At 44.3% G+C, this 141,868-nt stretch overlaps 1 protein-coding gene across 1 annotated transcript; it reads left to right on the plus strand.

Annotated features, from left to right (window-relative positions):
* Positions 1 to 1,840: 1,840 nt before the first annotated feature.
* LOC137430362 (synaptic vesicle 2-related protein) lies at positions 1,841 to 94,297 on the plus strand. Its single transcript, XM_068121174.2, has 16 exons — positions 1,841 to 1,947; positions 9,564 to 9,664; positions 12,478 to 12,569; positions 18,607 to 18,705; positions 21,488 to 21,559; positions 21,741 to 21,865; positions 41,971 to 42,034; positions 42,589 to 42,714; positions 45,026 to 45,157; positions 45,278 to 45,351; positions 48,467 to 48,543; positions 57,876 to 57,983; positions 60,332 to 60,443; positions 78,810 to 78,891; positions 86,174 to 86,263; positions 93,670 to 94,297. Exons 2-16 carry the CDS (start codon positions 9,568 to 9,570, stop codon positions 93,934 to 93,936), a joined length of 1,617 nt encoding a protein of 538 aa, XP_067977275.2. The 5' UTR covers positions 1,841 to 1,947; positions 9,564 to 9,567; the 3' UTR covers positions 93,937 to 94,297.
* The last annotated feature ends 47,571 nt before the right edge of the window (positions 94,298 to 141,868 follow it).

A 141,868-nucleotide genomic window follows, 5' to 3' on the forward strand; every position in this document is an offset into this window, starting at 1 on the left:
CGTTACTCTGTTGTTTGTGTGTGCACGTCAATGCGCAAACGTACAAATTGATCAGTCAGTTGCGTCTCACGGATGACCTACAAATTGATGTTAGTCCATGGCAGTTTGTAATGTCATTGGAGTTGATGAGAAATCTGCTTGCCCACATCACGAATGAATAACTGAATTAAGCGATCGTGTTTCGTGGAATGAATAGCTGACTCTGCCGGCGCTCACTTTATTTTAGTAACTGCGCTTGCGAAGTTAAATTTACGATCTCCAAAAACCTCCCTCCCCCTCCTATCCGCTCCTCCCTCTCCCTCCCTCCCCCTCCTTCCTCCTCCTACCCGCTCCCCTTTAACTGAAAAAACAATATGTTTTCTACTTGGAGATGAGCTTTCTCGTTATGTCCATACAGTAGTCTATCTGGTATCTGTGATGTCATTTAGCATTCGTAATGAATCGCCTCTGTGCGTACAGTGGTGTTTACCTATTAATATGCTGGATGTTACTTTCAGGTTGAACATCCAACCTCCTCTGTCTCGGACTTGTTTTTAAATATGGTAATTGTTTGGGCATATGAAACGTTTCGGCCCAGAAATGTTGTATAACAATTGTGGAAAGTATGTATGTATGTATGTATGCACAGTCGTGGCCAAAAATGTTGGCACCGTTGCACTTTTTTCAAATAATGCACCATTTCTTCCAGAAAAATTGTTGAAATTAAAAAATATTTTGGTATCCACATACGTACACTATCCGCCAACAGGGGGAAGGGACATGTCAATAAAGGGGCGCCAATTTGACATGTACACCTGCATGAAGAAGTAAATATATTTTATTTTCCAGATGTGGGGTGGCCCCTTCATCTGAACTTCTCTGGAGCATTGCTTGGTTCCTCCTAAGAACACAAGGGTAGTCCAGCATGCAGACGAGATTTTTTTTTTGAATGTCCCTTCTTTTTTAGACTTTGCCACATGGCACATACCCTTTTATAAAGGGGCCTTCTCTACTATGCCCCTGGCATTTTTACCCAATAATTATAATATGTGTATATATGTACATCTAAAAATCATTGAAAAAAAAACAAACAAACAGGGCTGCTCAGATCTCCACCAGATTATCAACACAATTATTACTTGGAAATAACAACGCTTGAGGTGCTTCATCCAATGACTTATCACACAAAACATTGAGTAACATAATATAGTGGACCGAACACACCCTCCAACCATAACTAAAATTATATATTTTCTCCATGGTCTGGAGTACTGAAAAGTGATCCCTGCCTTGACAATCAGCTGAACAAACCCGGTAGGTTGTCTCTCATATGTAGTCGAAGTGACGTTTTAGAGAAGATGCTCCAACTTTAGTTTTGTATGTAGCACATGGGACCGACTTTTTTCCGCGCCATCTTTACATAGGGAGTATCATCGTACTCTGATTCTTACATATATCATCAAGCCATTTATGATGATTATCATCACTCTATTGTCCTTTGTGTATAAAATCCTCGATCTTTGACCAGCTGGATGCTTTCAAGCATCTGACGAGCTAATTACCTGTGCCCACCGAACATGGATGGAGGTTATTTTTTCCTCCATCCATGACGAGCTAATTACCTAATCTGCAAAACATTCCAACCAGCCTTGTATCATTTGAAAATCTTCTGTGCTGAAAATCTTATCTATATTGAAATATATAGGCCTTGATTAAATCTAAGGATAAATGTGGTTCTCCATCACTATTGGGTGATAAAAATATGAAGCAATGAACAGTAGAAAATGATAAAAGCAATGAAGAGTAGAAAAGGGGGAGGGCCGACGGGAGTTGTGGGAGATATGTTGAAGGCAGCGGGAAATTGGGGTGTGAGGAGAATGACAGAGATCTGCAATCTGGTGGTGAAAGAAGGCCGCATTCCAGTGGATTGGGAACTGAGTACCCTCGTCCCTCTATACAAGGGGAAAGGTGACCATCTGGACTGTGGCTCGTATCGAGCGATAAAGTTATTGGAGCATGGAATGAAGGTATTGGAAAGGGTGTTGGAGAGGAGGATAAGGAAGAAAGTGAAGATTGACGAAATGCAGTTTGGATTTATGCCAGGAAGACGAACGACAGACGCGCTTTTTATTGTGAGGCAGTTGCAGGAGAAGCACATGGAGAAGAGGAAGAGGTTGTTTCTTGGGTTTGTTGATCTGGAGAAAGCATTCGATCGGGTTCCACGCAAAGTAGTGACATGGGCATTGAGGAAGTTTGGAGTGGAGGAATGGTTGATCAGAGTAGTGATGGCAATGTACGAGAGAGCGCGCACAGCTGTAAGGACGAAGGACGGGAACAGTGTTGAGTCTGAGGTGAACGTGGGAGTGCATCAGGGGTCGGTACTAAGTCCACTACTATTTGTAGCTGTGATGTAGGTGCTGGCTCGGAATGTAAAGAAGGGTTTACCGTGTGAGTTGTATGCAGATGTTCTGGTGTTGATTGGGGAGAGTATGAATGGACTGAAGGAGAAGATGAACAAGTGGAAGGAATGTATGGAGGTAAAAGGTCTGAAGGTGAATATCGGAAAGACGAAGGTGATGGCAAGTGGTAAAGCATGTGGTGAGGTGGATATACCTGGGACATGGCCATGTGCTGTGTGCAGAAAGGGTGTCGGAGGGTTCATCAAAAATGTAGTGGTCTGAGAGGGTCATTAACCAGAGTGGCAGCTACATTCAAGTAGACAGTTATAGAGACTGGTAGACAGTTATAAGAAACGCCTACTTGAGGTTGTTTCTGTCAAAGTGAGATGCCAATACCACCTATTAGAGCCAAGGGTGTACTTACTTTTTCCTCATGCGAAATTTGCATTTTTGTTCATTTAAATTATACAATGGACTACAAAATGTAAATGTTTCATGATATTTGTTATATTATATTGTAGGGTCCCCCGAGGCCTTGACCAGCCCCTCGGTTGGCTCAGCCGCTTTTCGCGTGCACCGAGGCCGAGCACTGCTCGAGCCTTCTCGGCACTGCACCCGCGAACTGCAACCTCGGGAGGCCCGCGAGGCACCTCGGCAGCCTCCCCCGAGGACTTGACCAGCCTCTCCGTCGGCTCAACCCCACGGCTGCGTTTTTTCGCGCGTACCGAGGCCGAGCACTGCTCGAGCCTTCTCGGCACTGCCGAGCGCGCCTGCGAACTACGTACACGCCCGTGGAGTGAATTCTGGGGGGGGGGGGGGGGGGGGGTGCATGTAGGGTTACCTTATTCGCATGTCGCGGTTAACTTATCCGCATGTGACGGTTACCTTATGTTTGGTCTAATCCACGTGCACGGGCTTTTGGTTTGTTGGACGTGACGCACGCGCGGTTGTGGGAGCCACGCCCTCCGAAGAGGGTTTTGGCTTTATAAAAGCTTTACCACCTCCGTTCGAGTTTAGAGTGTGCTGGTGATTCCTGTTTGAATAAACAAGCTTCGAACCCTACGAAATGGCCTCGTCTTCTCGCCTTCCGCAACTTCTAAAATATCACCTTTATCTATCAATATTGTTGAAATGAAGATCAAATAGCTATGTTGAAATATGTTGAAAAAGTCAAAACTTTACATGGGGTGTACTTACTTTTTCACGTGACTGTATATGTTAAATATTACTGGGTTAAGACTATGGTGTAGAAGTAGGTAATTTGGGGATGCACTGGAGAAGATGATCGGAGTGGTTGAGATGGAGGTGATGCTGTGTTATTGCAGGAAACTTTAACGCGCATGTGGGAGTAGCAGAGCCGGGTGAAGAGGAATGTGTTGGTAAATTTGGTTGGGGAATGCGGAAGAGAGGGTCAAGAGCTGGTGGTGAGGAATGGGATAGCTATAGCTGGTTCATTCTTTCAAAAGTGGGAAAGTCACAGGATTACCTATAGGAGCGGAGGGAAGCATAGAACAGAACTTGATTTTGAGGTGGTAAGGATCGGATAGCTGTGGAGGGTTTAAGGATTGCAAGGCAGTGGCAGAAGAGCATGTTACCACCCAGCACAAGTCTGTGGTGTTTCTGGTATGAATGAAGAAAAGGAGGGAGGTTAAGAGCAGAGGTCAGAAGATTATTAGGTGGGGAAGTGTTGGGGCAATGTCATCGTAGAATACAAGGGGAGGACGAGGATTTTTCATAAGTCCTCATCAACATCTGTATGAGAAACTTGGCGAAGAAGCGGATGGTTTGGAGGACGAGTGGAAGGAGTATGGAGAGGCTTTTTGGGGAATGCAGAAGTGTTGTGTGGAAGGACATCAGGAAAGGGTGCATCTTTTCGGGCTAGAAACCATATATGATGGATGGAGGAAGTAATTGTTGTACACCGCTCCTTTCCTATGCCATCTCCAAGCGCTGCATAATGTCATTGCCAGGCACCGAAGGGGGCTCGGCAATGACGCACGCTGAAAGGGAGTACTCAGTTTTCACTCTGGTTGTTTGTTTGGTTTTTTTTTCTTTTTTTTTTCTTGTTTTCTTGGTTGTACAGGCGATATCTCGGCCATCATTTGAGCAAGGAAGCTGAAATTTGGGCACAATAGTGAGTAAGTACTTTGTCAAAAACTGTATTTTTTGTTTTTTGATAAATCAATTTATTGATGAGTTACTTAATTATTATCGATTAATTAAGGACTTGTATATATCCTTTCTCTTCTGGGCATTATCTCAGGCACCTTTTGAGTTAGGAAGGTGATATTTGGACAAGCCAATGACCAAGTGATTTGGCTGAAAGGCTATTTTTGATTTATTGATTCATCAATTAATCAATTAATTATTTAATTATTTAATTAATGACTTTTTTTTTTAATTTACAGATTCGGATGAAATGGTGGTGGTTTATGTATTCTATTTGCCAATTGATTAATTTTTTTATTTTTTAATGATTATTATTTATTTATTTTCATTATTCGTCATATATTTATTTTCTTTCTCATCTGGGCAATATCTCAGGCACCTTTTGAGCTAGGAAGCTAATATTTGGACACGATAGTGACCAAGTGATGTGGCTATAAAGAATATTTTTGATTTATTGATCAATAAATTAATCGATTAATTATTCATTGATTAATAAATTATTATTATTATTTTTCGTAATGACTTATTTAATTAAATTTCTAAAAGTTACATCTTTAGATTTCTGCTATTAGTGGTTTAGTTCTGCTATTAGTCAATTAATTGAGAGAATATTTTATGATAATCTTTTATTGATTTTAATGATGCAATTAATCAATCAATTATTGTACACCTCTCCCTCCCAATACAGTCTCTATGAGCTGCACGGCGGTATTGATGCGCTGGAGGATATTTAATTATTTGGCATGGGGGAGGTGTACTTTGAATGTATCTGTTGTAGTAGTAGTAGTAGTAGTAGTAGTAGTAGTAGTAGTAGTAGTAGTAGTAACAACAACAACAACTAGTACAAGTACTAGGTACTACTACTGCTGCTCCCCCTGGACAGTTCTCTTGAACAAGCTCATGGCACAGAAACAGCCAATTAATATCACAAAAGTGACCCAGAGTTTCCCCACATCCTTCACGAAGTCAGGGCCACAACAGATTTAGAGGGAAAGGGCAGGTCAATGTGGACCGATCGGCACTGACCGTGACTGCGCTGCCCTGACAAATATGGGTAGCAGGGAAGAATGGTGAAGATTTGGCCCCCGACTTGTATTGGAGGGTAGAGGTGTCCCCGATAGTTGTGGAGGAAGTAGTCAAGGTGTTTGGTGAAAAGAAGTGGTTGCTGCACCTGTATGGGCAAAAGAAGGAAGCAGCAAGGAGAGCTTGTGAATAAGGTGAGGAATGATATCGAAGATGAGGAGTACAAGTTAGAAGAGGATGGTGAAAAGAAGATGATCTATAAATTGGCTCATGACAGGAATAAGGATAGCAAGGCAATGAAGGGAGGGAAGGGGCAGTGATTAATGATTGTGGCGGGAGGCTAATGACAGCGAGGGGCAGTATTGAAGGTGAGGTCGGGAGGGAGTTCACCTGGGCATGACGCTCTTTAGTCATGTCATTAAGGTGCCGAAGAGGATTCAAGATGAGAGGATAACGAATAATGTGGAGATGGAGATCGGGAAGAACTGCAGGGGTTTTGAAAGGGTATGATAAGAAAATCTGAGGTTCTTTTTTTGTCATTCCTTTTGTTCCAATTGTCACCGGCACAATGTCGCACCATTCAGCTTCCAGGATCTTCTTACTTCGTTTTTTGAGGGCTTGTTATTTGGTCATTTTCTTGATTTCTGCGTTGTTTTGGCCAAAATCGCTGGGTACTGAAGCATCAATTTGCATTCCTTTCTTTTTTTTTCTATTTTTGTTAATAGATACTCTATCTGGTCGCAAAGCTTTGTTTTCTATGTTCACACAATGGGATCATCAGGTCGTATGTGAGCTTTACTTCCTTGTTTTCAGTGATTGGTCTTCATGTTTCCATTAGTTTTCTGAACCTGGGATATTTAAACTTTTGCAAATGTGCCAGTGGATTACGTTGTTGTGTCTTTGGGTGTACAGCTGCTCTGATTCATGTTTTTACATCCCAATAGGATGTGCCTCGTATTTTGTTTCTGCGTTGCAAAATCTACACTTGTTACATTGGCTCAGTCCTGGCATCTTCTTAAAGATATTGGCAGAGTGTCCTTTGCCCTGGGCATTTAAAATGATTCATTCTCCATACCATTTGAGCTAACCTCTTCTTTCTCTACACCCAATCTGTCCAGATCTTTTTGTTTGTCTCTGCCAATGAGGTCCTGGAGGCATTATGTTTTCGGGTTGTCCGTCTGTCCGTCCTTGATAGGTTTTTGTTACTGTGACAACTTGAGAATGGCTGAAGGGATCCAAGTCGATCTTGGTGCAGGTATGTATAATAACATAAACATGAACTGATTCGATTTTGGGGTCACAAGGTCGCAGGTCAGAGGTCACGTTAGGTAAAAAAAAATCCTGTTACCGCGATAACTTGTGAACCAGTGTTGCGATTTCGACCAAAGTTGGGACAAGGATGTATTATGATGTAAAGATGAACTGATTTGATATTTGGGGTCGAGAGGTCAAAGGTCAGCATTTGTAAAAGGTTCATAACTTGAGAACGGCTAAATGTATCTTAGTCAAACTTGGTACAATTATTGAAAATGATGTAAAGATGAACTGATTTGATATTGGGGTCGAGAGGTCAAAGGTCAGCATTTGTAAAAGGTTCATAACTTGAGAACGGCTAAATGTATCTTAGTCAAACTTGGTACAATTATTGAAAATGATGTAAAGATGAACTGATTTGATATTGGGGTCGAGAGGTCAAAGGTCAGCATTTGTAAAAGGTTCATAACTTGAGAACGGCTAAATGTATCTAAGTCAAACTTGGTACAATTATTGAAAATGATGTGAAGATGAACTGATTTGATATTTGGGGTCGAGAGGTCAAAGGTCAGCATTTGTAAAAGGTTCATAACTTGAGAACGGCTAAATGTATCTTAGTCAAACTTGGTACAATTATTGAAAATGATGTAAAGATGAACTGATTTGATATTGGGGTCGAGAGGTCAAAGGTCAGCATTTGTAAAAGGTTAATAACTTGAGAACGGCTAAATGTATCTTAGTCAAACTTGGTACAATTATTGAAAATGATGTAAAGATGAACTCATTTGATATTGGGGTCGAGAGGTCAAAGGTCAGCATTTGTAAAAGGTTCATAACTTGAGAACGGCTAAATGTATCTAAGTCAAACTTGGTACAATTATTGAAAATGATGTAAAGATGAACTGATTTGATATTGGGGTCGAGAGGTCAAAGGTCAGCATTTGTAAAAGGTTCATAACTTGAGAACGGCTAAATGTATCTTAGTCAAACTTGGTACAATTATTGAAAATGATGTAAAGATGAACTGATTTGATATTGGGGTCGAGAGGTCAAAGGTCAGCATTTGTAAAAGGTTCATAACTTGAGAACGGCTAAATGTATCTAAGTCAAACTTGGTACAATTATTGAAAATGATGTAAAGATGAACTGATTTGATATTGGGGTCGAGAGGTCAAAGGTCAGCATTTGTAAAAGGTTCATAACTTGAGAACGGCTAAATGTATCTAAGTCAAACTTGGTACAATTATTGAAAATGATGTGAAGATGAACTGATTTGATATTGGGGTCGAGAGGTCAAAGGTCAGCATTTGTAAAAGGTTCATAACTTGAGAACGGCTAAATGTATCTTAGTCAAACTTGGTACAATTATTGAAAATGATGTAAAGATGAACTGATTTGATATTGGGGTCGAGAGGTCAAAGGTCAAATGCCAGACCGTGTTAGGTAAAACTTCTGTTACCGAGCTATCTTGTGAACCAGCCAAGGGATTTTCACCAAACTTGGTATAATTGTATATTATGGAAAGATGAACTGATTAGATTTTGTGGTCAAGAGGTCAGAGGTCATGTTAAGTTATGATTATTTTGTTACCGTGATAACTTAAGAATGGCTGAAGGGATCCAAGTTAAACTTGGTACAGCTATGTATAATGATGTAAAGATTAACTGATTAGAATTTGGGGTCAATAGGTCAAAGGTCATGGTCTGTTATATGTTTCAGTAACTGCAATAACTTAAAAACGGTTGAAGGGAAGCAAGTCAAACTTGGTACAAGTATGTTTAATGATGTAAATATAAATTGATTGGATTATGTAGTCAAGAGGTCAAAGGTCAGAGGTCCTGTCAGATAAAAATTCCATTACCGAGCTAACTTGCGAACTGGTGATGGGACTTGGACCAAACTTGGTAGTTGGTTTAAGTATATATTATGACGCAAAGATCAACTGATTAAATTTCTGCATGAAGAGGTCAAAGGTCCCCCAGGTGTCAAAGTAGTATACAGAAGTTTTCATTCTCTGGGTGTGTTAGGAATGTGAAGAGGACAGAAAAAGCATGCCAGTGTGGCTTCAAGGTTTTGTGAAATATTTTGAAAAATGTCAAATTATTTTGGCAGTGCACTGCCAATCTCGAGCTTCCTCTGTGTAAGTGTGTGAAGCGAGAAAAGGTATCTATTGAGTATAAGACTGGTGAGTAAAGACTACACTTTGTTTTAACAACACAATCGGATGAAATTGTCTTGGCTCTCACTATCATGCAACTTCAGCAGGTCACAGCAAAGTAATACATTTTGCTTCAGTCTAATCTGGAAGTTCTTCCATATGTATTCTTTCCCTCAGATATGTGCCCCAATTTTTTTTTTTCTTTTGAAACGGCAATACATGAGAAACGAAGGACAGCTTCGTTGAAGAGCTATTTGATTGTTTATTATCTGTGACAATTCCATCTGCACCATGAGATCGAAATTTCGGAAATGGCAAATAAATGTTCTACCCAGAATTGAAGCGAAATGGGATCAACTTAAAATGCAAGTAAAATTTTGAAAACCATCATGCCAGCCTGAAACTCGAGGTTTCATCGAGACAAAATGGCTTTTGCGATTTTCTTCTTGACATATCTTTATCCCTTATTCTTAGTAATTATCGGTGATTGATTTGATAGGAATATTCAGTCATTGATCTTTATTGTATTCTGTGTTTTTCTATCCCCCTTCCCTTCCAAAAATTCCCCATGTCAATTTCAGAATCATGTCCTCGGTCTGCCATGATGTTGAGAATGCGGAAGGCCTGGTCAGGAAGAGGGGAGTAGTCCTCAGCAACCCCATAACACATTGCTCTGGAAAAGGTATAGAATTTCCTCTGTTTACCTTCCAAGCCTCATCTCAGATTGGGAATGGACAAATGGTGGTTAGGGAATGGGTCGGAGGGGAGGGGAGGGTCGAGTGGTGGGGAGTTGGTAATGACCATTAACATTTAATGATTATTCTAGCAGAGTACCCTCCCCCTGGGTGGGTCGCGCGTTTGTGCATCACTTGCTTGAAAAAGTATAGTTTAAAACAGTAAAGTTTAGTGTTTTGCAAGAAGACTACAGATGATGACTCACACTACCATCATCATCATCATCATCATCATCATCATCATCAGGGGTTGAAAGGGTCTAATCTCTCAAGCAGGTAAAAAGGGTCTGAAAAGGTCCAAGTGGATCTAAAGCTCTAAATGGTCAAGGGTCCAAACTTTCTATTCGGTCTGAAAGATGTACGGGGTCTAAAGGGAATTAAGGGGTGTAAAGATCTAAAGAGTATGAAAGGTCTGAAGTGTAGAAAGGGTCTTAATGGTAAAAGTGTCTGATGGATCTTGTTGTCTTAAGGGTCTGAGGAGCCGTGGTGGTCATAAAGAGTTTTAGTGGCCTTGAAGGGTCTTGATGGTCTTGATGGTCTTGATGATCTTGATGGTCTTGATGGTCTTGAGGATCTTTGGAGTCTTTGAGTCTTGATCTTGAGTCCTCGGGGCCTTACCGGTCTATGGCGTCTGTAAGAGTCTTCGGGTTCTTTGGGGAGTTTTAATGCTCTTGGGGGTTTTGGGGGACTTAGCGGCTTGAGGGCTCTTAAAGGGTCTTAAAAGGTCTCAGGGGTCTCGGCAGTCGAAATAATCGAAATTTAAAGGCATGTATTGCAATAGTACGTAATTAATAGACATACTTGAAGGCAGGATGCAACTGACATTCAAGCAGTACATAATTAATATACATTTTAGTGATACTGTACTTTCATGTTACAACATGCTACATTAAATGAATCATTACCTATGGCTATGCCACTCAAGGTGACGGTTGACGGCGGAGTTAACAGAACCAGTTGGTTTTGGGAAGAAGAACCGATTTGTATAGCATGATGCCTCAAAAGGTTATGGACGGATTCAGATGAAACTTGGTGGACAGGTTGGTTGTGTGACGAGGATGAATCGATTCGATTTTGGTGAGAATATGAATCCAGATCCGGATACAGGAATTTTTAAATTTTAAGTGATTCTTCACCATTGAGTGATGGGGCCAAAAACAATATGTAACATGATATTTCAAAAGATTGTGGACGACTTATGACAAAACGAGATGAATGGGTTGTTCAGGTGACAAGAACAAGCCGATTAGATTTTGGTTCAGGTCCGAATCCAGATCCGGGCCTATCAGTGGGATAGAAAACATAAACTGTTCAGCTTGGTGGAGGTGTGTGCTCTACCCAGTGCCGTTCTAGTTTGTGTCATCAGGTGCGTCACTCTGCCTGCAAAAGAATATCTAAACTGCTAATAAAATATGACTACATGATATTATCTGCATGGCAAGTACGCAATTGTTTTGCAATTCAGTTGTTGTTTTATGCCATGATAATTTAAAAACATTCTCTCCACTGACTCTATAACCACCAGCAGGTTATATAATTAATGCATGTTTGTAAGCCGGAACATTAATTTGTCATCGTCTTAAGGTTTTTTTCTTTCTTTGGTGTGAATATGGTAAAAAAAAAATTAAATTCTTCTTTTTTGACGGGTTGGGAAGGAGTGCGGGGAATTTTGAAAAAATAATTAAAAGCGTTTACAACTAGAAGGCCACTCGGTAGAGAGAATACCTCCGCCAGGTGAACAGTTTACGTTTTGTATCCCAGCGTAGACCAGAAAATCACAATACAGAATCACATTTAATCAAAATCATCCATCCGCAACTTTTTGACATATCCTGCTTTGTATCGTTTTCGGCCCTAACTCCCGATGGTGAAGAATTACTTTAAAATTCTACTAGCCGGATCCCGATCCAGATCTTCACCAAAATTGAATTGATTCTTCTCTGTCACACACTCAACCTGTCCAACAAGTTTCGTCCAAATCCATCCATAACTTTTTGAGATATCCTGCTATGTATCGTTTTTGGCCCCATCCCCAATGGTGAAGAATCACTTAAAAATTAAATAATTATCATATCCGAATCCATATTCATATCTTCACCAAAATCGAATCTCTTTGTCCTTGTCAGTCACCCAACAGGTCCACAAAGTTTCGTCCAAATCCGTCCACAACTTTTTCAGATATCCTGCTATGTGTCGTTTTTGGCCCGATCTCCCAATGGTGAAGAATCACTTAAAAACCTTTACTAGCCGGATCCGGATCCGGATCTTCACCAAAATCTAATCATTTCGTCATTGTTACATACGCTACCTCTCTGCCAAACTTCGTCCGAATCCGTCCACAACTTATTGAGATATCCTGTTCACAAATAAACAGACAAACAGGGGTGAAAACATAACCTCCATCCACCTTTGGTGGCGGAGGTAAAAAGAGATATTCTGGTTATAAGAATATATATCTCTCAAAATATTTCTTCCTGAAGAGGCATTTTCTTGTCAAGAAAATTATTTTGCCAGCATCTGCACTTGAGGTGTTATGACAAGAAAACAATTCTTTTGATTTTCTGCAAACATTGTAACATTTATTCTTTTAAGGAAAATATGTCGATAATTATTTTGGGCAGTGCCTGGTCTTGAGCTTTCTTTGTGCAAGTGTGTGAAGCAAGTAAAAATGTCTATTGCCTCTTGCTTTTCCTTACGATTTCCACCTCTCACATCCTCGATTGTCTCGACTTTGCCTTCTCTTGCTCCTCCCGATGCTCAGAAAGTCAAGTTTTCACATTGGATGATGCAATAGAGACTCTTGGATTTGGGAAGTTCCATTGGTTGTTGTTGGCAGTTTGTGGTCTTTCCTGGGTAAGTGGAAAAAAAAATTGAAATTGATTTTGCATCCATTTTCATCTATTTATAATCTGTTTACTGTTCTCTAACATTACCCAGCTGTATAACCTTTTCAGGACGTCACCTAAATATTTGTTGTCAGAGCTGAAACCAAACCCACAATTCATGCATTACTTGCTAATTTTGTTTAGGATACAATACAAGGGAACATAAATATATATATATATATATATATATATATATATATATATATATACAGTATATATTGTTACAGATCGCGGTTTAGATGTTATGATGGGCCGAGCGGATGGTCCAACCGCGACCGTTACAGGATCCCCAATTGGCCCGATTCCACCCGACGTTGACCAGATCGCACCACAGATATTCAATCGGGAAACCTCTAAAGCGACCGAAAGAGAAGGAAAAAGAGAAGAAGACAGAGTACGGAGGAAGAACAGATTTATTATACACACACAAGCAAAAAGAAAGAGCGACCAAAATTATTTACAGCAATGGATGGAAGAAGCAGTCACACAGTGCATCGTTAACTTATACTATTCAATTTACTTAACCCCAGGACAACGATTAGGACAGACGACGTTCACACTTACACGGGGGATATTGCAGGCAGGTATGGCTTGAGGTGGATTGCTGGAGAGGGAGGCAGGGTCGGAGGCAGCAGCTCTCAATTCCTCGCGTTTTTGGTGGGAAAACCCTCCGTCGCGTATCCGCTGCCGATGCTGTAGACGTCACGCACTGGCTCGGTCACACCTGCTCCTCTCCTTCTGGTGGAGCCGTCTCCCTCCTTTCAGCGCGTCTCTCCAAAGCTGGTTTCCTCTCCGAGTACCTCTCCTCTTTGGCTTGGAGCATCTCGCATCTCACCGCTCACCGCTCCTCTCGTATGTCACCTCTTCGCTCATCTCCTGAAGCAGTCCCTTCCAGTCGCTTTTATCACTCGGGGCGGAATCAAGCCGCCGGCTGTGAGGGCACGCCTACCGGGTCGCTAACCGCGGTGCTGGTTGGCTGTTAGGGCTGTCCGATTCCTCCTTCGATCATGACGACGTGCCACGCCTGTGAGTTGGCGGCTCCTACCCCCCCTCTTCTCCGAGATGAGCACATGGGCAATGGTGGCTTGCGGGATTGAACACCACTCGCACCGCTTTTGAAAGGAACTTTGGGAGAGCGGAGATGATTGGGGAAATTGAAAGGGCCTACGCTTATTTCGTTTGATACAATGCAGAGTCAATCTAGTGGGAAACACATATTTAACCTACATAGAATAAGGAAATAAACTATTTAAAAAGATATATCGTGGCCTGTGTGTAAGTTTCATGGAATTAACTAGGAGGACGGCTGCGACCATTATTTACATTACGAGGGTGTTACACATAACAAAACCATACTTTTCACATTCGTTACACTTCCTCCAAAATTGTTACACTTCTCAAAAACCGTTACACTTCTCAAATTCGTTACACTTCTCAAAACCGTTACAATATATATATATATATATTTTTGTATACAAGGTCGAGGCTCGTGAAAGAGCTAACATTAATCACACAAAAAGTCAAACCGACACATAAACATTGTTACGGATTCGTCACTTCCATTGTTGTGGTTTTCATCCACTGTAAACATTTTTGATTCCATGTACTATTATTGTTGTCGTTTGGGGGAAATAGAGATTACTATTTTCAAAAGGTAAAAAAGGTAATGTTTTAAATGAAACCGGAACCGGATGACGACGAAGAGGAAGAAGAAGAAGAAGAGGAGGAAGAGAAGGCGGAGCGAGTGAGTCGGACAAGAAGCCGAGCTTCTTCGAGGTCTGGAGCAACCGATTGGCGAACGAGGGTCACGAGTGAACTTTGGGTTTCCCGGGAAAGGGATTCCTGCGACAGAGTTGTCATCGCTGTGACAGATAAACCTGCGTGACAGGTTTGTGGTTGATTCCGGAGAGAATCATCAGAGTGCCGTTACGCCATGAGAACGGGCCGTCGGCCATTTTTACCTCGTGCAGGATTTGCGCATCGCTCAAGGTTTTTCACTTGACTTCAACCATTTTCACCACATTCAGACGTTAATCTGGTGTGTGTGTGCAACGTGGCTTTTGAGTGGGAAATCTGCGGTTCGCCGAGTGGGAGCCATGGAACGTCCACACCCAAGGGGGTGATTTCCCAGTCACCTTGAGGGCACCTTTGCGCAGCTTTGGCAGCGGGACTGCGACTGTCATCCAAACGGGATTCTGGTCTCGATTGGACATCGTTCTGACGATCACTGGAGCGGATTGACTTTGGCTTGATGCCGGATTATAGACATTGGGGAATGTTCTTCTTTTCGCTCACTTGGAGCACAGTGAGTTATATTGTACGAACCTGATGGTACCATCATAGGAAAATATATTGGTTGTACAATTGATTACTATTGTTGTTGTACTGTTATTCTTGTGTGATCTTAATACAACACTTGTTTGTTGGTAACAATTGGTGTGGTTTCACCATTGATCTTTGACATACAGAATAACACATCTTTCTGCCGTGACCCCTCTCGGGGCTCGGAGGTACACCGTTACCGGGGTTTGGAGAGGAGCACGTAACAACATATAAAAAAGGGAGCCATGGACAAGATGGGGAGAGAGGGGGAAGGACACAAACACAACATTTGAGAGCAGGGACATCGAGAGATCTGTGGGAGGGAGAGGGATTGGGGGGAGGTGGGAGAGGTATAAAACACATGGACACTGCAAGGACTTCCAGGAAAGAAGTCGGAATTTAAAAAAAAGTGGATCTGGGGTGAATTAGCGGGGGTAGAAAAGATAAAGGTTTTTGGATGGGGTAAGATAAGAGATGGTGGTGAACAGCTGTTTTAAAGACCTGGAGGGAGGAGTGGGATTGAAGAGTGGGGGGAGTTTGTTCCAATGGTGGGAGAAAAGGGGAATGAAAGAGTGAAGGTGAGCAGAGAGTCCAGATTTTGGCAGTTTAACCATAAAGAGGGTTGCTGGTAGATCTTGTGCGACCTGTAGGAATATTTGGGGGACAGAGCACAGAGAGTCCTGAGGGAGCAAGGCTGGAGAGGAGTCGGTAGAAGACAGAAAGACCACCAACCTGCCTGCGGTGAGTGAGTGAACGGCCCTCAGAGTTAGCTTCATCGCGGGAGATTCCAATGATTCTGAAAGCTTTGGTTTCAATAGCGTGAAGCCGAGCTAGGTGTGAGGCAGGAGCACTGGCCCAGAGGCGAGAACAGTATTCCATTGAGCTGCCGATGAAAGCCTTGTATGTGGTGAGGAGCTCAGGTGTGCCAAGGAAGGACTTCGCACGACGGAGGATGCCCAGTCGGCGACTGGCTTTGGAGGCCAGCTTGGAAATGTCGTTTTTCCCAGGAAAGATCATGGCAGATAGTGAGACCCAAAAGTTTGAGCGACAGAACATCTTGGAGAGGATTGTTGAGAAAGTAGATGGGAGGGTTGTCTAATCGGTCTTTTCGGAGAGACATAGTAAGAGTATGAGATTTGTCAGGATTGAAAGACATGTTCCACTTGTTTGACCAGTCTGTGATTTTGTCCAGGTCTGCAGAGATTGAGGAGGCTGCAGACCGCCGATCTGAGGGATGAGGAATGGAGTGGCAGAGAGTGGAGTTATCAGCAAAGAGATAGAGAGGATTTTCTAGAGTCGGAGAGATCATTGATGAAGACCAGAAAAAGCACAGGGCCCAGAACACTGCCTTGGGGAACTCCAGGCTGAACAGGAAGGGGAGATGAGAGAAATCCATTCAGGGCCACACGTTTACTATGCCCAGCGAGGAAGTCCGCAAGCCATGCGTGCAGATTTCCATGGATGCCATAGGAGGAGAGTTTGGTGAGCAGAGCTGGGTGCCAGACCGTATCGAAGGCACGTGATATGCCAAGTGAGACAGCTCTGATTTCCTGTTTGGCATTGAGGACCTCCATCAATTTTTGAGACAGCAGAAGCAGCATGTCCAGAGTAGAATGCCCTGGTCTGAATCCAAACTGATCATCGGAGATCAAGCCATTGGAGAAGAGGAAGGAGTTGATATCTGAAGCAATGATGGATTCCATGACTTTGTTGATAATTGGGAGCAGGCTGATTGGTCTGTAGTTGCAAGGATCTGTTTTTGCACATTTTTTGTGTAAAGCAGTAGTGTTTGCTGATTTCCAAGATTATGCCAGATGACCTTGAGCAAATGAGAGGGTGAATAGAGCAGAGAGAGGGTGAGATCGAGTGGCAGAGCAGGATTTTAGGACCCATGGGCTGATGCCGTCTGGTCCAGTTGCAGAATCAGTCAAGGTTTGACAAAAACTTCTCCACCCTGTCAGGAGAGAAGGACACAGAGTGCAGGAGCAGTTGGGTTCGACTGGGTAAGGTGGGAACAGAGAGAGATGGGTTTGGGACACAATATTTTGAGGCAAACACAGAGTTGAGGCATTCGGCTTTGTCACGTGCGGTGTCAACTGTGTAGCCATTTGAGGTAAGGGAGGGGATGGAGGGGGAACAAACACCAGAAACGGATTTGACCAGATGTCACCAGGATTTGGAGGGAGGAGACAGGTTTGAGAGTTCATTCCTGAGTGTGGAGAGATAGTGCTTCCTGGCACTCCTGAAGGTGGACACACGCACTTGTTCCGAGCTTGGTGGAAGGAACTGAGATTGCCTTCAGTTGGATTAGCCTTCCATGAGGCAAAGGCAAGTTGTTTCAGGGCAACTGCCTCACCACAATATTCAGTGTACCATGGACGGGAGGAAGGGTAAGACAACTGAAGACGAGATGGGACAGATCTGTGCATGAGAGAGAGCAGTTTGCTTTGGAAAAAGGAAGAATTGATGTCAGAGGCAGTAGAGATGGGAGACCAGTCCAGATGATTGATGGCTGCTTGAAGACCGTGCCAGTCAGCCTGAGTGAAATGCAGACTCGTCGACACTGAGGAGGCTCTCTGAGAATGGCCAGAGAGATGTCCACTTTAACAAGCACATGATCAGAAGAACTGATTGGAGCAGAAGAAGAGCAGCAGACATTTGCAGGGAAGGTATTTTAGTCTATATTAGTTTGCCCTCTGTTTACAACAGCAGATCATGCATATCACGATTATGAAGGCGATCCATGACGCATATATGAACAGCTCCCAATTTAAGGGCATTTGTTGGTCAATTTGCCAGTATTCATTACCCTGTGCAGTTAACAATTTACATTCTGGGTTATTTTCTTGCAGATTTTAACACAAATGTAAAGCTTGAGGTGCTTGTACTTGTACATGTATCATGTGCAGATCTTTTGGAGACATTAGTGAACTTCTACATTAATTACAAGGACATTGATGGACAGAAATTCAATTGACAGCATATGGGAGTTGAACTAGGGGTACCAGCGTCATAACCTTGTCCTCAGATGGGAATACTATAATGGACTTTATCTTAATAAAGCTATTTATGTAGATCATGTGAAGAGGGGGTTCAAAATATTTTTCTCTTTCCGAAACGTTTCGGAGCCAACAACGTGATAGTCTAAGCTAGGGAAGTGAATATTCCAATATCATCAGGAAAGTCACCCACTCTTGATAAAATGTTGCACTTGCTTGAAATAAAGAAAACTTTCACTTGCTGCATAGGACCAAGGGAGTGCAGTGTGGAGTTGTGAATCCACCTCGCGCGAACATGAATGTACTCACTGCTGTTATCCTCTTGCACTTTTTGAAGATTGTTAACAGATCTTATAGCTTTTTATCGACACTCGAATGACCCAACTGGCTTTAAAATTGACTAGCCATTCTTACTTGTGCTTAACTTTAGCTTTACCCCTGCTCATTTGCTTGATCTTGGGACTTGACCCTTCCTTTACACTACCTCTGCTTTTAAGCTAAGAGTCGACCCATTTTTGTTTCTTGACTATATCAGCTTAAAAATCTCAGGATTTTTAATTGTTAAGCACCAAATTGATTGATTGCTGTTTGGAACCACCGAGGCAGATAGTTAATCTTTCAAAACTAGAAATGGTGTTAACATATTGTCTAACTTAGCTTTACCTCTGCCCACTTGTCCTACAGTGGGCTACTGCAAACATTGTAATGACCATCAGTATATTGGGACCATCACTGCAATGCGAGTGGAATCTGTCGATGTGGGAAATCGCAATCATCTCCTCGGTACGTTCTCTTCTTTTTCCTCTACCACCGAAAGTGGATGGAGGTTATGTTTTCACCCCTGTCTGTATTTTTCTGTTTGTTAGTTGGCAAAAAAATTAAAATGTACAAGTCAGGAGATGACGATGGTTCACGAGCGAGCGGTATTCAATAACAAAGGACCGACTGTGACCGAAACGGCCCGGACAGGCCAGGCCCGGAAATGTCAAAACGAAGGTTACTGACCTTGAAATGAGATAGAAAATAATGTATGATCAGTTATGAGGTTAGTTAGCTACACAATACCGAAAATTCGGTGAAAAATGAAATGAAAAAAAATTAATAATAAATAAGTAAATAAATAAATAAATAAATAAAAATTAAAAATTAAAAAAAATTAAAAATGAAAAACCAAATATCGAAACCCCTGTCAGATACCACCAAACCCCTCGGAGAAGATGTAGCTTGAACTTGATTACCCCCTAAAGAGACATCTTTTTCGGGCGTGGCTCCGCTCACAATGGGCGCAATACGCCCACTCTAGGCAGGATGCAACTAGATCATGATATCAACCTCCCACCCAAGTTTCATCAAGATCGGATGATATCATCGGGTAGTTATGCTGCGGACAGACAGACACACACAAAGACACACACACAGACAGATGCGCACACATGACGAATATAGTGGTCACTTGATAACTCGTGAACCAACAAGCATGTTGATCACTCTGGTTTGTGTGTTTGTGTGTGTGTGTTTGTTTGTCCGCTCACTTATACTTGCCTACAGGTCACAATTTTAAATCGATCTTCATGAAACTTAAGCAAATGTTAGAGTTCGTGGTCCGACAAAATCCTATATATTGTTTTAGGTCAAAAGGTCAAAAGGTCAACATCGTCCAAATGTCAACCACTTTTTGGAATTTCTAAAATCCTCAATTTTCATCCGATTGACTTGAAATTTAAATTGGATTTTCAAATCGGCTAACTGAATTCAACCACCTACTATTTTTGAGGTCAACATAGGTCACAAGGTCAACATAGGCCAAAGGTCTACCACTTTCCTCAAATTTCTTAAATCCTCAAATTTTTATCCAATTGACTTGAAATTTGAATAGGATTTTCATATCAGCTTACTGAAACCATCCACCAACTATTTTTGAGGTCAACATAGGCCAAATTTCTAAAATTGTCAATTTTCATCTGATTAACATAAACTTTGAAGACTATTTGCATATGAGGTCATTGAATTCAACCACTAAATTATTTTTGAAGTCAAAGGGATGCTCTACTGAGTGCCATTCTACTTTGTTCTGTTTTGCTAAGTGTCGCTCGATGAGTGATTTTTCATTACTTGCCGGAAAAAATTCCGGCAAGTATGTTGGTCGATTGGTTGGTTTGTCTGTCTGTCTGTCTGTTTGTGCGCAGTACTACGTCTACACCATTGCACATAGAATCGCCATACTTTACACATATATTTGTCTTGCCCTGGAATCGACTGTGCCCAATTTTTAACTCTCGGCCCAAGGCCTCCATTCTGACGTCATAATTTGATAATTCGACAAGTACAAAACTTCATCCAATCAAGATGCAATTTCTTGAGCGCCATGTCGGCATAAACTGGTGAAGGAAAAAAAATAATGATGACGTCATCGGTCACGTGGTTCGGCCGCCATCTTGGAAAAACAGAAAAACTTTGCACCTCTATCTCCGAAAGTGCTGAATAGAAAAAATTGAGACATGGCTCATTGTAAAGAACTCCATGGGGAATAAAATATGTTAATGATGGTCATAGGTGCCTCCATTATGACGTCATAATTCGACAAGTACAAAACTTCATCCGATCAAGATGAAATTACTTGAGCATAATCTAGGAATAAATTAGTTTAGAAAACAAACAATGATTACGTCATCGGTCACGTGGTTCGACCGCCATCTTGGGAAAACCGGAAAACTTGATCCAAAATGGCTCATTTAAAAAAATGTACGATCCGGGAAGTCCTCGGTCTCTGAGCGATTTTTCATTTGTTTGTTTGTCTGTTTGTGAACAGGGTATCTCAAAAGGTTATGGATGGATCTGGACGAAATTTGATGGAGAAGTTGGGTATGAGACATTGACGAAATGGTTAGATTTTGTTGTAGATCTGGACCCGGGTGCTAGATTTTTTTTTTTTAAAGTGATTATTTACCTTTGAGAGATGGGAGCAGAGATAGACAGGATATCTCAAAAAGTTGTCGATTGATTCAGACGAAACTTGGTGGACAAGTTGGAAGTGTGACACGGATGAATTGATTCGATTTTGTTGATGATCCAAATATGGATCCGGATAGGAGAATTTTAAAAGTGAGTCTTCACCATTGAGATGGGGCAAAAAACGACATAGAGCACTGTTTCAAAAAGTTATGGACCTGTGACAAACCCCGGTGGATGAGTTGGTTAGATGACAAAACAAGCCGATTCGATTTTGGTTCAGGTCCGAATCGAAATCCGGCCTACCAGTGGGATACAAAACGTAAAGTGTTCAGCCTTGTTGATGCATGCGCTCTACCGAGTGCCGTTCTAGTTATCATTGCAATGATTTGGAAGGACATTTTCTCTTGAATGGACTGTACTGCCTATCAAATTTCAACACGTTAGCACTGATCGTGGAAAAGAATCCCAGCTAATTCCTAGAAATTGAGAGGATTTTGTTTTTGTGACGAGTACAGAGCTTGAATAATTTCTGAATATCTTGATACCTTTCAGTAATTGATGTTTATCTAAAAACATTTGAGACCTGATTTGCATCTCTGTTCCCTCTGTTTAGATGTTCTTTACTGGGCAAGCCTTGTGGTCACCTCTGTGGGGAAAACTTGCAGATATATATGGACGCAAAGTGGTAGGATATCCTGTGTCTTTATATGGTTATTATTTAAACTCTAAAGGCGGTGGGTGTGTTGAAAAGTATGTTTTTATTTGCAAAGATGCAAGCCTAAATGTACAAATGAAAATGCTAATGTTGGTCCAAAAAACATCGAAATGTACTGTAAATATTTGGGTCTTTTGTTGACCTTTTGCAGAGTGTTGTGCTGGGCATGCTGAGTACATTCTATTTTGGGATTCTTAGCTCATTCGCCCCTGCGTACAATTGGTTCATCTTCCTTTGGTTCTTGATCGGCGGCTCAGCGTCGTCTTTTACCCAAACGTGAGTCTGCCTTATTAAAATAACGTTCTAGAACTTTATAAGTTTGCATTTGCATCAGTTCTAAACATACTACCTCATTGATCCATCCTTTGTGGCTCAAGGACGAGTGCTTCACTATCAGGGAATAGTGACTGGGGATGGTTAGTGCAAGTGTAGGGAGCTCTGAACATAGTGCATTCAGAAAGTATTCAGACCCCTTCACTTTTTTCACATTTTGTTATGTTGCAGCCTTATACTGAAATCGTTTAAATTCATTTTTTCCCTCATCAATCTACACTCAATACCCCATAATGACAAAGAGAAAACAGGATTTTAGAAAGTTTTGCAATTTTATTTAAAAGAAAAAACTGAAATATAACATTTACACAAGTATTCAGACCCTTTGCTATGACACTTGAAATTTAGCTCGGGTGCCTCCCATTTCTCTTGATCATCTTTGAGATGTTTCGACACCTTGATTGGAGTCCACCTGTGGTAAATTCAATTGATTGGACATGATTCGGAAAGGCACACACCTGTCTATATAAGGTCTCACAGCTGACAATGCATATCAGAGCAAAAACCAAGCCATGAGGTCGAAGGAACTGCCTGCAGAGCTCAGAGACAGGATTGTGTCGAGGCACAAATTTGGGGAAGCCTACAAAAAAAATTCTGCTGCATTGAAGGTTCCCAAGAGCACAGTGGCCTCCATAATTCTTAAATGGAAGAAGTTTGTTACAACCAGGACTCTTCCTAGAGCTGGCCGCCCGGCCAAACTGAGCAATCGGGGGAGAAGGGCCTTGGTGAGAGGTGACCAAGAACCCGATGGTCACTCTGGCTGAGCTCCAGAGATCCTGTGTGGAGATGGGAGAAACTTCCAGAAGGACAACCATCACTGCAACACCACCGATCTGGGCTTTATGGCAGAGTGGCAAGACGGAAGCCTCTCCTCATTGAAAGACACATGCAAGCCCACAGAGTCTTGTTTCTCACAGTCTGCGAGTCCTTTAGCTGCTTTTTTGCAAACTCCATGCGGGCTTTCGAGCTTGGAGTTTGCAAAAAAAGCACCGAAAGATGATCAAGAGAAATGGGAGGCATCTGAACTAAATTTCAAGTGTCATTGCAAAGGGTATGAATACTTATGGCAATGTGATATTTCAGTTTTTTCTTTTTAATAAATTTTCAAAAGTTTCTAAAATCCTGTTTTCTCTTTGTCATTATGGGGTATTGAGTGTAGATTGATGAGGGGAAAAATGAATTTAAACGATTTCAACATAAGGCTGCAACATAACAAAATGTGAAAAAAGTGAAGGGGTCTGAATACTTTCTGAATGCACTGTATTTGGAATGACCAGGACTTTGCATGACAACCTTTCAAAGAAAGTTCATTCAATTTTTAAAGTTTGAATTTACAGAAATGTTTGTACATAACAGGGTTTTTCCTCCTCCCCCACTCTCCCAAAGATTATTTTTATGTTGGAAAAATATTTTTTAAAGGGAAATGGAACAAGAATTGCATCTTGGAATTCATACAAATATCCAGATCATTAGCAAAAAAGAATGCTTGCAGTTTGTCTTAACAACCTTCTGGTTCGGCATTTTGCCAAACATGGACATCCTGAATGGCAGTTGCTCCTTCTAAGTTAAGTTCCCGGACATAAAACATTGTGTTTTACTATTTTATTTCAATATTTGTCTTCCTGGACGTGTTTTTCATCAAATTTTGTTCCAAACCATATCTTGTTGTGTTTAAATCGTGGAGTTCATGTCCCTGGTAAAATCTGGCCAAATAGAGATAGTTGGGCTGGGCTTCCGCCTCCATTTTATTTAACCCACAAGCCTCGTTTTTGCTCCTTTTATCCCAGATATTGTTCTGTCTAATGCCTCAGTTCAATCCTTTTCCCCTTGCTACAAAAAATACAAACAAAATACCACTCTTCTTCACTCTGAAACAAACAAACACAAGAAAAAAATGTCATGCATAGCATGATACTTGCGAAATCACTAAAATATGTTGTCCTTTGGCCTATGTTGACCTTTTTGGCCTATGCTGACCTCAACAACTAGATGGTATTCATAGAATACTTACCCTGAGCAGTTAACTTGTTGCGAGCCAACTCTTCTGTTTTTGAACATTTTTTTTTTCTTTCATCCAATATGGCTGCCGGACCACGTGAGTGATGACATCATAAATTTATATTCTCAAATATAATTGTTGCATAGATCATGCTCAATACATTTCAAAATGATCAGACTAAGCATTGTCCCTGTCGAATTATGACGTCATAATTATGGCATCAATGACGTAATCGTTAACATCACCTATTCCCCATATGGAGTTCTTTACAATGAGCCATGTTTAAATTTTTTCCATGCAGTGGTTTTGGAGATACGGAGGTGCAACATTTTTCGGTTTTTCCAAGATGGCGCCTGTACCACATGACCTATATCGTCATGATTATCATCAAAATATTCAAAATACAGATCAAAATACAGATCTCTCATGCACAGATCATGTGCTTGTCAAAGTGGACATCTCTCTGGCCATTCTCAGAGAGCCTCCTCAGCGTCGACGAGTCTGGCATTTCACTCAGGCCGACTGGGACGGTCTTCAAGCAGCCATCAATCGTCTGGATTGGTCTCCCATCTCCACTGCCTCTGACATCAATTCTTCCTGGGAATTCTTCCAAAGCAAACTGATCTCTCTCATGCACAGATTTATCCCATCTCGCCTTCAATTGTCTTACCCTTCCTCCCGTCCATGGTACACTGAATCTTGTGGTGAGGCAGTTGCCCTGAAACAACTTGCCTTTGCCTCTTGGAAGGCTAATCCAACTGAAGGAAATCTCAGTTCCTTCCACCAAGCTCGGAACAAGTGTGTGTCTACCCTCAGGAGTGCCAGGAAGCACTATCTCTCCTCACTCAAGAATGAACTCTCAAACCTGTCTCCTTCCTCCAAATCCTGGTGGCGTCTGGTCAAATCCGTTTCTGGTGTTTGTTCCCCCTCCATCCCCTCCCTTACCTCAAATGGCCACACAGTTGACATCGCACGTGACAAAGCCGAATGCCTCAACTCTGTGTTCGCCTCGAAATCCTTACTCCCAAACCCATCTCTCTCTGTTCCCACCTTTCCCAGTCGAACCCAACTGCTCCTGGACTCTGTGTCCTTCTCTCCTGACAAGGTGGAGGAGTTTTTGTCAAACCTCGACTCTGATTCTGCAACTGGACCAGACGGCATCAGCCCACGGGTCTTAAAATCCTGCTCTGCCGCTCTATCTCACCCTCTCTCTGTTCTTTTCATCCTATCTTTTGCTCAAGGTCATCTGCCAGCATCCTGGAAATCAGCTAACATTACCGCTTTACACAAAAAAGGTGCAAAAACAGATCCTTGCAACTACAGACCAATCAGCCTGCTCCCAATTATCAGCAAAGTCATGGAATCCATCATTGCTTTGGATATGAAATCTTTCCTCTTCTCCAATGGCTTGATCTCGGATCATCAATTTGGTTTCAGACCAGGTCACTCTACTCTGGACATGCTGCTTCTGCTGTCTCAACAATGGATGGAGGTCCTCAATGCCAAACAGGAAATCAGAGCTGTCTCCCTTGACATATCAAGGGCCTTTGATACGGTCTGGCACCCAGCTCTGCTCACCAAACTCTCCTCCTATGGTATCCATGGAAATCTCCATGCATGGCTTGCGGACTTCCTCTCTGGTCGTAGTCAACGTGTGGCCCTGAATGGATTTCTCTCATCTCCCCTTCCTGTTCAGGCTGGAGTTCCCCAAGGAAGTGTGCTGGGCCCTGTGCTTTTTCTGGTCTTTATCAATGATCTCTCTGACTCTCTGGAAAATCCTCTCTATCTCTTTGCTGATGACTCCACTCTCTGCCGCTCCATTCCTCTTCCCTCAGATCGGCAGTCTGCAGCCTCCTCACTCTCTGAAGACCTGGACAAAATCACAGACTGGTCAAACAAGTGGAACATGTCTTTCAATCCTGCCAAATCTCACTCTCTTACTATGTCTCTCCGAAAAGATCGACTGGACAACCCTCCCATCTACTTTCTCAACAATCCTCTCCAAGAAGTTCTGTCACTCAAGCTTTTGGGTCTCACTATCTGCCATGATCTTTCTTGGGAAAACCACATTTCCAAGCTGGCCTCCAAAGCCAGTCGCCGACTGGGCATCCTCCGTCGTGCGAAGTCCTTCCTCGGCACACCTGAGCTCCTCACCACTTACAAGGCTTTCATCCGCAGCTCAATGGAATACTGTTCTCCCCTATGGGCTGGTGCTCCTGCCTCACACCTGGCTCGGCTTCACGCTGTTGAATCCAAAGCTTTCAAAATCATGGGAATCTCCCGCGATGAAGCTATCTCTGAGGGCCTTTCACTCACTCACCGCAGGCAGGTAGGTGGTCTTTCTGTCTTCTACCGACTCCTCTCCGGCCTTGCTCCCCCAGCTCTCTCTGTGCTCTGTCCCCCAAATATTCCTACAGGTCGCACAAGATCTGCCAGCAACCCTCTGATGGTTAAACTGCCGAAATCTCGGCTCTCTGCTCACCTTCACTCTTTCATTCCTCTTTTCTCCCGCCTGTGGAACAAACTCCCACACTCCCTTCAATCCCTCTCCTCCCTCCAGGTCTTTAAAACAGCTGTTCACCACCATCTCTTATCTTCCCCCATCCATAACCTTGATCTTTTCTACCCCCACTAATTCATCCCAGATCCACCTTGTTTGAAATTCCAACTTATTTCCTGGAAATCCTGGCAGTGTCCATATGTTTATACCTCTCCCACCCCCCCCCCCTTCACATGCCTCCCCCCCTTCACATGCCTCCCCCCCTTCACATGCCTCCCCCCCAAAGCCCTCTCCCTCCCACAGATCTCTCGATGTCTCCATGTCTCTCGGTCCCTGCTCTCAAATGTTGTGTTTGTGTCCTTCCCCCTCTCTCCCCATCTTGTCTACCGCTCCCGATGTTATTTGTTTTATGTGTCTGTTTGTCTTTCTGTGTGATTAATGTTCGCTCTTTCACGAGCCTCGATCTTGTATACAAAAAAAAAAAAAAAAAAAAAAAAAAAAATATTCTAAAGGAGGAGGCGCTCCTATGGTGAAAATTTTGTGTCCATCAGACCAACAGTTGCTGATAAAAACATTCATAATGATTGGATGTATAAGTGTTGTATTTGCGGAATTATGACGTCATAACGAAGGCACTGATGACATCATCATTAACGTATCTTATTCCCCATGGGGATTAGTTGACAATGAGCCAGGTCTCAATTTTTTCCATGTAGTGGTTTCAGAGATATAGAAGTGCGTAGTTTTTCAAAGTTGGCGTCTGTACCACGTGACTTATGACATCATAATAATCAATAAAATATTCCACAGGAGGAGGCCCTCCTATGGTGAAATTTTCACATCAATCGGACCAACGGTTGCCGAGAAAATGAATTTTTAAAATGCAGACACGTACGGCACACAGCACGCGTACATACGTACCTGAATGCTTAACCCCGCTTTTCGCTTCGCGAGCGCAGGGTAATAATTGGTGGTTGAATTCAGGGACCTGACGTGCAAATCCTCTACAAATTTCAAGTCAATCGGATGAAAATTGACAATTTTAGAAATTGGGTGTCCTATGTTGACCTTAAAATGTATTGGTGGTTAAATTTGCAGATCTGATCCTGGTTGCTGGAAGCCCTGATAAGCCTTTCTTGTGGATAAATCACATATCTGGCAAATGAAATTGATCCCCTGGATAGCTTCGAGAAACTGGGCCCTGGTGTGCAAATCCACTTCAAATTTCAAGTCAAGTCAATTTCAAATTGGTTTCCGTTTCCGGTCGCTGGAGCAAGGAAGCATCTTCGACCTCTGCACGGCAGCAAAGTTATAGTATTTTTTCCATTCGTGTCTTCGTCAATTTCTACTCGTTTTTTATTGTGCATGTGTTGCAGTGTGTTTGTGCATGTGTTTTTTAGTTGGTGTTGATGTGCAATTCTTGCAAACCTTTGTATAATTTAATCGTTTTCTGTCCCACTGCGTGCGCGGCCTGGTTTGTCTCGGCTTCCCTACCCCCATAGGTGTTCTGTGAATTTAAGTTCTTTCCTTCACTGTATTGCTTATTTCTTAGATTTTCTCTTCTCCCCCTAACTTCCCCGATCATCGACCACTTGTCTAACGTTTTAAATACCGTCTGGCAAATACCGTAATTAATCGTGTTCTGCTCCTCGTGTGCGGCCTTGTACCCCCGTCGTTGTTGGCTAACTTAAGTCCCCTACTTCGTATTTTGCTTGGCTCTTACATTTTTCCGTTCTACCCTGAACATAATACTCTTTGTCTGACGTTTTAAATCCCCACCCCCCAAAAAAACCAAAATAAAAATAAAAATAACCAGAAACATTTATTTTTCCTTTCTCCACGTGTGCTGTTGTCTCATCCTGTACTTCTGTCCAGGTGTGCTGTTCACCCTGCCCCAATTATCTCCTTGCCATCCACCTTTTGCTCTGTTCACGTGACTCGTGGTGGTCCCTCTCAGCCCTCCCACCGTCGGAATTTTGTGCATTTAAGATTGTTCACGGTTCTGTTTAAATATTATTGAAATATGTTTAAACTTTCCCCTTCAGTGTTTTATTCAGTGGTATATTACAACATGCTGTTTTTCTTCATATTTAAAACGCTTCTTTCAATTTCCTCTCCAACTCATTCCACTTCAAAAAAAAAAAATTCAATCCCTTATAACTCAACATCACTGCATGCTCTAAATTCACATTCTTTCCATCCTTCCTCCATCGTTCTTAATCGGATTGCTAACTTGAAAATCACAATAAACCCAATTTGTTATCAATGTTCGTCTTTCATTAATCATCCACTTTCTAAACTCCCCTCTTGCCCCTCCCCTCCTAAACTCCCCCCTTGCCCCTCCCCTCCTAAACTCCCCCCTCACTCCTCCCCTTCAAAACTCCCCCCCAACCCCTCCCATGCAAATCTCCGCCCATACCATTCCTCTCCAATTCTCCCTCCCCCCTCCTCCTCCTCAAAGCTGCCTCCTCCCCACTTTGTCTCCCTTCTATCTCATACCTCCACCTCCCCCAACCTTCTACTTTCCTCTGCCCCCCTCAAACAACCCCTCTCTGTGCCTCATCCCTTCACCATCAAACCTTTTGTTCTCCTCATCCTTCCTTTTCTTGTAACTCTTCTGTAATCTCTGACACACTATCAACTGCTCTCCCTACCTCCCCCTCTCATCCTTCATCTTACCCGACATCTCCCCTCCCCTTTCCTGTACCCGATGCTCCCCCTCTCTCTTCATTAACGGTATGGACCTCAAACATCCGGGGCCTTCGTTCAAACTTAACTGATCCCTCCATACAGGTTGCTTCTGACAATCCAGACTTGATCTGCTTAACAGAAACGTTCCTCCTTCAAGATGTCTCTGATTCCTTAATATCTCTTCCTGGTTACTCCCTCCTCCGGTATGATAGACCTGCGCCTCGTCCTGGTGGTAGGGTGGCTATCTTTATCAAAAACTCTCTTCCTCACTCTCCTTGCACTGCCCTCTCTCCACCTCACCCCCAGGAGTACCTCTGGCTACGGCTTCCTCTCCACTCCCACCTTTTGTTCATATGTGTTCTGTACCATCCTCCAAACAGTGATGACTCCATTTACATTTCACTGTCTGACAACATGGACCAACTTCTATCCACTCATCCCAACTCTCTCTTCCTCATATGTGGCGATTTCAACTGTCATCATGCCAGCTGGCTGGGTGTGGGTTCATCTCTCACCAGCCATGGCACCTCAGCAAAGGCCTTCTGCGACTCACTGGGATTAACACAATCTGTCAATTTCCCGACCCAGATCTCAGCCAATGGTGTATCTTCTCTTCTAGACTTGGTTATGACAAACTTCCCTGCTAATGTCTGCTGCTCTTCTTCTGCCCCAATCGGTTCTTCTGATCATGTGCTTGTTAAAATGGACATCTCTCTGGCCATTCTCAGAGAGCCTCCTCAGCGTCGCCGAGTCTGGCATTTCACTCAGGCCGACTGGCACGATCTTCAAGCAGCCATCAATCATCTGGACTGGTCTCCCATCTCCACAGCCTCTGACATCAATTCTTTCTGGGAATTCTTCCAAAGCAAACTGCTCTCTCCCATGCACAGATTTATCCCATCTCGTCTTCAGTTGTCTTACCCTTCCTCCCATCCATGGTACACTGAATCTTGTGGTGAGGCAGTTGCCCTGAAACAACTTGCCTTTGCCTCATGGAAGGCTAATCCAACTGAAGGCAATCTCAGTTCCTTCCACCAAGCTCGGAGCAAGTGTGTGTCTACCCTCAGGAGTGCCAGGAAGCACTATCTCTCCACACTCAAGAATGAACTCTCAAACCTGTCTCCTTCCTCCAAATCCTGGTGGCGTCTGGTCAAATCCGTTTCTGGTGTTTGTTCCCCCTCCATCCCCTCCCTTACCTCAAATGGCTACACAGTTGACAGCGCACATGACAAAGCCAAATGCCTCAACTCTGTGTTTGCCTCAAAATCTTGTGTCCCAAACCCATCTCTCTCTGTTCCCACCTTACCCAGTCGAACCCAACTGCTCCTGGACTCTGTGTCCTTCTCTCCTGACGAGGTGGAGGAGTTTTTGTCAAACCTCGACTCTGATTCTGCAACTGGACCAGACGGCATCAGCCCACGGGTCCTAAAATCCTGCTCTGCCACTCTATTTCACCCTCTCTCTGTTCTTTTCACCATCTCTTTGCTCAAGGTCATCTGCCAGCATGCTGGAAATCAGCAACCATTACCGCTTTACATAAAAAAGGTGCAAAAACAGATCCTTGCAACTACAGACCAATCAGCCTGCTCCCAATTATCAGCAAAGTCATGGAATCCATCATTGCTTCAGATATCAAATCCTTCCTCTTCTCCAATGGCTTGATCTCCGATCATGAATTTGGATTCAGACCAGGTCATTCTACTCTGGACATGCTGCTTCTGCTGTCTCAACAATGGATGGAGGTCCTCAATGCTAAACAGGAAATCAGAGCCATCTCCCTTGACATATCACATGCCTTTGATACGGTCTGGCACCCAGCTCTGCTCACCAAACTCTCCTCCTATGGTATCCATGGAAATCTCCATGCATGGCTTGCGGACTTCCTCTCTGGTCGTAGACAACGTGTGGCCCTGAATGGATTTCTCTCATCTCCCCTTCCTGTTCAGGCTGGAGTTCCCCAAGGCAGTGTTCTGGGCCCTGTGCTTTTTCTGGTCTTTATCAATGATCTGTCCGACTCTCTGGAAAATCCTCTCTATCTCTTTGCTGATGACTCCACTCTCTGCCGCTCCATTCCTCATCCCTCAGATCGGCAGTCTGCAGCCTCCTCACTCTCTGCAGACCTGGACAAAATCACAGACTGGGCAAACAAGTGGAACATTAATTTTAATGCCTGCTTTCGGTTGTTACTGTAACCATTCATCAGGCAAGTATGCTGTTTTTGCTTACTTTTCTCATTCAAACATTATATTAATCATTGTTTTTTTTATTGCAGTGCATCACATAGGCAATTAGGCATGGATACAAAAGCCAAGACCGTGTTGTGGCTCTTCGAAAAGTGTCCCCCCATCTTCAATCTACCGGGAAACTAGGGATTCACTGGCTCATTCTTGCTCAATAGTGTATGGCCCCACCACAGGACCTAATGAACAGCTGTTCAAGCGACTGCTCAACACTTGGAGTGAATTGGACCAGGGCAACTACACATTGGTCGAGGTGTCTGCTCAACAGAGAGAGCTGGCTGGCCATGTACATGCCACCATCACCTTCCTTCAGACGTCGATGGAGAATAGCACAAAGGAGACTCTTCGACACGACTACCTGGAGCTGGCACACCTCACACTGCTGTTTCTTGGAGGGACTGTCCCTGATGGTATGAGGACCATCACTATCAAAGCTCCTGGGGCATTCCACCACGCCCGTTGGATGAGCAAGACTTTATACACTATAAAGGTGGCACTCTTCCGTCGGCAGCTGGGAGATATCTACACACCCGAAGAGCTGGAAGACATAACCAGTCTCGCTGCATTCATGTCAGTCTTCTACACTAAAGCGTGATTGACATGTACCAGTGCTGCAGATGCACCATCTAACGACCTGTACCTGATGAAGAACCTCCTCAAGGCTGAGGCCAGTATCGCAAGGAATCCAACAAAGTGGCCTGCCAAATTTCTGTCCTTTGTGACTGTGGCCTGAGAGAAGCTACAAAACCATTTGTGGTACCTCTCAGAGAGATTGGTCTCTTTGGCACTCTTCTCGGACAGAACGTCATCTGACAAGCAGACTATGAGAAGGGCTATGCTCAGGTACCATGGGACTGCACATAACATGATACAGGAGATGCCAGCCTCACAGCAATTGGGGAGTAAAGCCCTCAAAGACTTTGTTGGTTACGACTCTTGGAGCATGTTTGAACTCTTGGGTATTGACTCCAGTTTTGTCAAGCTCCCCGTTGCACAGTGGCCCACCTCAGACAGCTATCGTCATGGCAAGGAAGTTGTGGCCAAACTCCCAGTTGTCAATGACGCAGCAGAGCGGACACTTGGACTCGCCACAGATTTGAACACTAACAAGGCCCCCAAATCTGAGGCGCAGCTCCAGGCTCTATACAGGGTTGTGAAGGGCGTCAGGAAGAAGCTGCATGGACTGGCAACATCCACTGAGGTTGTGACTAAGAAGTCATTGGCCTCCATTGATTACAATTGGGACTAGGTTTTTTATTTTGTTATCAATGTTCAATGTCAGACCTTAAATTTGAGACAAAAAAGCTTAATCAATGACAAAAGTTAATTTAAAGTACATTTAATTTGACTATAGCTCTGATTAATGATTATCCTATGATTAAAAAGCAAAATTTTCATTTTTTTTTCAAACAAATGCCTTAAATTTGAGATAAAAATGAGTTTTTGGGATAAAAGTTGTATTGAATTGTGTCACAGACATTGTTAAGCTATCCAATCATCCTTGGCTTTCAATTCTGAATCTTTTGGTACCAGAATCAACTCTGGGGGTCACACACAGCCTGAGAAATCATCGATTTAAAGAATTTTTTGAGTCGTCTGTAACGGTTGCTATGGTAACGGGCTGTTTTACCGTAAGACGTCAATATTTTTGAAAAAAAATTTCATGGTTTTGTTTCTGTTACCCAGCCACAACTTTTAGGTAAATTACAACCTTGTAGTATGAAAAATTGAAAATCACCCCTGATATGGCCCAGCCTATGTACACGTCTCCCTCCCAATGCAATCTCTATGAGCTGCACGGCGGTATTGCCGGGCGCCAGAGGCGCCCCGGAAATGCCGCGCTGGAGGATATTTAATTATTTGGCATGGGGGCAGTGTACTTTGAATGTATCTGTACTTGTTTTTTGGGGTTTTTTTTTTGCCATTTTCGGCAACTTTCGTTTGAGGACAAAGAAAGAGCTTTGTATTTTGAGATGTTTTCTAGTTCCAGACTGTATTGCTAACAATGATAATTATTTGGCTCATATTTGCTCTGAATATACTGTGTGAGAAGTTGTTTTGCATTTATCCCATTTCATCCTGGTCCCATTCTTTGCCACCTGATTTGGAGGGGATGGATGTTGAGTTGGAATGTCCAAAATTATGAAATAGAAGGATTGGGGGAAGAAAATAAATTGGAGGGCAAAGAGGTTGCAGTGTGGAGGTTTGTCTCATAAATCGACTATTTTTCATGATTAGTATACCCGCTCACTATGGGAGTGGCATGGGGAGTCATATTGTTATGGTTTTTAGAACCTTCACTAGTAAATTTTAGTAAATGTTTCCCTCATAAATGACCCCCTGTAAATATCCCCATCAATTGGCTTTGTTGAAGATCGCACCCTAGTTAGTCCATGTACAACACGTAGCAAACTATAGGACCTCTGTAGTTATTTCATTATTATGTGTTTCAGTTAAGGATCTGTTCCCAATAGTTGAATCTGCGTTGCATTAATCAAATAAGATAGGCCCCATTCCGTCCATTTTGCTCTCCCTCTCCAAATTGTGGTACCTCGCTTGCCAGCAGCATTCACTGCCGTTGCATTGGGCTGTTTTGCTGGCACCACGCCACCATAAGCCATGCGGTCAAGCGGAGGAAGAAGGGGGCGGAGCCACAAGAACAAGGTGTGGCACGTCGACTCGTCAGCAGAGGTGGAGTCAGCGAGCCCTTACCGGCCAACCAGCGCCGAGGTGAGCCAACCGGTAGGTGTGTCATCAGAGCCGGCGGCTTGATTCCGAGATGGACAATAAAAGCGGCTGCGAGGGACTGCTTGAGGAGAACATGTGATCCGGCAGATGAGTGAGGTACCCGACGAGGATACGGAGCATTGTAAGGAGGAGAGTGGGTCCGTTTGACGGCGACAGTCACGCGCTTCATTCGCATTGTCCGACCGTGTGAGATACGAGACCAGAAGATGCCGCTGGCTGTTGCAGCCCGGAGCGTGGACCTGGAGCGGACCTCAATGCTGTGCGTCTGCCTGAACCTTCCAGCCCTGCTGTCCCACTTGGACCTTCTCCCTCTTCCAGTCATTCCTGCCTGCTATTCCCCTTTCGTGTAAGTCTGTGTGTTTGTCCTGGGGTATAATACAAGACTGCTTAAGGCTGCCCTGTGGCCTGCTTCTTCTTCTTCGTTCTGTATATTACTTTCGTTTCCTCTTTTAGTATAGAAATAAACCTGTGTTCTTCCTTTACCCTTTTTGGTTCTTTGGCTTCCTCTCACCCGATCGCTTTAGTCCCTTCTTCCCATTGAGTACCTGTGGCACGATTCGGCCAACGCACAGAATCGGGTTAGTCAATTGGTAATGGCTCGAATCGCGGATTGCTAAACCACTCGGCAAATACCATCTTGTCCGTGGTTCGAGCGGTACTTGTCTCCCTGCTTTGCGGAGGGATTGGTAAAGGTATTCGGGAGAACACCTTGACCAATAACCCTGACCAATCTCACCCCACAACGGAGCGTTATAAGTACCAGGACTAGAGACGGCCAGCTTAACAGGCCAAGGGGATTAACCCCCCCTTGCTAAGGGGAGTGCCATCTCTGAGATCCATAACAATATTATTATACTTTTTATTATTGCCAATTACTATTACTTTTCCAATATGTTAGATCAGGTCATTGAAAGGATCAGAACATGCATGATTTTATAACATGTGTCAGGTTATTGAAAGGATCAGAACATGCATATTATAACATGTTAGATCAGGTCATTGAAAGGATCAGAACATACATGATATTATAACATGTATCAGGTTATTGAAAGGATAAGACTGTGCATGACCTTACAACATGTTAGATCAGGTCATTGAAAGGATCAGAACATGCATGATATTATAACATGCATCAGGTTATTGAAAGGATCAGAACATGCATATTATAACATGTTAGATCAAGTCATTGAAAGGATAAGTCCTTGAATGACCTTACAATATGTTAAATGAGGTCATTGAAAGGATCAGAACATGCATGACTTTATAACATGTTAGATCAGGTCATCGAAAGGATCAAGAACGTGTGTGATATTTTAACATGTTGTATCAGGTCATGGAAAGGATCAGACCACGCATGACATTATAACATGTTATGTCAGGTCATTGAAAGGATTAGAACATGCCGTGTTATTAATCCTTGCGGGGTATATAAGACTACAGTAGATGTACGATCAGGTGTGTTCAGCGACGTGATAAGCATTGAGTGATGTCCGGATTCCTCCAACACTTTATTTATTATTATTATTATTACTAGGGCGTGCCCGCACGTACGTGCTTGCCCGTACATGCTTGCCCGTACGTGCGTGCAAAAAAACATGCGTGCAAACAACAACAACAAAAAAAAACGTTGAAACCACGTGGCAGTAACGACCACAGAACCCCCCCCCCTCTATTTACATGAAATGGTTTGGTCCATTGGCAACTTTGAAACCACGTGGCAGTAACGACCACAGAACCCCCCCCCTCTATTTACATGAAATGGTTTGGTCCATTCGCAAAGCCAAAGCGAACGGCTTGCGAGTACGGTGACCATACCTTGGGAACCACTTGTCCGATTAATTTCAAACCTTGAAAAGGCACATCCTCAGGTCCCCAGCAATATATCTGGCAAGTTTCAATTAGATCGGACCCGTGGTTGTCGAGAAACAGCGGTCACAGACAAACACACACACACACACACAGACACACACACAGAGATTACTGGAATTATAGATAGAAATCGGCGTTGGCGACTTTTTAAAAAGTTAATCATACGTGTTTGTGGTTTATAATATTTTTACTTCTGGTAGAGGCTATCGGGCTGTTGCTCCCATGAAAACGCCATGATAAGCTATTTATAAAAATTGACTCGACGTTTGTTCAAGGAGGAAAAACCCCTTGGGAGGTGGGATATTAATGGTATTAATATTGTTTTTTAATAACATTAATATTACTAGGGCATGCCCGTACTATATATATATCTAAAATTATATCCCCCCCCTCTATTTACATGAAATGGTTTGGTCCATTCGCAAAGCCAAAGCGAACGGCTTGCGAGTACGGTGACAATCCCCCCCCTCTATTTACATGAAATGGTTTGGTCCATTCGCAAAGCCAAAGCGAACGGCTTGCGAGTACGGTGACAATCCCCCCCCTCTATTTACATGAAATGGTTTGGTCCATTCGCAAAGCCAAAGCGAACGGCTTGCGGAGTTTGGTAAATAAATCGCCATAGCTCGGTAACTACTTGTCCGATTAATATGAAACCTTGAAAAGGCACATCCTCGGGTCCCCGGCAATATACCTGGCAAGTTTCAAGTATATCGGACCCGTGGTTGTCGAGAAACAGCGGTCACAGACAAACGACACACACACATACACACACACATACACACACACATACACACACACATACACACAGAGATTACTGGAATTATAGATAGATGCTATTATTGTTAGTTTTGTTATTATAAGCAGTCTTGGAAAAATGCCACGATAAAGCTAACTTAACATGGATATACACCTCAACACGCAACCCCATTGACAGCAATGGCGGGGAAACCCCGCTGGTGGAAGAAAACCCCCTTGGGGAGGGGGGCAAATGAATGCGCTACAACCTTCATTGTGTAACCTTTATTCATCCTGTCAAGTTTGGTTGAAATTGGATAAGTAACGATGGAATGTATCGTGGTCAAAAAATAATCAGATGCCAATTGCGTATTTTAGTATGATTCTGTCACCATATTTTTTATAAAGTGGGTTTGGTGCCATGTGCAAAGGTTAAGATCAAAGCAATCGAGCAAATTGATGAATGTTTATTTTAATGCCTCCACAACTGCAGGGGCCGCATTCTTTTGGGTTGCACGTGGAGCTGTGCATTCTTGCGTGCATAACATGCTGCCCTGTGGGCAAATCGCTCACGTAACTCACGTCGCTCACGTAACATTGCATTGTTGCAATGATAAATTGTGAACTCCTGAAAGTACTTTGAAAACACTTGGTACAAGTATGTACAATGTACATGCACTATAACGATGCAAAGTTTATCTGCTTCATGTGAACTTTCATTGAAAAATGTTGTTTCCACAATAAGTTGTGGACCACAGAAGGGATTTCAATCAGACTTGGCACAAGTACGGACTGTGATACAGCGATTAACTGATTCAATTTTGGGTTGAACGGGTCAAAGGTCATGTATCATTTGAAAATCATTTTGTAGATCATAACTGGAGTTTGGAAGCATTTGATGTTTTTCTCTCTCCAACTTCTCTTTTTCTCTCTCCCACTTTCTCACGTGACACTTCATTTTCCATGTGGCTTTTAATGGAGCTCAAACATAACAATGGGTTGACATTGAACGTGGGTGGAGGCATAACCATTGATGCATTATTGTCATATTCCATTTTCTATTTTTTTTTCAATACTCACCACTTGTCAGAAGCTGATGCCCATGCCCCATCTCTCCAGTCCCTCCAAGATGCATGCAATTGTACTAGAGCAGTGGTTCTTAACCTTTTTAAAGGCGCCGAACCCTAAATAAACCCACCGAACACTCGCGGAACCCCTCAAATTTGACAAAAAAAGTTAAGAAGAATTGCATCTTAATGCGTTTTCTGTTCTTCTTTTCGGGAGGCGATCTGGGAAATGCGTGGTTTTGTTTTAGCAAGGGCCACCCTCACATCATTTTCGCATGCAAGCCTGCTCCTTTTCATTGTTTAAATGTCCACCAGTTTCGAAAACGCATGCTCGCAGAGATACGTTGTAAAGAACAGCGTGAGGATCTCAAGGGCAATTTTAGCGATGTGAGGATACCCTTCCATTTGGCAGCACCAAAACGTTGAGAGCGTTGTTGTGCCGAAGAGTTGTTGTTGAGTCTGGCTCTGCTGAAGTTCGATGAGGTCGTCGAGGTATTGCTCGTTGACATATGCCGTTGCAACGTCGAAAGTAAACGGCTGCCTCACCCATGCTGGGTATTGCTCTTGGTCGGGGAAGTACCCGTTGAATGACTTTCCCAGCTCATCCAAGTACGTGGCAATCGCTTGCTTCAGCTCCCCCGGTACAGCAATGCCTCCAACTTCAGACTCGTCTTCGATCCCGCTCACGCACTCGTCCAGTAGCGAAAAGTTCGCGAAGTTGTTGTTCTCTGTTCGCCGCCTCTACAACGGTAACTTCTTTCGAAAAGCGCTCGGGTTTCTTCAGATTCGATGACATTCACTCCACCGCCCTGCATCTGGCAATTGAGATGATTAAGTGTGTCGAAGATGTCAGCCAAGTACGCCAAGGCGAGGATGAACTCTGACTCTTGGAAGTGCGTTGCATGGCAATGCTGGTGTTCTCGCAAAAACAGAGCTAATTCTACACGCAAGGTAAAAACACGGCTCACTACCTTCCCTCGTGATAACCATCGAACGTTAGAGTGGTAGAGAAGGACTTCGAATTCAGAGCCGATTTCATTGCACAGCTCTCTGAAGATGCGATGATTCAGAGCACGGCTTCACACGTAATTCAGTTTCAACGACGATTTTCAGAACATTGGCCAGTTTTGGAGGCAGGGTTTTTTTATGCCAGTGCGTGTCTGTGCAGGACGCAGTGTGTGACGATGATGTGTGGTGCATCGGCCTTCACCAGTGCTCCAAAATCGGAGTTGCATCCCAGCATGGCTGGAGCTCCGTCCAAGCAAACTGCAGACACCATGTTCCACGAGAGGCCGTTGCTTCTGAAGAAGTCGTCCACAAGCTTCTTCACGTCAGCTGCCTTCATCGTTGTTGTGAGAGGCTTGCAGAACAGAAAGTCTTCCTTGATCTCGTCTCCTTTGACATAACGCACAAATAAGATGACCTGGCTCAAATTCGAAACGTCGGTGGTCTCGTCGAGTTGAAGGCTGAATTTCGTCGGGCTCGTGACTAAATCTGCAACTACCTGGGCGAGGATGTCGTCGCTCATGTCGTTGATTCTGCATCTGATGGTGTCATTTGAGAGTGGTACGAGAGACGACTTGTTTTCAGCAGCTTTTCCCAACATGATGTTGGCCATCTTCAATGCGGCCGGTTTGATGAGTGTCTTGCCAACGGTGTGCGGTTTGTCCTGCTTTGCGATCAGGTACGCAACTTCATACGACGCGGTGAGGATCGGTTTGTCAATTGGAACGAAGCCGAGAGTGGGCAAAGTAGCACTTGCATCGAATCGGACTCTCTTCAATTTGAATTCATCTCTCTTCAATTGGCTAACCCCCGCTCTAGCGGGGGAAATGGCCTTAAAACGATCATTCATTCATTCATTCATTTCATTCATTCATTCATTCATTCATTCATCCATTCAGCATTGCGTCTTTGTACTGCCCCTCGCCGTGCAGTTTTTTGAAGTGTTCCTGTAGTTTTGCTGGTGCTAGGCTGGAGTTGATCAACTTGACATTGCAAAGCATGCATTGAGGACGCTGACTTCTGTCCCGTTCCGTCAAACACGTGAACCCGTACCGCACGTAATCCTCCGACCACTTCCTTTTTTTGCTCGACATACTGCAAAAAAAAAAAAAAAGGAACAAACTGATCTTAATTGAGTTCGGGAAAATAATTATATGACAAAAATTAAAAAAGGAACATGCTTAAATATAATCAGTACCCCTCTGAAAACTGAGAAATTTTAACGAAGAAAACATAACTTATAGTTACGATGACGGGATTTATTATCTACTCAACTCTATGTCACCTCAAATCCCATTATAATATTACATAGAAAACTGCGAATTGTTAGTTTTGAATTGCGACCAAAGGAGTTATATCACCTCCACCTAATTTTCTGAGTAATTCAATCATATTTTATAATCACCATCCACTTTTGACTTTAATATAACTGAACCCGCCCTGCATATCCACAAACATTTCCAACTTACTTTTCAATTTATCAGTAACTCCAAAGTAAGGCGCGACCAATGACGCACGGCACACGGCAAGCTAATCGAGGCTATTCACTGGAATTTCCGAACATCTGCAAAGTCCAAAATCCAGTAAGTAAGTAAGCAAGTAAGCACCATCAACAGAATAATTAGCAAGTTGCTCATTGATTCAACTTACTGCAGTCAGTGTGAAACAACTTATCTTAAACACAGACCAGAGAAACCATGAATGGGATGGGAATACAATTACAAATAACATTTCCATTCGTTCGTAACATACATAGCAAAATAATAATAATATTAATAATAAGCGTAATTACACATAGATTCAAAATTGATACAAAACTTTTTTAAAAATAAAAAAAAATTGCAATGCGTTTCGGAGGACCTCCGCCGAACCCCTGAGACTGCTTCACTGAACCCCTGGGGTTCGGTCAACCCAGGTTAAGAACCACGGTACTAGTGGAAAGTTTCGTACTCTGAGAGCTTCAGCTAAATTCTATAGCTCAAATGTCTCATGAGTTTGAGCAAGTACATGTCATTATTAAATGGCATTATAGTTGCTTCCTTGCCTTTTTAGTCAGGTCAGTCTCTTGACTGCTACTGGTAACATGTAACCCATTTCTACCTACTGCATGGTCGTGTAGTCGGCGACCAAACGGACTACCCTCAGTGGCTTGCCAGAGGGGAAGGTAACTGTGACACCCTGCAGGAGTAAAAACAATACCTGTTAAAGGGCGGATGATCTCCCTCCGTGAGACAACGGCCATCCAGTATGAAGATGGTGTCTCCTAAAAAACACCCATCTGGTTGGACCAGTTTTTTAGGTAGTAGGTTGTAGACAGCAACCGCCCAGGGTAGAACAACCGTCCTGACTTAGGAGCGTTAAAGTGGTGCCCGGAACCATCTTACACTCTCCATGTCAGGATTGCTGGTCTTACTTTCTGTCTCACTCAAAATACAGATACCAGTCTAGCTTTAACCTCTCTTTCTCGCAAACAATTACCATCTGATCCCTTGACGTGTGCAATATTGCAAGGGTGCCAGGTTGAAAATCAAAGATCTGTTCATTTCTTTTTCTTTTTTTTTGTATACAAGATCGAGGCTCGTGGAGGAGCTAAAATTGTCTTCCAATCTCCTTGTAATTTATGTTAATGTAAACATATCTTCTGACCTTGTCCTTGTTTCGTTGGTGGTAAAACCAGGGGCCTTTTGAGGCTGCAAGTGTTTCCATAAAGTTTAGGATGGGTGTGAGGGTGGTAGGAGAGAATTATTAGGAGAAAGAAATTAAGGAAGCTTTTTAATTGCACTTTGGTATGTGGGTGTAACTTTGAGAAGTGTCCTGGTTTCCATGCACTCCTCAACTGCTGAACAGAATGAGTTAAAAACTGGGAGTTGTACTCTGGACGTGCATGTGAAAGCTAATAGATGGTAAACCATTTTCTCACAGTTCCAGGGGTTCAGGGTTAGGGGAGCACCTGAATTCTCTCTATGCAAATGTGTATCACATCGCACATCACCCTTTGGATATTACTAGTTATCCCGTCCGGCATTCTCGGGGAATTAACCCATCCATAGGGACGGGTTCTTCACTATAAATATATATATATATATACCACTGATGTGTTGCTGCATCACCCCACCCCCATTCTAAACCAAACTCAAGAGGTACTTTGTTGTTGGAGGAGGTTTTCAATGTCTTTCATGTCTCCTTTCTAGGACAACACTGTTCGCCGAGTTCCTGACTGTGAAAATACGGTCTCGCTGCATCATAAACTTTGGGGTGAGATGACTTTTAGTCCACCCACCAATCCTTCGTCCAAGGAAGAGTATTCTCCACACTTGAAAATTGTCATTTTGGTACTTCAGGCTTTTGTTGCTCCAACCACAATTTAATGCCCATGCCTGATCTTGTAATTTTATCTGGGAGGCAGGGTAGAGTTGTGTGTGGGGAGGGTTGCGTGAGGGCATCAGGGCGTAATGGTGTATCACATGTATCTGTGTGTTTATTTGTATCCAAAATTCCAAACCAGATCCAAAATTGATACCTTACTTGGTTGGCTTCCTATGCTCGACAGTAGAGCCTGCATATAACTCGATTTTGTTTTTTGACCTGCTGCTTGAAGCTGTCAAGCCAAAAACAATGCTGGCCAAGTCCGATGTGTATGTATATGTGTGTAAATCCATGAGACCATTGCAATATACCTTTTGGGTGGTGGCTCATGGTATTACCTTGTTGAATATTCATTTTTTAGAACCCCAAATAGGTGTCCACAACTTTGTTCCTCTGTTCTCTCTATTATGTGCATGTCTAATTGATGTGCATGACTGGTACAGGTGACCTGGTCCTTTGGTATGCTGACCATGATTGGTATGGGTGTGTTGATCCTTCCCATCATGACCTGGAGGTGGTTCATCTTCATTTCCGCCCTTCCAGTTTTCGTCATTTTCTTCATGACCTTTGTAAGACTCAACATCGTCATTTCGAACAATAAGCCTTTAAACTTGCGATATTGAGATTATGTCGGTTCTGCTTTGTTTTGAATTGAAATTGTCTCCAAATATGCCAGATTAAACATCATGGCAGTGGATTAAACATCCTCCATGAGTTTGGGTTGTTGCATGTCAGCGTTGTGATTATTACCCTGTAAGAATCACACCTGTTGTTGCTCTTAACATGAGGTACATCCTGCCTCCTTGCTTTGTGCTCAGCATTTATAGGAGAGAACACAGATACACACCGGAAGTTGATTTGCCCTAGGTCAACGCATGCGTATGCATGCACATGTGCGTTAGTTATCTCTTCCATACATACGCCTTCGAACCTTTTTGGGTAAAAAGGACATTGTTCAGGGACCTGTCTCGTCCCAGATTTTATGTCCGGCCTGGCTGTTGCAGGCGGACGATACAACATTGAGTTATACGGATGGGATGTGAAGACTGTTGGCTGTCTCATTAATGTCGAGTTTTTTTTGCCCAGCGTATTGACATTGTCAGTACTCTGTCTGGTGAGGTTCTAAACTTGGCCCATAAACGTGAATGTCACCAAACTTGATAGGGTTCAATCTCTTAGATTCAGTAAAGCACAGGTAATTTTTACATGGGTCACAGTTTGGTATGCTAACAAAAGTCTCGTGATTCTCATCACATTGTATGATTTTTTTGGAATGAAAGGCTACATTTTTGTAACTAAAAGCATCAATTTGTTTAGCCGAGTGTAATGTTGACATTTTTATGCCTGCGCCGACAAAGTCGTCGGAGGCATTATGTTTTTGGGTTGTCTGTCCGTCTGTCCATCCATCCGTGATGGGTTTTCATTACTGTGATAATTTGACAACGGCTGAAGGGATCTCAGTCAAACTTGGTGCAGGTATGTTTAATGAGGTAAAGAAGAACTGATTAGATGTTGGGGTCACAAAGTCAAAGGTCAGAGGTCATGTTAGGTAAAAATCCTGTTAGCACGGTAACTTGTGAATCGGTGATGGGATTCTGACCAAAGTTGGTACAAGTATGTATTATTATGCGAAGATGAACTGATTTGATTTTGGGGTGAAGAGGTCAAAGTGTGTAATAGGTTTATAACTTGTGAATGGCTGAAGGGCTCCAATTCAAACTTGGTACAGGTATGTGTGATGTAAAGATGAAATGATTAAATTTTGGGGTCAAGAGGTCAAAGGTCAAATGTCAGACATCCTGTCATGTAAAATTCTGTTGCCAAGCTAACTTGTGAACCAGTCATGAGATTATCACCAAATTTGGTATAATTATATATTATGATGCAAAGATAAACGGATTAGATTTTAGGGTGAAGAGGTCAAAGGTCAGAGGTCCTGTTAAGTAAAAATTCTGTAGCCACACCAACTCGTGAACCACTGATGGGATTTTGAACAAACTTGGTATACGTATACCCTCGGACCCCATTATTCACGGGGGATACGTTCCTGGAAAATCTGTGAATAATGAAACCCACGAAAGCGGGGCATTGCTTCAATGGAAAAAGGGGGGATAGGTTCCCGAGTCAGGAAAATCCGCAAATAGAGAGGACCAAACCGCGACTAGAGATTCAAAATCCACAAATGCTGAGGCAGATCACGCCACAAATGTCAACGCTAATCAGCAAAGGTTTTATAAATAACGAATGCAAAGCCAACGGCTTGTGAAAAATTGTTTTTTGCACCCCGGAAAAACCGCGAATTTGTGCAACACAGCTGTGGATAAGGAAAAAAACCGCGAATTCGCGGAACACAGCTGTGGATAAGAAAAAAAACCGCGAATTCGCGGACACGGCCGCGAATAGAAAAAAAACCCCACAAATTTGCGGGACACTTTTCCGCAAATAGAGAAACGGGTCGCATTGCAGAACCCGCGACTACGCAGAACCCGTGAATAGCGGGGTCCAACAGTACATTATGATGCAAAGATGAGCTGATTATATTTTGGCATCAAAGGTGAGGAGTGAGGTGATTTGTGATTTTGGTGAGGTCAGAGGTCGTCAGGTAAAAATGTGATATTTGAGAAACAGCTGAATGGATTGAAATCAAACTTGGTACAAGTATGTATAATGATGTAATAATGTGGGCGTAAGCATATCGGTCGAAGTCGTAAAGTCGAAGAGCGTCGTTCTCGTTTTTTTTCTGTTCCATGCACCCTTTGTAACTTGCATTTATGTGCATGCTAACCTCCCAGGAAAGTGTGCTGTATGACAATCTATATGTACTACAAGAAACACATTCTGTTTGCAGACTTGTAAAGAGATGAGCAAATGTCGTTTCAGTGGCTTCCGGAGAGCACCCGTTATCATATGATCTGTGGCCAAACTGAAAAAGCAATTGCAACTTTGGAACAGATTTCGCGTTTCAATGGAGTACCTCTCCCTGCAGGTACCCTAGTGGCCAGCACCAAGCAGGTACAGTTGTCACCTTCCAAAACTTACTGTGCTACATTTCTGGTTTATAAATTTGGAGCTCGAGACCTGTGGGACCCACGGTAATTGTTGAAACTCCAAAATGTTCACTCTGCTTTCTAGGAGGTCTTGGGAAGAATAAAAGACCTTATAGTGGAAAAACAAAGACGAACCACTTTGCTGCTCTGGTTCATCTGGTAAGTACGTTTTGGTTGGCATGCTTGGCACTCCTATCTGAGCACATACAGTCATGTGAAAAAGTAAGTACACCCCATGTAAAGTTTTGACTTTTTCAACATATTTCAACATACAGCTATTTGATCTTCATTTCAACAACATTGATCGATAAAGGTGATATAATATAACAAATATCATGAAACATTTACATTTTGTAGTCCATTGTATAATTTAAATAAACATACATGCAAATTTCGCATGTGGAAAAAGTAAGTACACCCCGACATTTATCACTACTTCAAATACCTAAAATTAGAATCAGGTGCACCAGCTCAGGTGCAAATGATTAGAACATCGTTAGAGAGGATCTTGGAGGAACCTGTCTTATTTAAACCTCAGACATTTAGTTTTGTTTGCTCTTTGTTGTTGAAGTGTGTGGCGTCACCATGCCTAGATCAAAAGAGATCTCTGAGGCCTTCAGAAAGAAGGTTATAGATGCCTACGAGTCTGGGAAGGGATTTAAAAAGATCCCCAAACAATTTGAAATCAATCATTCGACTGTCCGGAAGATCATCTACAAGTGGAGAAGATTCCAAACAACAGCAAACTTCTTCAGGCCAGGCCGCCCCAGCAAGTTCAGCCCAAAAGCAGACCGCAAGATGCTGAAAGAAGTCTCTAATAACCCCAGAATGTCATCACAGGATCTACAGGTAGCTCTTGCCACTGTCGATGTCAAAGTGCACGAGTCTACCATTAGAAAGAGCTGCACAAATTTGATCTACATGGGAGGTGTGCCAGGAGGAAACCTTTGCTGTCCAGAAAGAACATTAGGGCAAGACTAAAGTTTGCCAATTAACACCTCGGCAAAGACCAGCACTTCTGGAACAATATGCTCTGGACAGATGAGTCAAAGATAGAGCTATTTGGCCACAGTACCAGAAGACATGTTTGGCAAAAACCAAAGACAGCATTTGACCACAAGAACCTGATACCAACTGTAAGCATGGTGGTGGAAATATTATGGTTTGGGGCAGCTTTGCTGCATCAGGACCTGGGCAGCTCACCATCATAGAATCCACTATGAATTCTTCATTGTACCAGAGGGTGCTTGAGGATAATGTGAGGCCATCTGTCGGAGAGTTGAAGCTCAACCGAAGGTGGACCTTGCAACATGACAATGACCCTAAACATACCAGTAGATCCACCAAGGAATGGCTGAAAAGAAAGACATGGAGGGTTCTGGAATGGCCAAGTCAAAGCCCGGATCTTAAATCCCATCGAGATGTTGTGGGGGGATTTGAAACGAGCTGTGCATGCAAGAAACCCCTCAAACATCGCACAGCGGAAATAATTCTGCTTGGAGGAGTGGGCAAAAATTTCTCCCAGTCGATGTCAGAGACTGGTAGACAGTTATAAGAAACGCCTACTTGAGGTTGTTTCTGCCAAAGGGGCAATACCACCTATTAGAGCCAAGGGTGTACTTACTTTTTCCACATGCGAAATTTGCATGTATGTTTATTTAAATTATACAATGGACTACAAAATGTAAATGTTTCATGATATTTGTTATATTACATCACCTTTATCTATCAATATTGTTGAAATGAAGATCAAATAGCTGTATGTTGAAATATGTTGAAAAAGTCAAAATTTTACATGGGTGTACTTACTTTTTCACGTGACTGTAGTTACCTACTATTAATATTAAGCCTTTCCCTCCCCCCCACCCCCCAAATAGAAATGTCAAACTACGCCTGTGGTGCACGTGTATACCATCATGTACTACGCTTCTGCCAAGTTTAAACAAATTGGACAATGCATGTCTGAGAAATTGTTGGGGACATGTTTAAATACCAAAATGGCTGCCAGTCGGCCATCTTGCATCCCATCGCGAAACAAAATGACGTGCATATGTATACTGTCATGTATTGTCTTTGTGCCAAGTATGAACAAAATTGGTCCATACATCTCTGAGATATGGTTACGGACTGACGGACGCATGAGACCCAATCCATAAGCCCCTGTTTTGGATCAAGTCCAATGGGGGCTAATGACGCATGGAATTCTTCCTCAACAATCTCAGACCATCCTGACAATAGAAACATCAAGACCTTACACAGCACCTGGTCTGTCTTTGTATGGGGTGTAACACGCATTAAATCCACATGCGTGTTTGTTAATTTTACTTGATGTACCATCTCTGCTGTGATGGGGATTGGCGGGGACAGGTTGCCAACTTGTGATACGGAATGTGGCTTATACATTCGTGTGACCTCCAGTCCCTTCAGAAAGTATTCACACCCCTTGACTTTTTCACATTTTGTTGTTACAGCCTGAATTTAAAATGGATAAAATTGAGATTTTTTTTGTCACTGATCTACACACCAATACCCCATAATGTCGGTGGATTTCTTTTTGTAACAAACTAACCAAACTGGTCAACATACTTGGCAAAATTATTTCGCCAAATAACAAACGAGCAAATGGACCCAAATGCAACACCCTATCCTCTGACTAAAGTAATAAATGTTTTGGGATCCATTATCAACTTTGAGAAAATTGTAACTTGTTTCCTGTTTTGCATCCCTTTCTTTTCTAGTTGTGGCCTGGTTACATCTGATTCTGATGTACCAGTACAATACTCTGTTAAAGAGCCTCAGTGCTGCCTAAGCAGTTTCTTGGCAAGGTTAATTGGACTGGGTGGTTTTCCATTGCCTTCCCAGCAGTATTTGGGGCGATAGCTCACCGACTCTTCTCGAAGGACCCCATGAGATCTTTAACGTCCACAAACTGGATCTAGCAGATGGGACGCTGTTTAATGTCCATCTGAGGGACCATCACAATGTCCATCACACTCATGTCTAATGTCCATCACACTCATTGATCATACACCCTGCCTGTGAAACACCGGAATGGGCGTTTATAGCTGGGCCGAGATTTGAACCCAGGTTACGTGGCTTAGAGGAGAGAGTGTGCATGACTCATCCTGCCACCTGCAAAGCTCTTACCACTTAATAAATCTAAAACTTAAATCCACGATGTAATGCGCTTAAAGGATTACCACTCCAAAGTGCCACTCAAATGTGGGACCTAAACTAACCACAACTGTCTCCACATTGGCTGTACCCTTAACAGGCTTGTGAATTCATTTTCCTACTATGGCATGGTTCTGCTCACTACTGAGATGATGAAAATGCCCAATAGCTGTGCAGGTAAACACATATCTCTCTTACCGTCCTTCTTTTCTTTCTTTCATCTTCTAATTGCATCATTCTTTTTTCTCTCTAACTGCCCTGTCCATTTTATACTGAACTTCATTGCAACTTGGTTGACAATTGTTCAAGGTGTTTTGATTGGCTGATTCCCATCCCACTTTCAAATTTATTGTCTGTTTCTCTTTGGATACAATTTTGTTTTCCTATTACTTTTAATTATTTCCATGTATTTTTTGCATACATTCCTGACTTATCTATAGATTTGCATCAATCTATTTGGGTATTAGTACTCCTTTTGCCTTTGATAATGTGACATCAAATACAGTGATCGAATGACAAAAATGAAGGTTCTGTGATGTTCGAATTACCATTTTGACCAAGAAATGGATTTTCTTCGATCACATTACCTTTTATTACCACTGCCACCGAAGGTGGATGGAGGTTATGTTTTCACTCCTGTCTGTCTTTGTTTGTCTGTTTGTGAATAGTGTTACGTGCTCCTCCCCGACCCCCTGGTCACGGTGTACCTCCGAGCCCCGAGAGGAGTCACGGCAGAAAAATGTGTTATTCTGTATGTCAAAAATCAATGGAGAAGCCACCCCAATTGTTACTCACAAACAAATATTGTATTAAGATCACACAAGAATAACAGTACAACAATAATAGTATTCAAAAGTACAATCAATATGTCCTATGATGGTACCATCAGTTTTGTAATATATAACTCACTGTGCTCCAAATGAGTGAAACAAGAACATCCCCAATGTCTCTTATTCCTGGCTTCAAGACAAAGTTGCTTCGCTCCAGCGATTGCCAGAACGATGTCCAATCGAGACCAGAATCCCATTCAGATGGCAAGAACAGTCCCGCTGCCAAAGTGGGGCAAAGGCGCCCTCAAGACGACTGAGAGATCACACCCTCAGGTATGGACGTTCCACAGCTCACAGTCGGCGACACGCAGACTTTCCACTCAAAAGCCACGTCACACACACACACCCCAGATCGACGTCTGAAGGCGGTGAAAATGGTCGAAACGAGACGAAACCATGAGCGAAGTGCAAGTCCTGCGTGAGTCAAAATGGCCGACGGCCCGGTCTCGTGGCGCAACGGCACGACGATGATTTTCTCCTGAATCGATCGCAAAACCTGACACACAGGTTAATCTGTCACAGCGATAACCACTCTGTCACAGAAATCCCTTTCCTGGGAAACCCAAAAGTTCACTCGTGACTCTTGCTCACCAACGTTCGCTCCAGACCACAAGTAGCTCGGCTCCTTCTTGTCCGACTCGCTCGCTCCGCCCTCTTTTTTCCTCCTCTTCCTCCTCGTCGTTCCGTTCCCAATCCGGTTTCCTGTTTCTTTTAACATTAACTTTTTTACCTTTTGAAAACAATAATAGTACATGGAATCAGAAATATTTACAGTGGATGAAAACCACCACAACGGAAGTGACGAATCCGTAACAATAGGATATCTCAAAAATCTGTGGACGTGTTTGGACGAAACGTGGTGGACAGACAGGTTGTGTGTGTGACGGATCTATTCGATTTTAGTGAAGATCTGAATACGGATCTTTATTTGAGAATTATTTAATTTCTATGTAATTCTTTACCATTGAGTAACATGGATGATCTTTATCCTATTACCTCTGCGCAATAGGAAGCTAGCCAAAGCATGAAAAAAACGAGAATGTCACTCGGCAGAGCCCATACCTCGTCCAGGCTAAATAGCTAAACGTCCACAAAGTTTTGAAATATGCTATTTATCGTTTTTGACCCAACCCTCACAATGGTGAAGAATCGCTTGAAAAATTCTACTACCAAATCCGAATTCGGATCTTCACCAAGATCTAATCATTTCGTCAATGTCACACACCCAACTTCCTTACCAAACATAATCCAAATCAGTCAACATCTTTTTGAGATATTCTGTTCACAAAAATCAGACAGACGGGCATAACCTCTGCTCACCTTCTGTGGCGGCGGATTAAAAAACATTCAATGGCATGTTTTTTTTTTAAACTTGTCAGCCATACTAAATGTACTTTGGATGTGAAGAGGACCCCCCCCACCCCCCTCCCCCCAAAGGACTGTTATGTCATGAAGTGACATTTATTCTTATGATTTTACCAACACAATTTTATGAAGATTATGATCACCATAAGACTTTTTAATCTTATGGTGATTTTTAACTTCTTATGGTCAGGTGGTTTTCACCAACAGTTAAATCGGTGAAAGGCGAGTCACTGGCTCCTTAAAATGGTTGCTTCGAGGACATTGGGCTCATTAGCCTTGGTAGGCATTTCATCCAGGAGAAGGAAATTCGGAATCCAAATCTGCCTCTGCCTTATAGTTCAGGTTTTGAAAGCTGAGGCAAAGGTTTAGTGGGGTAAAGGCAGCAATCATTTCCAAAGTAGGTAGCCTTCGCATTTAACCTGTGGGGCCACCCTTGGGTAAGGTGTACTCTCGATCAGTGAAGCCATGAGAGCAGGTGTTGGATGGCCATGCAGGCAGCTGGCGCATATTGCCATCAATGTCTACCTGTCCATGATGATGCAGAGGGTTTTCTTGGAGAGAAAATGGCGAGTATCACCTGTCTGGTAAAGCTACTGCCTGGAACAAGGCACTGGCAAACCACTTCCATACATGCCAAGGAAACAATCGTGATGAGAAATGAAAGAGATATACAGATATAACTACGGTGCCGGATGATGAGCCCCAAAGGTATGAAAGCGCCCAAATAGCTGCTGAGGAACAGCAAAGTGGTTGCATGGGTAGGACTGGCCGTTATGGTGGGACTGGATCAAACCCGCAAGGAAATCCAATCACTGAGGTCACCAGAATTGAAAGTCGAACTCTGAGGTTCTCAAACATTCACCAAATTGGGACATGGAATGTAAGGTCAACGAAACAGGGAAGTTAGATGTAATAAAGCAAGAGATGGAGAGGTCAATAACTTAAATTGGTGGATAAGTGATGGACTGGCTTGGGGCATGTTCAATCTGACAGACACGGCATGTTATTTTGTCGTTACAAAACCTGTAAAAGAAATGGAGTGGCAGTGATTTGCAAAAAGACGACAGCTGGGTCAGTAATGGAACAACCCATTCAATGATAGGTTAACATAAGTGAGGTTGAAAGGACATCCAGTGAACACCATCATTCAGATATATGCTCTAACTCCTGCCACAGATAAAAATGAGGAGTTTTATGGAGGTTTGTGTCCCCAACCCAACACTCTCTGTACCCACCCTTCCCAGTCATACCAATTTGTTACTGGACTCTATCTTTTGTACCTCAGAAGGTGGAGAAGTTGTGTCAACCCTTGATACTGATTCTGCTACTGGCCTGGATGGCATCAGCTTATGCGTCCTAAAAACCTGCTCTGCTGCTCTTGCACATCCTCTCTGCCCTTTTCACCATATCATTTGCGCTAGGTCATCTCCCATCTGCTTCGAAATGAGTTAACATCACTGTATTACATTATAAAAAGGTGCAAAAACAGATCCTCTTAACTACAAACCAATCAGCTTACTTCCAATCATCAGCAAGGTCATGGGAATCCATCATCACAGTTGACATCACAGGCTTCGAAAAGCCGAGCAATGCATGCGGGTGGTTTGTTTCCTGTAGGTTGGGTCCGCCCGGCATTTTCGATTCTGGGGAGGAGGCATGCTATGGCCAAGGTTCCAGGCGCCATCCCTACGTGAGGCTTTGCGGCCCCATGCATGGTGGCCCAGCCTCCCCCGGTCGGAGCACCACGCCCGCCAGGGGGCGAAGCTCCGACCTCTCCTACCCCCCTCAAACCGTGCCATTTTCCTCTTTCACCACGGCATGGCACCGACCATACAGGGCGGGGCCCGGGACGAATCGTGCACGCCACCGTGGCAACGATCCCCGCCGGTCCCCACAGTACACAAAGCGCTACACGCCCTGAGAGCTCGCGTCGGCTATACGTTGGCCTAAACGCTAACCCCTCGGTCTGGGTCAATGCTTGAGCTGCATTCTCACACCACGCGACCCTTTCCATACTCGCACATTGATGCACTCCAGCGCCTCCCATACACCCCCTGCATTCCGTTATTGCACTTTCTCTTGCATTCTCTTTTCTTGCACACTCAGGTGCACACCACTCAGGCGCACTCACGCTGCTCTCACACTCTGTTACACACTTGGCCATCGCACACCCTCGCGCACACTCTCTGGTTACATCCTCTGTAACACCCACGGGTGTGCACTCCTGCACACACCCCATCAGCGCACACTTACCCACGGGTGTGCACTCTGGCTGCACACCCAATCACACGCTCTGGTGTGCACTCTCACACACTCTCCTCGGCCATTGCACTCTCTATATCACACTCTGTTCCACACTCCGTTCCACACTCGCGATCCGGCGCCGTTCACACACGCGCGCCATTCACCTTCACACAGTGCACCACGGACCTTCCACGAGCGCCCGGGTGACGTCGCGATCCCAAGCGCGCGAAAAATCTTTTCGCGCCAAACACTTTCGCACCATACATTTTCGTGCCATACATTTTCCTACTCACCTTCAGGATTCTCTTCTCTTCCAACCGCACCTGCAAACTTTCATTTTGGTTAGGCAGCACGGCATCACAATGTGAATCCAGACTTTGAGTACATTCCATCTCAATCTCCGATTCATGTACTAACTCTGCCGTCTCTTCAACCCCAATTTCCACTATAATTTCTTTTTCTTTATTAAGCTCGACGACCGCTGGCGCACATAAAATAAAATTTTCAAATTCGGCGGCCGTCGGCTTTTCCATACCCCGTGTCGCGATTTCTACCCCGGTCATTTTAACTGCGCCTTGCTCAGGCGCGCTCTTCCCGCGTTTCTCAATTCGCGTTACCTCGTCACGTACCAATGCGACTTTCCCGCTCGACCTGCGCCCTATGTCTTTCCCCATTTTTTTTATTTGGCCACCTATTCTGTTTCCAAACCCCGCTAACCCGTCTTTCATTTGGCCACCCATTTCCTTCAATTGGCCCCCCATTTCTTTCATTTGGCCACCCATCTTGTTTTCCAATCGCTCATTCCGAGCATCCATCTTATGCTCTGACTCTACCATATAGGCCCTCATTTGTGCCATGGTGTCCATATAAGATTGCATATCCATAACCCCCACTTGCGCAGCGGGCGCGGCCCTCGCCGCCATGTGCGAGGCACCGCCATTTTCTTCCCCTGCTACCTCTACTGCTGTACCCTCATCAATTGCATCCTCCATTTCTCCCAAATCTTCCCGGGGGTCCTGGGTTGAATCTAACTCCTCATCCTCCTCATTTACCCCCACCGGCATCCGACCGTCTTGGTTATCCATGGCACGAATCTAAATTTCGGCCGATCATAATTTTGAGTGCATTAGGCGCACCTCATGTCCAATCCCACTCCCCGACACCAATTGTTGCGGCCAATATGCAAAATTGGTGTCCCAAATTTGGTCTAAAAAATTTAGTCCCAGGTTCCAAATCCCACTCCTGACACCAAATGTTGCGGATCTCAGCGCCGGCCTTTTCCCCTTACCAAGGGGGGATTAGTCCCCTTGTCTTTGACTAGCCGACGGGACCCGGGACCTATGACGTCCTTCCTGGACAGCGTTAAATAGGGTTTTAGGACTAAGAATTTGCTATTACCTAAGTACGAACGCTGCCCAGAAATGAGGAAATACACCCCGTCCAAATCACGGGTGTTGGTGGATACGCCGAGCGGTAGCGAACCCGTGACCCAAGCCGTTATCAAGGACTAGATCCCGATCCGAGCGGTTCTTAATCGTGCCATGCTTACCCAATGGAGGAAATCATTGAAACGGTCGAATTTGGAAGAAAGGAATAACACGATTTATTTACACTTTGTACAATAAGAAGAAGAAGAAAACACAGTGCAGTCTTAAACAGTCTTAACTTATCCCAAGACAAACGGGTCCGTTCACACACAGACACTCACACAGGGATTGCAGATGAACAGGTCAGCACGTCCAGGAATGGCGTCCGGGCAGCTCTTCCTCCGGTCCCCAACTCGCACCGCGAAGAAGATGGATAAAGACAGCAGGAGCTCTCCATGTGTCGTTTTCGCGCACGGGATTATTACAGGGCGAATGGTAGGGCTGGCTTTGGTGGTTACACTTGCGGCTGTGGCCGCGTACGTAATAAGCGAATCATTCAATATGCACTTCTCAATCAAGGCTCGAAACTGTTGTGTGCACGCCGGTCCTCTCAATGCTCCAACAAGGGCTTGGCTTCAGTCCTCCCAATACAGTTCTCTTGCAATGCGCGATTCCTCTCAGTCAACGAGTCCTCGTATCAGCCAGTTCGCTCAGTCCTCGTACCAGTCCTTTCAAGGGCTTTGTGCGCTGGCTTATATAGCCTTGCCCAGCAAACCCTCTCAAACGTACTAGACGCTCTGTACCACGCCCTATCAAGCCATGCCCTCTCAGCCCTGGTTGGCTGTTGCTCTTACCGTCACCACCTCTGACACGCTGCTTGACGCGGCCACACCTCGACCCTCGCACTCCTCCCTCTTCTTAGGCCTACCTCATGGTTACCCGACTAGTTTCGAGCAAAACCAAGGGCAGCGAACGCTGCTGGCGGCCAAAGCGTAACAAACTTGAGGGATGCCAAATGGGGTGCGGGATCGAGTTTGCCCATGATGAAAATGAAGGGTGGCCGCAAAATGAAAGGACCTAAGCTCAATTTTTATTTTTTTTATTTTTTTTATTTTTTGTATACAAGATCGAGGCTCGTGAAAGAGCGAACATTAATCACACAGAAAGACAAACAGACACACAAAACAAATAACATCGGGAGCGGTAGACAAGATGGGGAGAGAGGGGGAAGGACACAAACACAACATTTGAGAGCAGGGACTGAGAGACATGGAGACATCGAGAGAACTGTGGGAGGGAGAGGGCTTTGGGGGGAAGGCATGGGAAGGGGGGGGGGGGGGGTGGGAGAGGTATAAAACGTATGGACACTGCCAAGACTTCCAGGAAAGAAGTTGGAATTTCAAACAAGGTGGATCTGGGGTGAATTAGTGGGGGTAGAAAAGATCAAGGTTTTGGATGGGGGAAGATAAGAGATGGTGGTGAACAGCTGTTTTGCTCAGTTCTTTACACAACGCAGATGTCACTAGGGAAATGGCCTACTCTTACACATACTATGACATAACTAATTCTAAGTGGGCCTACGTGTTGCTTGTTGACTAACTATGGGGGGCAAACCTTTAACCTTTAATGATGTCATATTTACACTCTCAAAACCTCAACAATATATATATATATATATATATATATATATATATATATATATATATATATATATATATATATATGTATATATTGTCGCGCAACTCCAATTAACATCAGAGTCATGGATAGCCTAGAACGGCAACTACCCAAACACGGATTCGGCTATGGCCGCACGGGAGGAAGAAGGGAAATGGAGGCTGCGGCGAAAGCACTTAACTGCAGCACGCCGGCGTAGCTCCGGTCCTGTGAGAGGAAATTAACTCAAGCAGCACAGGTTTGAATGGGGGATGCAAAATAATACAAGGGTTTATTCAAATGAAAAAGGCAGGACAGGAAAATGCACGCCGATAATAAAATGAGGTAGCTAAATTGGGATCCCACACACAACAGATTTCACACACGAGACGAGGGAGATGAATACGAAAATAAAAACGTCCGTTATGTAATTGGGTACGCTGAGCTCGGTCTTAGCTGTCTTGTCATCTTCAATTCCCAGCCTCGAAGAATCCTCCGTCCGCCTCGCACACCCCGCTAGGCCCGAGCCAACGCCCTCGCCAACTGAACGACTCTCTCTCTGCTGCCAAAAACGAACTCCTGACTCTCTCGTGCACACAAACTCTTGACTCCACGGAATGGCGTCCGGCCCCCACTAATATCCCTGGCCGATGACGTCAGCATTGGCGCACTGTCCCAACCAATCAGAGCCTCCACTGACTCGCCGGCTCGCCCAGGGGCACGCCCACTGCACCACTCTCACTCCCGTCCTCTATTCCATGGTCATAGCACGTGCTATGCGAGGGGATAGGCCTCTCGGAGGTGTAAATGGTGGCGGCCATTATCGGCGGTGCCCTGGCCTGCTTTCTTCCTAGGTCATGTCAGGGGGGAGGGCGTTATTAGTGTTGTACTAAGGGATCCTAACTAAGTGTCTATGTGGTCTGTAGTGCCAAAAGGGACAAATGTTTGGCTAACCAGGTGAGTCATACAAGGGCTCTACTCATTATTCCCTACACTACTAAACACACGAATTTCCTGGTAGATTCACAATTAAACACCTTAACCGACAAATGCCTACACATGGAAAACTTATTACAGGTAATGTTCCTTACCGCGACATCCCGAAGCATGGTACCTACTCAGACCTACTCTGCTCTACATATCACTACCCACATTCATAACAGTATGTTCATGGTATTTAAACAATCCTCCCCTTTGGGGTCTATGGGGGAGGGGGAATTCCCCTCCAAAATAGATATTTGCTTTCTTCTCAGAAACGACCACGCCATTTCGATGAAACTTCACCACAACCTTAATCACCCATGATGTACCAATGTTTGTTCAAGGCATTAGAAAAATTGGGGTCTTAAAAGGTACATGGGGATGGGGGAGGGAGGTTTGCCCCCCAAAGTAGGTATTTTTTCTTTGTTTAAAGTCTCATAATTCTGTTAGTATGATTCCACATGCTGCCCTGTCTTCTAGCAACCATTGAAATTGGTTTAAAATACCTTCAGTCGGTGCAGTATACTGTTTGTTCCACCAGGTGAGCACCAAGGGTATTTCCCCTATGTTTTTGTTTACAAAGTAAAGATATTTTTATCAATGGCTTTGGCAACCCAATTAACACATATTTTCACACTTTTGATTTAAAATGTCATATCATGTGTGTCTGTTAATGCATGATTGATGACATCTCAAGAAAGACCCAATTTAACCCTTTTGAGCTTGAAAATAACCTTCACGGTCAAAACCGAGAATGCCATCCAACTTCATCTGCATCCCTATCTCGTATGTAGTCGATGTAGCATGGGTGACTACTTCTAACAAAAAGGCATTGAACGTTTTCCGAGCACACTTTTGTCAGGCTGGCTAGCCTACTTGTCCTTTGTTTCATGTACAAGATATGTGCAGCGATACTTCACCAGGCAAAGATATTTTAAAATGACTTGCAATCAGAAAAACTTCCTTCAGCAAAAACTTCAAAAAGAACCCTCCAACTTTCCTTGTTTTTCCATCATCGGTCTCTCGGTGTTTCTTCTTATTTCAAGTATAACCTTTTCCCCCACAGTGGTTGACGATGTGCATTCAGAGGCTTCAAACTGCATCAGTCCTTGCCGGTTTCTCACCACCAAAGACTATATCACGATCATGTGGACGACATTTGCTGAGTTTCCAGGTAAAATTAAATGTCCGTTTAAAAAGAAAACTATTTAAAGGAAAATTTATAAATCGTGATTTTGTCAACAGTTGCTTTGCTTAAAAATGAAAAATATTGCAACACATTTTCAGTAAATGTTAATTTTTAACTACCTCATTAAACTCTAGGTTGTACAACTTGATCAAAAGTGCTGTGGTGTAACTCCAGTTTATTTCTTTAATAGCATTCCAATGCTGTTCTACAAATTATCTGGATTAAAACCTCATCACATTCTACAAGGGTCATCACAAAAGTTGGTTCTCTCACTGTGCTTAGAGCGTTATGAATAAGGGTCCATGTATTTGCAAAATTTCCAATATACAGCCTCAATATTTATTGATCGATGTCGGTTAAATGTACTTTCTTGCACTACTCGTTCCGTTTCTGTGATTAATGTAATGGCTTCTCGTCCCAAGAAAATGGTTGTGGCAGAAAGCTTCAGGAAAGATGAGATCCAACATCTTCTTAAATTCATGGTGATGCAGAAGATAAAATGAACATAAAATTCAGCAAATTTTTGAAACCAAAAGTAAAAATCCACCAATCTTCCAGGAAGACTTTTTGCATCTACTGAAGAGGTTAACACAGCCTCATCCACTGCATTGTAAACACTTTTTTTTCTTTTCTTTTTTTGTATACAAGATCGAGGCTCGTCTAAGAGCTAACATTGATCACAAGAAGACAAACTGACACATAAAACATATGAAAAAGGGAGCAGGAGAACAAGATGGAGAGCAGGGACATCAGGAGATCTGTGGGAGGGAGAGGGCTTGGGAGGAGGAGGCATGGGAAGGGGGGCGCGGGGTGGGAGAGGTAAAAAAAACACATGGACACTGCTCGGACTTCCAGGAAAGAAGTCGGAATTTCAAAAAAGTGGATTTGGGGTGAAATTAGCGGGGGTAGAAAAGATCAAGGTTTTGGATGGGGAAGATAAGAGATGGTGGTGAACAGCTGTTTTAAAGTCCTGGAGGTAGGAATGGGATTGAAGAGAGTGAGGGAGTTTGTTCCAGAGGTGGGAGAAAAGGGGAATGAAAGAGTGAAGGTGAGCAGAGAGTCTTGATTTTGGCAGTTTACCATAAGAGGGTTGCTGGCAGATCTTGTGCGACCTGTAGGAATACTTGGGGGACAGAGCACAGAGAGAGCTGGGGGAGCAAGGCCGGAGAGGAGTTGGTAGAAGACAGAAAGACCACCAACCGGTGAGTGAGTGAAAGGCCCTCGGAGTTAGCTTCATCGCGGGAGATCCCAACGATTCTGAAAACTTTGGTTTCAACAGCGTGAAGCCGAGAACACTCCGACTTTAGGACACTTCGGTGTTGAGATCGAAGAGTGACTTGAATGCTGGATAGAGGCAGGTCCTTGAAGTGGATGGGTAGAATAATGTGGCATGCACAAACATTGTTAATTGTGTTGTGTGTGTTGATGGAGGAGGGATGAACTTTTGTGATGATGGTTTTTATCAACTTAAATGTGACAAAGTTATGCTAAGTAGTGTGAGAGGTATATTTCAGCTGATGTGTGGCGTGTCTAACCTTTGCTAGAGCGAGAGGGTAATGACCCTCGTACTTTGGGGATTGTGCAACATGGCAGGAAAACTTTGTGAAAACTTTTCTTTTATATTTTTATTTTTCAGAGTTTGCAAGGGCTAAACCATTTAGCTTCCATCCAGAAACTGAAGTCGATTGATAATTTGAATTCATGTTATGATTTTCCAACTTTGTGAACCAATTGCCAATCGGGTTCGTCACCACTGATGGTAACTGCAAGCAGACTCACTTCCTCCTTATTCCAACTCTCTGCAACTGGGAATTTAAATAAGTAGGCTCCCTTTGCCCCAAAACTGTTAAGGAATCGTGCCTATGCATATAAAATCGGTTCGACATGAGCTGCATCACAAAGTTAACAAAAATACAGGGTTTGCCAACTTGAGGACATTCATTATTCGAGCATCATGACTACGGGTAGACCATGATAAATATTTGGTGGCTTAGTGCCCAGGAAGTGGCGTCAGGAAGGGCATCCGGCCATAAAAACATTGCCTCAAACAGGGAACCATGATCGTCATGGGGCCCGCAAGGCTAACCCCCGCTCTAGCGGGGAAAAATGGCCTTAAAACGATCATTCATTCATTCATTCAGTGCCCACTCCTTCTGTTTTGCCTTGGAGCAGCCCAGATTTTGGATGTAAGCAAGAGGCAGTTTGACAAAGAGCATGAATTAAGAACCAGCAAGTCGCTTATAGTTTTTCCTCATTTGGATTAAGGCCAGATCACCACACGACACGGAGCGAGTAAAAACACATTGATGCTTTCTTCTCTTTTCCTCGTCCAGGCATATTCATTGGATCCGTCGCATCAGATCTCCTGGGAAGAAAACCAACAATGGGTTTATGCATGCTCATCTTCTGTGTCTGTTCCTTCTGTTTGATTGCTTGTTTGGAAAGGTAAGTTTGTTGATGTTATGATTTTCTACTGTGCCATTTATATTATTGCTCCATAATATCAATAATGTATTTTAACATAGTATATTCAATAAAGTATTTTAATGGCTTTCTTTTTCTTTACCTTTTGTGATTTTTCTATTGTGTACAAGTTATGGATTCTACCTTTTGTTTCTCTCTTACTCCCCTGCTTTTTCTTTCCATTGGCTTTTCTTTCCCTTTCCTCAAGTTGCATAAATCATTATGTTTAGACTTTGGAGTGACATGTAAATGCTGGTTTTGGACCACTTAGTGAGCCATCAACCACTGAGCCTTCTGGCTCAAGTAAGTTCAGGCTGTGTTTAAACTCCACTAATCATCATTGACCAGTTAATCCAATACGAGCTTTTATATTTGACTATCCCCCACCCCTCCCCAATCTTGACCTCCCAAGACTATCCCCCACCCCACAACCCCTTCAATGCACCAACCATGCTGTGTAAGACAGAGATAAGTCACACTGAAACAACTTGTACAAAAAAAAAAATGGAGTGGCTAACTTTATCGCCATGTTGATAGTCTAAAACTCTCAACATCTCTAAATATTCTAATGCCATCATTTTTAATACAACTCAAAGGTTTAAATTATACAAGGACATACAAAGAACTTCAACGCAGGAAGATTCCATTAGTTCTGTCAATCCTGATCAATCATGCCAACATCTTGGTATTCACCCATCCCGACTACCTCCACTTACCTATCCAAGTCATTTTAAAAACTATCCATTGACCATATTGCCACAACCATTGCAGGAGCCCATTCCATGCAATAACTACTCTTATTGAAAGACCTCTGCCGTACCACAGTCCTAACTTATTTACACTAGAACTGTGCCCCCATTGTCCTGTCTATTCTTCTGAAAAATATTATGCAGGTTTTTTTTTTGGATACAGAATCGAGGCTCGTGTAAGAGATAACACATTAAACATGAAAACATGCACAGACACACAAAACATACAATGAAGGGAGCGGGAGACAAGAGAGGGAGGAAGAGGGAAGCACACAAGCACAACAACAGTAAAGAACAAGGAGATCACGAGTAGAAACACATGTTCCACTTATGCATCACGTCGGTAGATCTGTGGAACGGGGACGGCTGGGAGGAGGGAGGGGTACATGGTACAAAGTAAATGAACACAACTAGGAATTTCACGACTAGGAATTTGGGGAAAGAAGTTGGGGATTGAAAGAGGTGGATTTGGGGTGTTTTAATGTGGGTAGAAAAAAAAATCAAGGTTTTGGATTGGGAAAGATAAGAGATGGTGGTGAACAGCTGCTTTAAATACCTGGAGGGAGCAGAGGGATTGAAGAGAGTGTGGGAGTTTGTTCCAGAGGTGGGAGAAAAGAGGAACGAAGGAGTGAAGGTGAGCAGAGAGTCTTTCTTTTGGCGGTTTCACCAGCAGAGGGTTGCTGGCAGATCTTGTGTGACCTGTAGGAGTATTTGGGGGACAGAGCACAGATAGAGCAGGGGGAGCAAGGCCGGATAGGAGTCGGTAGAAGACAAAGACCATCGACCTGCCGGTGGTGAGAGAGAGAAAGGCCCTCAGAGTTAGCTTCATCGCAGGAATTCCAATGATTCTAAATGCTTTGGTTTCAACCGCATGAAGCCGAGCTCGGTGGAAGGCAGGAGCACCGGCCCAGAGGGGAGAGCAGTATTCCAATGAGCTGCGGATGAAAGCTTTGTATGTGGTGAGGCGCTCAGAAATGTCCAGAAAGGACTTCGCACGATGGAGGATGCCCAGTCGGCGACTGGCTTTGGAGGCCAGCTTGGAAATGTGGTTTTCCTAGCAAAGATCGTGGCAGATAGTGAGACCCAAAAGCTTGAGTGACAGAACTTCTTCAAGAGGATTGTTCAGAATTGTGATTGGAGGGTTGTCCAGTCGGTCTTTTCGGAGAGACATAGTAAGAGTGTGAGATTTGTCAGGATTGAAAGACATGTTCCACTTGTTTGACCAGTCTGTGATTTTGTCCAGGTCTGCAGAGAGTGAGGAGGCTGCAGACTGCCGATCTGAGGGATGAGGAATGGAGCGGCAGAGAGTGGAGTCACCAGCAAAGAGATAGAGAGGATTTTCAAGAGAGTCAGAGAGATCATTGATGAAGACCAGAAAAAGCACAGGGTCCTCAACACTGCCTTGGGGAACTCCAGCCTGAACAGGAAGGGGAGATGAGAGAAACCCATTCAATGCCACACGTTGACTACGACCAGAGAGGAAGTCCGCAAGCCATGCATGGAGATTTCCATGGATACCATAGGAGGACAGTTTGGTGAGCAGATCGGGGTGCCAGACCATATCGAAGGCACGTGACATGTCAAGGGAGACCGCTCTAATTTCCTGTTTGGCATTGAGGACCTCCATCCATTGTTGATACAGCAGAAGCAGCATGTCCAGAGTAGAGTGACCTGGTCTGAAACCAAATTGATGATCAGTGATCAAGCCATTGGAGAAAAGGAAAGATTTGATATCTGAAGCAATGATGGATTCCATGACTTTGCTGATAATTGGGAGAAGGCTGATTGGTCTGTAGTTGCAAGCATCTGTTTTTGCACATTTTTTGTGTAAAGTGGTAGGTAATGTTGGCTGATTTCCAAGCTGATGGCAGATGACCTTGAGCAAAAGAGAGGGTGAAGAGAACAGAGAGAGAGTGAAAGAGCGGCAGAGCAGGATTTTAGGACACGTGGGCTGATGCCGTCAGGACCAGTTGCAGAATCTGAGTCGAGGATTGACAGAAACTTCTCCACCTTGTCAGGAGAAGAGGACACAGAGTCCAGGAGCAGCTGGGTACGACTGGGTATGGTGGGTACAGAGAGAGATGGGTTTGGGACATAAGGTTTGGGACACGTTAGAATCTGTGCATGAGCGAGAAAAAAAAAGAAGATTTAGAGGCAAACACAGAGTTTGGGGCATTCAGCTTTTTCATGTGTGGAGTCAGCTGTGTAGCTGTTTGAGGTAAGGGAGGGGATGGAGGGGGAACAAACACCAGAAACAGATTTGACCAGACGCCACCAGGATATGGAAGAGGGAGACAGGTTTGAGAATTCGGTCCTGAGGGTGGACACACACTTGTTTCGGGCTTTGTGAAAGGAAATGAGATTTCCTTCCATTGGATTTGCTTTCCAGGAGGCGAAGGCAAGTTATTTCTGGGCAACTGCCTCACCACAATATTCCCTGTACCATGGGTGGGAGGAAGGGAATGACAACTGAAGACGACATGGGATGAATCTGTGCATGAGAGAGAGCAATTTACTTTTGAAGAATTCCCAGGATGACTTGATGTCAGAGGCGGTAGTGATGGGAGACCAGTCCAGATGATTGATAGCTACTTGAAGACCGTGCCAGTTGGCGTGAATGAAATGCCAGACTCGGTGACGCTGAGGAGGCTCTCTGAGAATGGTCAGAGAAATGTCCACTTTAACAAGCACATGATCAGATGAGCCGATTGGAGCAGAAGAACCGCAGCAGACTTTTGCAGGGAAGTTAGTCATAACCAAATCTAGAAGAGAAGATGCTCCGTTGTCTGAGATCCAGGTCAGGAAATTTACAGATTGTGTCAGTCCCAATGAGTCGCAGAAGTCCTTTGCTGAGGAGCCATGGCTGGAGAGAGAGGTACCCACACCCAGCCAACTGGCATCTTACTATAATTCACAAAATGTCCGTCTGTCTGTTCAAAGGTACCGTAAAAACTGCTGAACCGATCGCAAAGATATTTTGGGTGGGTAATCCTGGGACCACTGGGAGTAAAATTGGCTATTTTGTTTTCCCAATTTCAGCTTTGGTCTCCAGCATTCTCAGGTTTGGACTCCCGCATAACATTCGCGTTCGCATAACATTCATTGTGACGATGTTCTCATTGTGACGATGTTGTGACGATGTTCTCATTGTGACGATGTTGTGACGATGCATGTGTTCACGGTAGTGTTTGACGTGACGGTGTGAACGTAATATCGTAATGTTTTTCGCTTCGTAATCCTTTAATGAACGTCTAATGCCCTTCGATGTCCGGGGCCGCACGCGCACTACACTGGACGGGCCTGCGTATACCTTGCCCTTCGCCGTCAGGCTCGGGTAAACCGCTGAGCCCCATCCGTTATGGGGACTGGGGCTTGAGGCAGTGTCCTTCATTAAAAGTATAATAAACACTGTCTCCATCGATCTTGCCAAGGCCGTAACAGCCGTAACGTTTAATCTCTACATGAGAGAATTCCACTTAGCTATTTGGGCGGTGAATACGCTAACAGATCGCTGTCTCCATCGATCTTGCCAAGGCCGTAACAGCTATCGGCTCAAAATCCTTTTAACTGTTGATTTGGTATTGTTACACGTATCGGGAATTTGGTACACGCATCGGGAGTACATACGACATAGCGATTGTGAACACGATTATCGATCACGATTCACGATCACGATCATCACGATCACAGTGTATCGATCACGATTTGAAACACGATGGAATAATATCTACCGATATGAACAGTGATGTGGCTTTTATTGAAATTCTAAAGATACTGTTTAGATTTTGATGATTTGCATGTCATATGATTCAACAGATGTTTATATGAATCATTTAAAAAATAAAAAACCCCTTCAATTTCTGATATTTTGCCTTTTCATTTGGGCCTCCCAATTGAAGCCCTGCCCATAGGGTGGGTACCGTTGCTAGTGGTGACAATGGAAATCGCCACTTATGAGGAAGAGAGAGTTGGGATGAGTAGATAGAAGTTGGTCCATATTATCAGACAGCGAGATGTAGATGGAGTCATCACTATTTGGGGGACGGTACAACACACATATGAACAAAAGATGGGAGCGAAGGGGAAGCCGTAGCCAGAGGTACTCCTGGGGATGACGTGGAGAGAGGGCAGTGCAGGGAGAGTGAGGAAGAGTTTTTGATAAAGATAGCAACCCCACCTCCAGGACGAGGCTCAGGTCTATCATACCGGAGGAGGGAGTAACCTGGGAGAGATACCAAGGAATCCGAGACATCATGAAGGAGGAAAGTTTCTGTTAAGCAGATCACGTCTGGTTTGTCAGAAGCAACCCGTATGAAGAGATCGGTCAAGTTTGAGCGAAGGCCCCAGATGTTTGAGGTCTATACTGTTAATGAAGAGGAAGGGGGAGCATCGGATGCAGAACGGGGGGGGGGGGGGGGGGAGGTGTAGGGTAAGATGTGGAAGCGGAGGAAGAGGTAGGAATAGCTGTTGAAAGTGTGTCAGAGATTTCAGAATAGCTAGGAGAAAGGGAATGATGGGGCAGATTAAAGGTTTAATGGTGATTGGGTGAGGCCAGTGAGGTGTTGTTTGAGGGGGGGGGGGCAGAGCGAGGAAGAAGGTTGGGGGAGATGGAGATGAGAGTTGGAAGGGAGAAGAAGCGGGGAGGACGTTTTGAGGAGGAGGGGTGAGAGGAGGGAATTGGAGCAAAAATGAGGGTGGGGAGATTTGAAGGGGAGGGGGGAGTTTGGGAGGGGAGGTGTGAGTGGGGAGTTTAGGTGGGGAGGTGTGAGGGGGGAGTTTAGGAGGGGAGGGGCGAGGGGGAAGTTTAGGAGGGGAGGGGCAATGGGCAGGTAGGAGGGGAGGGGTGAGGGGGGAGTTTAGGAGGTGAGGAGGGAGTTTAGGAGTGGAGGGGTGAGGAGGGAGTTTAGGAGGGGAGGTGGGAGTTTAGGAGGGGAGGGGTGATGGGTGAGGGGGGAGTTTAGGAGGGGAGGGGGAGTTTAGGAGGGGAGGGGCGAGGGGGGAGTTTAGGAGGGAATGGGCAAGGGGGGAGATTGGTAAGGGATGGGTGATAGGGAAGATTAGGAGGGGAGGGGTGAGTTTGGATTTTAGAAAGTGTTGGATGTTTAATGGGAAACGAACATTTATTGCAAAATGAGTTTCTTGCGACCTTCGAGTCAGAGATCCGTTTGAAGACGCTGGAGGAGGTGTGGAGTGCAGGTGAGTTTAGGGAATGTAGGAAGGAGGAACTGCAAGACATGGATTTTTTTTTTTTAAATGAATAGATTTGGTGAGAAAGTCGAAAGCAACCTTTTGAAGAAGAATAACTTTTTTATGCCCAAAGTTCAGTTCTTGTCCTCTATTTAGTTCAGTTATTGTCTTGTCGTATCCATCTTGCAATCCATGTCCCAATTCTGTGGACTTTTTAAAATCTCAGAGTTCAACTTTTTTCTGTGCCCTCAGCAACTGGATTTCCTTGCTGGTTTGATCCAGCTCTATTATACCTGCTAGTACTACTCATTAAACTACTTGGCTCTTTCCAAGTAGCCATTTTGGTGCTTTCATACCTGGGGGACTCCTCATCCAGCACCACACCTTTAGCATGGTGTTGGCTTGAGATCTTAAGAGTCTTGAGTTTGAGCTCCTTTCATGCTGTTGAAATAACACCAGGTGGATTGACTCAGCCTATCATCCTTTCGAGATCGGCAAAATGAGTACCACCTGGCTGGTAATGGGGAGGGGGAAAGGGGAGAGGAACTGCATCAGTGGCATAGCTGTGCCCCCAGAAAATGATGCAACCAGCAGCATCAGGATGCATACAAAACAACAACAACCATACCTTGAGCTCTTGCATTTCTGACCATGCTTGTTTTCTTGGTATGTGTGGAAGTGGTTTCTATTGCTTTCCTCCAGGAAGTGTATGTGCTCGAGCTAGATGGTTCTTCTGTGCCATTGTTCTCCATGAGAGAATCCTCTGCCTAGCATCAAGACCACTTAGCCAGAAATATATGCCAGCTGCCTGCATGGCTTTCCACCACCAGCTCTCATGGCTTCACATAACTAATCGGGATGCTAAAATGGGGTTGCAGACCTTTCCCAAGGATGGCCCACAGATTAACGAATGGAAAGGACATTTCTGCCAAAAGGATAAGAATTGCTACCTTTCCCTCGTTGAAACCTTTGCCTTTGGTTTAATAACCTGAACCGCAAGGCATCAGCAGATTTGAATTCAGTGTCTTTCTCCTAAATGAACTGCTTACCAAAGCTAATAGTTCCCATCTGGCCGAAGCAACTGGTTTTAAGGTGCCAGTGATTCGTCCTTCACATATGCACTCGTTAGTGAAAACTTCTCCATGAGAAGGCTGGTGTAAGGCTAGACTGTCAGAAGCTGTTTGGGACACTCGGTCATTGGAGTATTTTGTGAACCTCAAGAGCTTTTACTCATTGTCACTCCAGCATAACATTCCATAGGGGTGTCGATAACACCTGCATCCCTCTTGCATGCATGTGTGTATATGACCGTTTTCTCCTCTGTGACCACCTTCGTGTGCGGTGGGTCTCATTATTGGCTGCCCGCTGTGTGTGTGGCAGCCCCTCACAATGTGGCAGCCCCTCACATGTACATATTGTCATGACGGAGAGGCGGTTAACGTAGACCATCTGAGCAAGAGGTCCAAAGACCTCCGCTAATGCCAAAATGATCACTAAAGTTACCGCATTCAATATTCACATTTCTTCGAAATAAAAGGTTTATTTACAATGTATTCAGGGAAAAGGATAGACAGGATGCTATAAACCAATACGGAATGAACCAATCCATTGACAGACACAGATAGGGATGATGACGAAAAGAAACCTAATCTTAAATATAATAAATAACCTGCTAATTGCGCCAATACTACCAGATTCACACAAACAAAGGGATATCCGGTGAGGACTTAAGGCGGGCATGCATTGATCTCTGCTGTATCACAACCAGCAGTCATGGATGTCATACATGCTGGTGATGGTGCACGCAGGGTGAAGTGCAGGTTGAATATCTATGGTGATGAGGAGACCTGGAGATGAGGTATTGAGGTAGGCTGCCTAGCAAAGAGAAGGATGTCTTTTCCTCTGGTCTCAAATGCAATCCCTCTTGCATGCATGTATGTATATGACCGTTTTCTCCTCTGGGACCACCTTCGTGTGTGGTGGGTCTCATTAATGGCTGCCCGCTGTGTGTGTGGCAGCCCCTCACAAAAGTGTTCTGCCCCTCTGCAGGGCCCTTGAGCTCACTCATCCACTGTGGCCAGCTGTTCTCTGGCCAAACTGCCAGTGATGTTTCCATTAAAGGGCCAGGTGTCGCAAGTCTTCAACCTGACCTCGCCTGTACATAAGGTTGGATACAATACAACCTTACTCTATACTGTTCTAAGATTATGATCACCACCTTCTGACTTGGTGTCCCATCTACACATATTACATACTTCTTACCCCTGACAGATCCCTAATACAGGAGTAATTCTTCCCTATACGATCACACGATCCATACTATTCTTACCACATTATATCTATGGATCCCCCCCCCCCCCTTCCACGTCACAGTATGTTTAGTTGTATCGTATTTTTTTTTTTTTGTATACTGAATCGAGGCTCGTGAAAGAGCTAACATTTATTTCACAAAAAATCAACCAGACAAACAAAATATATAACTAGAACGGGCACTCGGTAGAGCGCATACCTTCGCCGCAGCTACTGTTCTGTACTTGGCATGGGAGTGTAGGGAACAGAACAACAAAAATACGATTTTGACCTTGACCTTTGACCCGATTGCTCCCAAAATCTAATCAAATGTGTCCCGTATAATAACCAATCATCCCACCAAATTTCATGCAATTCGGTTGAATACTTTTTGAGTTATGCGAATAACATACACACACACACACAGACATACAAATAAATACACAGCGATCAAAACATAACCTTCCGCTTTTGCGAAGGTAATTAACCTGAAATTGCAGACAGAATTATTTATTTTATCTGAGAAGCTAAACGAATCTTCTTCTTTAGTACCTCAAACTTTATGTGAAATGCGATCGATTTTTAAAAATCAGAATTTGAGCAAATCTGTTTCATTCGTCTGTTAATATGCCTCCCCGATTGACAAATCTGCAATTTGAATTTCATTTGAGGTTGAAATGATTGCGGGAGATCGCGTTATAGTGATGACGTCTTGGATGGACATCCTCTTCTTCAGTCGCTCATAACTTTGAGTGAAATAAGATCGAGTTAAAAATAGTCAGAATTTGAGCAAATCTGTTTCATTCGTTTGTTAATATGCCTCATCTCTTGACAAATCTGCAATTATAAATTTTTTTGAGGTTGAAATGATCGCGGGAGATTGCGTTATAGTGATGACGTCCTGGATGGACATCTTCTTCTTCAGTCGCTCATAACTTTGAGTGAAATACGATCGAGTTAAAAATAGTCAGAATTTGAGCAAATCTGTTTCATTCGTTTGTTAATATGCCTCATCTATTGTCAAATCTGCAATTATAATTTTTTTTGAGGTTGAAATGATCGCGGGAGATCGCGTTATAGTGATGACGTCCTGGATGGACATCTTCTTCTTCAGTCGCTCATAACTTTGAGTGAAATACGATCGAGTTAAAAATAGTCAGAATTTGAGCAAATCTGTTTCCCAAAATCTAATCAAATGTGTCCCGTATAATAACCAATCATCCCACCAAATTTCATGCAATTCGGTTGAATACTTTTTGAGTTATGCGATTAACATACACACACACAGACATACAAATAAATACACAGCGATCAAAACATAACCTTCCGCTTTTGCGAAGGTAAAAAGAGGGAGCGGAAGACAAGATGGGGAGAGAAGGGGAAGCACACAAACACAACATTTGAGAGCAGGGAGAAGTGTGGGAGGGAGAGGGCTTGGGGGGAGGAGGCGTGGGAAGGGGGGGGGGTAGGTATAAAACACAAGGGGACCGAAATTAGCGGGGGTAGAAAAGATCAAGGTTTTGGATGGGGGAGGATAAGAGATGGTGGTGAACAGCTGTTTTAAAGACCTGGAGGGTGGAGTGGGATTGAAGAGAGTGAGAGAGTTTGTTCCAGAGGCGGGAGAAAAGAGGAATGAAGGAGTGAAGGTGAGCAGAGAGTCTTGATTTTGGCAGTTTAACCATAAGAGGGTTGCAGGCAGATCTTGTGCGACCTGTAGGAATATTTGGGGGACAGAGCCCAGAGAGAGCTGGGGGGGGGCAAGGCCAGAGAGGAGTCTGTAGAAGACGGAAAGACCACCAACCTGCCTGCGGTGAGTGAGTGAAAGGCCCTTGGAGTTAGCTTCATCGCGGGAGATTCCAATGATTCTGAACGCTTTGGTTTCAACAGTGTGAAGACGAGCTAGGTGTGAGGCAGGATCACCAGACCAGAGGGGAGAGCAGTATTCCATAGAGCTGCGGATGAAAGCCTTGTAAGTGGTGAGGAGCTCAGGTGTACCAAGGAAGGACTTCGCACGACGGAGGATGCCCAGTCGGCGACTGGCTTTGGAGGCCAGATTTGAAATGTGGTTTTCCCAGGAAAGATCATAGCAGATAGTGAGACCCAAAAGATTGAGTGACAGAACTTGTTGGAGAGGATTATTCAGAAAGTGGATGGGAGGGTTGTCCAGTCGGTCTTTTCAGAGAGACATCGTAAGAGTGTGAGATTTGTCAGGATTGAAAGACATGTTCCATTTGTTTGCCCAGTCTGTGATTTTGTCCAGGTCTGCAGAGGGTGAGGAGGCTGCAGACTGCCGATCTGCGGGATGAGGAATGGAGCGACAGAGAGTAGAGTCGTCAGCAAAGAGATAGAGAGGATTTTCAAGAGAGTCAGAGAGATCATTGATGAAGACCAGAAAAAGCACAGGGCCCAGAACACTGCCTTGGGGAACTCCAGCCTGAACAGGAAGAGGAGATGAGAGAAACCCATTCAGGGCCACACGTTGACTACGACCAGAGAGGAAGTCCGCCAGCCATGCGTGGAGATTTCCATGGATACCAAAGGAGGAGAGTTTGGTGAGCAGAGCGGGGTGCCAGACCGTATCGAAGGCACGTGATATGTCAAGGGAGACGGCTCTAATTTCCTGTTTGGCATTGAGGACCTCCATCCATTGTTGAGAAAGCAGAAGCAGCATGTCCAGAGTAGAGTGACCTGGTCGGAAACCAAATTGATGGTCAGAGATCAAGCCATTGGAGAAGAGGAAAGATTTCATATCTGAAGCAATGATGGATTCCATGACTTTGCTGATATTTGGGAGAAGGCTGATTGGTCTGTAGTTGCTAGCATCTGTTTTTGCACCTTTTTTGTGCAAAGCGGTGATGTTGGCTGATTTCCAAGCAGATGGCAGATGACCTTGAGCAAAAGAGAGGGTGAAGAGAACAGAAAGAGGGAGTGAAAGAGCGGAAGAACATGATTTTAGGACCCGTGGGCTGATGCCGTCAGGACCAGTTGCAGAATCAGAGTCGAGGGTTGACAGAAACTTTTCCACCTTGTCAGGAAGAAAGGACACAGAGTCCAGGAGCAGCTGGGTACGACTGGGTACGGTGGGTACAGAGAGGGATAGGTTTGGGACACAAGATTTAGAGGCAAACACAGAGTTGAGGCATTCAGCTTTTTCACGTGCGGAGTCAGCCGTTAAGCCGTTTGAGGTGAGGGAGGGGATAGAGGGGGAACAAACACCAGAAACAGATGGTATATATAAATAGACAGACAGATGGTATATATTTTATGTGTATATATAAAGAGTATGCAGAGGTGTTTGCGGATGAACTTGGTACATTGCGTGAATCTACAACAAAGTTAACATATCTCCTGGTTCGCAACTGGAGATGTACAAGGCAAGGCCAGTGCTTTATGCTGTGCCTGAAATAGGCGATACTGAAATTGGCATGTTGGTGTCAGCTGGCATCATTCAACCAGTACAGTTCTCAGACTGGGCGGCACCCATAGTGCCTGTCCCAAAAGCCAAATGGTGCTGTTCGGAATTTTAGGGATTAAAAGTAGATAGTTCGTTAACAAGGTTGCCAAGACTGATAAAATCTGCAGGCTTGATGCTAAATTCGCAAGCAGAAACACCTTCACAGGGTACAGTAGATCATGAGTAATGGCCACTTGCAAATTCCTTCAGACAAGGAATCAAAGAAGTATATTTTGTCACAACTAACGCACCTCAGGGGCTGTTCAGACACAATAGATTGCCGTTGGAGTGTTGCCGGTGCCATACATTTTTCAGAGGGTCATGGAGAATCTTTTGCAAGGTCTCTCGAATGTGGTAGTTTACCTCGATGAGACAGGCGAATCTGAGCCCTTGAACCGAGCAAATCTGCAGGAAGTGCTCAAATGGTTCTCTGAAATGTGACTGTCAAAATCCTAGCTACTCTGGCCAAGTACTGATGCATTTTATCCTTCAAAGTGCCTTGTTAGCCCCACTGTTTGGAAGAAAAAAAAAAGTACAGATACATTCAAAGTACACCGCCCCCATGCCAAATAAATAAATAACATCTGCCAACGCAGCATTGCCGGGGCACCTTTGGCATCCAGCAATATCGCCGTGCAGCGCCATAGAGAAGGTATTAGGAGGGAGAGGTGTATAATAATTGATTGATTAATGGCATAATTCAAATCAATAAACGATTATTGTAAGATCATTTCTTAATCGATTGGCTAATAGCATACCTCAACCACCAGAGTTTTAACCAAAGCTGTAACTTTTTGAAAATTAATCAAATAAGTCATTAATTGAAGAAATTAAACATTTAATTGATCAATTAATAAATTAAAAATATCCTTTATAGCCATATGATTTAGTCACTGTCGTGTCCGAATATTAGCTTCCTAGCTCAAAAGGTGCCTGAGATATTGCCCATATGAGAGAAAATATATTTTATCATATCCCAGAAAATAGATATTTTATCATTGGAATCTCCCGCGATGAAGCTAACTCTGAGGGCCTTTCACTCACTCACCGCAGGCAGGTTGGTGGTCGTTCTGTCTTCTACCGACTCCTCTCCAGCCTAGCTCCCCCTGCTCTGTCTGTGCTCTGTCACCCAAATATTCCTACAGGTCGAACAAGATCTGCCAGCAACCCTCTTCTGGTGAAACTGCCAAAATCAAGACTCTCTGCTCACCTTCACTCCTTCATTCCTCTTTTCTCCCACCTCTGGAACAAACTCCCTCATTATCTTCAATCCCACTCCACCCTCCAGGTCTTTAAAACAGCTGTTCACCACCATCTCTTCTCTTCCCCCATCCAAAACCTTGATCTTTTCTACCCCCGTTAATTCACCCCAGATCCACTTTTCTGAAATACCAACTTCTTTCCTGGAAGTCCTAGCTGTGTCCATGTGGTTTTTACCTATCCCATCCCCCACCACCTTTCCCACGCCTCCTCCCCCCAAGCCCTCTCCCTGCCACAGATCTCCCGATGTCCCTGCTCTCAAATGTTGTACTTGTGTGCTTCCCCCTCTCTCCCCATCTTGTCTCCCGCTCCCTTTATTTTGTCTTATGTGTCCGTTTGTTTGTTTTTTGTCATTACTGTTAGCTCTTACAGGAGCCTCGATCTTGTATCCAAAAAACAAACAAAAAAAAAACGTGATTCATAATGAAAAGAAGTAAATAATAGTAAAATAATTAAATTATTCATCAACTGGCTGATAGAATACCTAAACCACCACCGTTCCATCTGAATCTGTAACTTTAAAAAAATTAATGAAATCATTAATAAAAAAATGAAACAATTAATCGATTAATTGATTAATCAATAAATCAAAAATACCCTTTACGGCCAAATCGCTTAGTCACTGTCGTATCCGAATATCAGCTTCCAGCTCAAAAGGTGCCTGAGATATTGCCCAGATGAGAGGAAATAAATAAGTGATTAATAAATCGATAATAATTAAGTAATTAATCAAATGATTAATCAAAAAACAAAAAATACCTTTTTTGCCAAAGCACATGCGCACTATTGTGCCAAAATTTCAGGTTCCTAGCTCAAAAGATGGCTGAGATATCGTCAGGACAAACAAACAAGAAAGAAAGAAAGAAACCGAAGTGAAAACTGAGTACACGTACTCCCTTTCAGTGTGCGTCATCGCCATGGCCCCTTTGGTGCCCGGCGATGACATCATGCAGCGCCTGGAGATGGCATAGGAAAGGAGAGGTGTACAAAAAAAAAACTTGGATTTTTGTAATTGGCTACGTCCATCTGGCCGTCTGTCCATCATGCTAGCTCCTTCTACACTGTTGTGCAAAAATTCACCAAACTTGGTAATTATGAGCAGGCCACATAGCAAGAAGGTGTGAGAGCAATGACTTGGTGCCTTATTTGTGAGCAACCTTTCACTCAGTGTAAGATGGCAAGTTTGGCAATGACCCAAGGTCATAGCTCTCTGTTGGGAAGAAAAGTTCAGGATCTTGATGACAGAGACATGATTGATAAAGTACAAGGTTATTCATGTGCATCAGTTGATCTTGTGGCAATGGATGTGAGGTACCACAGGACATGTATGAATGCCTGTATGAAATAAATATCCAAGTTGCAGAGTAGACCGAGTGACCACTAGGAAAGAGAGAAAGCATTTGCGGCTCACAGATGAATTCCAGAATCATCTGTTGTGTAAAAAAAACAAACTGTGGTGTACCTGTCTGCTATACGTTACAGGTTATAGATAGGTAGCTACTGGAGAAGAATGGTCAGTGCATTGCACAGACATGCAGATGATTCCATCTAAAATATTCAACTATGCAGCTACTTTACTTTCTGACATATATTCAAGGCGGTCCTTGTGGGCGATACTGCTGTGAGGCTGAGCATGACCAAACAGCATTCATTCCATCGCAATACATGTTCTATGCCATATGTAGAATTCCATCCTCAGTTGCTCTTGGTCGTGCATTTTATATCTATAATGAAACCAGTAACAAAAGTTTGATCGCTCCATCAATCACAAATAGTGACTTTATTCATTTTGCTTCGGACAATGCTGAATGGCGTGAGAACACTGCAGATGGTACAACATCCCATGCTTTGACAACTAATGTGTAGGTGACATACATGCAACATATCAATGAGTTGCTCTCCATACAGAGGAGGCTTCACAAGCAGATGAGGCGAGAAACCTGGACGTTTAAATCACAGATTCCCCCATCATGATGGAAAAGGAAGACAAGACCATGACAGAGAGTTCGGAGCAGGAAACCGAATATCAGCTGGTGACTCGACTCCCATTCCAGAAAAGTGACACATCGAGCCAAAGGTACTCATCATCTGTCATGCAAAAACAGGGAAAATGTCATGATATTCATTTGATCACTATACAACCAAGAAATCCAAGCGATCGCTGTCTTCAGCAACTCTAACACAGATTGAGCCACTTTACATATCACTGTCTGAAAGATGGAAATCTTGATCAATTGAGAAGTTCGAGGCCAAATCCGTACTTGGTTTCCAAGAGTGAGCTCAATCTTCATCAAATTAATCTTTTGTCGCATTATATAGCTCCTTTCTTGTCCTGGTTTTGTTTCATCAAGTACCACTCATGGAAATAAACGTAGCTATGAACAGTAATCCCAAGTAAATTGCATTGAGTACTTGAAATCGGGGCGTATCTGTAAGATTGAAAATCAACATGTCAAGGAAGGTGAGAATGCATGCTTACCGGTATTTTATAATTGAAGAATCCTTTACTAACTATTGATATAAACGTGTGGATTTATCTGAATGTAATCTGAATGGCCTCTCCGGCCTTGCTCCCCCAGCTCTCTCTGTGCTCTGTCCCCCAAATATTCCTACAGGTCGCACAAGATCTGCCAGCAACCCTCTGATGGTTAAACTGCCGAAATCTCGGCTCTCTGCTCACCTTCACTCTTTCATTCCTCTTTTCTCCCGCCTCTGGAACAAACTCCCACACTCACTTCAATCACACTCCTCCCTCCAGGTCTTCAAAACAGCTGTTCACCACCATCTCTTATCTTCCCCCATCCAAAACCTTGATCTTTTCTACCCCCACTAATTCACCCCAGATCCACCTTGTTTGAAATTCCAACTTCTTTCCTGGAAGTCTTGGCAGTGTCCATATGTTTTATACCTCTCCCACCCCCCCCCCCCCCCCTTCCCATGCCTCCCCCCCAAAGCCCTCTCCCTCCCACAGTTCTCTCGATGTCTCCATGTCTCTCGGTCCCTGCTCTCAAATGTTGTGTTTGTGTCCTTCCCCCTCTCTCCCCATCTTGTCTACCGCTCCCGATGTTATTTATTTTGTGTGTCTGTTTGTCTTTCTGTGTGATTAATGTTCGCTCTTTCACGAGCCTCGATCTTGTATACAAAAAAAAAAAAAAAAAAAAAAAATGTAGATCTCTGAATATAGGGGCAGATACTATTAAATATCCATTTACCTCGTATATTCCTCAGTTTTTAGGTTATAGATTGGTTTCAATTTCTGCAATAAAATGTCACTCCACAAGTCCAATAACATACAGTGATCAGAAAGAAATACTCAAACTATTTTTAATACCTTGTATATCCTTAGATTTTTTTTTGTTGTTGAAGGCTCCAGTCATGGACTATATTTTCCTCATTGAGGCCAGGCCTTAAATAAAAAAGCTGCATTGATCTACATCTGAAAAGATGTGAAAAGTGAAGAAAGAGAGAATAATCCAAGAGTTTTTTCGGAAGTAAAAAAAATCTGCTACATGAAAAGGGGAAGGTCTTAAGTGTTTGGAAATACATGGGAAGGTAAAGAGTTCCAGAGTGTCTTAGTGGTAGGGAAGAAACAAACGTCAGAGCGGCCCACCTTTGAGTTGTCAATGGCGACACAATAATCATGCTATGTAGTGGAACTGCCTTTAGAGGCCATTTTTCCCCGCAAAGCAGGGGTTATCTTTTTTTGGGCACCTTGGTCCCCTTTTTTGAAGCAATGTTTTATGGCCGGATGCCCTTCCTGCCACCAACCCTGTTAGTCGCCTCTTGCGACACAGGGAATTACCAGTGAACTGGTACTCAATTTGCCGACCTTGGAAGGATGACGGTCTGAGTCAACCCCCCTGGCGTTAATTCAGCGATCGACCGGGATTCGAACCTAGGATCCCAAGCCGGCACCCTAACCGCAAGCCAACACCAGGCTATGCGATGTAGTGGCTTGTTGAGTATTCCGTGGTCTCGCTAATGGCAGATACACACAAGCAGCAGGTTCTTGGGAGCAAAAAACAAAGTAATATCTGTAGAAAAGACAAAGGGAGCCAACTTTGCGGCGTAATTAGTTTGGGTCGAGTTTTGGGGTCAGATTGGGAGAGTTGATAAGTCAGATTACTTTGGATTTAATTATTTCCATTAAGTATGTGAAGCTAGAACCGCCCCAGATGTGAGAGCAGTACTCTATATAAGGACGAATCAATCATTTATATAGTTGAAGCAACTCTTCAGAGGAGAAGAATCTTCGACATCTGAACAGGACTCCCAGTTTCTTCGAGGCAGACTCAGCTATTTGTGTAATGTGTTGATTCCAGGATAAATTTGATGTTAGGGTAAAACCTAGTATAACCTATAACTATAACTAGTATAACCATCCAAGCGATATTTTAGTCAGATTCAGTGTAAACTAGAACGCCACTCAGTAGAGCGCATACTCCCGCCGTGGGTCAAGTTGGAATAATACATTTTGTTTAACATCCCCTCTCCCCAAAACAATAAATGAAAAAGAAAGTAGAAAAAGTAGTGAGCCCTATCTTCCAATGGTAAAAAATTCCTGGATCCGGAATAATATCCTGAGCTTCACCAAAAACTAATCAATTCTTCCTTATCCCAAGGGAAATCATCCCACCAACTTTCATCCAAATCCGTTCAGAACTTTTCCAGATATCTTGTTCACAAACACACGAACACACATGCACACACGGACGGACACGATCGAATGCGTTACTCCCTGGTGGGAGTAACTAATAAAATATTTAATGGACAATGATGTCCACCAAGTACATTTTGATACTAAACATCACAAACATGCAAAACCAAAAAAACTATTTTTTTCCAGATTAAGGTACTGTTATTTGAAAAGGTTGCCCTCTGGATTCTTGGTAGGTAAAATAATCCAAATGTAGTGGGCAAGGAAAGAGAGCACAGAGTGGCTACCTCAGCCACCGTGCTCCCTGAGACCTCCAACCTTGTGCAATGCTGTGCAGTGAAACAATTCTGCAGAGGTATTTTCCCGTTGTCTGGCTCTAACATGTTTGCCACAGCCTTTTGCGGAGCGACATGCAGCAAGCGCAAACATCAATGGTGTTTATAAACTTTGCTTGTAGTCTATCAGATATTGTCGCATGCATTAGGTGTGCGACGCTATACTGAGCATGTGTTGCACCTGCTTCGAGACTCTGTACACGTGGGGCATGGCCCTGGATCTCCAAGCGGTGATTGGTTGATATTATCTTGACGATGTGGTGTGGTTTCTTCTCATAAACCTTGTTGTTAGTCCATGAGGTATCATGTGAGCATAAAGTCGAAGTTGCAGAATTACTGCCCTCATTTTGTTGTGTTTTCCTCTGTGGTATAAAGTCTTCATCTCTAACTTGTGCTGTGTTGTCTTTCATTCTGCAGGACGATGATAACTATGCTGCTGTTTGTGGGACGAGGAATGATTTTGGCTTCATTCATGACTCTTTATGTTTACACTCCTGAGGTGAGCATCTGAAAACGCAAACAAATGAACGATTGCAAATGATGTCATCGGGTGAGTGTGTCCATCGACGGTGTAGCACATTAGCACACCCCAAATCACCAAATGATTGTATTTTTCCTTTCTGGTCAAATGTAGACTAAAAGTAACTTTTCGACAGGTTTGATCACATTCTTGCTTGTTACCTCTGCCACCAAAGGTGGACAGGGATTATGTTTTCTTTTCTGTCTGTCTGCCTGTCTTTTTGTCCGTTTGTGAGCTGGGTATCTCAAAAATGTCCGAACTGGCTTGAGGCTTTGTTTTTGTCTCGGCGGTTCTTCGATTGCGCTGCAATTACTTTCGGTCTCTGTTTTTCCCAGTCTTTTCATCCCATACTTCCTTGTTTTAAAATCTCAACTCAAAAAAAAAAAATCCTTCTCTGTTCTTATCCCTTTGTTCGTTCTTATTTGTTCGTTCGTTCTTCGACCACGTTGTTCGTGATCACGTGATCACGTTGTTAAAAAATGTTTACACTGTCCCCTGAAGAACTGTATTCTGTCGTATATTATAACACCTTTTCTTCTTCTTCTACAAAAGGATGCCTTTGACTTGCTCACCAAATCTATTCATTCCAAAAAAAAATTCCATCTCTTACAGTGCCTCTTTCATACATTCCCTAAACTCTCCAGCACGCCACTCATCCTTCAGCGTCCTCAAACGTATTATTGACTCGAAGGTCGCAAGAAACTCATTTTGCAATAAATGTTCATTTCCCATTAATCGTACACTTTTCAAAATCCAATCTCACCCCTCCCCTCCAAATCTTCCCCATCACCCCTTCCCTCCAAAACTTCCCCATCACCCCTTCCCTCCAAAACTTCCCCATCACCCCTCCCCTTCAAAACTTCCCCATCACCCCTCCCCTCTAAATCTACCCCCTTGCCCCTCCCCCCCAAATCATCCCCATCACCCATCTCTTTCAAATCTTCCCCCTTGCCCCTCCCCTCCAAATCTTCCCCATCACCCATCCCTTTCCAATCTCCCCCCTTGCCCCTTTCCTCCTAAACTCCCCCCACACCCCTCCCCTCCGAGACTCTCCCTCGCTCCTCCCCTCCGAGACTCCCCTCTCACCCCTCCTCCTCAAAGCGTCCTCACCACTTCTCCCCCTTCCAACTTTCACCTTCATCTCCCTCAACCTTCTGCCTCACTCTTCCCCCTCCTCAAATAACACCTCACTGCGCCTCACCCAATCACCATCAAACCTTTTGTCCGCCCCATTCTTCCCTTTCTCCAAGCTATTCTGAAAACTCTGACACACCTTCAACAGCTCTCCCTACCTCTTCCTCCTCTTCCACATCTTACCCTACCGCTCCCCCCCCCCCCCCCTGTTCTGTATCCGATGCTCCCCCTTCCTCTTCTTTAACAGGATGGACCTCAAACATCCGGGGCCTTCGCTCAAACTTGACTGATCTCTCCATACAGGTTGCTTCTGACAAACCAGACGTGATCTGCTTTACAGAAACTTTCCTCCTTCATGATGTCTCTGATTCCTTGGTATCTCTCCCAGGTTACTCCCTCCTCCGGTATGATAGACCTGAGCCTCGTCCTGGAGGTGGGGTTGCTATCTTTATAAAAAAAACTCTCTTCCTCACTCGCCCTGCACTGCCCTCTCTCCACCTCACCCCCAGGAATACCTTTGGCTACGGCTTCCCCTTCGCTCCCACCTTTTGTTCATATGTGTGTTGAACCGTCCACCAAACAGTGATGACTCCATCTACATCTCGCTGTCTGATAATATGGACCAACTTCTATCTACCTATCCCAACTCTCTCTTCCTCATATGTGGTGATTTCAATTGTCACCATGCCAGGTGGCTGGGTGTGGGTAGCTCTCTCACCAGCCATGGCTCTTCAGCAAAGGACTTCTGTGACTCACTGGGACTGACACAATCTGTCAATTTCCCGACCCGGATATCAGTCAACGGAGCATCATCTCTTCTGGACTTGGTTATGACTAACTTCCCTGAAAATGTCTGCTGCTCTTCTTCTGCTCCAATCGTCTCATCTGATCATGTGCTTGTTAAAGTGGACAACTCTCTGACCATTCTCAGAGAGCCTCCTCAGCGTCGACGATTCTGGCATTTCACTGAGGCCAACTGGCACGGTCTTCAAGCAGCCATCAATCATCTGGACTGGTCTCCCATCTCTACCGTCTCTGACATCAACTCATCCTGGGAATTCTTCCAAAGTAAATTGCTCTCTCTCTTGCACAGATTTATCCCATCACGTCTTCAGTTGTCATACCCTTCCTCCCGTCCATGGTACACGGAATCTTGTGGTGAGGCTATTGCCCAGAAACAACTTGCTTTCGTCTCCTGGAAAGCAAATCCAACGGAAGGAAATCTCATTTCCTCTCACAAAGCCCGAAACAAGTATGTGTCCACCCTCAGGAGAGCCAGGAAACAATATCTCTCCATTCTCAGGACCGAACTCTCTTATCTGTCTCCCTCTTCCAAATCCTGGTGGCATCTGGTCAAATCTGTTTCGGGTGTTTTTTTCCCCCTCCATCCCCTCCCTCACCTCAAACGGCCACACGGCTGACTCCGCACGTGAAAAAGCTGAATGCCTCAACTCTGTGTTTGCCTCTAAATCTTGTGTCGCAAACCCATCCCTCTCTGTACCCACCGTACCCAGTCGTACCCAGCTGCTCCTGGACTCTGTGTCCTTTCCTCTTGACAAGGTGGCAAAGTTTCTGTCAACCTTCGACTCTGATTCTGCAACTGGACCTGACGGCATCAGCCCACGGGTCCTAAAATCCTGTTCTTCCGCTCTTTCACTCCCTCTCTCTGTTCTCTTCACCCTCTCTTTTGCTCAAGGTCATCTTCCATCTGCTTGGAAATCTGCCAACATCACCGCTTTGCACAAAAAAGGTGCAAAAACAGATCCCAGCAACTACAGACCATTCAGCCTTCTCCCAATTATCAGCAAAGTCATGGAATCCATCATTGCTTCAGATATGAAATCTTTCCTCTTCTCCAATGGCTTGATCTCTGATCATCAATTTGGTTTCAGACCTGGTCACTCTATCCTGGACATGCTGCTTCTGCTTTCTCAACAATGGATGGAGGTCCTCAATGCCTAACAGGAAATTAGAGCTGTCTCCCTTGACATATCACGTGCCTTCGATGCGGTCTGGCACCCCGCTCTGCTCACCAAACTCTCCTCTTTTGGTATCCATGGAAATCTCCATGCATGGCTGGCGGACTTCCTCTTTATTCATAGTCAACGTGTGGCCCTGAATGGGTTTCTCTCATCTCCTCTTCCTGTTCAGACTGGAGTTCCCCAAGGCAGTGTTCTGGGCCTTGTGCTTTTTCTGGTCTTCATCAATGACCTCTCTGACTCTCTTGAAAACCCTCTCTATCTCTTTGCTGATGACTCTACTCTCTGTCGCTCCATTCTTCATCCCTCAGATTGGCAGTCTGCAGCCTCCTCACTCTCTGCAGACCTGGACAAAATCCCAGACTGGGCAAACAAGTGGAACATGTCTTTCAATCCTGACAAATCTCACGCTCTTACGATGTCTCTCCGAAACGACCGACTGGACAACCCTCCCATCCAGTTTCTGAATAATCCTCTCCAAGAAGTTCTGTCACTCAAGCTTTTGGGTCTCACTATCTGCCATGATCTTTCCTGGGAAAACCACATTTCAAATCTGGCCTCCAAAGCCAGTCACCGACTGGGCATCCTCCGTCGTGCGAAGTCCTTCCTTGGCACACCTGAGCTCCTCACCACATAAAAGGCTTTCATCCGCAGCTCAATGGAATACTGCTCTCCCCTCTGGGCTGGTGCTCCTGCCTCACACCTCGCTCGTCTTCACGCCGTTGAAACCAAAGCATTCAGAATCATTGGAATCTCCCACGATGAAGCTAACTCCAAGGGCCTCTCACTCACTCACTGCAGGCAGGTTGGTGGTCTTTCCGTCTTCTACCGACTCCTCTCTGGCCTTGCCCCCCCAGCTCTCTCTGGGCTCTGTCACGCAAATATTTCTACAGGTCGCACAAGATCTGCCTGCAACCCTCTTATGGTTAAACTGCCAAAATCAAGACTCTCTGCTCACCTTCACTCCTTCATTCCTCTTTTCTCCCACCTCTGGAACAAACTCCCTCACTCTCTTCAATCCCACTCCGCTCTCCAGGTCTTTAAAACAGCTGTTCACCACCATCTCTTTTCTTCCACCATCCAAAACCTTGATCTTTTCTACACCCGCTAATTTCACCCCAATTACACCTTTTTGAAATACCAACTTCTGTCCTGGAAGTCCTTGGTGTCCTTGTGCTTTATACTTCTCCCACCCCCCCCCCCCCCCTTCCCACGCCTCCTCCCCCCAAGCCCTCTCCCTCCCACACATCTCCCTGCTCTCAAATGTTGTGTTTGTGTGCTTCCCCTTCTCTCCCCATCTTGTCTTCCGCTCCCTCTTTTTATATTATTTCGTTTGTCTGGTTGATTTGTTTGTGAAGTAAATGTTAGCTCTTTCACGAGCCTCGGTTCAGTATATTAAAAAAAAATATATATATATTTATATATGGACCGTTTCGGACAAAATTTGGTGGTGAAGAAGATCTTTTGGGGAAGATCTGGATCCAGATCCGATAACATCTTTTTAATTTTTAGTCTTCACAATTGAGAGACGGGGCAAAATTATATATAGCATACTATTTCAAAAGGTTGTGGACGGATTAAGACAAAACTTGGGAGGATGAGTTGGTCAGGTGACAATAATGCCTAGGTCACACATAGGCGGATTTGTCGGCGACTACTGGCGACTGAAAAAATCGCCACCATCCGCCGACAATCGTAATGAAACCGTAATGGACGGTCGCCTGTAGTCGCGGTTATCCTCCCCAGGTCGGCTGCAGTCGGCAAGAGTCGCAAAGGGGCCAAAAAGTTTTTTAAATGTTTAAAAACGGCGCGCTCAGTCGCAATGGAAAAAAATCCGCCATGCTGTCGTGATGGAGCCGCCATGCTGTCGTCGGTATCCGTAATAAGAGCGTAAAGCGACCGCAACCCAGTCGCTCATAGTCTTCCGCAATCGCCCCACAGAATGGTGCCAGGAATTGCCATATAAACAATGGAGAGCGACATTATCTTATTTTTATCTTATCGACAAACGGTTATCGACAAACCACATGTCACGGACTGCTTTATAAACATTTATGACATCAATTGCTTATTTTTAGGTTCAAATAAACATACTCATCCACCATTGATGCATACACATTCCTTCAAGGTGAACAACACATCCGCAGATGGCGCAGACCCATCGGCCGATGGGTCTGCACCGTCATTTCTCGTGCATCCACAGATGGGCCAGACCCATCGGCCGATGGGACCGATCCACAGATGGGTTCCAACAATTACATTACAATGATACATCTTTATTAACTTTATAAATTGTACATCAAACATCTTTATGCTTCATGTCATACATCATTGAAATGAATAAAGTGAAATGTAAAATAGAGAAATAAAGATATAAAAAGTTGTGTGAATCGTCTCCAATCGCCGGCGGTCTTATTGCAGTCTTGCGGACGTCGGAGTAAACCGCCACCCGGCCCCAATGCAGTCGCCGCGATCCGCCATCGGTCGTAATCTAGCCGCCAGACTGTCGCCACGCTGCCGCCGTGCATCCGCAATGCAGTCGTCGTCGATCTTCGACAGTCGCCATCCCACTCGGGGCGTCGTCGCAATGCAGGCGCAATGTGGCCGCCTGCAGTCGCCATACTGCCGCCTGACCATATTTGACCGCCCGACATCGCCAGTAGTCGCCGAAAAATCTTGATCGCCGGTAGTCGCCAAAATATCCGCCTATGTGTGACCTAGGCATAACAAGCCGATTCGATTTTGATTCAGGTCCGAATCCATATCCGGCCTATCAGAGCTCAAAGGAATACAAAACGTAAACTGTTCAGCCCTACGGATGTATGCTCTCTGCCATTCTATTTATCTCTGCCACCAAATGTGGACGGAAGTTAAGTTTGCGTGTGTGTGTGTGTGTGTGTGTGTGTGTGTGTGTGTGTGTGTGTGTGTGTGTGTGTGTGTGTGTGTGTGCGTGCGTGCGCACGCGCGCGCAGATATGAGAACTGTTTTTTTAAATAAAGTGACTCTTTACCATTGAGACATCGGGCCAAAAACTATATATAGCACGATGTTTCAAAAAGTTGTGGACAGATTTGGACAAAACCTGGAGGACCGGTTGTGTGTCTGACAAGGCCGATTCGATTTGATTTTGGTGAAGATCTGCATATGGATTCGGATGTGAGAATTATTTAATTTTTTAAGTGATTCTTCACCATTTGGAGATCGGGCCAAAAACGATACTTAGCAGGATATATCAAAAAAAAAAAAAAAAAAATTACATCGCTCAATCAAAAAAGTTTGACAAAACTTGGTGAATGGGTTGGGTAAGTGACGCGAGCGAGCCGATTTGATTTTGGTTGTGGTCCTGATCCAGATCCGGTCTATCGGTGGGATAGAAAACATAAACTGTTCAGCCTGGCAGAGGTATGCTCTCTACCGAGTGCTGTCTCGTGTACATGTGGCTGAAAACCTCACCCACAAAGTTTGCACATTATTACATGAAAAGATCCCTCTTCTGGGAGAATTTTGCTGTTTTGGCCCTATATGCACTGGGATGTGATATTATGCAGAAAATCCTTTTTGTACAATAAATATGTTAAGTGCACAACTGTTTTACAGGAGGATTAGTGTTGTTTTCCATTTGCATGTCTGATGCTCAGCCCCCGACAAACATTCCTTTGTCCAAATGAAATTGTAACTCTCCTTTTGACAGCAATATTTGTCAGCTGTGAATTGCAAAAATCTCACATCCCATTAAGTTGTGTAGTAGGAAGTGTGAACCCTGTGGCAGAAAAAGGAGGGGAGGTCACGAGTGCTAGATCATGCTGACCATTCCAGGTCTTGCAAAGAATTCAGAACCTCTGCTTCCCAATATGTATTCATGTAGAGATTACAACGCTCAAGCAGAAATCCCTCTCTTTTGAGCAAATTTTCATATTTTACACGTTTAATCGAGCATGTCACGGTATGGGCCACAAGCCAAGTCAATTTGTGGTACAAAACCTGTTTTTGACCTTTTCATTCATAATACATCACAAATTTGAAGTCATTTAATATCTGGAATCCTTTTAGGAAGGGTAGGTGGGGAAGGGGTAGTGAGGCCTGTTGTTTATGGATGAGTGGTTTGTTTTTATCTCTAACCCTAACCCTAACCCCATATCTGTGGGTAGGTTCATCCTACTGGCATCCGTGCCCTGGGCATTGGCACCTGTGTTGCTTGCAGCCGTGTAGGCACCATATTGACACCTTTCGTTGCACAGGTAGGTACAGGGTGAGAACAAGCCTTATGTATAAACTCTAGTTTGTATTACCTTGCAATATGCGTTATCTTTTCTAATGTTCCTTACTTCTTTCAGTTATCTTTATTCTTCTCTTCCTCTTCTTTATTTTTCTATCGACCGATTGATCAATCTCACCTGTTAAAGCCTGCGAAGGTGCTCATGTGTGTGAGGAAAGTGTGCAAGTCGATAAACTCAAAGGAGGTGAAGTTGTAACAAGGTATCCATAGCGGAACCTTCTGATGAATCATGTTGTCGTGAACCAGAAGTCTGGAACATGCAATAATAGAGGAGTTCGATGGCTTGGCATGAATCTATGTTTGCTTGAAGTCTTGGTGAATGATCGATGATATCGGATGTTTTTTTTTTTTACCGCGCATGGGGAATCAAAACTAGGCAGATTCTTCCTTTTATATATGAATCGGGGTTTCGTATGTATTGCATTTCCATAGGAAAGGCGCGTGTAACCACGTGCTTGGAGACATGCTGCGAACATCAAACATGTCACGGCTATTTAAACAAGACAGATTGGTTGTTTTGATGCCAAACAGCCCAAAGGTTCTCAAAGAACATTTCGAACTGCGGTGTACAAGACCATCAGCTTGGCCAGCTATGGGAGAGAATGTTGTTTTGCAAAGTGATGACACAATGGAACACAGGGCCAAAAACTATATATAGCACGAGAAATCTTAGCTCTTACATGAGCCTCACGGACTGGTCCTCCAAACAGTGATAACTCCATTTACATTTTGCTGCCTGACAACATGGACCAACCACTATCCACTCATCCCAACTCTCTCTTCCTCATATGTGACGACTTCAACTGTCATCATGCCAGATGGCTGGGTGTGGGTAACTCTCTCACCAGCCATGGCACCTCAACAAAGGACTTCTGCGACTCATTGGGACTGACACAATCTGTCAATTTCCCGACCTGGATCTCAGTCAATGGAGCATCGTCTCTTCTAGACTTGGTTATGAATTGGTTCTTCTGATCACGTGCTTGTTGAAGTGGACATCTCTCTGGCCATTCTCAGAGAGCCTCCTCAGCGCCGACGAGTCTGGCATTTCATTCAGGCCGACTGGCACGGTCTGCAAGCAGCCATCAATCATCTGGACTGGTCTCCCATCTCCACTGCCTCTGACATCAATTCTTCCTGGGAATTCTTCCAAAGAAATTTGCTCTCTCTCATGCGCAGATTTATCCCATCTCGTCTTCAGTTGTCTTACCCTTCCTCCCGTCCATGGTACACTGAATCTTGTGGTGAGGCAGTTGCCCTGAAACAACTTGCCTTTGCCTCTTGGAAGGCAAATCCAACTGAAGGCAATCTCAGTTCCTTCCACCAAGCTCGGAGCAAGTATGTGTGTCTACCCTCAGGAATGCCAGGAAGCGCTATTTATCCAGACTCAATAATGAACTCTCAAACCTGTCTCCTTCCTCCAAATCCTGGTGGCATCTGGTCAAATCCGTTTCTGGTGTTTGTTCCCCCTCCATCCCCTCCCTTACCTCAAATGGCTACACAGTTGACACCGCACGTGACAAAGCCGAATGCCTCAACTCTGTGTTGGCCTCAAAATCCTTAGTCCCAAATCCATCTCTCTCTGTTCCCACCTTACCCAGGCAGGTTGGTGGTCTTTGTGTCTTCCACCGACTCCCTCTCTGGCCTTGCTCCTCCAGCTCTCTCTGGGCTCTGTCCCCCAAATATTCCTACAGGTCGCACAAGATCTGCCAGCAACCCTCTCATGGTTAAACTGCCAAAATCAAGACTCTCTGCTCACCTTCACTCTTTCATTCCCCTTTTCTCCCGCCACTGGAACAAACTCCCCCACTCTTCAATCCCACTCCTCCCTCCAGGTCTTTAAAACAGCTATTCACCACCATCTCTTATCTTCCCCCATCCAAAATCTTGATCTTTTCTACCCCCACTAATTCACCCCAGATCCACATTTTTTTAAATTCCGACTTCTGTCCTGGAAGTCCTTGCAGTGTCCTTGTGTTTTTTATTTCTCCCACCCCACCCCCCTTCCCACGCCTCCTCACCCCAAGCCCTCTCCCTCCCACATTTCTCTCGATGTCCCTGCTCTCAAATGTTGTGTTTGTGTCCTTCCCCCTCTCCCCATCTTGTCTACCGCTCCCCTTATTATATGTTTTTGTGTCGGTTTGACTTTTTTCAACCTTTTTTTTTTCTGTATACAAGATCGAGGTTTTTTTTTGTTTGTTTGTTTGTTTTGTATACAAGGTCGAAGCTCGTGAAAGAGCTAACATTAATCACACAAAAATTCAAACCGACAAATAATATATATATATATATTATTTGTCGGTTTGACTTTTTGTGTGATTAATGTTAGCTCTTTCATGAGCCTCGACCAAATAAAATATATATTATTTGTCGGTTTGACTTTTTGTGTGATTAATGTTAGCTCTTTCACGAGCCTCGACCTTGTATACAAAACAAACAAACAAAAAAACCCCTCGATCTTGTATACAGGAAAAAAAAACATGGAAAGAGTGGTTAGGAGAGGGATCGATTGCCTGCATTTTGTGTTTACTATTTTTAGTACCCTGGTGTCATCGTGTCAAATGTCTGTAACAACTGTTGCGAGGAAATCAAGATGGACACGAGATTATGTTGATGGATAAGCATGTAAAAGGTGGAATAAAATGCCCGTGTTGTTTTGGGGTTTTTTTGGCAGCATTTTTTAGTCCAGCAGCCAACCACATCCACAGGTCCAACAGATCTCCTTTCTAAATTGAAGTAGATTTTGAAGGAGGCATAAACACTGACGAGTGCCAATGGAGGATTCAGCGAAATCTGCCTTGCATTACATGTCAGCAGAAAACAAGTGAAGGTACTTCCTCAGTTCCACAGAGGCCTGAGGAATGTCTCCCTTTCTGTAATTTGTCTTTTCAGAAAACCAGTCTTTGACAACTTTATGGCAACTGATTAACGATCGACTCTGCAAAAACCAATATGATAGTGACCATTGCAATGGAGAACCCTCTTCTGGTGTAATTCCCAAAATCCAGAATCGCTGATCATCTTCACTCATTTGTTCCTCTTTTTTCCCCCCCAACTGTGAAACCAACTTCCTCAGTCTCCAACTCTTCAATCCCAGACCACCCCCCATCCAAAAACATGATCTTTTCTATTCCTATTAACCCCTCCTCCCCCGCCCCCCATCTCCCCCAAGCCCACCTCTTTCCAACTTTCCAGTTTCTCCTTCCTGAGAGTTTGCTTTTGTACCTTGCCATCTTGTCCACCACGTGCATCATTCCCTACCTCGAATTCTTCCCAACATTCCTTTAATTGTCCAGGTCTCTTTCTATCTTGTCCCGCAGCCATGCTGTTGGTGTGTTTTCCTCCCTTTCTTTCTACTGTTCCTTTGGTCCTGTTACATCCTGATCCAATCTAAGTCCAGCTCCTCCTTGAGCCTCAACACGGTACACAAAAATAATGAAACCACCCACTAATGGTTAAAGCAATTGCATTTATCATACCAACAAAAGCTGGATCTGTCATGTTGAACTGTTCAGTGTATGTCCCTTTATCACAACCCAGAGGTTGCATGATTCATGTTCAGCCTTGCCTCCATTCTTAAGAAACTGTCTCGTTACATGATTGAGAAACAAACCAAGTAATTTGGTCTGCCACAGATATATCTACAGTGGCCTGCAAATTATTCACCCTCAACTAATAATCCCACATTTATATGAATTATGAATCATGTAGAAACTATTTTTCCAAATTCACTTTTTTCATAACTGAAGAGGTCAAACTAAACACTTATAGTTGGAGATTACAAGTCAGGAATACCTACAAAAAAACGTATACAAATGAAAATTCACTGTTTGCAAAAGCATTAAGTCAGTACTTTTTGTGAGCACCTTTTGCAGCAATGGCTGCTATGAGTCTTTCTGGGTATGTTTATACGAGCTTTGCACAGTGAATCGGTGAAATCTCTACCCATTCTTCACGTGAAAACTGCTCTAGTTCTATCTAGTTTGATGAGGATCGTCGATGGACTGCAATCTTCAAATTTCCACATAAATATTCAATTGGGTTCAAGTCAGGACTTTGACGAGGCCACTCAAGAAGATTTATTTTCTTCTTATTCAGCCACTCCAGTGTGGCTTTAGCTTTGTGCTTCGGATCATTGTCCTGCTGCTAAAATGTCAATCTCCTACCCAGTTTCAGATTTATGGCTGACTCGAGCAGGTTTTCATCAAGGATTCTCCTGTACATTGCACTGTCCATTGTCTCTTCTATCCTGACAAGCTTGCCTGTCACTGCTGATGAAAAGCAGCCCCATAACATGATGCTGCCACCACCATGCTTGACAGTAGGGATGGTGAAGACCATTAAGATCAATTTTTGCCTCATCTGACCGCAAATCGTTTCTCTACATGCCTGCAGTATCATCAAGATGCTTTCTTGCAAACTCCATACGAGCTTTCAGTTGCATCTTTTCAATAGCTTCTTTCTCGCCATTTGGCCATAGAGACCAGGTTTGTGAATGAAACGGGATATTGTTGAATGATGAACACTGACCCCCATCTCGGAAATAGAGAATTGCAGATTTTTCAAAGTCATTATTAGATTTACTGTGACATCCCAAACCAGCTGCTAAGTTTGGATGAGCGATCTGATCTGGGCACCGTATGAGTGGTATGATATGTCTTCAACTTCTAAATGATGGATTTCACCATACTCAAAGGGATAATGAGTAACTTTGAAATCTTCTTATAATCCTCCCCTGAGCGGTACTTCTCCACAATTTTATGTCTGACTTATTTGTAAAGCTCCTTGGTCTTCATGTTTACCTTGTTGGTTGACCAAGTGAGTTGCACCTTAAATCTCCTTATATAAGTGGGGAAGCTTAATTTTTAAGTTAAACGACTGATTACATACAGGTGAAACCTATTACACTTATTTTGTAACTTTTCAAATAAATAATTTGCTCTTGAAGTGATTTAGGGTTTAGGGTTAATGTACTCAAGCGTTACGCCTAGGTCCCCCGTCGTTGAAGTGATGAGTTGACAAAGTGGAAGACGCAAGGCGGTCATCTTGGATTTTGACGTGGCGACCCAATTTTCAATAGCGTTCTCCCTTATGCGTAGATACACCCACACACCAGATTAGAAGTTAGTAGTTCGTTTATTTTTCAAGATATTTCGCTCACAAGGTTCAGACATATATATATATGGTGGCGGCCATCTTGGATGTTGATGTGGCGACCCAATTTTCAATAGCGTTCTTCGTTATGCCAAGATACACCCACACACCAGATTAGACGTTGGTACTTCGCTTATTTTTCAAGATATTCTGCTCACAAGGTTCAGACATACATGGCATCAGACATGCATGGTGGCGGCCATCTTGGATTTTGACGTGGGTTGCACCCACACACCAAATTAGAATTCGGTCCTTCGCTTACGCACGCATGCATGGACGCACGCACGCATGGACGCACGCACGCACGGACGGAGGGGAAAACCATAGTCCCCCTTTCGCTCCGCGGTGCGACGGGAGACAATTATATTAAGCAATGGGTTTGAATCCTTATGGAACTGAGAATCATCTGATTTTGTCTGTTAATCTCACTTTTCACATTTTATCTGCATTTGTTTAATTTATCACTTTGGAGTAGTTTGTGAAGACTCTATATATGAAGTTTGATTTTAAAGCATCATGAAATAAGTTCAGGTTGCATCAAAATGTGAATACTTTTGCAGGCCACTGTATTTTAAAGAAAAATTTTTTTTTCTTAAATTAAAGCAGAATTTAGGCTCGTGAAAGAGCAACACTTTGGAAGGAGGGAGGGTGTCATAGTGACAAGGGCAATGGAAAACAAGAGTATGTGTGAGCCAAAATGACCTTTGAATTGTGAAAGAAAGGGAGAGGGGCAGAGAGTTATGTAATTGACAGGAATGGAAGTGATTACGAGTTCTCATGGAAAACTAAGATGGTAATACAATATGAACGATATTAATGCTTTGGATCACATCAGCATCTGGGACACTTTTGCTCACACCTCAGCCATTACGCTCATCCCAAGGTGCATGGTGGCAGCACAGGGTGGAATGAAGAAGACGAAGAAGAAGAAGAAGAAAAACAACAACAACAAAAATTGCCCAAAAACAAGTAGTTTGGCAGACAGTGAGATTTATGCAACTTGTTTTCCACTGTGGGTTTTCAGGTCAATGTAGGTCATATGTATTGGATGTCATTTCAAACAGAGTTTGTGACATCAAATCGATCTGGAGGCAGCAAATCAATGTTGTTCCAGATTGGAAGAGTTTTGAGGTTATGAGGCTTGAGTGTTTACAATAGATGGAGGGTTTTCCATGGAGAATGAGAATATAAGAGATTGAAATATCATGTTTCAGGTGGTAGGCAGCCTTCGGCCTGCTCTACGTAGCGAAAAGGATACAGCTGCTGCCAGTTTTTGGCTGGGAATGAGACTGAACTGACACAACACAACAACAACAACAACAACACAACATGCATTTTAAGGCCATTTTCCCTGCAAGAGCGGGGGTTAGCCTTGCGGTCCCCATTACAATCTTCTCCATTTTGCCCTATTTTCTGCATCTCTCCTTGTTAACCCGCTTGCCCGCATTTCTTCTTCCACCATCTTTAGCCAAGTCTTTCTCGGTCTTCCCAATCCTCTGCTTCCTTCTACATTCATTTCCATCACTCTTCTCAACCAGTCACTTTCATCCTTCCTCAACACATGACCAAACCATCTCAACCTGTTCCTCTTCACAGTATCAATCACAGGCTCTATTCCCATCATCTTTCGCAATTCATCATTTGTCTTCCTCTCTCTCAAGGACATTCCGCACATCCACCGAACCATTCGCATTTCCACCCTTTCCAGCCTTCGTTGCTGCTCTACGTTCATTACCCATGTCTCGCTCCCATAAATCATAACACTTCTCACACATGCAGCATACACCTTTCCCTTAAGCTTCAACGACACTCCCCTCCTCGTCAGCACGCCACTCAGCGTGGGATATAAGAACTGACACAACACACAAGATAAAAATAATAATGCACATAAAGGGCTATAGAATGGGAAAAAGCGACTTGCAGATACCTCCTTTGTCACATGTCATATCTGGCTCGAGTAAAACAGAAAAGAAATATGGCAAATTTATTTTCTTCAACTGATGCAACAGATGTTGTGCTGCATCGTCACTATTTGCCTATCATGTACTGTCACTTCACATATCATAGCAATAATTGTTCAACAGAATCTTTATGAAGAAATTATTTTGCAAAACCTTCAGGTACATGTTTAATGACAACGTTAAGCGATTTTTATGGCATCAAGGTGTGAAATTAAGCACGAGTTGTGGTAAAATGCAGGTGCTGTGTGTGCAGGTTGTCTCGACTCGTGTTGCGGCAGCCATCTATGCCTCGCTGGCACTACTGGCCTGCATTTCAGTGCTGTTTCTACCTAAAGAGACCAAAGGCCAAAGACTACAAGACTCAAGCGTAGGGCATTCCCTACGATTGGAAATGATGACCGATGGTGAAGCACCGCTTGAAAAATGCACGCCTCATGTAAGCAAAAACGTCAATGGTCAAAGTTCCTCTGGGCTTTCGCTTAAGTCCAGGATTGCTGCGGTGCGGGAGTCCACAATCTGACATGAAAGCTACCTACGTTTTGGTGGTGTTTGTGGAACTTAAGCCAAGTTTGCAAACTTGTTGGTGTTTCTCCTGATCATGCCAGGTTGGTTTTGATCCTGAGTGCAAATGCTGCTTTTTTGTTGTTTGAATAATACTGTACCATTTTTGTTTAAAATTATAAGACAACGTTTATCTCGATTGTTTATTTTTTCTACAATTTTTAAATGTTTTCTAAGTACGTGTAAGGATTGTAGATAAAATACCACTGGTGCACTTCAATATGTTTGTGATGCAAGGTAAAAGTCTATTTTAGTATTCGCACTGCTCAGGTTGACTTGTTTTTTTTGTGAAATTTGAATAAAATATCCATTGAATTATACACTGGCTTTCTCTCTTAGTCTAGTAGGAAGACTAGGTCCCCCTGCACCCTCCGGAGATATACTTCTAATCAGTGTTTCTAGATTGGACAAAATGTGTAGAAAATGACTAGCTATGGCCCCAAGCTGAAAAAATGTCCCACATACCATTTTTATGCAAATTACTGCTGCCATTATCAAAAAAAGACTAGGTCCCCCTGCACCCCCCCGGAGATATACTTCTAATCAGTGTTTCTAGATTGGAAACAATGTGTAGAAAATGACTAGCTATGGCCCCAAGCTGAAAAGATGTCCCACATACCATTTTTATGCAAATTACTGCTGCCATTATCAAAAAAACGATTTTTGACATATCTCAGCCAATATTGCAGATAATTGAAAAATGAAGGTGTCTAGACCCATGTTTTGAAGGGCATAGATCATGATAGAACTATTCATAACATGATTACATGTGTCTATGGTATACTAGTATGCTAATTAGTGCTTTATTTACAAAATAATCACAGTTTTACGAAATAATAGACTCATATTAAGGTCCGTCTACACAGACGTTAACACAAAGTTTTATTTTTCTAAATACCCTGTGAAATTCACCGAATGCCCTGTGAAACCTGGGATTCTTCTCCAGCTTTTTCAAGGGCCCGACTTTTCCCTTCCCTTTGAAGGCACTGGTGCAGTCTTCTCCGCTGAACACATAGTACCCCAGGAGAGTGGCACAGTAGTCCTCTCCCAGGGATTCTGCCAGCTCAGAGACGTTGACAAGTTGGCGATGCTTCCCTGACCCTGTATCCAGGTACACCGTCAGCTTGATGTTGTGGGCATGGTGGAGCAGGATCAGGAGGATGTCTGTGTCCGGTGTTCTGACTACAGCGTTCTTGTATCCGATGGTAGCAGCATGATGGAGGTACAGAACCACCCTGGTATCAGTCTCTTCCTGGTTGCTGTAGATCGTGGGGAGTTCACGTACCTCGACCTGAAACACAAAAAGGCACCGCATTTCAATCACCAGTCACTGCCAGTTTCAGTATATCTCCGGGGGGTGCAGGGGGACCTAGTCTTTTTTTGATAATGGCAGCAGTAATTTGCATAAACATGGTATGTGGGACATTTTTTCAGCTTGGGGCCATAGCTAGTCATTTTCTACACATTTTTTCCAATCTAGAAACACTGATTAGAAGTATATCTCCGGGGGTGCAGGGGGACCTAGTCTTTTTTTGATAATGGCAGCAGTAATTTGCATAAAAATGGTATGTGGGACATTTTTTCAGCTTGGGGCCATAGCTAGTCATTTTCTACACATTTTTTCCAATCTAGAAACACTGATTAGAAGTATATCTCCGGGGGGTGCAGGGGGACCTAGTCTTCCTACTAGACTATCTGAGCAAGGAACATCCGGTTCCTGCTTTCTAATGCACTTCCGGTTCCAGATTTCTAATGCACTTCCGGTTCCAGATTTCTAATGCACTTCCGGTTACAGTTTTCTAATTTTCTTACAATTCCAGCTTTCTAAGAGATTCGAGTTTCAGCTTCTTTAAGTGATTGTGATTTTCCCAGCTAAATTAGAACCTCTTCAGATGCTAATAAAAGCAGACCAGATCTGTCCTGTTTAAATGTCCTTGTTTCCTGTGTTGTAACTGTGATGAATCCATATTCCATTCCCACATCTTAGCCATACATAGTTGTTACTCCCGCGAGGGAGTTATGCATTCAATCGTGTCCGTGTGTTCGTGACCAAGATATCTGGAAAAGTTCTGAACGGATTTGGATGAAAGTTGGTGGGATGATTGCCCTTGGGATAAGGAAGAATTGATTAGTTTTTGGTGAAGCTCAGGATATTATTTCGGATCCAGGAATTTTTTGAAGGATTGTTTACCATTGGAAGATAGGGCTCATTTTTTAAACATTATCTTCTATATATTCTATATTTAACATTGTGATATGAAAATAGTTTTCATATTTGTTGTAAATGTAGTTTAAACTCGTGGTTATGCGTTAGAGCGGTGTATTCTGTTAGCAGTGTCGTCTTCAAGGTTCTTTTTTTCTTTTTCTAATGAAGACATATTCTGTCATTTTAAAACCACCAAAGTGTGTATTAGGTTTCCCCGTTTCATAAAATGTATCATTTGATACGTATAATGCTTTGAAACAGTTTTTTTTTCTACCTCAGAAGAGATATCAACATTTACCTCAGCGAATGTCAATCGCAGTGTCAGTATTTCATGAACTTATAAAGACGTATGTGAGTTATAAGTGTGACAAGCATGTGCACGGGATTCTTCCTGTAAAGTATCTCGACAAACTGCGATCAATTGTCGTACGCGTTTATTCACTCTGCCGATCAAGGCCCGATTCACAGCAGCGCCATCCGAGGTCTGGTGTAGGGATACAAGGACAACCCGGTCCCGGTGTAGGGATACAACGGTGAATATTTGCACTGCATACATGACATCCTCCCCTTTAAGTCCAAAATTACCACGAGCAATACGTGCTAGATTTCCAGAATTGACATTTCAAAAGCAACATTTCCAAAACATGTGAAAATATGTGTGCAAACGGTTATGAGAATAATGAAAATACGTGAAAATAGAACATGTGTCAACGTGAAAAAAAAACATCTTCAAAGATTCAACCGGTCGGGTGCTTTTCTCTCACGCATTGAGCGTCGCGGTGTACCAGTGGATACAGAGTCCGAGGTGATTCCTTTGGGTGGCGGTGTACCCGTGGATACAGAGTCCGAGGTGATTCCTTTGGGTGGCGGTGTACCAGTGGATAGAGTCCGAGGTGATTCCTTTGGTCTCCACGAAGGGTGTAGCGTTTGCAGAGGTTTTCGGGGCATCCGAGCCGGCTGGAGCGGCCACGACGATCTCCGGCAGTGGCGGGTCGAACTGTTGTCCTGACTGTGACGATGCTACAGGCTCCATCGACTCACATTGACGGTAGGTTATGTGGTCCTGATTGTTACGTGGTCCTCCCGGTGACTACCTGGTCTCGGTGACCCCCGGACCGTGAGAGGAACTCCGCCAGAAAGATCTATTATGTATGCGCTTTCGTAACGCAATCAATATGAATTCCAATCAAGAAAAAACCCCACACCAAGGATCCGGAATAATCAAGGATATATTCCCCGAGCAATCAACAACCATCAACAATCACCAATCAATAGTACAAAGATGTAAACTCATCTACCATAACTCTAAGATGGCCATCTTATACATTCCTCACGTGAGCCCCACTCCCGACTCCCTCCATGGTCAATGTCTCTCTCAATGTCTCCGTACTCCTGTAGTTCGATCTCCGCACGTGGGCGGTTGAACGGACCCTTCCTGACGTGCTTCCACCGGGCACGTCCCGTACCGGGAACAACGGCTGCAGCGCACACCTCCTGGCCAAGCGAAGCGGGTAAAGCAAAGCGGGCAAAGCAAAGCGGGCAAAGCAACACGCAGCTTGCCCAGCGCGCGAGGCCCAACGTGCGATCCGTACGCGGCCTTGTAGACGGTGAGGCGAACTGTGCCGGACGCTTGGTTCCGTGCACGAACCCACAGTGACTTGACGTGTCAAAGGGTAGTTACACGTCCCGGTAACTCCTCTCGCCAGACGGGCTTTTACACGCCGATTCTGTTACGTTTCTCAATAGCGATACCGCTCGCGTCCGAGCTCGGCGAGGAAGAAGAAGAATCGTCGCTTCTCCCGGACCTCGTGTCTTTTCTTCTTCCGTTTCCGGTCTCCTTTTCCTCAGAAGGGCTCCTGACCCTTTAATCACAACAACCTTTAATCGACTACACATTGATAAGCAAAGACCTGAATAGTAATTCACATACATTCACATAAATATGTAACACTCCCCCCCTTCAAGAAAGAAAGTTTGAACCCAGCGAAAACTTTCTTTGCCGGCCAACTTGGATAAACAAACCAGATAAACTCACCCCCCCCCCCCCCAAATCATCAGTTCCCCCTGGGCCCAGTCATCACTTAAAAATAAAGCAACAAAATTTCACACAATCCCCTAGATTAATTCCCTCTGGACCAAGCGTCAACCACTTCTAGGTTCTCTTGAATGACGGTTAAGGGGTGGTGACCAAAGCCCCCAAATTTAAACCTCTCTATAGCACTTTTTCGGGAGGCCCAGCGGAGTATTCCCTACATGGACGCCTTAAGGAATGTGGAGTTCACGGTTAGTCCGTGCAGGAAATTCACTACCTGGACGCCTTTAAGAACGTGGCGTTCACGGTTAGTCCGTGTAGGAGCCCCGGCTCGGCGGCTCCCCCGTATATAGTGCTTCAACTTCTCCAGACTCCTAACCGTTACGGTGGGACCCCTTGTCCCAGCCGTTACCTGACTGGCGGTCTCCTTCTCGGCCAGTGCTCTGACATTCATTCTTTCGGGAGGTGCCGTAACTCTGGGAGCCTCCATAGTAATATCGGCTGCTGCCAACCCCAAAACTCCTGCCAAGTGGTCCTCTTCTGTAGACCTCTCGACGCCTACGAAATGCCTTCCCTACTGTTATGGTCCGACCCTCCAAATCCTTACCATTCCAATTCTTCTCTGCCTCTCTGGTGTCTCTTGTGCTTGCAAACGTGACAAAGCCGAACCCTCTTGACCGTTGCGTTTCCCTGTCTTTTACCACCCGCACTTCCACCAGCGGCCCATATCGGTTGAAGACAGAGGTCAGAACTTCTTCCTCTGTGTTGAAGTTCAGTCCCCCTACAAATAACTTGGAACTTTTGTCGCCATCCCGAGCTGGTGTGGTGTTATTTTCCCTGTTGTGCTCTTGACCAACCCTCGGGTTACCATAAATTTGCCCCCCGGCCAAATCATTCCCGATAATCACAGATACTCCCTCTACAGGAAGCGTGGCTTGTAAACCGACAGTGATCGGTCCTGACACCAAATCGGATTCCAAATGGATGGCATGAAGTGGGGCACTAACACAGCCACCGATCCCTTGTAACCGAACACTATCACCAGTTGCGGTACTCTTTGACAATGGCAAAATGCCTTCAAGCATTAAGGATTGATGGGCTCTTGTGTCCCTCAACACCCTAACCGATCTTGGGTTAGTCAAGTCTCCCTTGAGTGAGACCAACCCCTCATAAATAAATGGTTGGTAACTCTTCTGTGGGCAATTTCTTACGTTTGCCATCGCATTCGGAGTTGTACTAGTCGGACTCCGCTCTGGGTTGTCCCTTTTCATGACGTAACAACTGGACATCAAGTGTCCAGGTTTTTTGCAAAAGGCGCAAGTAGGCCCGGAGGAAAAACTCGTGGTCTGCCTCGGGCCCCCCGGGAAATAAGTTTGTCTTGGGCCCGTAGCCCCCTGATTTCGAACAGTTCGGGTATCAGCGTTGTCCCCATATTCATCTCGAGGCCGCCGCCATGTATTGTCGTTCTCCGCACCTGCTGTTCCACACCTCCCCTGCGGAGATCTAGGCGAGGAGTTAGGTTCGTGGACCCCTATCCGGTGTGTTAAGGCATAATCATCTGCCATGGTGGCTGCGTCCCACAACTTCGGTACTTTCTTTTCCTGCAGGTACACTTTGATGTCCTCGTGGACACACTGTTGAAATTCCTCCACCAGCATCAGGTCACGCAATGCTTCGAAGTCGTTCCCGACTCCTTTTGACTCACACCACCGATCAAACATGTTTTCTTTCACTCTAGCAAACTCCACATGGGTCTCACTCTCCCTCTTCCTGGCATTCCTGAATTTTTGCCGGTAAGCTTCCGGAACCAACTCATAGGCTTTGAGGATGTGCTTCTTCAATACCTCATAATCTGCACATTGGTCCATTGGTAGCGCCGAATAAATCTCTTGAGCTTTTCCCACCAGCACACTTTGCACTAGTATGGTCCAGGCCTCCTCCGGCCAGTTTAACTGTCGAGCCACTTTCTCAAAGTGTGGAAAAAATTTAGCGACTTCCTTTTCACTGAAGGGTGGAACCAGCCTCACATGTCTGCCCACATCCCAGGTGTTCTGGCTAGGTGTCGACCCCGTCAGCAAGGGTGGTACCTCTCCCCGTTCTCTCATTAACTCCAGCTCCTTGAATTTAATTTCTTGCTGAAGCTCCATGTCACGTTCCTTTAATTCCCTTTCCGCTTTTCTCTCCTCTGCTTCGAGGTCCCTTGCAGCTCTCCTCTCCTCTGCTTTTTTCCCTTCTAACCTTTCCTGGAGTTCTCGTTCCACTCTCCTTTCCTCTGCTTGTTTCTCTTCTCTCCTCTCTTCTGCTTTCCTTTCTTCTTCTGCTCTTTCCTTTTCTGCTTTCCTTTCTTCTTCTGCTCTTTCCTTTTCTGCTTTCCTTTCTTCTTCTGCTCTTTCCTTTTCTGCTTTCCTTTCTTCTTCTGCTAACCTTTCCTGGAGTTCTCGTTCCACTCTCCTTTCCTCTGCTTGTTTCTCTTCTCTCCTCTCTTCTGCTTTCCTTTCTTCTTCTTTAATCCGTTCCTGGCTCCGTAATTGCAACTCCAGTTTCCGGAGCTCAACGTCTTCTGGTTCTTCGGGTAGCCACTGCCAGGCTAACTCGTCCCATGTTCCTAATCCCACCATAGACTGTATCACCGTGGTCTGCAACTCTGCCTTCCTCAAATTAGTTCGGACCTCCAAGTTAAAATGTTTGGCCAATTTCAAGAGGTCCGCTTTTAGTAACGCTCGGAACTGTGCCTCACTAGGTGTTACCGCAAAGTTCTGTGCAACAAACGCCATGGTGACTATCATTAACACCTGTTAACCTTCACCCAAGACTTTACCACAATTTCTCAAAAATTTACCAATTAATAATTAATTAATAAATTTTAATTAATAAAAACTATTATTTTATTATGTTATACAATTTTAAATCCCGGACGTAGACCCAATTGCGAATCCGCAAATCGTAATTTGGACGAGCCCCCAATTCTGTTACGTGGTCCTCCCGGTGACTACCTGGTCTCGGTGACCCCCGGACCGTGAGAGGAACTCTGCCAGAAAGATCTATTATGTATGCGCTTTCGTAACGCAATCAATATGAATTCCAATCAAGAAAAAACCCCACACCAAGGATCCGGAATAATCAAGGATATATTCCCCGAGCAATCAACAACCATCAACAATCACCAATCAATAGTACAAAGATGTAAACTCATCTACCATAACTCTAAGATGGCCATCTTATACATTCCTCACGTGAGCCCCACTCCCGACTCCCTCCATGGTCAATGTCTCTCTCAATGTCTCCGCACTCCTGTAGTTCGATCTCCGCACGTGGGCGGTTGAACGGACCCTTCCTGACGTGCTTCCACCGGGCACGTCCCGTACCGGGAACAACGGCTGCAGCGCACACCTCCTGGCCAAGCGAAGCGGGTAAAGCAAAGCGGGCAAAGCAACACGCGGGTTGCCCAGCACGCGAGGCCCAACGTGCGATCCGTACGCGGCCTTGTAGACGGTGAGGCGAACTGTGCCGGACGCTTGGTTCCGTGCACGAACCCACAGTGACTTGACGTGTCAAAGGGTAGTTACACGTCCCGGTAACTCCTCTCGCCAGACGGGCTTTTACACGCCGATTCTGTTACGTTGCTCAATAGCGATACCGCTCGCGTCCGAGCTCGGCGAGGAAGAAGAAGAATCGTCGCTTCTCCCGGACCTCGTGTCTTTTCTTCTTCCGTTTCCGGTCTCCTTTTCCTCAGAAGGGCTCCTGACCCTTTAATCACAACAACCTTTAATCGACTACACATTGATAAGCAAAGACCTGAATAGTAATTCACATACATTCACATAAATATGTAACACTGATGTCGACAAATTTCGTGGCCGTCCTGCAGGCGAATCACACTGGACAGTGGACCTGGCTTCTCGATGATGTCCCCCGGTAGCCACGTCGCACCTGCACCAAAATTTCGGGCAAACACTGGATCTCCAATGTTGATACATCGACTGTTGGACGTCTTATCGTGCACCAACTTTTGATTAAGCTGGCTCTGATAAACATTTGATGATATGTCTGGTTTGAGATTGTCAAGTGTCGATCTCAAGTGTCGTTTCATCAATAACTCAGACGGAGCTGCACCGGTTGTTGATTGTGGCGTGAAACGGTATTTGAACAGGAGACGAGACAGCTTTGTTTCCAGGGTTCCCTCCTGAAGTTTCTGCAATCCGGATTTGATGATTCCTACGGATCGTTAGGCCAAGCCATTTGAAGCCTGGTGATGTGGGCTGACAAACTTATGTTTGATGCCGTTCCGACGTTTGAACTTGGCAAACTCGGTACTGGAAAAACACGAACCGTTATCACTCACGATCATCCTGGGCAGACCATGAGTGGCGAAACAGCGTCTGAGTCTTTCGATGACCATGGCTGATGTAGTACCACGCGTCACATAGGCATCAATCCATTTTGTGTGCGCGTCCGTAATTATTAGAATCGTGCTGCCATTAATAGGCCCGGCATAATCGAGATGTAGGCGATGCCACGGTTCGCTGGGCCATTCCCAGGGATGCAGTGGTGCTTTCGCAGGTGTATTCCGGGTGCTCTGGCAGGGGTAACAATGTCGAACATGATGTTCGATATCGGCATAAAGATTCGGCCACCACACATAGTTTCTGGCGAGTGACTTCATCTTCACAATCCCGGGGTGACAGTCATGGATTTCATCCATGACCCTGGAACGCAGATTTTTCGGGATCACGACACGACATCCCCAGAGTAGGCAACCATTTTCCACGCTGAGTTCGTTTTTACGTGCTTTAAAAGCCGCAAAATCTGGGTCACCCTCAGGTAGCAAATGCCATCCAAGCTGTACAGCCTGGACAGTTCTGGACAGAACGGGGTCTCGTCGAGTATGAGTGTGGATCTGGCCGGAATCGACAGCACAATCTTCCAGATGATCCATCAGTGCGATAATGGATCCTGGTGTAGCCGAATCATCAACGGATTCTGGAAGGGGTAACCGACTCATGGCATCTGCATTTGTGATAGACGAACCGGGCTTATAACATATGGTGTAGTCATAAGCAGCGAGAAACAGGGACCAGCGGATGATCCTGGGCGGTAGTGTGTCAGATGTCGCCTTAGTTGGACCAAACAGACTGATCAGCGGCTTGTGATCAGTGCGAATCGTGAAATGATGTCCAAGAAGGTACTGGCGAAATTTGCCGACGCCGAAAACGATTCCCAATCCTTCCTTGTCAAGTTGGGAATAGTTTTTCTCTGCCGGGACAACGTTCTGGATGCAAATGCAACCGGTCTTTCCGTACCGTCAGGCATCACGTGTGATAATACACTCCCCACTCCATACCGACAGGCATCGCATGTCAGCACAAGATCCTTCTCTGGATCAAAATGAACGAGAACATTGGACGATTTGAGCAGATCCTTAGAGGTCTGGAATGCTGATTGTTCAGTAAACCCCCAGCTCCAGGAGACTCCTTTCCTCAAAAGCCGATAAAGGGGGCCCAAAACGTCGGTCACATTCGGGATGTAACAACCATAGAACTGAAGCAAACCGAGGTATGACTTCAATTCGGTCACATCTCGTGGAGCAGGAGCATCCTTGATAGCTCGGACTTTCTCATCTGTCGGGTGTAGACCCTCGGCATCAATCGTATGACCCAGGAACGTGACTGATGGCACCATAAACTTGCACTTGTCTCGACGCAAACGTAGGCCAGAGTCCGAAATCTTCTTCAGAACTCTCTCCAGGTTCTGTAGATGTTCCGCGTCCGTACGACCAGTAACCAGAATATCATCCTGGTAACAAATGACGTTGCGTTCGGCGGCAAACAAACTGTCCATGACACGCTGATAAATTCCAGGTGCAGATTTTACTCCAAAACGAAGTCGGTGGTACCTGTACAACCCACGATGCGTGTTGATGGTAAGATACTGTTTCGAATTCTCGTCCAAGCAGAGCTGTAGATAGGCGGATTTGAGATTGAGTTTCGTAAAAGTCTTGCCTCCCGTGAGACGAGCATAGAGGTCTTCGATCCTCGGGATTGGATATTTATCCAATGAAGAACACCTGTTCACGGTCATTTTATAATCTCCACATATGCGGATGGACTGGTCCGATTTTATGACCGGAACGATGGGCGCCACCCATTCGGCATACTGGATTTGCTCGATGATCCCCAGATTTTCAAGATGATCCAGTTCCTTGTCAATCCGCTCACGCAGGGCGAAAGGGACTGGGTGAGCCCTGCAAAATATAGGATTGGCATCCCGGTCAACCCTGAGTTTAGCCGTATGTCCTTTCAAGGTTCCAAGCTCATCCTTGAAGACATCCGGGTACGTATCCAGCACATTTTTGAGTGTGTATGCTGCGGTAGGAGAAACGTAGGCTGCCCGGAGTTGATGAATGCTTTCCCACTTCAGTCGAATTATGCTCAACCAGTTCCTGCCGAGTAAGGAAGGGCCCTTTCCAGGAATGACGATCAGGGGTAGGTGAAACTCACGGTTATCGTAGCCCACCGTGACGTCACATGTACCGCAGGGAACAATCTTCTCACCTGTATAGGTGGAGAGTCCATAGGTAGTAGGTTTCAGATGGGGTCGGTCAGCATCACTCCACAGGTTTGTGAAAACAGCATGGCTGATGAGCGAGACGGCCGCACCAGTGTCGACCTCCATTTGCAATGGTCGATTGTTGACGACAACATTGGCAAGAAGAGGGTCCCGCCTATGGTGAGAATCAATATGAAGCAGGTCATACGCTTCTGAGTTGTCGGAAACAGAGCTCACTTGGTCAAGCTCGGGTTCCTCCGAACCGATAAACTGATGAATCTTGTCAGCAGCTTTTCCTTTTCCCGATTTGCGAGTGATGCAAGCTGGAGCAATATGGCCAGTTTTCGAACAGAAATGGCAGGTGGCATCTTTGAACCGACACGTCTCCGGAGGGTGCTTTCCGTTGCACCGAAAACAGTTGTTGTGGGTTTGAGACTGCACTGGCTTCTGACGAGGAGCCTTGTTCCAACGTTTTGGCTGAACATGATCCAACCGATTCACAGCAGGGCTGGTACCAGACGAGCGAGTGGCACCGATGCTTGTAGCGTTGCGTTCAGCACTTTCCATGGAAATGGCGGTGTCTCTGGCATTTTGGAACGTCAGTCTTCTCTCAGCAAGCAGGCGTTTACGAGTGCGGTCATCGGACATGCCAACCACCAGCAAATCACGAAGCATGTCATCGATCGTGTCCCCAAACTCACACAGATGTGACAGTTTTTTGAGGTGTGCAATGAAGTCTGTGATCGACTGACCTTGCTGCTGTCTGCACATGTAAAAATTAAACCGACACAGGATGACTGAAGGAGATGGGTTGCAATGTTCCTTCAAAGCGGCCTTGAGCTCTGCATACGTGAGCTCCTGGATTGTCTGAGGCCGAATCAGGTTTTTAACAAGTGTGAACGTCTCACCTCCGCAAACGGACAGGAGGACTGCCTTCATCCGGCCTTCGGTCGCGATGCCGTTCGCCTCGAAGTAGAAAGACAACCGCTCAGAATACGTGTCAAAATCCCCCTCATGAGGAATCGAATTCATCGATATGGCCGAAAGAAGTCATGGTCTAGATGTTTATCCTCGTCGCCATGTAAAGTATCTCGACAAACTGCGATCAATTGTCGTACGCGTTTATTCACTCTGCCGATCAAGGCCCGATTCACAGCAGCGCCATCCGAGGTCTGGCGTAGGGATACAACCCGGTCCCGGTGTAGGGATACAACGGTGAATATTTGCACTGCATACATGACACTTCCCAGAAGAATGAGTGGTCGCATTAGCTTGTACGACTTAAAATGAGCGAGTTTTGTTTTCACGTTTGGGCCAGTTTTACATGTTGCATCCCTAAGGAATGAAACGAACGTTTTGCCTGGCTTACAATTTTATTTGAAGTCACACATGCCTCAAAATACACTCACTTATATAGAATTGAACACTGAATCCGAAAATGTAAGTGAAATTGCCTTGGTTTTTTTTTAACATTATCTTCTATATATTCTAAATATATATCTGTGCAGTGTCTGTCTTGTGTTGTCTTGTCTTGTGTTGTCACTGAACTACTCCCTCAAACTTTTATGAAATCGTACTATTCCAACTTGACCCACGGCGGGAGTATGCGCTCTACTGAGTGGCGTTCTAGTTCCTGTTGTATTGACTTGAGAGTCATTGTTTGTCTCACCCCCAATTGGCCAGGTGCTTGTGAGTTTTTCGCCTACCCTCTCCCATCATCCCATATGCCCTATCCTCTCCCATCCTCCCCCCATGTTCTACCCTCTCCCATCCTCCCCCATGCCCTACCTCTCCCATATTTCCCCTCACCTTACCCCCTCCAGCTTCCCCCTGCCTTCACCCCTCTCCTAACACCACCCCCTTTCCATATTCCTGCACCCTGCCAACAGTGCCTCCTCCTGTGTCCCTTTCTGTGTGGACTTCAAACATCGTAGGTCTCCTCTCCAACCTGAAATCTCTCAATCCAGGCCACAACTGATAAAATGGACGTCATCTGTTTAACAGAATCCTTCCTCCAACAGGACGTCTCTGACTCCTTAGTGTCTCTCCCAATTATTGTCTCCTCCAGTTTAATAGGTGTGAACCCAGTCCTGGCTGCAGAGTTGCACTTTACATCAAGAACGCCATTTCACACTGTCCATGTACTGTTTTTACATCTCCCAATACCCAGGAGTACTTTGGCTGTGATTTCCCCTCCACTATCACCACATGTTTGTCTGTGTTGTACCTTCCTCCAAAAAGTGAAGACTCAATTTACAGTCAACATGAACCAACGTTTAACCACCCATCCCACCTCTTTTTTTTTTTTTTTTCTTTTTTGTATACAGGATCGACGCTCGTGAAAGAGCTGACATTTATCACACAAAAAAATCAAACAGACACACAAAGTATATAATAAGGGGAGCGGTAGACAATATGGGGAGAGAAGGGGAAGCACACAAACACAACATTTGAGAGCAGGGACATCGGGAGATCTGTGGGAGGGAGAGGGCTTGGGGGGAGGAGGTGTGGGAAGGGGGGAGGGGTGGGAGAAGTATAAAACACAAGGACACTGCAAGGACTTCCAGGAAGAAAGTTGGTATTTCAAAAAAGTGAATCTGGGGTGAAATTAACGGGGGTAGAAAAGATCAAGGTTTTGGATGGGGGAAGATAAGAGATGGTGGTGAACAGCTGTTTTAAAGACCTGGAGGGAGGAGTGGGTTTGAGGAGAGTGAGGGAGTTTGTTCCAGAGGTGGGATAAAAGAGGAATTAAAGAGTGAAGGTGAGCAGAGAGTCTTGATTTTGGCAGTTGAACCATCAGAGGGTTGCTGGCAGAACTTGTGCGACCTGTAGGAATATTTTGTGGACAGAGCACAGAGAGAGCTGGGGGAGCAAGGCTGGAGAGGAGTCGGTAGAAGACAGAAAGACCACCAACCTGCCTGCGGTGAGTGAGTGAAAGGCCCTCAGAGTTAGCTTCATTGCGGGAGATTCCAATGATTTTCTTCCTCACATCTGATAATTTCAGTTGTCACCATGTCAACTTGACTAGGTGTTGGTACCTTTCTCACCAGTCGTGTCACTTCAGCGAAGGACTTGTGTGACTCCATGGGACTTACTCAATGTGTGAACATTCTGACCTGGATATCCCCCAATGACAAATCCTCCCTTCTGGACTTGGTGATGACTAACTTTACCGCAAATGTCTCCTGCTCTTTCTCTGCTCCAATTGGTTCACCTGATCAGGTGCTTGTAAGAGTCAACATCTCCCTGGCTATTCTAAGAGAGCTGCCTCAGCGCAGGTGAGTCTCGCAGTTCACTCTATGTGACTGTCAGGGACTACAAGCCGCTATGTAACCCCAGGACTGATCTCCTATATTTGCCACCCCTGATATTGTGACCTGGGAATACTTCCACAGAAACCTGCCCCCTCTCTTATGAACAGAACCATCTCATCTCGTCTTCAGTTATCATACAAGTCAGCGGGCTGGATATGGCTACCGTGTACCACCTCATCCGCCCCCACCCACCCCCCATTTCCCACACTCGTCCAATACTCTACTTAGTTAGAATATTTTTGTTCCTTAGCATGTCCTGGTTGAGAAGAACAATGTTAACAAGCAATATCTTGGGATCAAATTGTACTTTAGATACCCTGTTGATAGGCACCCATATATTGCGCAGAGCGATTTTCATACTCTGAAACTTTGGGAGTATGGTTTTTTTTATAAGGCTCCTGTCTCAGTTTGAGTACACTGGTTGATGAGTGTTGTATATAATTTGAAAGGTTATTTAATTGCCTGTTCAACGGTGTATCAAATGTGCATTTCTGATTAATATTCATCTGAACAGAGCCATGCAATCATAATGACAAATAATCAAAGCACACACTTCATCAAATTTCTCAATCAAATTAACAGCACTTAGTCGGAGTATTTACACTGCCTTCAGAAAGTATTCAAACCCCTTGAATTTTTTCATATTTTGTTGTGTTACAGCCTGAATTTCAAATGGGTTAAATTGAGATTTCTTTTGGTCATTGATCTGCAAATGATACCCCATAATGTCAAAGTGGATTTTTAAATATATTTTTAGAAATCTTTACAAAATAATTAAACATTAAATACAGAAATATGTAATTTACTTAAGTATTCAACCCCCTTATTCAATACTTCGTAGAAGCACTTTTGGCAGCGATTGCAGCTTCGAGTCTTCATGGGTATGTCTGTATCGGGTTTGCACAACTGGATTTGGGGAGTTTCTCCCATTCTGCCTTTCAGATTTGCTCAAGCTCTGTCAAGTTGGATGGCGAGCATCGGTGAACAGCAATATTCAAGTCTTTCCACAGATTCTCAATGGGATTAAAGTCTGGGGTTTGGCTGGGCCACTCAAGGACTTTCATGTTATTGTTCTGAAGCCATTCCATCGTTGCTTTGGCTGTATGCTTGGGGTCATTGTCCTGTTGGAACGTCAATCTTCACCGCAGTCTGAGGTCTTTTGCACTCTGAAGCAAGTTTTCCTCAAGGATTTGCCTGCTTTTGGCTCCATTCATTGTTCCCTCTATCCTTACAAGTGTACCAGTCCCTGCCTCTGAAAAGCATCCCCATAGCATGATACTGCCACCATCATGCTTCACGATTGGGATGGTATCAGATGAGTGATGAGCTGTGCTCAGTTTCCATGAGATGTATTGCTTTGCATTCAGACCGTCTTCAATTTTATTTTTTAAAATTAAATTTCCAAAAAATTCGATATTCGTCTCTTTTGCCTCATGCTCTGAGTCTTTCCCATGCGTTTTTGCAAACTCCAAGCATGCTGTCATGTGCCTTTTTCTCAGGAGTGGCTTCCATCTGGCCACTCTCCCATAAAGCTGAGATTTGTGAAGTGCTTCAGAGAACTGTCCTTCTGGCAGGTTCTCCCATCTCAGCCCAAGGAACTCTGTAATTCTGTCAGAGTTGTCATTGGGTTCTTGGACCAAGGTCCTTCTTGCCTGGTTGCTCAGTTTGGCCAGATGTCCAGCTCTAGAAAGAGTCTGGGTAGTTCCATGTTCTTTCCATTTCTTAATGATGGAGCTCACTGTGCTCTTGGAACTTTCAACACTCTAGAAATTGTTTTATACCCTTTCCCAGATCTATGCCTCATCACAATTCTATCTCGGAGTTACATGGCCATTTCCTTGGACTTCATGGTGGAGTTTCTGGTCTAACATGCTCTTTCAACTGTAGGACCTTGTATACAAAGGTGTGTTTCTTTCTAAATAATGTCCAATCAATTGAATTGGCCACAGGTGGACTCCAATCAGGTTGTAGAAATATCTCAAGGGTGCTCAAAGGAAATTGGATGCACCTGTGCTCAATTTGGAGTGTCATTGCAAAGGGGTCAAATACTTATTGACTCAAGACATTTCAGCTTTTCATTTTTAGTTATTTTGTAAAAAACAAATTAAAACAAAAAATCCACTTTGACATTATGGGGTATTATGTGTAGATCAGTGACAGAAAATCTCAATTTAACCCATTTGAAATTCAGGTTGTAACGCAACAAAATGTGAAAAAAGTCAAGGGGTGTGAATACTTTCTGAAGGGTGTGTGTGTGTGTGTGTGTGTGTGTGTGTGTGTGTGTGTGTGTGTGTGTGTGTGTGTGTGCGTGTGTGTGCGTGTGTGTGCGTGTGCGTGCTTGCAGCACCCAGCACCCCCATTTCCCCAGGAAGAAACCCAGGAAGCACTGGAACTGTTCTACAAGAGGTTTATTTTAGGATCACTAATACGTGCACGGAATATTTCAGTCTATGAGCCAAGGGGACAGTCCCCGGTGCACAGCAGCACGACCCACATTAGCCAGAAGCAAGTCGCGGTGCGCACAATACACAAGGGATTGCCTCGATGCCATACACTGAAACCTTAAAGTTCTCCCTGCCAAGCCGGTCATATATATAGTCCACAACATTCCTCCCACCCCCTTCCCTCATCCCATACTGAGAAATCAGAGGTAGCCGAGCCAGCTTGGGAGAGATAGACAAGAATGCTGGACCACCATAAAGTAATAACAACTGATTTCGGGGGGGAGGAATGCTTACAATATTTGGGCCTTGACAGCGACCGGGCTGGTGGGTAGGCAGAGAGACAATATACAAACATGTCTGCTTCCCGCCCCGCGTGGACCCCCACGGTGAGATCGTCTGGCACGGAATGCAGTGCTAATGGACCATTACTCAAATTGCATTTGTCATTTATGGTCTTAGACTGCCCTCCAGAGGATTGGGAGGGTATAGCGGGGGGAAATACTCATTATTCTGGCGTAACAGCGCTGGGAGTAATGAGTGAACTCATCACTGCCACCGTGTGTGTGTGTGTGTGTGTGTGTGTGTGTGTGTGTGTGTGTGTGTGTGTGTGTGTGTGTGTGTGTGTGTGTGTGTGTGTGTGTGTGTGTGTGTGTGTGTGTGTGTGTGTGTGTATATATATATATATATTGTTGCGGATTCGGAGGTCGGCGCTCCCCTTACCAAGGGGGGGTTAACCCCCTTGTCTTTTACACTGGCCGATCCTCCGTTCCTGGAAATTACAACGCTCCTTTGCGGGGTGAGATTGACCAGGGTGATTGGTCAACGGGTTCCCAAATACCGTTGCCAATCCCTCCGCAAAGCGGGGATATAATTCCCTGCTCGGACCCGGACAAGATGGAGTTTGCCGAGCAGTTAGCAATCCGAAATCTGAGCCGTTAACAAAAAGACTAAACCGGATTCTGAGCGGTTCTAATCGTGCCATGTATATCAATTGGGGACAGGACGAAAGCGATCGGATAAGAAGAAACCAAGGGGTAAAGAAAGAACAAATATGGTTTATTTATACAGTAATGATTAAAGAGGAAACGAAAGGGCAAGAATATACAAGAAAGGAAATAAAAGGACAAAGGGCAAGCTTACACACTCTTACTTAACACTCCCAAGACAATACGAACAGATTTACACGAAAGGGTAGTGGTGGGAAGGAAGAGAAGGTTCATGCAGATGGCAGGGAAGGAAGGTTCGGCAGATGGCTCAGGCGTCGAGGTCCGGCTCCAAGCTCACGCTCCGGTCCACGCTTTCGTTCGAGGCGAAACCCGGCAAGCAACTCTGCGTGTCGTTGATCGCGACCAGACAATTATATAGCGGGGGGAAGCTGGTGCGTACGTAATTTAAATCTCTGCTGCCCGCCTCCGTGGCTCTCTCTTGGTGTTCGACTTCGACTCCTCTCTCCCGGGCTCATCTCTCAAAGTAGTCCCACGTGAACCTTTTTATTACGCCCTCGCGTATCAAGCCGCGCGTATCAAGTTCATGGGGACACGCCCCTCGGCGGGCTCACCTCAGCCCTGGTTGGTTGATGAGGGCTCCTTGGCTCCACCTTTGACGGCCAGTTGACAGGGGGCCAAGCCGTCTCCCTGCGCTCCGCCCTTCTTCTCCAGCTTGACCGCGTGCTTAATGGCGTTTGACGCAGCGAACAACCAAAAGCGAGGAACACCAGTTTGGAGAGGCTTCGCCGCAAAATGAAGGGGATTTGAAAAGGGGCCTAGGTTATTTGATTAATACAATGCAGAGTCAAACTATTGGGAACAGATCCTTACCTGAAACACATACTAATGAGATAACTAAAGAAGATCCTATGGTGTCCTACGTGTTGCTCGTGGCCTATCTAGGGTGCGATCTTTGACCTTTGGGAAGCTGGGGATATTTACAGGGAATTATTTACAAGGCTTATTATTTTACAAGGCTTATTATTTTACAAGTGAAGGTTCTAAAACCATAACAATATATAATTATATATACAGTGTGTGTGTATATGTGTATATATATATATATATATATATATATATATATATATATATATATATATATATATATATATATATATATATAATATATATATATATATATATATATATATATATATAATATATATATATATATAAATATATATATATATATATATATATATATATATATATATATATATATATTGTTACGGTTTTCTGCCGCCCTTCCTACCCTTACCAAGGGGAGATTAAGCCCCTTGTTCTTTCTGGGCCGGCGTAACCGAGACTTGAAACGCCCCTCCCGGGCAAACGCAAGGTAGGGTTTCGGGACAAGTCTCGCACGTACCTAAATACCTGCGCCGCCGTGGAAGCGGGGAATCAAGCCTCGCACGAGCCACGTGTAATTTGGGTACACCGAGCGGATTGCATACCACGTGGTCCGTGCAGTTACCGTTAGTATTGGAACCCGATTCGAGCGGTTCTATTCGTACCACGCTTAGTCAATGATGGAAAACATGAGATGGTCGAATAAAGGAAGAACACGATTTAATTATTATTTACACAAGTATGTACAAGTCGGTAGAAAGCAGAGAGACACATAGCAGCCTTAGCCAGTCTTATATAAATCCCAGACACGGGCCCGATCACACTCACAAAGGGGAAATGCAGGTAGAATGGTGTTCCTCGCTGAACGGTCGTCCAGGAACGGCCCCGTCCGGCGTGGCTCTCCCCGGTCCAGCACGTCCCGCGATGAAGGCAAGCAGGCGGTGGAAGGGATCCTTGTAGCGCGTCTCTCGAACAACAGGCAGATGAGGCAGGAGGGAACTGTACGTGTCTCTCGCCGGCTTGGCGGTTTTCCACAGCGCGTTTAGTTACCAGCGCTCTATCACTCACGTAACCCACAAGAGTTACTCACGTAACCCACTCACGTAACCCACAAGGCCTCAAGCTCAACCGAGCATCCAATTTGGTAAGAGCGCTTATAACTTAGTTCATGTGCGTCTTCTCTCTTGTACAACACTCAACTCTCACAGGACTTTAATAACTTGCAAGCTCACCCCTTCGCAGAACTGCTCGTGGGGGCTTTGCGCAATGGGTTTTATTGCCACGCCCTTAGCCCTCTCGAATGTTCCAACCACACCCTGTGATGCAGTGCCACAGCCACTCCCTTCGAGCCCTGATTGGCGGCTCGCGCTTACGGTCAGCTTCTCCTCCGCCCTGCCTTCGGTCTTGCCTCGATTTGCCAGGCCTGCCTCGTGTTAATTTGCACCAAAAAGCCAAAGGCGGCAGGAGGAGGCATAAGGCGGCATAAGGCAATAGAGGCGGCATAAGGCAATGGAGGTGGCATAAGGCTATGGATGCAGCATAAGGCAATGGAGGCGGCATAAGGCAATGGAGGCGGCATAAGGCAATGGAGGCGGCATAAGGCAATGGAGGCGGCATAAGGCAATGGAGGCGGCATAAGGCAATGGAGGCGGCATAAGGCAATGGAGGCGGCATAAGGCAATGGAGGCCCTACTCTCATTATTCCACTCAACGCAAAACTAACACAGGAAAAGGACTATGCTCACACATACTAAGAAATAACTGCACTATCGCGAGGCTACATGTTGTAGTGTGACTAAACTATGAGGGGGAAATTTAACCTTTATTGTACAAACGCAAAACCGCAACACTACCCCTCTCCCTCGTCAGACTCGTCCCCGAGTCGAACCCAACAAAAATGGAACGACCGGTTTTGAGAATGATCCGAAAAATTACTTTTACTTTTACATGTGACATGTAGATGTGGTTCTCTCTAACATTTACTCTAACCCGTGGGTGCGACAGTTTTAAAACACTAAATATGTCCCCCCCTATTGTGTTGAGTAGCTAATCTAACAGAATCACGTCCACAACTAACCGAATTGCGGAATTGTTCCAAACGAAACACATAGCCGGTGGGCAGCATCTTATATTTACAAGCACAGAAAAACTTACTCTTATTTTCAGTTCTCTGACCCAGGACCTGTCCTTTTTGAAGAGAAGATTGGAGGGGAGAGAAAACACAGCAAAAACACAATACACACTCAAAAATCATCACACTTACTGCTTGCTTCTTGCATCCTGCTTCTTCTGTGTGCCTATCAAACCAGCTAGTCCCCGGACCAGCATACAGGCCATTCCTGATCTTCAGGGCTATCTACCTTACAAATCTTCTCATCCCTAACACACCAAAATAAAAAATGCACAACAAATGCGTTCATTTTATTTCTCTGTCAGGCAGGGCCAACCCTATGTGGTCCGACTGCGTGACATTCATGCCACTCAAAACAAGTGGTCCGAAGATGCAAGGTGATCTGCAGAAAGGTGCTGCACAGCAGAGGTGCAAGGCCACAAAACTTGTGGTCCATAAGTGTATGTAATGTGCAGCAAAGTGTTTGTGGCAGCAAAGTCCTGACAGGTGCAGCAAAGTTTTTGTGGCAGCAAAGTGCTTCGCAGTTCAGCTGCACAGATGTAACAAAGTGCAGCAGGGATGCTGCACAGGTGTAGCAAAGTGAAGCAAGGAATGCTGCACAGGTCGCTGGTGCTGCACAGTTCCACCTCCAAAATGGTCCTGGGGTGGGGGGAGAGACAAAGCACGACCAGCAAAGCGGAAAGGGCGCAAAGGTACACAGCAACACAAAGTAATACAGCGTGAGGGGCGCGAAAGAGCGAGCAGAGCAGGCTCGTCCCTAACCGTCCGTGCCCCCAACTTCGGCTTACACTACCCTAGCCCTATTTGTATTTACAAATTCGTCTCTACGTCTTGTCTCCCATATCCCCCTCTAATCCAAATTCGTCTCCCAATCCCTCCCAGAAAGGAAGGAATGGAACAAAACACAATGTCTCATTACGTCCTGATGTGTCTTACACTCAAACAGTTCACTTGGTCCTGGTGTGGAGATTCGTCCTCCTTGGTGAATGGCTGTGGATGGCGCGAAGGGATTTCTCCTCTCCTAACTACACTACTGACATTTACTTTTAAACTACCCGGGGTTGTACCCTGCCAATCGGCCTCTTTAAACTATGTGGTTCTAAAAACCGAATTCCCATTGCCCACTCTGCGGTGCCCTTGAAATTTGGGTCTCACTCCCTCAAATTTTAACTCTGTGCCCTTGCACAATTTCGGAGCTGGGCCGTCTGGCTCCACTAGCAGGTCTACCTACCTGCGCACCTCCGCCACTGAAGTCGCCACCCGAGCTTACCTGCTCCTGCGACTACCTAAACTGGGGAAGGCCACTCCTGGCTCTCTCACCCCTCTGATGCCCACCTTGGCATTGGGCTACCCGGGTCCTCTCCTAGGATCCCGGGACCCACTCAACACTCACAACCACTCTAACTGGCTCCCAGAGCCTACCTGCGGCCTCACATGGCTGACAGACTACCAGTGGCGGAGTGCCGCAATAACCATACGCACCAACAGGCCCACACGCCCAGCCATTTCCACAGACTCATGCACCCATCCAAGCAATACCTTGCTACAACCTGCACCACAGGTGACAATATCCAATAATTTACCTGAACCCTCAACCTAACTAACTTTAAACTACCCTCCCCGGGTATTCGTGAAGGGGTCCATCTCCCCCCCATTCACTCCTTCACACCATGCCCTCCACACCACTCATTCCACACCACTTACTCCCACCAAGCATTCCACACCAAATATTTCCCACTTGCACACCATGCAAGTCCATTCACTCAACACAATTCCATTCGTCCTCAATACACCACTCAAACATCACCTCTGGTCATCCCCGACCATTTCCTCATTTGCTCACGCTCACCACAAAGATTCTCATTCAATTCCTCATTTGCTCAAGTTCATCACAAAGATTCTCAATCTCAAGCTCATACACACAGCATCATCTAACTAACTACTTCCTCTAATACTCCTGCTTTCCCGTCTTCCCTTACACTAAGCACTTCCCTCGTCATTAACATCCATCTGATCTGACTACATCCGCTCTACCTGTACAAAAGTCACTACTTAAATCTTGTCCCTACTGTCATTTTTCTAAATCCCTAACAATATCCTAGCCCGCCCTCGGCTTGTTTACACTGCCATCCCCATAATCTACAGCTCATGTGCCCCAATAATGTGAGGAATGGTCAAACGACCATCCCTCCACACCGGGCACTACCCCCAACACCATCACCCCCCAGTCCTCTCGCACTATGAGCCCCCGTCATTAGAGGTACTGGGTCCTGCCTCGGCCTCGAAAGCCGAGGCGATCCATGAGGGCGCCTGCTCGCCCGTGTAGGGTCTTACCCGGTCGGCGTGGACGATCCGAGGGAGGGCTCGTGGCCCCATTTTGATCTTGATGACCACGTCACAAATTTGCGCCAGGACGACCCCGGGCCTTGCCAGGGTGAGGTGAGTTTGGGACACCTGCCCTTCCGCCTCCTGGGATTGAAGAACCAAATCTTCATCCCCGGAGCGTACTGACTCCCCTGTCTCCGGTGGTCGTACCTGCGCTTCATTTTGGCACTCGCCAGCTGAAGCTGGTGGCGTGCGAAGGCATGGAACCTCTCCATGCCTTCCTACAGGTGATGTGCATAGCCCTCCCCCGGCGGTCTATCAGTGGACTCTGGCACGGGACCACATAGCAGGTCGGCGGGAGCCCGCAACTCCCGCCCATACAAAAGCAACGCTGGGCTGCATGCAGTGGCCCCGTGCTGGCTGGTTCGGGAGGCCGTTAACAAATACGGGAGATGTTCATCCCAGTCGTCCTGACAGGTGGTGGTAAACAATGCCAATTGTTGAACCAGGGTTCGGTTAAATCTTTCCACCATCCCGTCAGATTGAGGTCTTAAGGGCGTTGTCCATGTCTTCCTAATTGACAGGAGTCTGCACACATCTTTTAATAATTGGCTCTCAAAATTTCGACCCTGGTCGGTGTGCAGCTCCTCTGGAATCCCATGCCGACATACAAATCCTTCCACGAAGGCCTGTGCCACCACCCCGGCTTCTTGGTTGGGGAGGGCATAGGCCTCTGGCCACTTGGTGAAATAGTCCATTACAACGAGGATGTACTTATTACCTTGGCGGGTGCGGGGTAGTGGTCCTAGAATATCCATAGCCACCCGCTCAAGGGGGGCCCCCACCTGGTGTAATTGAAGGGGGGCCCTCTTCCTCCGTGCTGGTCCCTTTTTAGCAGAACAGGCGTCGCATCTCCGACACCAGTCCTGTATATCGCGCCCCATATTTACCCAATATAACCTACGGCGGAACCGAGATGTAGTCTTTGTCCTGCCCAAATGGCCGCCAGGGCGGGTACCATGCACCTGCTGTAATATTGTGTTCTTAAATTTGTCTGGGACAATCACCAGCCAGGAAGTTCTCTCAGAGGGAATCTCCACCCATTTGCTGTACAAGATGTTACCTTTCAATTCCAGGGTTTGCCACTGAGCCCAATTTGCTTTTATTGGCACCCTGAGGGGGGTGACCTCTTCCCCATTAGGTTTTCTCCCTAATCAAACCCATTCGTACACCGGTCCTAGTACGGGATCCTCCTGCTGGGCCGTGCTCCAAGCCAAAGTTCCAAATTCTTCATCCGCGGTTAGTGGCAAAATTGGCGCTCTCACCCGGGTTGCACGGACGACGAGGATAGGGGTAGAGTGTGCCAATTGTTCCCTCTCCTCGTGTCTCGCACAAAATTTACAGTTTTCCCCCAAACAAGGACGTCGAGAGAGTGCATCGGCATTCCCATGGGCCTTCTCGGCCCTATGGGTCACACTGAAATCGTACTGCTGCAACTTTTCCAACCACCTTGCAATTTTGTCCTCAGGTTCCTTGAACCCGAGGATCATTGCAAGGAGGAATGGTCAGTTCGAACCAGAAATTTCCGCCCGTACAAGTACGCGTGGAAATGGCTCATGGCAGCCAGCATAGCCAATAACTCTTTTCGAGTGACGCAATAATTTCGCTCGGGCCTACTCATGGCACGACTATAATACGCGATCACTCTCTCCACGCCCCCCTGTGTCTGGGACAAAACTGCACCCAATCCTTCCTGGCTTGCGTCCGTGTCCAGGGTAAATGTCCCGTCACTAGTGGGGTAAGCTAGAATGGGTGCGGAAGTCAAACACCCCTTCAATGCTAGGAAGGCCTCTTGGCACTCCCTTGTCCAATTAAATCTCGTCACCTTCCCCGTAAGCCGGTGAAGGGGCCGGGCCAACTCTGCAAATTTTGCCACAAAACGCCGGTAGAAGGAGCAGAGTCCCCACACCTCCTTGATGGTACGTGGTGCGGGCCACTCCTCTACGGCTGTAATTTTGCCTGGGTCTGTTTTTACCTCCTCGCGACCAATGACGTGACCTAAATAGGCCACCTCTCTAGCAAACAAAGTGCACTTACTCGGGCTCAGCTTCAACCCTGCCTGTCTGAGGCACCCAAACACCTGGTCCAAATTAGCTATGGCTTGGGGGAATGTTTTAGCATGTACCAGGACGTCATCCAGGTACACCAGGCATGACTGCCATGGCATGCCGCCCAGTACATGCTCCATCAATCGTTCAAAGGTGGCGGGGGCGTTACACAAACCAAACGGCATCTCAGTGAACTGATACAGCCCCTTACCTGTGGAAAATGCTGTTTTCTCCTTCCCTGCCCTATCCATCTCCACCTGCCAATATCCACTCTTGAGGTCCAAGGTTGAGAATCAATTTGAGCCCACAACGGCATCGAGGGTATCGTCAGTTCTTGGCAGGGGATATGAGTCTTTGAGTGTCACATTGTTCAGTTGGCGATAGTCCACACAGAAACGCGTGGTCCCATCTTTCTTTTTGACCAACACAACAGGTGACATCCAAGGACTTCCCGAGGGCTCGATGATACCTGCATCGAGCATTTTTTCTACCTGCTCATCAGCTTCCTCCCTCTTGCTCCAAGGGAGCCGTCGGGCGGGCTGACGAATAGGCCGGGCCTCACCGGTGTGGATCTGATGTTTCACCAGGCCCGTACGTCCAATATCCTCGGAGGACAAGGAGAAGATATCCAAATGGGTTTCAATTAATTTGTGTAAGGCCTCCCTCTGGGTATCCTCCAACTCTACGCTACTTCTGTTTACCATCTCACAAATGGGATCGGGCCAATTCCTATTATTTTCTAAAGACTCCCTCTGGGGCCAGCTCAGCTGCATGTTCTCGCCCCTCACTGCCGCGACTTCATTAACTGGGGTGCAGCCGGCTATCTCCGTGTCCCGTCCTATAGTGCGTGGTTCCGTACTGATATTAATTACTTGGACGGCCACCACCGGCCCGTCCGTTTTTACGAGGGTGTGGCCCACGACTAAACCCGGGATGGACTGCGCTGCCACTGGTTCGACTAGGCCGCAGGACTCCTGCCATGTTGGGCGAGCTAGCCATCGGGCCGGCACTATTGCCTCGGCCCTCGGGGGAATGGTCACGGCCTCAGAAGCCTCCAGCTCCGTCCTCTCGGCCGTGCTCACCCCTCCCAATGGCAGCTCATCGATTCCCACTTGCAGGGCCCCCCGGCACAAATCGATTTTACAACCGCTGGCAGTCAACAGATCCAACCCGATTAGGCATGGGTCGCACACTTCCGCCACCCAAACTTCTATCTCCCTCTTTACCGATCCACACTTGAGGGTTACAAAACCACGCCCTATGATGGGGGCCGTTACCCCGGTAGCCAGCTGCAAACTATGATTTTCCAGACGCTGGATTTTATCCCAGCCGTCTGCACTCGAATTAAGGATCACAGGGCTGATGATCGTGGCGCTAGCTCCTGTGTCCACTACAGCGTCTACCCCCATGATGGCAATTTTGCACCGAATTGTCAAGCTACCTGTACCAATTTGGCCACAATAGATGACCTGTCGCGTTAATGAGGGCTCTTCACCATCCCCTACTACCGAACACGGCCCTGCATGCTCAGCACATATTAGTTTCCCGGGCCCTGGCGGGGGGGTGGGGGGTGTCTGGGGTCGGCTAGTCCGACTCGTTCGAGGTGGAGTTGATGGTCCCGGCTGCTGGGGTCCGTCCCGGCACGGGGTTCGACACTCCCACGCACGGTGACCCAGCCGGCTACAATTAAAGCACCTTACCTGGTAAGGTGCTCGCCTCCTGAATTCCAAATTGCCCCCCCTGAAGGTCCTAATTGGGGCATTTGTCCGTGGCCTACCGTGTGCCACCTCCGGAGCCGCCTGCCATGGTCTAAATCCCGCCAGGCACTGGTCCGCCAGCCTTCGGACCATGCTTTCCAGGTCAGGGCCCCTTTCGGGGGCGGACCCCCTCAGGGGGCCGCCACCAGCCACGGGCCCTACCTGTCGCACCGCCACTGCGTGGTGCTCGCTTCCCCAGGCTAGGGACCTCGCTGCTTCCCAACGGGCCACAGCGTCGGCCACCTGGCTCAAGGTCTGCGGGCACCACATGGCGAGCTGTTGCCGAAGCTCGGGGTCCGGGAAGGCCTGGATAAAATGGTCCAGCACCAGGCTTTCCTGGGAGGTCGCGGCCATGTCTGCGTGTGCGATTCCCACTGCGCGGCAAATATCATAGACAAGCTCCCCGATGGTCTCCTGGAGCTTTCGTTTTCACACCGCGAGCTGAGCTTTAACAAGCTCGCTCTGCTGTTCTACTCCAAATCGGTTAATTAGGGCCGAGCGGAGTTCTGTCAGGGTGATAGCACCCGGTGGTAAGGCCGTCAGAACCTCTGCCGCCGCGCCACGCAGTGCCCCCACAAGGCACAAGGTGTACCCCACCTTTGTCCTGGTTCCAACAGTTACCCCTACACACGTGGTCGAATTGCGCCAGGTACGCCCTCAAATCACTCTTGCCGTCATATGGTGCGAGTGGAACCTTATGGCCGCCCGAAGGCCGGACCCCGTGCGTCGCTCCCTGCGCAATTAGCGCGGGGTTGAACCGTTCGGGCCTTCATAGTACACTATTCCCCAGGGGCTCGCGTGCATCCCCCGTCCCTCTAAAGACTACCCCGGGTGGTGTCGATGCTTGGGTCGCCTCGTCGCAACCCGCTACCCATTCCATACTCGCACACCCCGGCTCACCAACACCTCTCGCACTCGCCATGGTCGGACATCCCTGCACACACTCTCTCTCCACGCACTCCGGACCAGTCGCACACCTTACTATCGGCCTCTCACGAACGCCCGGGTCTATGCCCACTCCCAAGCTCGTTGAACCTCCCCTCACACCATACACATTTCCGACATTATCGCCACTCACCTCGGCGCTTCTTCCTCTTCGCTTCTCCTCCGCCACCTGCAAACTCTTTATTTGGTTAGCGAGCACGTCATCACGATGTGAACACAGACCTTGTACAAATTCCATCACCTCCTCCTTTTTCATTTTTAGTGTCCCTCCGTCTCTTTTTAATTTCACTCACCCCTTCTTCTACCTCCTCTAATTTTTGTTTCACCTCTTCTATTTCCCGGTGCGCCCCCACAATTTCTTCTTCTAAGGCCACCTTGGTCGTCTCTATATGGGTCCTGACTTCTCGTTCCCTTGCCCCCAACGTCTCTACCACGTCATCTAACCTCTTTGTCAGCCCCTCGTGTATCATTTGACACTCTTTCTTCGTCGCTATCAGTTCTTTTTTTATTTCTTTTTGTGCTGATTTCAGTCCCCCTATCACGTCCGTGTTCTTACCCACTTGCTCCTTTAACTCCCGCTGTCCCACCGTCAGCTTCTATACTTCCCGCGTCAACTCCTCTATACCACCATGTAACCTAGCCGTACTCTTCCTCAACTCCTTCTCCACGCGCTCCTCGCCCTACTTTACCTCGCCCTGCTTTACCTCGTCGCGTTATTTAAATAAACATAAATGCAAATTTCGCATGTGGAAAAAGTAAGTACACCCTTGGCTCTAATAGGTGGTATTGCCCCCTTTGGCAGAAACAACCTCAAGTAGGCGTTTCTTATAACTGTCTACCAGTCTCTGACATCGACTGGGAGAAATTTTTGCCCACTCCTCCATGCAGAATTCTTTCAGCTGTGCGATGATTGAGGGGTTTCTTGAATGCACAGCTCGTTTCAAATCCGCCACAACATCTCGATGGGATTTAGATCCGGGCTTTGACTTGGCCATTCCAGAGCCCTCCATTTCTTTCTTTTCAGCCATTCCTTGGTGGATTTACTGGTATGTTTAGGGTCGTTGTCATGTTGCAAGGTCCACCTTCGGTTGAGCTTCAACTTTCCAACAGATGGCCTCACATTATCCTCAAGCACCCTCTGGTACAATGAAGAATTCATAGTGGATTATATGATGGTGAGCTGCCCAGGCCCTGATGCAGCAAAGCTGCCCCAAACCATAATATTTCCACCACCATGCTTTACAGTTGGTATCAGGTTCTTGTGGTCAAATGCTGTCTTTGGTTTTCGCCAAACATGTCTTCCGGTACTGTGACCAAATCGCTCTACCTTTGACTCATCTGCCCAGGGCATATTGTTCCAGAAGTGCTGGTCTTTGCCTAGGTGTTCATTGGCAAACTTTAGTCTTGCCCTGATGTTCTTTCTGGACAGCAAAGATTTCCTCCTGGCACACCTCCCATGTAGATCAAATTTGTGCAGCCTCTTTCTAATGGTAGACTCGTGCACTTTGACATCAACAGTGGCAAGAGCTACCTGTCGGTGCCGTGATGACATTCTGGGGTTCTTAGAGACTTCTTTCAGCATCTTGCTGTCTGCTCTCGGGCTGAACTTGCTGGGGCGGCCTGGCCTGAACAAGTTGGCAGTTTGGAATCTTCTTCACTTGTAGATGATCTTCCGGACAGTCGAATGATTGATTTCAAATTGTTTGGAGAACTTTTTAAATCCCTTCCCAGACTCGTAGGCATCTTTTACCTTCTTTCTGAAGGCCTCAGAGAGCTCTTTTGATCTAGGCATGGTAATGCCGCACACTTCAACAACAAAGTGCAAACCAAACGAAATGTCTGAGGTTTAAATAAGACAGGTTCCTCCAAGATCCTCTCTAACGATGTTCTAATCATTTGCACCTGAGCTGGTGCACCTGATTCTAATTTTAGGTCTTTGAAGTAGTGATAAATGTAAGGGTGTACTTACTTTTTCCACATGCGAAATTTGCATTTATGTTTATTTAAATTATACAATGGACTACAAAATGTGAATGTTTCATGATATTTGTTGTATTATATCACCTTTATCTTTCAATATTGTTGAAATGAAGATCAAATAGCTGTATGTTGAAATATGTTGAAAAAGTCAAAACTTTACATGGGGTGTACTTACTTTTTCACGTGACTGTACATTTATGTACACAGTGAGACACCATCACCAGGATGGGGTTCAGGTCAATCAAACCGGAGGAAAGAACAGCCAGGGAGAGGGGGAGGGGCGTAAAAGATTGAAAGAAAGAAGACAACATACAAGATCCAGGAATCATGTGACAGCAGTTGGTCAAATCGCTTTGAAATCCCAGAGGGCTCTGCACCATTCCAAATCAGTGGTGTACTCCTGGGTAGCATTCCGATGTGTACACAGACAAACATGGAATTTAATTACCAATGGCAGAAGGTGTCGGTTGAAAAAAAAAAAATCTTTATTCTTTATGGAGATGGTGTTTTTATGAAACAAGCACGTAACCAATTTGAATCCGTGCATTTGTTTGTTATTCTTACACAGGTGTGTCGTCTATTGGCCTTGACGTCCGTTTTGAGGCCACCAAAGGCCGCTATAAAGTGATTATTGGGATGTGAGGCTAGGTGGTGCTACTGCCGGCCCACAGGCCAAAGTTAACCACAATGAGGCCAATAAATCCATAGCTTTTCAATGTTCAACATGTCCTGAAACCACCGTAAGTGGTTGAGCAGCGCCGAGTACTCCCCACCCCTCGCAAATATTTGTTATTTCTTACATTCATAGCACAAACCAAGCAGATTATGGGATTTGAACAACAAAATTGTGAATGTCATACTTTCTCCAGAGTATAATAAATATCCCCATTTGATTGAACTGAAGAATGGTACTTTATTCTACAAGTCAAATCAAAGAGTACAACATATCGTATATGATGGAACAAACAAGGCAACACACCTGGATCATTCCAAATTCGCTCAGACGCTTGTTGAACTGTTTCCTCGTGCAGGCATACTCAGGCTAGAACATGGCTAGAACATGGCATACATGGCTAGAACATGGCTAGAACATGGCATACATGGGTAGAACAAAAACAATAGATCAAGGCACCTTGTAAGAGATCCCTCCTCGTGATTTGCTCGCAAAAGTAACAGTGCAATGTGCTATTAAGTAAAAATGTTTGCAGAAACTTTCATTTTAAATTAATGGGACATCATGATATGCAAGACAAATGCATGTACTATTTAAACCAATGCAGGTACATATTGGCATACACTGATGGACACAGACAGACATGGTACCAATTAGTCTTTTAATCATCGCAGCACAAAGGCTCCCCATGCTGAACCTGCCAGTGTTCAGGATGTTCATGGCAACCTGCAAACATGACGCACAGATATAGAGCCATATATGAGAAATCTGTATTTCGTTTCTCAGGTACAAGCTGCCATTACTGACATCATAACAATCATCATGCATGAATGATCCCAGACTGGCCCAAGGGCGACACACACGCAGTCAAATATAAGATGGCTGTGGATATGCAGAGTAAGCTCTCAACGTAATTAGCATCTCCCGCAATGAAGGTGAAACACAGGCACAAGGCCTGTTGCACTCACTCTGCAGGCAGGTTGGTGGCAAGATTATATTTACAATATAATCTTGCACAATAAATTGCACAATAAACTGGTATAGCTTTCTCTGTTATTTCAGACCTCAGCCTAATGCTCCACAGCAACTCCGGGATGCATGCTGCACAAACAACTCCGGGATGCATGCTGCACAAGCAACTCCGGGATGCATGCTGCACAAGCAACTCCGGGATGCATGCTGCACAAGCAACTCAGGGATGCATGCTGCACAAGCAACTCTGGGATGCATGCTGCACAAGCAACTCCGGGATGCATGCTGCACAAGCAACTCCGGGATGCATGCTGCACAAGCAACTCCGGGATGCATGCTGCACAAGCAACTCTGGGATGCATGCTGCACGAGCAACTCCGGGATGCATTCTGCACAAGCAACTCCGGGATACATGCTGCACAGGCAACACCAGGATGCATGCATGCTGCACAAGCAACTCTGGGATGCATGCATGCTGCACAAGCAACTCCAGGATGCATGCATGCCCCTCCTCCCCTTCCCTTCTTCTGTTATATCCCACTGCTCCCTCCACAGCAAGTGTTACACTTCAATTTAATGTGTGCCCCACCCTTACCCACGATTGTTTTTTTTACAGCAATTGATAGTCTTATATGCAGGTTGCTGCATTTCCTACTCTACTATACTCTACTCTAGTTCATTCATGCCTTTGCTTGTGTCCGGCTGTTGCCGCGCTACCCATAATAAGTTCCTGCTGTTACCCTGCTCTTCCATAAGCCTTTACCTTGTAAAGAAAAAAAGCGAGAAATCCACTCAAATTTTATAAATCTTGTAAAAACAAGTAAAGGAGGTTTTAGTTTGGAAAACATATAAAAAGAGAAGTGGATGCGTTTTATTTTATACCAGCAAAGGTACCTGACGTTGCCGGTCAACGCAGTCACTTCGTAAAGGGAATATGAAGTGAGGGGAGGGGGGAGAGAAGAGGGGAAAGGGAGGGAGAGGGAGGAGGGGTGGAAAAGGAGAGGGGGAAGGGGATGGGGAGTGGGCCAGGAGGGGTGAGGGAGGGGGGAGAAAGGAAGGGGAGGAGGGGAATTGAAGGGGAGGGGTGGTTGGAGATAGAGTCCCTTTATATACAGAGTTGCGACATAGAGGGTCCGGAAAAATCTAGTCACGTGATTGCGTGGAGCCATTTTGAGTCCATCGCGGACAGGATCAGGATCGGACGCATATCGGTCAGCGTTTTAACGTTCCCGCTGTACGCAGCGTTCTCATTCGTGTTTTACATCGATTTTATGACAAAATGACAGGTTGTAGCGCCTGTGGGTGCACAAATAGAACAAATAGAAAGTGAGAGTACCGTCCGAGGAAAATCTACAGGGCCTTGTCATTCCAGATATACAAGACGTGCAGGAGCTGTTTCAACCTGAGCGCGATAGCTTGTACAACCTTGCCGGCTACTGTGTTCACAGTATAAGGAAAAACCAGAAGACGTGTGATGACTGCATTAGCCAGGTGATTGTTGCTGAAGGTGAAGAAGTTAACCAAGCTGCAGAGCTTACTGTACTGAAGGAGAAATGCAAGGGTGTCTTGTTCATGTTTCAGAAAAAGTGATCAACATGTTGGTAACTGTGGAGGCCATGTTTCGTGGTGCACAGGATGCTTTCATGGCTGAAAAGAACGTCGCAACAATGTTTGTGGAGAGAGCAGAGCAGATAACGAGAGATGTTCACTTCCCAACGTGCCACAATCTGAAAGCCAAACTGCTTACAAAATTCATCAACGCACGCCTACACATCTTTTGTAAGAAAAAGACACATCAACGCAGGCAACAAGCTGCACAAGCAAAGAAGGGGGGTGAACTTGGCAGCAAGAGCATGGCAATGAGACAATTGGCTGCAAAAGTGAAATAGATATTTCCATTGGACTTCAGTTGCAGGACTGCAATGTGCGGTACACCTACAAGCTAGCAACTTACGTGGATAATTGGACTAAATAATCATTTTGAAAATGTTATCATTAACATTTTCTCTAATATGTTATTTCAACAGGGAATAATACACATATCCAAGTTATTTTAAAGCTATGGACTAACATACATTTCAACATGATATTTCTGAGAGGGAATGATTGTAATATTGGTTGCAAATTAAATAAATGTACTGTATGAATATCTCGCAAAGGAGCTCTTTATGAATGACGAGAATTTGAGCATGTATAGTTGTATACTCTGTTTTGAGGTACATGAATCAAAACTTACAAATTGTTGTTTATATACATGTACCAATGCCCTCTGCTAAAGGCACTTTCCTGCCTGTGGTAGTTAGTACTCCAACAAGTGAATGACATGCTTTGTTTTTAACAAAATTATGTATTTTGCAATAAAAGTGGAAGGTTACAGGTTCACGGTTTGAGTATTTATCGTAAATGAGTTCAAAGCCTTTCACAATGGTCTCTGAGACCTTCGTAAAACAAATAATAAAATAAGTTTTATTTTTTGTACTTTCACATGGAAGATAGGATTATTGTCATTCAAAATTTTCAATGATGCTTCAGAAAGAATTTGCTAGAAACCAATTCATGCCAGTGATACAGTTGTATGCCACAACTGAGAAAGGGGGGGGGGGGGCATGCATTGAATGTATGTATTTGTCTCTGTTGATTTGAATGTGTGAGGACATTAACTTGTGTTTGTGTGTGTGACTTTCAATTTATAATTTGTATGTGTGTGCATTAGCACATGCGTGTATGTGTGTGTGTGATTGTAAATATGTAATTTGTATATGTATTAGAGATTGTGTGTGTGTGTGTGTGTGTGTGTGTGTGTGTGTGTGTGTGTGTGTGTGTGTGTGTGTGTGTGTGTGTGTGTGTGTGTGTGTGTGTGTGTGTGTGTGAGAGAGAGAGAGATAGAGGGAGAGAGGGAAAGAGGGGGCCGGGGGTAGGGGGGCTAATCTATTTTTGGTGGGATTAATATGTGATCGGCAACATGCAGCAAAGTTTAAATTAATAATTTAAATATGAAAATTAAACAAACACAAATATATACCCACACACGATAAACAAGGTCAAACAACTGCAGAAATACAAAGATAACTCTTAACATTGTATTGTACATGTACATGTACATGTACAAGCAGGGAGGTGAGAGTTCGAGTCTCGCTCTCACCTCCCTGAAATTAAAATGAGGCTGAAATAAGCAGCACGTGTACCTGTCTAGTTGATTCCTTCTTTGTCATGGTTCTAAATGTCTGTGACTGTTAAATCACAACCAGCTCTGTGATTTTCTTCTTTATCATATGGCTCTTAGTTGTCATAAATCTTCTATTTTGTCATCTTCACATAATTTGTTCATTATCAACATGGAAAAGACCATTCCAATCTCTCATACATAGAGAACATAATGGAATACACGGTTCAATGCACTAGCGCCATACGGCGGCTCCGCACTGAATGGACTCAAAATGGCGTCAAATCGTTAGTTGTCGCTACTCTCTCTATAAAGGGACTCTAGTTGGAGAAGAGGGGAGGGATGGGAGAGAAAGGGTGGGGGTTGGGGGGGAGGAGACAGAGGAAGGGGAACATAGGGGGGTGGGCAGAGGTAGAGGGGGATGGGAGAGGAAGGCAGCATGAGGGGAGGGGAATGGAAGGCAGAGTGAGAGAGGAGAAGGGAAAGCAGTGCCATAGAATATGAGGGTTTGGAAAACTTAACAACATATGCAAAAGAACAAAGTAATTAATAAAGGAAAAATTAATCATAAGCATGTATCTGTCTTCAGGCATTGCTGGGCACTGCGTTCAAATGGAATAGCAAACTACCCGTCTTATTGAAACAGCACATACCATTTTAAAAAAAGATTATAACATTGGCTTCCCTTAAAGGGATGCAACTCAACAGCCGACCAGCAGCTGATACCACGGCTCCCACCCGCTCCCCTCCCTCATCCCACCCCCTCTAAAAGTTGAGCAACAAAGTCATCTAAAATGTAATAATTATCTATGATCTAGTCATCTATAATCTATAATGTAATATCCAAAATGACGGCCATTGTGAAAAAAGTCAATTACGCCACTCATCAATTACTGTATTGCCATGGCTTACAAACAACGGTTGATAAGGAACGGCTTGCTTTTATGGCACTATTTTGCAAGGCTCTATATATGCCACGGGGCCCGACATAACAGCGGTGAAGGAAGGAGCCTTTATCTCATGTAATCTGTAATACTAAAGACATTTTGCGCTCCTTAAAAAAATATATCATAACTTTGATTATATACTTTATTTAGTCTGCGGGAGGCTATTGTGGAAAATCGCATCATACAATGCATAAAATCACTCGAAGCTCCTAATTTCAAAACGATAGCACCTACAATAGCGATGTATGTAGCGATTAGAGGTATGAAGATCAGACGTTCGATCATGTGAATGAGGAAAGTTAAAACAAATTTTGAGCGCTTAATTGTGAAAAAACCGTTGTGGCCTGTTCCAAGGCAAGGCGTTTTTGAGCAGCCAAAAAAGCAGAAGACCATTGCGAGGGATTGCAGACTGACCAAGGAGAGCCCTTTTTTCTTTCAATTAAATACGGCCGTTGATAATCTTCAAAAAGGGTGTTTTGACACACGCAAACACCGAGTTTTCATTCATGCACCCCCTTGGAGTTCGATAAGTATACATGCAAAATTTGGGGCCTCTACTTTTCATGGTTTTGGAGTTATGGAGGAGATGGACTGACGGACAGACACACTCTTATTTTTATAGATAAAGTCGAATCTTGTGTAAGAACTAGAACACAGACCAGAACATAATACAAGGCCATATTACAAGGTGAAGTAATAACATATGTCCCCGCATTTCACAGAGGTTGCAGGTAAAATGTCGTTGTCCTGCAACTTCTGATGTGGTGAATGTTCGAAGCCTTCGAACAAGAGTAAGTGATCGCCTTTCTTTCATATGTTGCAGTGTGATCCAGGCAAATGGTCACATAAATTTCCTTGGTGAAGGTAAGCATTCATCTCCAAGTTACACGGGAGAATGTCTTCATCATTCTTTGAGAAAGAGGGTGTATGCCACGATTAACTTCATTTTTTAGCCACAAATTTTCTTTCTCGAACTTCTTCCCAATTCCGTTAGCACTCCCTTCAAAATGTGATCTCGTCTTATCCTTATGCTCAGTCACATCTGAATCTGCTTTCCACACACACTGAATCAGATAGGGTGCATCTTACCATGAAATCAGCATAATCATGTATATCTTCCGACAGTTTCACATTCAACAATTTGTTGTTTTTCCTTAACACAAAAAGTTATATTCATTTATATGCGTCACACAAATAATATTCAATCAGGTATGTATTTTATTACTAAACTAAGAATAGCATCCACAATTGCTTTCAGGTTAATATAGTTCAAAAATTAACTCATGCAGGTATTTTAGCACTACTCTAAGAAAATAAATTGTATATGATTACAATCACAAACAGGAATACCTAATTCCCAACAACAATTTTCTCAAACCAACAAATTAAGCATAATGTATTATTACCATAATTCCTCTCCACTTTTTCTTTTCCCTCTTTTTTTTTTTCCTAACAGTGTGTCACTCGTGGTGATATGAGTTCACTGATATTGTAATTGACACAACTCATAACATTGTCGTTATGCCATTATCTTAATTCTACTGTATTCATTTGCAACATCACTAGATTTAATCTTTTAATCTCAGTATTTATGTCGCCATAAAAGTCTTCCTTTTCTGGTTCCACATTTCTTTCCTCATTTGTCACTTCATGCGTTATCATCGTGTTGTTGGTTACCTTATTCAAACACACCGTCACTAAGGCTTTCAAGCAAGCCACCACTAAAACAATTGCCAATATAACTACTAAACCAACAAACAAGTTTGCTACTCCTTGTATATATTCATACCTATGACATAATTATATGTCGATGACATTCAACATTATATACCAAACTAACAAGCTTCCTAAAAGGTAAATAAAGAAAATCCCTTAATATGTAACATAAATCAGATTATTTGTCTTACCCTTATCCCCCTATCTCCCGGGGTTGAACTCAATCCCCTGATCATGAGTGTAGTTGTGATACATTTTTCACTCATGTTGTATTAATATCAGCAGGTAATTGTATGTCATGTAGGCAAATAAATGTCACTATCCCAAGTAGGAATATCACATGTTGAAAATGTAATGTTTATCAATGCAAGGGGTGTTAAAATGTAATTCAAATGACTGTAAATCACGACTATCATTTATCTGCCACTGAATGTTCTGCTGGGCTGCTAGGTGCAGCCTCATTTTCTGTGGGATCGTCCACCCTAGCCCCATGTGCTTGCTTGCAATGAGAGGCATGAATCCAACTTTATATTTTGGGTCCATATTTGTTTCTATTCTTATCAATCTCCTATGGTTTATCAATTCGTTCCAAGATACCGCAACCAAAGGTTTTAACCAAAGCTCTACCAAACTATTTCCAATGTGAACAAAAATGCCAGTGAAACAATGATTCGAGGAATTAACTTCAAGGGGTCAATAAATTTATTCTATAACCAGATCTAATTTTCCCATCCAATAGTTTGCCTTGCCACATGTCATATTATAACACCTTAATAAACCTTCGAAAAAATGTTTCCCATCTCAACAAATTTCCTTTTTTACAAATAGCCATGTGTAACTTACGTATTTAACTACAATTTCCTCTCAATTTGTTTGGCCTAACTGGCCGCAAAAGTGGCTGCCAGCATGCAGTACCGTTTTTTATCTACCAAGGAAGTGTTCCACACAAGACCTCTACCAAAATGTTGTTTGTAAAAACAAATCTGGGATTTCTGATTACATGGATGCACACTCTCAGGACATTTTCAGGCTGCTGTTAACAATCCACTACGATGACTTAATTCCTTTACCCACAATCAAATAATTAGTACAAATTGAGGATATTATCCCTATCACATTCTTTTATAGATTCATTATGTTGGATCTAATTTTTTCCAATAATTTTCCACTGCTGTAAGGCGGAACAATAGCTCTCATAAGTCTTAGTAATATCGTACTTAATTTGCCCAGCAGGGAATAATTTATTTACTATCCTTTCTCATCTGTTAACCAGTGACTTTGTTTAAACTCCAGAACTGAAAACCCACAATAGTTCAAACCAGCAAAATTTTCTTTACTCTTTTCCCATATCATCTATGCCTAAAACACATCCATACATACAGCACAATTTATATGCTGATAAAATTCAAGTTTATATATATAAAATCCATGAGCAGAGTATTCTGGGAAGTCAGTGTAAGACCTCTCCCAAATTTGGATGATTTTGTACTTCCTCATTTCCTTTTATGAAGCTCATATCCATAAATAGATGTTATTCTCATATACATTCTATCAAAAATGGAATCCCAAAATTACTCACAATTTTACTATTAATTAATGGCTGCTCATAACCCAGCACATCAAATTTTTATATTCCATTTCCCTTGACAAAAGAGATAATGTTCATAATCAAATTATATTTCTATTTTATTTTACGGATTCTCTGGATATTCAATCCCATCCACATATCCCAATCCCATCCACATATAACTATCCATTTCCAGACAGGCACACTGTCGGTGTCAACAATCTTGTAAGATTGATACACAAAAACACACACACACATGCATTATGCATATTTGTTTGCGTTGGAACCATTATTTACAGATCAGATGGGTGTCAATTTTATTTCAATTTCATAAAATTTGTCAATCAAATTAAAAATGCTTATAGACAAATAAACCAAAAGTCCATTCTTAGAAAGCCCTTATGATGTCACATTGAAATTACCCTTTCTGCCTTCACAATAATCTATCCAAATTTTGACTACACACCCATTTGCATGTCAGTCGACCATTGACCTATCAATCGTGCGGAACAATAGTCCGAAATTCCCACCTGATCATCATGTGACTCTTGTTACTTGGTTTGCCAAAAATTGCAACGCAATTGTTCCAAACTTTGTAAATTTAAAATTGCTGTGCCCAAAATAGAAGATCCAATTTTGGCATTTGATCAATTAATTATTAATTTGTTAACAAGCAAAAAGAAAAAATGAATCATTCTTGCTCTGAAAACTTTTCAGACACAAGAATCATCGACAGTTATTCATGTTTGTCCAGTAATCGAATCTGTTGAGGCCAATCATCATTTGGGATTTGCAGCAATGAAGGCCTAATCATTGTCTGAGGTACCGGTAAGCACTGGTACCCTTGATCTTGGTTTGCCCCATGACCTTGTCTTCCTGTTGACATACGGACATCTTCTTCTCCAATGTCCCATCTTTCCACACTCGAAACACCGGTTTCTGTCGTTGTCTGATCTGTGCACCTGTGCACTTGTATTGCTGGGCTGCATCTCTACATCCCTGAGTTGCCACTGCAATCTCTCGTTATCTCCTGAAACACGAAAAAATTCTCTGTACCGTCCTTTTTGGGGAGACAACTGGAAATCAGATGGGACAACTGTGACTTTCATTCCTAATTTCGAGGGCAGTTGTGCATTTGTCTCCTCCACTGTATCCTGTATCCTTTTTATTTTAAGTTCTAGTTCCGTTATCCGTTCTTGCTGTTCCCGTTGTCTGGATTCACCATCCCAAAGATGGAATGCAAGCCAGTCTACCGTTAGATTCTGTCTCTTCCTGGCTTTCAATCTTTGTTCCAATCTTTCCAATCGACTTCGCTCAAATGTACCATCTCTTGGAAACTCCTCATCATGTCCCTTTGTCCACAAATACCAATTCTCGACCTGCCTTATAGCTTCTGCACCATAACGGTCGTACATATGATGTGTACAAGTACCTTTTTTTGGAATCTCTGGTTGTCCTTGTGTATTCTTGCAGGCTCCATTTCCCATTCTGCCTTTTATCAAAGTAGCGTTGGATGTGTTGTAGCTTGTTCCTCTAAAGCTTCACTCGTACCTCCAGGAAGGGTCTCTCCACCTGTTCGCACGGTGATTTCCAGAGAATCTCCCTCAGCCGTGGCTTTTGCACAATCCAATCTCACAGATCAGTATTTGCAGATGAGCCGGAGGGTCAGTATGAAATGGGTGAATCCTCAGGTGTCCGCTCTGTTGACGGGGAAATCACACAATGGTAACCGCACATATATATCTGTATATAAACTCACCACCTTGCTCAATATTCCCAGGTTGTCTCCACATTGTTAATATCACGCAAAGATATCAAAGCTTCTTTCTTGAGACCGCATTTTCATCAATCAAACAATCAATATATTCAATTCAATTTATTCAGTTCAATTTATGCAATTAAATTCAATCAATTAGATTCAATCAATTAACAATTCAATCAATTATTCAATTTCAATTAATTCATCAATATTCATCAATAAATCAAATTAATCATTTTGAATGACTCCTTGCATAAGCCCTTTCCCCAATGATGTCAGGACAGGTCCATCCATTGACTGAGATCGACTCATCGGTCGTCACCTCTGGTTCGTACCTCATGTCAATTGATGAATCACCGTCCTGTCCTAGGGTCATATCTGACATATTTCCCCATTTTGCCTGGTCTCCACAAATTTTCTTTGCAACCACTAAAGGCAACTCATCCTTCATTCGTGAGACAGCCAAAATGGATGGCAGATATTAAAGTTCATTGGGAAAAATATCTCATCATTTTTCTTTTAATAGTATCCAAAATCTCTTGGCAATATAAATTTCGTAAAACTCCTGAAATAAGACTGTAAAATTTCTTCAATCATGCTAAATTTTGAAACTCCATCGCTTGTAATACCCAATTTATCCCATAGGGCTTGAAAGTTCTTTCCCAAGTTCATGCAGCATTCTGCATTTGAACCCTATGATATCATTCATAATAATCATCATGATTTTATAGTCATGGTCCTATCATAATCATCTATTTAAAACGAACATTTCCTTTATCACCACAGCTATGTGGTATAATCAACAATAGAATAAAACTGTACATAGCAACAGGCTACCTCATGGCCACTTAGTATACCTATTGACAATAAGTCATAACAATATCGAATAATCACTGAACAATTCAAAAATCGCTTCCCCTGCTCCAGCCGCAGCATCCGTGATATTTGTTTGCTCATTCACTATTCCTGATTCGTCATCAAGGATCTCCATCATCACACAGCGTACTTAATTCCGCATTCTAATGAGAATTCAACAGGATTTTACGACTCAAAGGAAAAGAACGAGCAGACCTTTTGCAGGATGATCGTTACAAAAATCGTTACATATATTAAAGTATTTATGATGTCGACAAATCATATCTTAATTCTTACAAGATTTTGGTTCTTTGAATAAATCACAGCACCGGGAGAACCAGCTCCAAAAATGGATCTTTGTGTTTATTCAGCACCCTAGTAATTGGTTCTTTGTGTACTAATTACACAGCACCCAGGCCCCGCTCATATGGATCTTTGTGCAGCGCTACACAGCACCTGAGCAAAAGGGGTTTCATCTACATTTTCCCTATCTGGTGTACCATCCGTGATATTTGTCTGCTCATTCACTATTCCTGATTCGTCATCAAGGATCTCCATCATCACACAGCGTACTTAATTCCGCTTTTTAATGAGAATTCAACAGGAATTTACGACTCAAAGGAAAAGAACGAGCAGACCTTTTGCAGGACGATAACTGGAATTAGTCGTGAAAATATATCCAAATACACAAAAATACACACCCACACAAATAAACAACATTTATTCCGTTTAACAGAACAAACATTTCCTCTATCATGACATGCATGTCTTCAAAATTATATGCCCAAGAGAAAAAGTAAAATTAATTAAAACTGCGGGCAGTGATGATCCGGGGACCATACCGCTCCATCCTGATTGGACGAGTGCGTGCTAGAGTCGTTAACAACGACAGTCCAGATCCGATTGTTCAAAATTTCAACTCAATCGATCGAAAAATGAACGCAGGGATGCATTTTAAAGGTGCAGTGGCACTAACTGAGTTGCCACGAATATGGCCACGAAATTGCCAATATGGCCATCGCAAAATATTTTCCTTAATCAATTGGCTCATAGCATAACCAATCTGTAAGTATTTCATCCGAAGATGTATCTCTGAGGAATTTTAATTAAATAAGTCATTTATAAATCAACGAGTTAATTTATTAAATGATTAATCAATAAATCAATATTTTCCTTGACAGCCACATCACTTGGTCAGTGTCATGTCCAAATATCAGCTTCCTTACTCAAAAGGTGCCTGAGTTAATGTAATGTAATTACTGTAATAAGATTACTGCAATTACTGTAATGATTACTGTAATTACCGGAACTGTAATTACTGTAATTACCTCAGGTAATTACTGTAATGTAATTACTGTAATGTAATAAGAAATGTAATTAATTAAATAAGTACTTCATTAATCGTTAATAATGAAATAATTCCTGATTTCTCATTCGATTCACTTGACATTCGAATGTCCCCAAAACGTTGGAGCAAAACGTTGCAACAACGAAAGTGAAACGTTGTAGCGACGTTGTGGAAACGTCGGCAAAACACAACATTTGAATGTTCCCAAAACGTTGGAGCAAAACGTTGCAACAACGAAAGTGAAACGTTGTAGCGACGTTGTGGAAACGTTAGCACAACCCAACCTTTGAATGGTCCCAAACGTTTCAACAACAAATGGTCACAAGTCATTATCACATTGCAATGACCTCTAAACATTCCTAAACCAATATCCCATTAAAAAATCCCATTAAAATCCCATATTTTATCACCCTTTGCATTGTTGAAAGCAATTAATTCCATAACTTAATATTACCTCAATTTATATATACTAGGGCGTGCCCGCACGTACGTGCTCGCCCGTACGTGCTTGCAAAAAACATGCGTGCAAACAACAACAACAAAACTTTGAAACCACGTGGCAGTAACGACCACAGAACCCCCCCTTCTATTTACATGCAATGGTTTGGTCCATTCGCAAAGCCAAAGCGAACGACCACAGAACCCCCCTTCTATTTACATGCAATGGTTTGGTCCATTCGCAAAGCCAAAGCGAACGACCACAGAACCCCCCTTCTATTTACATGCAATGGTTCGGTCCATCCGCAGAGCCAAAGCGAACGGCTTGCGAGTACGGTGACCATACCTTGGGACCCCCTTGTCCGATTAATTTCAAACCTTGACAAATTTTCCATTCCTTCCCTTCCTGATCTTTCGATGTAGGGCTGGGTTCTTTTTTTAGGATCATGTTGCATCGAGCATTATTTTCCAAAACAGTGTGAACATTAACCCACACCAAAACCTCTGACATCCCACCATTAACACCTATTGTAAGCGTGCCGAATCAGTAAGCATCACCCCTTCTATGAGCCTCGACCAGAGGGTGGTTGTCACCCACAAACACTCGTCGCGAGCTGTTCCATTGTCTGTTGATTCCCATTCTGCTGTTTTTGTCTCATAATCAAGATAAATTTGGAACAGCCCTTAAACTAACACCAAGCAGATCAATTTTTTATATTTAAATATAAAATCATTTCCTCATTAATTCATAATCATAAAATCATTTAATCCGTGTCACCCATGCTATTTATCTAGCAAATTTCGTCAAAAAAAACAACAGCACTGGTTCCGTGTCACCCATGCTATTTATCTAGCAAATTTCGTCAAAAAAAAACAACAGCACTGGTTCCGTGTCACCCATGCTATTTATCTAGCAAATTTCGTCAAAAAAAAACAACAGCACTGGTTCCGTGGAAGCGTCCTGCAAAACGCTTTGCTTCTCGCAAAACGTCCGCCAACGGGAAGTAAAGGGAGGGAAAAAGAGCGGGAGGAAGAGACAGGGTGCCGGAATGGACATGAGGGACAATGAGGGACAGTGAGGGAGTGTTGGTATGCAATTTTTTTCCCAATCGCCATCTTTCACAGTAATTCTGGACCGGCATGAGGTGGGATTGTCTGTCATGAATTTATTTGTTGATCGAACGAGTTTTAGTTATGGCGGGAAAACTGAAAAAAAATTCTCTATTTAAAACGGATGTACACGATTGTACACGTGTACGGACCTTACCGAACCGGCAAACAAGTCGCTTCATGCACATCAGTGGTGCGTTTCTTCGTGGCGCGTGTCAGAAGAATTACACAGCGCAGGAAAAATACGTATTTACAGAAATCGTTAAAAAAAAAAACTCGGATAATCGCTAAAATCGTTGTGGCCGGTGTACCATATTGGAAATATATATATATATAAATATAATTCCGTTTCCCGGTTCCCTGTCGCTCGCCGAGCGCCGAGCAAGTCAAGTGCTTCGAACAAGTGCAAAAAAAAAGTAGTACTTTATACGTGTGCGGATGGGTAAACGAGTGTACCGGCCTTACACGTCCTGGAAGCAAGCGGTCGCAAGGTGCACACTTGCTCCGTTTGCTTCCAGGTCACAGTAAGGCCCTTTAATAACCAGCGCAAAAATACGTATTTACAGAAATCATTTAGAAAAAAAACGAATAAATTGCTACAGTCGTTTATCGAAATCCCATTCGTGATGGCTCACGCCACCTATATCGCGGCATCGGTGCGCAAAGAAGCCCCAGACCACCTGCTCCCCCATGTATGTACACATAACTTCCAAGTTCGTAAATCATATTGGACTAAACAAGACACACTCACCTTTTACTTGCTTGTACAATTGATTTCAGCGGTGCCTCCATATTGTGGTGGAATTTGTAGTGGGGGACTCACAGGACTCCAATGACCGGACACAGGTTACAAAAGGTCTAGTTTATTAACTGTATTCACTTCATCCAATTACTAAAATGATACCGCATAATATAATGGATCAGGTTAACTCTTTTCGCTGGTCCTTCTCGTTCATCCGACACTCCCGTTCGGTCAGCGCTTCACGTAGCAAGTCCTCTCGACTCCACGTTTGCTCTAGTTTATATGGACGAACTGGACTTAATCCTCTGTCCGCTGAAACGTTAATCCTTCTTCCGCTGATGCCCCGAGGTCATGTATTGCACCAAGCCCTGGCATCAACTCGCTCCCCTCCTGCTGTGATTTCCATTTACACAGTAGGAGGGTGCTCCAGCCTGGGGCTGTGACCAGGTGGACAAGAGATTACCATGTTCGGGCACATTCCTGACACTCATTTACGAACTCGGCTTTCACAGAGGTTGCAGGTAAAATGTATCTGCTTCGTTACCAGTCTTAATCAATAAGTTACCAGTGCCAATCAATAAGTTACACTGAATTACACTTCCACAATTCCCTCATCTTTTTGTTTTTGTTTATATTAACCATTAATCTAAACATCAATATAAGTAAACAATCAATCACTACAAGTAAACATCATTACAAGTATAAGTAAATAATCAATCACTGCAAGTAAACATCATTACAAGTATAAGTAAATAATCAATCACTGCAAGTAAACATCATTACAAGTATAAGTAAATAATCATAACTTTGGTAATCAAATTCCCTTAGGCATACACCGTCATCCTGCAAGAATCACAAAACATTTCGTTGGTCATTGACTCCTTCCATATTGTTCAATCTATTGCATTTGCATCACAAATATATTTTCAAAACAACACTTCACCATCACCAAGATACAACAATTTCACTTCATTTTCAAGTTTTGTAAAGCATCTGCACCATCTGGCAAAAACGTTTGCCTCTACACAAATGTTGACTTTGTTTGAAAGGAAGGGCTGATCACTTGTGTTTGAATCCAGGTATGAAACATTTTCTCCTAATGTCTTCATAGCTCCTGCACTACTTCGTGTAGGATTTCGCTGTTGTGGTAACATTGCGGAGTCATAGACTGACCCTGCTCTCCTTGTAGCATTCTTGCCACTTTTTGCTGTAAACCATAGTAATTCCTGAACAAGGCCTTCACCCAGTTGTAGTCGACTTGCCTCCTCCCTCATTGTGAGTGGGCAGCAAGTATTGGTGTGACGTTGATTGGCCAGCAAGATGTGGAACAGGGATGCCGGATGCATCCACAATGATGTTGGGACCATGGTGTTCAGGTCATTCATGGTCCTTACCAGGAGCAACCAGCAGAATCGTGCACAGCTGTTGTGACAAGGGCACAGCCGTTTTTTTGCAGCTCCATGCTGGTTCCCCGGACGTTGGTGAAGTAATAACATATGTCCCCGCATTTCACAGAGGTTGCAGGTAAAATGTCGTTGTCCTGCAACTTCTGATGTGGTGAATGTTCGAAGCCTTCGAACAAGAGTAAGTGATCGCCTTTCTTTCATATGTTGCAGTGTGATCCAGGCAAATGGTCACATAAATTTCCTTGGTGAAGGTAAGCATTCATCTCCAAGTTACACGGGAGAATGTCTTCATCATTCTTTGAGAAAGAGGGTGTATGCCACGATTAACTTCATTTTTTAGCCACAAATTTTCTTTCTCGAACTTCTTCCCAATTCCGTTAGCACTCCCTTCAAAATGTGATCTCGTCTTATCCTTATGCTCAGTCACATCTGAATCTGCTTTCCACACACACTGAATCAGATAGGGTGCATCTTACCATGAAATCAGCATAATCATGTATATCTTCCGACAGTTTCACATTCAACAATTTGTTGTTTTTCCTTAACACAAAAAGTTATATTCATTTATATGCGTCACACAAATAATATTCAATCAGGTATGTATTTTATTACTAAACTAAGAATAGCATCCACAATTGCTTTCAGGTTAATATAGTTCAAAAATTAACTCATGCAGGTATTTTAGCACTACTCTAAGAAAATAAATTGTATATGATTACAATCACAAACAGGAATACCTAATTCCCAACAACAATTTTCTCAAACCAACAAATTAAGCATAATGTATTATTACCATAATTCCTCTCCACTTTTTCTTTTCCCTCTTTTTTTTTTTCCTAACAGTGTGTCACTCGTGGTGATATGAGTTCACTGATATTGTAATTGACACAACTCATAACATTGTCGTTATGCCATTATCTTAATTCTACTGTATTCATTTGCAACATCACTAGATTTAATCTTTTAATCTCAGTATTTATGTCGCCATAAAAGTCTTCCTTTTCTGGTTCCACATTTCTTTCCTCATTTGTCACTTCATGCGTTATCATCGTGTTGTTGGTTACCTTATTCAAACACACCGTCACTAAGGCTTTCAAGCAAGCCACCACTAAAACAATTGCCAATATAACTACTAAACCAACAAACAAGTTTGCTACTCCTTGTATATATTCATACCTATGACATAATTATATGTCGATGACATTCAACATTATATACCAAACTAACAAGCTTCCTAAAAGGTAAATAAAGAAAATCCCTTAATATGTAACATAAATCAGATTATTTGTCTTACCCTTATCCCCCTATCTCCCGGGGTTGAACTCAATCCCCTGATCATGAGTGTAGTTGTGATACATTTTTCACTCATGTTGTATTAATATCAGCAGGTAATTGTATGTCATGTAGGCAAATAAATGTCACTATCCCAAGTAGGAATATCACATGTTGAAAATGTAATGTTTATCAATGCAAGGGGTGTTAAAATGTAATTCAAATGACTGTAAATCACGACTATCATTTATCTGCCACTGAATGTTCTGCTGGGCTGCTAGGTGCAGCCTCATTTTCTGTGGG

Source organism: Myxine glutinosa, chromosome 6, assembly GCF_964187855.1.
Source record: "Myxine glutinosa chromosome 6, kmMyxGlut1.1, whole genome shotgun sequence".
NCBI classification, from domain to species: domain Eukaryota; kingdom Metazoa; phylum Chordata; class Myxini; order Myxiniformes; family Myxinidae; genus Myxine; species Myxine glutinosa.

Excerpts from the sequence above, each read along its gene's own strand:
- LOC137430362 (XM_068121174.2), top strand. The coding sequence starts at position 9,568 with ATGTCCTCGGTCTGCCATGATGTTGAGAATGCGGAAGGCCTGGTCAGG. Across the intron at positions 18,706-21,487 it reads AAATCGCAATCATCTCCTCG|ATGTTCTTTACTGGGCAAGC; the intron begins GTACGTTCTCTT and ends CCCTCTGTTTAG. Across the intron at positions 21,866-41,970 it reads GCGTCGTCTTTTACCCAAAC|GACAACACTGTTCGCCGAGT; the intron begins GTGAGTCTGCCT and ends TCTCCTTTCTAG.